Source organism: Ochotona curzoniae, unplaced genomic scaffold, assembly GCF_017591425.1.
Source record: "Ochotona curzoniae isolate NIBS_2020 unplaced genomic scaffold, NIBS_Ocur_1.0 scaffold_4701, whole genome shotgun sequence".
NCBI classification, from domain to species: domain Eukaryota; kingdom Metazoa; phylum Chordata; class Mammalia; order Lagomorpha; family Ochotonidae; genus Ochotona; species Ochotona curzoniae.
In genome coordinates, this window is record NW_024467122.1 from 47,062,836 (window position 1) to 47,207,014 (window position 144,179).

Here is a 144,179-nt window from a genome sequence, read left to right on the forward strand (position 1 = left end):
ATAGAAATTCCCACAGGTCATGGGCAAGGGGAGCAGAAAAATCAATTAGTTACAGTAGGGCATCCCAGCTGTATCCCATGACTGGGATGGCCCGAGGGAAATACCTGTTATGTAAGTAATCACTGAACTGATTCACCAAGTCATGCAGTGTTGTCAAATCGCTGCATCCTTTGTCATAAAAATCCCCACTCAATTTTTTTTTAAGTAAACCTACTTTCAAAGAGTCAGATGATGCAACCCATTTCAAAGAGAGTATAAATGGGATGGTACTACCATGTGGCAGCTTCCTGAAAAGACTTCCCAGGGGCATTAAACCAATTAGAACTGAAATCCCGAGATTTTTGCTTTTTCTACGATATACCTGTTTCTAGTCTTCAGTAAGAGGATTTACTCCAAAGTCTCATCTACATATCCATAAAATGAAGATAGTATCTCCAGAAAAACACCCACATTTCAGAGCAACAGATGACATATTAGCAGCCGCATAAATATATGTGTGGCTCCAAGCCATACAGGGTGGAGCTGAGGACATGAGAGGCCAATATATAATCTGAAATCTTGTGCTATCAAACTGATTGACATGAACTTCTCAGAAATATCAGATAATTTTGTTTCCCCAATCCTAAAATGACTGGAAGGGTATGGTCTTATAATTTACTATCATGGTTCATTGTAGAGGAAGCAACATTTGGGGGTTTCCACAGTTCTCTTACAAATCAGGGGAGTGAAGATAACACTGGGATTCCCAGATGAAACCTCAGCAATTGAGCTTCACAGCTACTTCAAACACTTTGTGGAAAAATGGAATAAAAAGATAGGTTTATTTTCATGCAAAATAATTCAAAATCATATATAAAAGGGAGAATCTTTTAAAAAGCTCATAGAAAATGTGTATCATAAAAATTTGTATATGGCTTTCAAAAATGCTGTACCAAAATATCTTTTAGATGCATTTTCCACAGATGTTTTCTAGGTGCCCTCATGTGTAAGGTGTGTGTAGGATGGCCAATAAATCTGTAATGTGAAGAAGAGAGTTGCAGATCAAGTCCAAAGGGCTCATTGTTGTTCTCTATCCTACTTCCCAAGATAAAATTAGGATAACAAAGTCATAGGCCAAATTACAAGGTCAACTCTTCCCAAGGTTCCCTACTGTGTCCAACAGATGAATTATGTTTTCCAATAGGTTCTATCCTGTTGCCTTTAAATGAACTCAGTTCAATTACGCAAATGCTGGGAGCACAGGAAACACCCGTCGGCCATAGGCATTCACCTCTGGAATTTGTCTAGACTACTTCCCTTAGAGAGATTAAGAAATTTGCCCAAGATTACACAGCTGGTAACTGGCAAAACTGGGTTTCACACCTAAGTTTGCCTAACTGAAGAGACTTGTGAGAATGATGGCATTGTTCACTCGCTTCCAAGTGCTGCTCCCTTAAGGAGAAAACAACACCACCAGTGGGTTTGACTGGTGACTGGCCCCAAGCTAAGAGCACCTGTGCTTCAGAGGTTAATAATACAACACACAAAGAATCTCAGGTCTGAGCACCTCTTCAATTTTTGAAAGTTGTCATTTTTTTCTCTGCTAGGAGAAAACTGTTCTGCCTATATTATATATTGTCCAGGTCATTAGTTACTGCATCAGGTCAGCTGTTGTGCAATATGAATTTTTTTAGGTTCATGACCATTTTACTGAGAGTTTATATGGGATTAAAAGAGTAAGAAAATATTTCCTGTTCTCCAGAAACTCAAGCCTAGGGGGCCAGGGGTGAGAGTGCAAATTCAGACAGTAAGCAAAAACATAGATAAACAACTGCTATTCACCAGGGTAAGACAAATGTCATTACAGAAAAAATAAGTCCTATGGAAGGCTAAGAACTACCAAAGTGATATTTTTTTAGAATGTACCATGGGTCTGTTGCCATCAAATCAACCCTAAGTCTAATTGATAATACTTGCATTTCAGGTCCTTTGTCTCAACAGAAGCTGTCTAGAAAAAGGTCCTGATTTCCTTGTTATTCCCACTAGCCCCTCCCTCTTCTATTTTTATAACAGAGAAGCAGAATTCTCTACTGCTGTGTTTTTTTTCCCTGAGCATTCTTAACATGTTAAGACTTAGTTCCGATCTTTCTGAGAATAGGATAATTGGTAGGAATGCGATCAAGGGCCCTATTCAGTAGGAATGTACACAGGATTTACATGGCCAAATTGTGTTGGTTTCTGTGGCATATTCTCAAGTCATGTAGAAGCAGTTAGAAGATTAATGCACAGACAAAAAATTCTTCTTTTTTTCAAATTGCTACAGAAATATAGTGAGGTTATTCTCTCTGCTAAGCTTGTGTCAGCATTTCCAAACCAGGCCTGTTTTGTCAAGACTCTAAGACTTGGCTGTGAAACAGAAATTCAGGGGAGAGTAGTATAGGACCATTTTGATTAGATGTTTGCAAGTTTTCATGTCTGTGAGCTGCCTACTCATTACTTGATAGTTAACAAAGGTTGCAAAATTTTCGGGTAGTGGTGTTTCTAAAATGAAATGGGATTTCCTGGTTGACAAAGAGGACAGGGTAAAGTATTGCTACCTATGAGTCAATTAAAGATAAATCACTTTGGGCCCAGTGTGGTAGCTTAGCAGCTAAAGTCCTCACCTTGAATGTGCTGGGATCTCATTTGGGTGCTGGTTCTAATCCTGGCAGCTCCACTTCCCATCCAGCTCCCTGCTTGTGGCTTGGGAAAGCAGTGGAAGACGGCCCAAAGCCATGGGATCCTGCACCCATGTGGGAGACCTGGAGGAAGCCCCTGGCTCCTGGTTTCAGATCATTACAGCACCAGCCATTGCAGTAACCTGGAGAGTGAACCAGAGGATGGAAGTTCTTCCATTCTGTTCCTCCTCCTCTCTGCATATTGACTTTGCAATAAAAAGATTATTTATAAAATAAATAATAAAAAGATTTATTTATTTTTATTGGAAAGGCAGATATGCGGAGAGGAGGAGAGACAGAGAGGTAGATCTTCCGTCCGATAATTCACTCCCCAAGTGGCCGCAATGGCTGGAACTGAGCCAATCTGAAGCCAGGAGCCAATCCAGGAGCTTCTTCCAGGTCTCCCATCTGGGTGCAGGGTCCCAAAGCGTTAGACCATCCTCAACTGCATTCCCAGGCCACAAGCAGGGGACTGGATGGGAAGCGGGGCTGTCGGGATTAGAACGAGCACCCATATGGGATCCCAGTGCAATCAAGGCAAAGACTTAAACCACTTCGCTATCGTGCCAGGCCCATAATAGATCTTTTTAAAAGAGTTTAAAAATAAATAAATCACTTTGTCTCCTAATAATTGTATATGAAACACCTTTGGGTTACATAAAAATGGAAGACATGATATTTTAATATTCATTTTTATAAACTATACGAAGGTGTTAAATGTCTTATCTGATATCTACTAGCCTTTATGAACTCAAGCATTAATCTACTCTCTAAACTCCAGCGTTAAAGAAAATTCTGCACACACTTCTCACGTTGAAGCAGTGTATCGCACTCCTGATAATCGATTACTGAGAGGTACCATGATTTTCAGGCAGTTACTCTAAGGCTGGGTTCTATGTAAAGTATGAGCGGAGATGCTGTGGCGCAGCAAGTCAAGCAGCTGCTTCAGATGGCTGCATCTCATGTCCGAGAATCAGTTGGAGTCCTGGTTCCTCCAACGTCTGTTCCCAATTTCTGTCCTTGTTCCTGTGAGACAACAGGTGATGACTCAAGTGCCTGGGCCCTGGCACCATGGGGCAGACTCAGATGGAGTCCCGGCTTCCTAGTTCCACCCAAACTCGCCTGGCTTTTACTTGCATTTGAGGAGCAAACCATTGAATGGAAAAAGTCTGTCTCTCTCCATGTATCTCTGCCTCAGGTTCTTGGGGCCTGTACCCACATAGGAGATGCAGAAGTAGCCTCCTGGTTCATGGCTTTGGATCAGCTCCACTCACTGTTGTTACAATTTGGGGAGTAAACCATAGAAGGAATATTTCTCTCACTTTCTCTCTCTCTCATTCTAACTTTCAAATAGGAATATTATAAATGGTTTTTTTTTAAAGCTCAGTATAAATGTAAGGACTGGGAACCATGGTCAAGTCAAGCTGACACATAAAATTAACCATCACAGGTACCTATAAGTAAAGGTAAATGACTGAGGCTTTTGATGCTTCCAGTCCGGAGAGATCAGATTTCTTAATCCTAAAAACAGTGCATCTACTCCCCTAGATTCTCATGGTATCTCTGTTCTGAGACACCTTCTCAACTGAGAGCGTTTCTGAGTAGACAGAACAAAATCTCAGAAGAGGCACACATGGGCTCTGTGTTCCCCATGATTCCTGCCTGCCACAGGGTCTGTGTATCCCACACTCCAGAGTCAAAGAGTAAGATATTCTCTGAGGTGTGGCTGAGAGATTCCCTCCTTGAATGTTCCCCACCTTGGAAGAATAAGGAAAGAACTGCTTGCCTGTCAAGGAAATTCCCTAGGAGAAACATTAACTCTGGAACTTCAGTTTCAACCAGGAAGTTATAAAAGCCAACATCTGAGAATTGAAATTCCCCCTCTACATTCATTTATTCATGGAAAACGAGGTGCCAATTCGTAATTATTCTCAGATACTAGTAATCTTTTTAGAAGTAGAGGGATAGAGAGCAGGCAGGAAGAACTCCCTTCCACTGGTGTATTTCCCAAAGAGAAGTAAGAACCGGGACTGAGACCGGCAGAAACCAACAGCTGGTGATTCCATCCAAGTCTTTCCTATACTTAAGCCATCGCTGCTGCCTCCCAGGTCCATGTTAACAGCAATTAGGAACAGGAATAGAGCCAGGACACAAATCTGCGCACTCTGACATGGCATGTTGGCATCCCAACCTGCAGCTTACCCACTACATCCTGGAAATTCTTTGCTCTTGTTGTTCATATGGAGGCTCTGTTTTTTCTCTTGAACCATGATGGATTAGAAATTAATGTGGGGCCCGTCATGGTGGCCTAGCGGCTAATGTCCTGGTCTTGAAAGCGCTGGAATCCCATATGGGCGCCAGTTCTAATCCCGACAGCTCCACTTTCCATCCAGCTCCCTGCTTGTGGCCAGGGAAAGCAGTCGAGGACGGCCCAAAGCTTTGGGACCCTGCACCCACATGGGAGACCTGGAGGAAGAAGCTCCTGGAATGGCACAGCGGCGGCTATTGCGGCCACTTGGGGAGTGGATTATCGGACAGAAGATCTTCCTCTCTGTCTCTCCTCCTCTCTATATATCTTACTTTGCAATAAAAATAAAATAAATTTTTTTTAAAGGAAGTTAATGTGAAGCCCCTGTCACTCAGGAACAGAGATTGCCTTGCACTGAATTGTCCCTTAGCAATAACCATAGATTGAATCCCTGAGAAAGAGTCTGCACAAAGCATAGTGGTTTGGAATGAACACATTGAATTCCTATTCTTCCCAGCAGTCTCATCTCCAGCCACTTTTTCTGAGCTTCAGTTTTCTTATTTGTGAAATACAGTTAAAGGTAGCAGCTATTTATTCTAATGGTTTAATAAAATATAGAGAAATTGGCACAGTACATGGCTCAAGGGAAGCACAGATCAGACAACGCAGATCAAAAAACAAGTTGATTAAGGCTTCCTCTTACCAGTTCACATGCCATTGTATAGAGGAAAAACAGAACATAAAATGACAGTTCATAATGCAAACAGTTCATAAAGAGGGAAAGAGTAGAATAATGGTCTGAAACCCACAACACAACAAAGCATAAATAACTCTTGCATCCAGGCAAGGCAGGTGGCTTGCTATCAGTTATAAGCAGTCTGGCTGATGTGGAAAGAGGTAAAGGTCTGCATGCCAGCAGAACTAGATGGCTCACTCAGAGTGTCAAAGAGTAATAATGGCTAAAGAAAGCCATTAAAACGTGATGAAACATCCCCGGGCTAGCCTAAAAAAAAAAAAAAAAAAAAAAAGACAATCCAGTTGAGATCCCAAAACAAGACAGAGTAGTTGTAGGAGACCTGCACTGTAGGAAAACGCCCCAAGGGGAGCAGTGGCCTTTTCCAGAGTAACACAGCCACCAAGAGCTGGCAGCCTGGCAGGAAGGGGGGAAGGGAATTAGCTGATCTACCTCTGTTTCCTGCTGTTCTCTGATTTCTTGCCAGTCCCTCCCATTAGCCAAATCTAAACAGAAACCACAGCAAGGTTAGCCACGCTGATTCTTAGTCCATAGTCAACAGCTTCATGAGATCCGGAATGGAGAAAGGCTGAGTATAATATCTGTAGGGACACACCCAGCACACAGGACAACTAATAAATGATAAAAAAGAATGTACTGTCCCCTAAAAAATGGAGGTTGGAGGGGCTGTGAGAACTCATATTAGAATTAAGATTAGGTCCAACTCTAGACTTATCAAGGCAAAAGCAAGCTAAGAAATCCCTCTGTCTCCTCCAGTTCCTTTCAAGATTTATTTATTTACTTTTATTGGAAAAGTAGATTCACAGAGAGAAGGAGAGACAGAGAAAAAGATCTTGTGTCTGCTGGTTCATTCCCCAAATGGTAGCAATGCTTGAAGCTGAGCCAATCTGAAGCCAGAAGCCAGGAGCTTCTTCAGGGTCTCCCACGCAGATGCAGGGTCGCAAGACTTTAGGCCATCCTCCTTTGCTTTCCCAGGACACAAGCAAGGAGCTGGATGAGAAGCAGAGCAGCTGTGACATGAACCAGTGTCCATGTGGGATTCTGGTGGTTGCAAGAGGATTTAGCTACTTAACCATAGCACTGGGCCCCCTACATCTCTCTCTCTCTCTCTTTCCTCCCCTTTCTCTCTCCTGATTTCCCTCAGGTGCATTTCTGAGTCAGTACTACCTGGTTCATGCATGGGTGGCTGCTCTCTTTCCCTTCAGCTTTCTGGAACTTTAAATTATTTTCTACAAGTTTTATTTCCAAGTAGGATCCAATGACCTTATTGCATTATCTCTCAGGACAAGTCTGACTTGAAATATCTCAGGATATATAAATACTGTTTAGAAAAAGAATGAAATCTTGTTTCATGTTTAATCTCCCTGAGTGTTCTAATTTCTTTTCTGTGAGAGTTATTGGAGACTAATGGGACATTGATCATTTTCATCTTGGAATGTATTGCAAAGATGTTGACTTTGGGATCCAGTTCCCTGGCCTCCACCCCACCGGATATGCACTCCAAAGTCTTGTTGACATTAATGAATAGTTATGTGTGCACAGCACAAGGGTAAGAGAGAGACAAGTAAAGGGTCAAAGTAGCAATTTCTTGTTAGAAGCAGCAGCAATAAACTTTGACCTAGAAAAGAACCAATGGAGTAGCAACGCAGGCTCCTTCTTTGTTGGTATTCTATAGGGAAACATTTAAGTTCTCCTAATTAATAGAATCTTCTGTGCATCACATTCAGAAGAGCCTTTCCTTTTCAAGAAGGAATCCAACAGCACAGCAAACATAGGCATTTTTGGCGGCATTTCAAGCCATATTTATTAACTAAGTGCTAGGGTGGAGGATGATTTTCTTGCCAACAGGATTCACAGGACACAGCCTTGAAAGCACGTCAAGGAATGAACCATTTTTATGACAAGCACAATCACTGCCTGTAACTCCAGCTTAGTTGGTGCTGTCAGCACTAACCACATAAACCACAGACTAACTGAAGAACTTCAGGCACCTAAGATTAAACAGTCTCCCACTATTAGGAGATTCTGGGCTGATCCCCAGAGCCACTTGAGCCTAGAGAAAATAGCAGCTGGTCAGACAGAGACCATTTCCGACTTCTGCTCACCATTTTGGGCACAGGCATCTTCCTGCAGCTGAACTCCCTCGTATCCTGTTATTGGAAGAGAGTATCCTATTCACAATGGCCCTACTTCACTCCACATGTACTTTGCAAGAGAATATTTCTGGAAGAAATCCATTGACCCAAAGCAGAGAATAGGAAGCAATATGCTAGGTAATGAAGACATAAACACATTTTTTTTCTGTGCCTCTGTCTCTCCTGCCCCCACTTCAATCCACTTCTCTCTTCCTGCAGAATCAGACCCCTTCTTTCTCTTAGAGACAATAGCTCTGTCACCCTCCACTGCTCCCTGCTAGCCTGTGATGATGAGGTTGGAGTAAAAGGTAGTTACAAGGTTCATGTAAGGTGACAAAGCTGGCACATGTTAAACACTTAGCATTATACAGCCACCCCTAAGCGTGCTCCAAATCCATCAGTCATCATGGAAAAATTAGAAGCTTTCCTGGATCCCTGCCTTTCCAAGCAGATCTTCTGAGCTCCTAATGGGCTCCATAATTCAGCATTGAGAATAAAATCCCAGACCGGCAAGACTTCTCTGTAACACACTGTCAGGCCACTTGGAACAGGCAGAGATGAACAAGTCAAAACAATCAGCAATTTCATTATGGGGAAAAGATTAATCTTGAATGGTGCCCAAGTCTGACTCACATTGTCAATTATTATATGTGATCTCTATGAGCAGGTCATTTTCTCAATTCACAGAAACATCTGTGTATTTCAGTGGACTAAGCTGTACCCTGTCCACTACCCTCCAGCTGTTTTTGTTGTGGATTATGTAATTCCAGTTAGTGATGCAATAGTAAGAATGCCTTCTACCTGTACATGTCCGTGCTCAGTGATTAGTGCAACAGCCTGGATGGCTCAGAACCTTGGATTTCAACATCCAATAATTTGCTTTGTGACCTTGAGCCTATTACTTCCCCTCTCCTGGCATCCGCTATAAAAACGGGGAAGCGCAAATATCCTTGCTTCTTTCATCATTGGAACTGAAAATGCATTGTAATTAGCATGAAAACAAGCACTGGCACATGAGAAGGATGCCAGAGAAATTCAGCGTAAGATTCTTGGAACGTGGGCATTATTAAAAATTCAAATTGAAAGTGCCTTTTTAATTTGCTTTTGCATTTGTCTGTGTGAAAAGATATATTTTAAAAAGGACTTTGGGTTCCAGTGCAGTAGCCTAGTGGCTAAAGTCCTCACCTTACATGTACCAGGATCCCATATGGGCACCGGTTCTAATCCCAGCAGCCCCGCTTTCCATCCAGTTCCCTGCTTGTGGCCTGGGAAAGCAGTTGAGGATGGTCCAACGCTTTGGGACCCTGCACCCACAGGCACTTTCAATTTGAATTTTTAATAATGCCCACGTTCCAAGAATCTCCAAGGCAAAGACTTTAACCACTATGCTAGGCCACAGTGCCGGGCCCCCATTTTCATAATTTTGAATATAAACTAAAATAATGTAGTTGTTCTGATTTTTTTTACTTACCTGAGTGACAAACATTTGAATTCTTCTTAACTCCAGTTGATGGAGGATGATGGGCATTCTGTATCCTTAGGTATTCTTAGAGGTTAGACTGTAAACTAACAGAAATCTTACAAATGATGAAATATATTAAAATTCTATTTATGAGTGCAAGGGTATTTTATTTCTAGGAATTTATTCTGCAAATATGCCCCTAAAAGTATACAAAAACTATTCAATCTATAATGAAATTCTAATAAAATAAGTATGGAAGCAGCCAGACTGCAATAACTTGGACCATTCAAAGTCACAGTGCAGGGCCCCACGTGAATAGCCTAGTGGCTAAATCTTTGCCTTGTATCCGCCAGGATCTCATTCATGTCCCCACTGCTCCATTTCCCATCCACCTCCCTGCTTGTAATCTGGGAAAGCAGTAGAGGACAGTCCAAAACCTTGGAATCCTGCGCTTGGGTGGGAGACCTGGAAGAAGTTCCTGGCTCCTGGCTTCGGATTGGCTCAGCTCTGTGCATTGTAACTACTTAAGAGTGAACCAACTGACAGGTGTTCAGGCAATCTTTCTCTGTCTCTCCTTCTCTCTTACATCTGCCTTTCCAGTAGAAGTAAATAAATCTTTTTTTGAAAAAAGTCACAACGTATATCAATATGTATTGACAATGCAAGCTGCCTAGGATATACTCTCAAGTGACTCCCATCAAACGATCCTCCCATCGAAGATTAAGAAAGAAAACTACCATTATATTGAGAAGTATGTGTGTTGCTTAAATGGATTTTTCCTATTGTCTTAGAATCCAAGCTGAGGTTTCAACACTGGCTACAATAGATGACACATTTCATCATATTCTAAATAAACTGCAATATTACTGCTGAGAACTTGTGAAAAGGTGAACAGACCCAACACAGTGACTTTTGGGTCATTTCCCTCCTTTGGTTGACTGAGTAGAAGAGCAGAGTTTGGAAAAGTGTTATTAGCCTAATAGAGATAGAACTCCATAGGTTCTTATGAGAAAAGAGGCCAATAGGGTGCCAAGAAAGTTGGAAACAACTTTTTGGAGAAAATAGGAGGAACTCATTAGAGGGATAAAATCATCTCATCTTCAGTTCAATTGTCGCTAATCTGCAAAAATTCAGAAGGCTTGCTCTATGCCACTTGTCAAACAATTTGTTAAGGCAGCCTGGGAAGAGTACAACTTTATTTCCCAGAACGTCAAGGCACAAATAAGAGATCCTGCCCCATGCCTGGAAAGCAACAAATGCCAGAGTATGGCTGAAATTACTTGTTATGACTTCAAAAAAAAAAAAAAGGTTGTGGTAAGAATAGCTGTTCTTCAAGATTTCTGTAGGACAAAGATGCTAACCAATTACCTAGTTAGGTAGCTAGATCAGCACCATCTTGGAGGGAAAAAAAAATACCTTTCCCAGGGGCGCTACCTGCTGGGACAAGACCACTGCAGCAGAAATATTTTGTGACAGATGGTGAACTGTAAGAGCATGCTTGAGGCAGAATCCTTACAGGCTAAGCTGGGAGAGTGCCTCCCACAACAATTAGAAAACAGTGCAGAGTCCCTGATTAGGGTGGGAAAGAATCACTGCACACAAGAAAAGTCTAGTGTTAAGTATCCACTACCCGGAGAATACAGACGTCTGATTACGCTGCACCTGGTGAGCCAGTGCTTGTACTCCTGCCTCTTATGCCAGCCCCTCACCCAGTCCTGAAGAAGCCAGGCTCAGTGTGGGATCCAGAGGAAAAGCCAGATGCCATATCTACCTTTCATTTTGCAAGTTTCTGAACCAGAGCCAGTCCTAAACTCAGGGAAGGGGCGTTCTGAAGAAATGTGTGAACAAACTTTGGATTTTCACCATACTGACCTTTTAAACACATTTAAAAAATGAAAAAGTGCTATAACATCTAGATGTGTTTGGAAAATCCACAGGGTTTGCCCAAGATAACATCAAGGGCTCTGCAAGCGGCCCTGCAAGTGGCTTTAAAGGGCTTGGATTAGAAGAGAAAAGCTACTTTTCTGATTTCACCACTTTTAGTCTAGCCTATTTGATATAGAAATTACATGAAGCAAACACTACTGGGGAGATACACAGAACTGTGAGCTGTGCTTACTCAAGATGTGTGCTAGGATGCACTAGGAGATGTCTATTTTCATCTGTACTTTTTGCATTTTTTATGACAAACATAAATTGCTCTTAAGACGTAAAGGTAGTGAGCCAATGTACATTTTGTAGCCAGATGCATTTATGAAAACTCTGCTTGGAGCACATGTAGCATCTTTCCCAGAATGCCACTGTTCACCTTTCACACAGTTAACTACTACCTACTTCCCTTTCTTAGCCTAGTTAGCTAGTAGTGGGTGGAGTCCTGTGGCCATCTGACTGGCCCTACAAGGCCTCAGAACCCTGTGGCATCTTCCTAGTGAATTGTGCTAGAGAGCAAATAGCCCAGAGAGGAATCAGTTTCATCTAACCAGGAGCACCCCAAGGGCATCCCTTTGGTCTTAGAAGTTTTTGTTTGGCATCCTGACATTAATGGCCTATCAGAAGGAGTTCCCAGTGCAAACAGGCTCAGATCTGGAAAGTTCTATTTCTTTCATTGGGATGCTCAGTCATCCGCTTATCAGTCATTCCATACACACAAATGGCCAATTGTAAGATTAGCTACATTTACCACTGTGAGATAGAAAAAAAAATTATTAAGGCACAAGAGGAGAGCAAGTATTATGGTACAGCAGATTAAGTTGTCACTCGGAACATCCATGTGTCCTAAAGGACTGGCATTTTGCATCCTTGGATCCTTCGCTTCCCATCTAGATTCCTAGTAATGCCCCTGGGAAGGCAACAGATGATGGTCCAAGTGCTCAGCTTCCTGTCATCATGTGAGAGATCCACATGGAGTCCTGGCTCTTGGCTTTGCCTTGATCCAGCCCTAACTGTTGCTGGAATGTTTTACTTGAACCAGTGGATGGATAAATCCTCCCTCTCTCCTTTTTATACAAATTAAGACTTTTTAAAAGGAACCAAATCACTGATTATAATAACAAAAGAGAAATGACCCCTCAGTTACCCTTTTTCCTAAAAATTTTGCTAAAATTCTATGATCCTTTCATATGAAGCCAATGGTGTATATAGTCTATATGTTCATAAACAATATGACATTGGTAAGGTTGTTGTTTTCCTAGCTACTCACTTAGTGGCTCCATTGCAGAGAAAAAATACAGAAAAGCCATCTCCAAGGCTCCAGTCATAGGCAAGCATCTCATACCTTTGAGACAGTAGCAAGAAAGGATAGATTGCTTAGTTTGCAAACCTTTGTCCACCATTTACATAGAAGAAACTATGTAGGTCAGTGTATAGATGCTTTAAAAACTGTGATGACAGAGCCATATAATCCAGGCCGGGAGAGAGTGTGGAGCAGCTAAGGACCTCTATCCATTTGCTTTAGGAAGTGCTGAAGAGACTATGAGGAAAAGCAGAGTATGTGTTGCTACCTTGTCAAGCCCCAAGCTAACTGGGTGCCCTTTTGGACCTTAGCATCAGAAGTTGCCTAGGAATCTTTCCATTCCAGCAGCTCTCTGAGGTACCTGCTGGCTTAGAGCTTCTCTGCAGCTGTCTCAGTCCTGCAGGTTACAGATAAAGAACTCGAAAATCCAAGAAAAGCTGAGAACAAAGGATGAGGAAAACTGTACATGGGAAACACCTGGAAGTGATAAGTACAGCGAGAGAAAGGCAAAAATCAAGCGTCACTTCTAGTAGTGGCTTCAATCCAGTTCCAAAGACTAAAGTCAGAGTGACACAAGTATGAAGTGTGAGATAGTTGAAAGAGATTAGGTGACAAGAAAGAGTAGGTCAAAAACTAGATTCTTTTTAAATCAAGCTTTATGCATTTATTTTTATTTGAAAACCAAAAGCAAGAGAGGCCGAGACAGAAACAGATATTTCTGCCTGCTGGTTCATTTCCCCAAATGCCCACAATAGAGGATGGACCAGACTGAAGTTGGAGCCTCGAACACCAGATGAGCCTCTCATACAGGTGGCAGGGGCTCAAGCACATAACCCATCACCTATTGCCTCCCAGAGAGCACATTAGCAGGAGGCTGTTGGAAGTTGGGGATCCAGGATTCAAAGTCAGGCACTCTAGCATGGCTTGCAGGTAACCTAAAGGGCTTCTTGGCAACTGTACCAAATACTCACCCCAAGGAGTACAAGTTTTTAAAAGGAACTTGAAACAGAGGCAAGTCTGCTGGATCATGCCACTGAGCCTCATATAATAAGTAGCTATACTAGAGAAAGGGCTAATAGAATAATTAACCTGGATTTTGGAAAGCATACATAAAGTTAAAAGTAGATCGTCACATAGGTCTTTCTGGTTGGTTAAGTATCACCAGACTTCTGGGAAAGGAAACTGCACAGACTAAAATTTAACAATTAATTAACAATGCAAAAGAGCATACTCTGAAAGGTAAGAACAGGAAGCACTCCACAATCCTATAAATTATTCCTGCTTATTGAGTGCTAAAAGCACAAGTTCCAGACACATATAAATAATATATTCAGATAAATAATTGAAAACATAAGGAAAATTACATAAGCAGGAATCAAATCTATACTTAGCAAGGCCCTGGCTTTTAGAAACCTTGAATGTTATGCTTCTCACTAAGCCCCAGCGCCTTCTCCAGGAGAAAAATCAAGATCAGAGATATTTCTCTATTGTTCATGGACCTGGCCATAACATAACATTGCTCAGGTTTTCAATTTCCCCGTGGTTGGGGGGAGGGCTGAGGAAGAGGAAAATACATTATTGAGTTCTATAATTTCTTTTGATTCTGCCAGATTATCTCCATTAAAAAATTCTAGAATATTCATTCATTAAGATTCTATTTTTACCTATATTCTTCAAGATAATAATGTGATTTAGGCTTCATTTTCAATCTTTATTGCAAAATTCCCCATTATGAAATACTGATTCCTCTGAACATTCTAAACATCTCTGAATTTCAAGATTGTAATATCTGGCTTGGTCTGTTTTTTTCTTTTGTTTTTGTTTTTCATATTTTTGTGTCAAGTTTAGCCTAAGATTAAGCATCATTTCTCCTAGTGATATTGGTAATCTCGGGCTGCCATATTTTAGCAAGAATGTACACTGCTTCTACATCTTCATTCATGAATTAGCTAATTGTTTCTGTCTTCTTGTGAAATCAGCTTGTTGCCTGTCTCATCCACAGGAAGAATTTACATGGTGCCAAAATCTCTGATGTAGATTAAGTAAATTGGCTTTATTTTCTAAGTTGTACAAAATACAAAGGGGTGTGTATTCTTTCCACTGTCTTCTTTGCTCTGGCAATGTTTATGCGTCATTTAGAGGACAAGTTATCAAGTAATCATCAGTAGGCTGAGTTAGTGAGAAAAGGTAAAGCTAGTTTGGCAAAATCTTCTTCCATAATTGCTGCATTTAAAGTCCAAGAAAATAGTTCAATCACAACTATCATTTACTGAATGTGGGTCATGTGACAGGCACATACACACATTGTCTCTAGTCTGATGAGAATTTGGCAAAGTAGGTATTATCAGGAAATTGAGTCTAAAAGAGAACTCAGTTGCCTGTGGCAAATAAGAAATGGAAAAAAAGTTCCATCTGAGTCTCATCTGACTCCAAATTCAATGCTCTTTCTGGTATTCTCAATATCCATCCTGAGATCTTTCTTCGCCAACACATTGTTGTGATTAAGCCCACAGGCCCAAGAAAGCATACAATAGAATCTGAATCTTTGATCTAAAAACCACCAGCTCTAAATCTTACAGAAGATTCTTAGGTTTCTTTAAACCTTTGTTTTTGTCACCTGTCAATAGTATTGTACTTATGCATATTGTTAAATTATGTGATATTCCAATAGCATAAAATATAAAAATTAAAGTGTTTTGCCATTTTAGAAATAGAATGTATGTGTGGACTTTAAAAAATCTGAAAAGTTTTGCCTTAAGATTTCTCTTGAAAAGCAATTCTGTTATCTGCAGTAGAAAAAAATTGCATCTAACCTAAGGTTGATGTTAAAATCATTCTGACTTCAAAAAGTGGATCTAAGTCAAATAAGAGTAGGAATATAAGCCTTAAATTATCAATTATCAATCTAACACTGAAAACACTACATCATTCTCATACTATCTAGAGCTCACCCTTAGTACAGAATTATTTGTAGTGCTGAAAACAAGACCCAAAAGTTGGTGAAATCTCGTGCAAAAGTAAAAGGATTAAATGTGCCGTTGATGAATGATATGTAAAGAAAAAAATCTTTAAAAAGAACCCCCTCTACTCGTATCTAACCATCAACGCTAAAAGGCCATCATCGCTGTGATTTCCTGGTCTATGACCTCTTTGTCTCCAACTCCATGCTCCGATTGCAACTGTCACTGAGTCACACAGCCTGCTCTAGGCATGGAGCCAGTTTGATTACAACAACTGCTTGTGTGACAGAGAAAGGTAGTTTCAGGGCTCTAGCAAATGGTTCACCCAAGTGTATGACTCTGGGGCATAAATTTTGACTGTCACAAGATGGGAAACAAATATCCATCTAATCTACTAAATCCATAACCTGGAGAACATACATGAGCACACAGCATTGAAGCACAATGTGGCAGGAATGAGTGGAGTGATCATGCTTGCAGTTATCAGATGCAAGCACAACCACATGCCTCAAAAGCACAGTTCCCATGCACTCAACGTATGTGCAGTCATTTCTATTTTCCACGCATACAATGGTGGCTTGTTTATTTTTGAATCTCAGGTGTATGTGGTATATATATAAAAATATATAATTAGCTGAAGTGGACTGAAAATCACCAAATCAGCAAGATACAGAAAGGTTACTGCTAGGTAAATTTTCTAGCCACATCCATCCCAAAATCTGCTAATCCAGCAAAGAGCAGAGAGCAGGATGCAACTCTAAGTACGTTTTCATTTTTAAAATTAGAAAAGTTGCTTAATTTTTTACTTAGTTTAGCTCCATGGAAACCAAACACTATTTAAAAAAAGAAAAAAACCTCACTAAACAAAACAGTGTTCTACCAACATGGTTAAAACAATCAAAAATTTTGTATGCAAATAAGGAGTCCTGAACATTGTTATCTGTGTAGGACCTCACTCTTGTCTTCTTCTTTTTTTAATCTGGAATGTAATGTTAGCACATTAAAATTTTTCAACTTTTAAAAAGGAAGTAAGCTTGTTACTATAATACATCTTTTTCCCTGACTCATATAGCTTTGTTTCATTTGTGTAGTTTTCCCAGTCAATCCTTATTAATCAAGTATAAAGTTAGGCACTTGTGGGAGAGAGAAAAAAATCACTTAATAAATAGCAATAGTAGCTGCAATAAAAATGCATGTTTCTAAGTCTTCACTTTGATGTTAGTATATACACATATAATCTCATCTGATGGTTATAACAAACTTATGTGGGTGTTTGGCTGTTATTTCCCACATCACCAATGGGAGAAGTTAGAGAGATTAAGTAATTTATCCAGTTATCTGTGTAGTAGGTCACAGCCACAGCTCTTCCATCCTAGAGTGTTTTCTTGTTCACACACAGAGGTAACACCAAAGGAGATGCACCTTCTTACTCTATTCATTAATTTGAATGATCGGTGAGATAAGTGTGCCTGAAACAATATGAATGATTCTTAGGGAATACAGACAAGAAAAAATGCAAGGTGGCCCAGGCAAAAGTCCACTGTCTAGTGAAAAAAAAAATTAACCGCATAAACAAAGCAAAACTGAGTAGGCCCCAAGACATAAATCCCATGCCTGGAAGAAGTCGCAATTTCCAGCCACCCCCACACTTCCTCCCTCTAGAATATTCATCTCCTGGCTCAGCCAGATTTTTGTGTGTGTGTGCTTTTGTTTTGCAGCTGTGAATCTTCCCCAGGGCACTCTGCTTTCCATAGATTTCTTGGCCTAGTAGAACTTTCTTCCTTTTGGTTGAGGCAAAGCTTTTTAAAAAAAAAAAACAATTCTGCTAACAAAAGAGGAGTAAGGGTGAAAGTAAGGAATCAAGACAACAAACAGGTATATTTGAAATTAAGAAAATTGGTGTTCACATATATCACTTGTTTTTTTGTTTAATTGGTTTATGTTTTAATTTTGTTGCTTTGTTCTGCTTCCTACTCCTGAGGAAAGCCCTCAGAAATCATCTATTCAGTTTAGGAGCTTTAAAATTCTCTGAAGGTTTCTTTGCGTTGCTTGTGATGCATGATTTTAGTTAGTAATGACAAAACAATTGAAGTGCTTTTATCATCAGTCTACTAAGAGGTTTAGAAATAGGGCCCTTGGTTAGTCAGGAGCAGGATCTCCAGCAGGGCTCCTTCTCTCAGAGGCCCACCCAGCAACCTTGAAACTGTCCCATTTCCATCATCGCGAGGCATTTCCTGTCCCTATCAGTCCCCCACAGTCTCTCCTGCACTCACAGTGTCTCAGGTAGATGCAGCAAAAGCCTTAGCTCCAGGGCAGCAGGACCAAAAGGAGGTATCTAAGTTACATGGGAATACTTGAGTTGGGATCCTAAGTGACTGACCGCCTGCAGAACGTTGTGACCATAGGCAAGTGCCTCAACTCTTCTGGGAAGAGGTTTCCTCACCTGCGAAATGGTGATGAATAAAGGTAACATGACCTTACAGAGTGAGAACTGAGTACATAAATACGGAGGTGAAGCCATTTGAGCCACAACTGGCACATCCATGTGTTACATAACCATAAGCTGCTGTTATTAGGGAAGTTATTGCGTGGGAAAAAACATGAAATGAAGACTTCACCACGCTTCCTAAAACACAATGCATCAGCACTCATGGAGTCACTTCACAGTTGATGGGTCAGCTTGGGGTTTGAGACAAAACAATGGTAAACAGCAAGGAGTGATAGAAAACTGGAGTGTCCTGAAATTCCCAAAGTCCACATATGTTATTGTATTCCCTTTGAAGTGATGTGTCACGTGGAAGAAAAGATACCCTATGTTGGTCATTTTCTAGGTATTGTTGTCACATTGTGCAAACACAGGGATTATAGGTCAAATTTGCTGGAACAATCTTTAGAGTTGGTTCATTAAATGTTTTCAGTATCCTCAATGACAGTCTTTTAACTGTCCTTCAGTCCAACAAAGACATTTTGGAAACCCTGTCAGAGAAGGCAGGTTGAAACCTAGTCCTGAAGTGAAAAGCTCAAATGGGCTCTTCTTGGAGGAAACCTTAGGGAATCGTGATATCTACCAACATAGTAAAACACTGGTGTAAATATAATAGAAACATGATATCATTTCCTTAATTCATCTCCTTTTCTTGAAGATTTAGGTTTAATTTGTGTCTTCAGCAGTAAAAATTATGCCGTGATGACCATCTTTACGATAGCTACCATTTCTTGTATGTTTTCCATGTGCCAGTCACTATGCTACATCTTGATTTCCTTCAGTCATGTTCTTGAGAGCCAGATTTACTGAGATAGCTTTCATGTGCTTTGAGGACTCCTGACACCCCTTGCCTGGCTGCCACTCAAGAGGTTTGTCCCATGGCTGCTTTTGAGGTTAACTCTGCACTTGGAGATGGCAAACACTGCTGGCTATGTTACATGAAGACTTGCATTTAGCTACTAGCTCAGTTAGCACCCTCAAACAGTGGCTCTTTCAAGAGACAGTAAATATACAGCACAATGTCCTGGCTTGTGCATCCTGTCTTAGCGGCTGTTATTGTTGAAAGTAGCATTCCTGAATGGTTGTTTCCAGGAATGTCTATCCAGAATCTAGCCACAGGGCCTGTCTGCTGTTTCTGGGAACTGGCACATTTCACATGCTGTCTCTTTTAAGGGCCCATCAAATCGGAGTTGTCATTGAGAATCAAGGGAACCCAGAGCAGTGGGGAAATCCTAGGCCCGAACAAACAAGTGAAAAATGCGCACTAGCCTATGGGCCCAAGTAATCAAGAAATTAAACCAAGCCTAATAAAATTAAGTGGGCATTCTGGAGTCATCCTTTAGAAAGAAAGAGAAATGACTTTTCTTCCCATCCTTCTTTTCTTAGATTTCCATAGAATAAACCATGCGGAAAATTCTGAATAATACACATGATACATTCAAACCGTAACTTAGCTACGGGGGAGCAGAGAGCAGAATTCAGGAGAAAAGGGGTGCCATTTCTTCACATAAGACAACTTGGAGATTTTTTTTTTTTAGGTACTGACAGAATTTTTTTTAAAGATTTATTTATTTTTATTGGAAAGTCAGATATACATAGAGGAGGAGAGACAGAGAGGAAGGTTTTCCGTCTGATGATTCACTCCCCAAGTTGCTGCAACGGCCAGTGCTTCGCCGATCCGAAACCAGAAGCCAGAAACCTCCTCCAGGTCTCCCACACGGGTGCAGGGTCCCAAGGTCTTGGGCTGTCCTCGACTGCCTTCCCAGGCCACAAGCAGGGAGCTGGATGGGAAGTGGAGTTGTCAGGATTAGAATCAGCACCCACATGGGATCCTGGCACGTTCAGGGTGAGGACTTTAGCCACTAGGCCATGCTGCCAGGCCCCTGATAGAATTTTTTTAACATTTACTTATTTTCGGGCCCGGCGGTGTGGCCTAATGGCTAAAGTCCTCGCCTTGAACACGCCAGGATCCCATATGGGCGCTGGTTCTAATCCCAGCAGCCCCACTTCCCATCCAGCTCCCTGCTTGTGGCCTGGGAAAGCAGTCGAGGACGGCCCAAAGCCTTGGGACCCTGTACCCGTGTGGGAGACCCGGAGGAAGTTCCTGGATCCTGGCTTCGGATTGGCATAGCACCGGCCGTTGTGGTCACTTGGGTAGTGAATCATCAGACAGAAGATCTTCCTCTCTGTCTCTCCTCCTCTCTTTATATCTGACTTTGTAATAATAAACAAAAAACAAAAAAACAAAAAAAAACTGCTTCCAGAAAAAAAAAAGATTTACTTATTTTCATTGGAAAGGCAGGTATACAGAGAGAAGGAGATAAAGAGAGAAAGATCTGCTGGACTCGAGCTGATCCAAACCCGGAACAAGGAATTGCCTCTGGATATCACATGTGGGTGCAAGTCCAAGCCCTCTACTGCTTCCCCAGGCCACAAGCAGGGGGCTGGATGGAGGTAAGCAGCCAGGATAAAAACTAGTACCCATCTGGATGCCAGTGCATGCAAGGACTTTAGCCACTAGGCTACTGTGCCAGACCCAGATATTTTTTATTTGGCAACAGCACCCCATTATAATACCAACTTTAGGAAACAAAGCCACCTTATTCCCAACGAAATGGAGTTGATTTATGAGCATCTCGAAATCATCTGGAATCTGTAAAAAAAAGTCAGATACAAGCTATTCACCTCTGGATGAAACACAGGAAGCCACCTGCTAGCAGGAGAGAATTTTGAAGTGGGGATGGATTTTATATATAGTAATCTTCTAAATCTTTATAAGAGCATAGAGTAGGCCTTATAAATAATCTCAATAGGGACTGCCTAATCCTCCCTATTCTTTTATACATTGAGAAACCAGGCACAGACACACTCATGTTACTTAGCAAGCAAAAGCAAAGTATAGTGTCTGAACCCAGGAATCAATTTAGTGCCCATGCCTTTCTTTTCTTTCCCTGTTGGCCTTCCCAAACAACTCTGAAAGAATGCTTAATCTGTGCATTGAGATGTTCTTCCCTGAAGGCAAAATAGTAAATGGAATATAATAACTACTACAGTTTTTTTTTTCCTGTTTTCACTTACAGTGTGCCTCCCATGCGATGAAATTATCCTTCTCCTTTCAAAAGTCGTGTGTTAATTGTATGTCTCACACGGTTGATTCACTACATGGGGATCTTGGAAAAGATAATGTCAGAATCAACTGGCAAGTGCAGCAAAGCAACAAAGAGAGGAAATGGAAGAATTCTTGAGGTTTTGAGTGAGGAATATTAGGAGAAGTGATAAAAGTGCTTAAAAGAAAAGGGGTTGTTGTGGCTCAGCACATCAGGCTACAGCTTTGGCCAGCCACATCCCATATTGGAGCAAATGGGTTCAAGTGCCATCTGTGTAGTAGATCCAGTTTTCTGTTCTGGCACCGGTGAGGCAGTAGAAGATGGCCCTAGTGTTTGAGCCCCTGCTGCCTCTGTGAGAGACCAGAATGGAGTTGCTGGCTCTTGGCCTCAGCCTGGCCCAGATCTGGCCTGTCATGGGCATTTGAGGAGTAAATAGGTAGCTGAAAGATTCTTTTGAACTACTGGCTTTGGCACAGCTTAGCTGGGGCTATTGCAGGCATCTGGGGAGATAGCCAAGTGGTAGAAGAAATCTGTCCTGTTTTGCCTTTCAAATACATAAACATTTCAGAATAGAGAAAGAAAAATAAAAGAGCGATTAAGCCAAGAAATTATCACTAATTGAGGTGAAAAGAGTTACATTCAAAGTATTTTAACATTCTTTTCGTTTCTAAGAGCCAAGGATTTGTGTGAAGGCTCCAAAAGTGGCCGGATGATAACAGCCTGCATTGACAGGAAGCAGCTCGACCAGCGCCGACTTGAAAACGGAAAGAGAGAGCTTCCCCAGTGAGACCAAAGGCCCATTTTCACTCAGGATACCAGAGAATTAAACAAAGGACCATTTTACTTAAATGTGTAGGTAAACTCTGGAGAAAATAGATGAAATGGTCAACACTTCGATTAATCCTAGGAAAACTGAGACATAGAAACTTCCTGCTGTTACTTAAAATTTGATATATTTCACATCATGTTTTTACATTCATTCAAAAAGAAACATTGCATTAACCTACTATTGCTCGTGATTATTGAGCTCCTCTCTACCCTGTCTACATTTTGAACTTGAAGAGCCTCACTTTGGGCTGACACTGTGGCAAAGCAAGCTAAGCCTCTACCTGCAGGGCCAGAATCCTCTACAGCCAATGGCTGAAGCCCCAACAGCTCCGCTTTTGATCTAACTACCTGCTAATGGCCTGAGAGGGCAGTGGAGGATGACCCAAAGCCTTGAGACCTGCACCTACCTAGGTGACCAAGAACAAGCTCCTGGCTCCTGGCTTGGAACTGGTCCAGCTCTGATTGTTGTGGCCATTTGGGGACTGAACCAGCAGATGAAAGATCTTTCTGTCTCTTCTATGTAGCTCTGCCTTTCCCATAAAAGTAAATAAATCTTAAGAAACGAACAAAACAAAATAAAATAAAACAACAACAACAAACTGCCTCACTCACCTTATTTTAGTCCCCAACCTGACACAGAGCATTAATCTGCACAAGTGGTCAAACCAAGGATATTGATTAGAAGTAGAATAAGGGCAAATTACAGAAGCTTTAGCAACATGTTAAACCAAATGAACTAAATGGCATATTTATATTTATCATTCATATTCCCTAGGGTTCCTCACTCGGCAATAGTTGTAACTTGGTATTTTCAGGGTTTTTATTATTATTATTATTGAATAATTATGATGGAAGCAGCATCGGAAAGGAATAGAAAGGCCATTTCCTTAGGATTGTGAGATAAAGGTCTTTGTATTGGGATGCTGAGAAGGCTTCAGTCCCTTGCAATGGCTCCTCCTTTTTATCTTTATGGACAATAAGGGACCAGAAGCTCCCATCCCCAACCTGCCATAGTGTGTCAGTTTCATGGACGAGAACTGTTAGATTTGCCGACCACCTGTGAAAAGAAAACATCAACTGGTTGTAAAAAAGATGCACAGAGGCTTTTATTTGAGATCTGCCTTTGGGCCTTTACCCTGCACAGCAGGAAAGAGGAGAAGGGAGAAAGATCTGAGGAACTACAAGGGAATAAAGGCAGGTAGCAGGACATGTGGGAGGGTTTTATAGCCCTTTCAACATGGAAGCAGGCACTGTCTCTGTTTAAATCCTCATCGTCGGCTGGATGGAGCCCTGCTAGTGCGATGGCATGTCTGGCTCCTGTGGCCCTTGCCAATTCTGGGCTGAGGCCGGGAGTGATGGGTTGGGTCTGAAGTAGGCAGCCATGAAGAACCATATTCTCCTATCACTGATGTGTTATGTGGTATTAGGCGTGAATGGCACCTGGGATTGACATCTAATACTGATCAGACAAAAGGTCACTTATTTTTTTGTTGTTGTTGAGTTATTTATTAATTTGAAAGGCAGAGTTACACACACACACACAAAGAGAGAGAGATGGCTATCAGCAACCAGCTAAAGGTGGATTGGTCTGAAGCCAAGAGCTTCTTCCAGGCATTCAACAAGGGTGCAGGTACCAAAAGATTTGGGCTGTCTTCTGCTTCCCCAGGCACATTAGCAGGAAGCTGAATAGAGAATGGAGCAGCTGTGACTTGAACTGGTGTTCATATGGGATAATAGTACTGCAAGTGGCAGCTTAACCCATTACACCATAGCATTGGCCTCAAGAAGCCACTTCTAATGGAATAGCTGAACAACCATGGGTTATCCAGGTCTCCTGCTCTGCATGTACAACAGAGCAGAACTAACTCCATGGCTCCAAAGAGGGTAGAAGAATCCCAGCAGCCTCATAAAATGATGACCCACCAAGATAAGGTAGAAGGAGAAATATTAGAAAGAGGGAGAAATATTTGTTTTCACTTATTGTTTATTGCAGTGATTTTAACATTTTATTTTTAAATGTACTATAAAGAACATCATGTATTAATGCAATGTAATTTTCGCCTTGACTTTATTTTGGTGTGTATTCAAACATTGGCAATAGGGAGGGATATATTTAATTTATTTTAATGATCTTAAGAATAAGGATAATGAAGCTGGCAGAATCTTTCGGGTCAATTAATGCTACATTTGGTCAGAATCAGAGTACATGAATTCAAATTCCAGTCTTCTTCTCACTAACTAATATAAACTTAGGAAAATATACCGTTTTGAGCCTTTAGTTTCTATACCTACTAAATGGGTATACCAGCACATACAAAATAATGTATATACAGCTGAGCATAAGGTACATAAAATTTTAACTAGTACATAAATATGAAGCACTATTATAAAAATCTATTTTCTTAGAATCTCTATATAAATATAGAATACTTTATTAGAATACATATGTACATGAGGCACTATTAAAATCTGTGCATTTTTAAAGATAAAGAATATTCATCTCAGTATTCTAGCCCAATTTGGGGGGTGATAATTATTCTTTAGACAATTTCAGTAGAGTAAATGGGTTCCTTTCTTTTCTTCTATTATTATTCCAACAATACCTGCTCAGTTTCACCCATGGCTTTGAAGAGACACCAAAATGCCATTCACAAAACCCTTCTGCAGGATATTCCATGATCAGATGTAGAAAATTCTGGCAAGAAATTGTACGCATATGTACTGGTTTGCTACTTCTGCTTTGCACATTTTAAAAAATGAATGTCTTGGCTTTAGGCCAGACAGGAAGGAGTCAGAAGGAAAAACAAGTTGGCTGTACACAAAGTTCCACCTATCCTTGTATCTTTGTTAGGAGTAAGGTCTTGTGTCACAAGGGAAAAGCTATTAACTTGAGCCTGGGTACTATTATCTCCTGGAATAGCACTTCTCAATGTTGGTGTCACTGACATTTTGAACCAGACAATTTGCTTTTACAACTGTCAGTCCTTGGTTATACTCCTGGCTTATGTCCACTGGATGCCATGGACATTCCCTCCCATTCCTCCAGCTATAACAACTAAAAGTATCTTCCGACATCACCAAATATCCTCTGAAGGAGGTGCAGTCAATGCTAGTTGAGAACCAGTATCATAGGATGGACACCCACTATCTTTGCTCCACACAATAGTGAGTTAGGAAATTCAAATCCGTGTTTTGATTCTTCCAGAATATTTTCAAAGACATAGTTTGCAAATATTAGGCCATTGGTTTGTATTGATTCTAACAGTACAAATCAGATGTTAAATATTGAGCTGATATAACCCTTCTTTTACAATTCACAAATCCCAGAAGTACAGTATATAGTTATGACAGAGTGGCTGGGGTAGGGGGTAAGATGAAGAAGATCAACTTCAGAACTCAGTGCATCTTGTTGGTGCTGATATGTGCATGCTTGTTTAACTGGTCATTGGACTGGTGGCATGAAGTAAGAATAGAGGGCAATTTTTCCATTTCTTTGTTTCTCAGATCCTGTTATTCATCCTTCCTTCTTTTTTTCCCTTTTGTTTCTCATGTCTTTCGTTCCTTCATCCATGTCTTTCTTATAGTTTCTTTTCCCCCCGTTACTGTTTTAATCAAACACCAGACTGCCTGAGTTGGAGTCAGAGCTCTGCCACTTTCGGCTGTGAAGCCTAGTCAAACACATTTAACACTACTGCTTCCATTTCCCAACCACAGAAATGGAGAGGATTCTGACATAGGCGTCTCTCGGTGAGATTAGCATCAACACCTGTGAATCATGTGAAACAGAGCCTGGGGCATGGAGTAACATCCAAAAAATGTTAGCTATTATAATTTTATTCACTTCCTCTTTCAGGGAAGAGCAGACACCAGACTTTCATACAGAAGAATCAAGCAGCCTTTTCCCACTTGTGTTTACCTTTGTTTCTTAAAGATTTCTTTTATTTATTTGAAAGAGTGATAGAAAGAGGGAGAGACAGAGATCTTCCATCTGCTGGTTCACTCTCAAAACGATTGTAATAGACAGGGCTTGGCCAGGCCAAAGCCAGTGTCCAGTAATTGCGTCCTAGTCTCCTATCCAGGTGGCAGAAGCATAAGCTCTTCGCCATCTTCTGCTGCCTTCCCAGACAGAGTAGCAGGGAGCTGAAACAGAAACAGAGTAGTTAGGAACTAAACTCCCATATGGGACACTAGCACTATAAACCTACTGTGCCTCGAGGTTGTCCCCTCATTTATGTTTATGTACAGAGTTATTCTACACAACTGGCTTGGAAGGGGAGAAAGCCATCCCTTTGATAACTGTTTGGAATGATGCTGCTTTAACATCTTTGTCCTTGTGAAGCTGTGCTGGGCAAATGCTAGGAGAACTATACATCTTTCAGTGATAGAACAGAAGTAGTGCCATTGAATTTCTCTCTGAAGTGAATGATTCATTATTGTTAGTCTAGAAATAATGTATGGGGAATTTTTGTGTGACTAGGAAAATAGTAAATATTTACATTTTGAAAAGCTTTCCTACACTCTTTAATCTATTACTGTTCTTACAGAATATGGTGAACCATTGATAAGAGTGTTTCATTGTGGTTACTTTGCAGCTAAGAAAACTTAAGGCAAAGAAAAATAAATCCAAAACCAGTGAATTAGAGAATTCATTCAAGAAGAAACATGAATGAAATTAAACACAGTTATTAGGTAAATGTAAAATAAGACAACAGTAAGATGATATTTTGGCAGGACATGAGATGGCAAAATTTAAGAAACTGTTTACCACTGGTAGAAAAAAAATTTTTTTTAAAGCAACAATGTCTTTGGAAGATAATTTGGCATCACCTTTCATTATTTAACATGTTCATTTTTTTGACCTAGTAATTTCACTTACATAAATTGTCAGAGAATCTTTGTCTTTGAGTACAAAGCTAAAGGAATCAAGATATCCAATAAATTGTTTCTAGTATGAAAATAAGTGGCTAAAAAACACCAATAATTGACACTTATTTATAGACAAATAAAATATAGAATATCTACATTATACTGTATTACCATTTGAAAGAGTGAACATTGCTATCCAAGTATATGTGGCATGTTAAAAAGTAGAATTACATGTAAAATCTGTTATAGTATATATGTAAATATGTGGACAAGAATCTGATTAAATATTTTAAACTTTAATAGTGGTCAACTTTGAGATAAGTGGCTTTGGAGTCCTCGATTTTTTCTTCTTCCTTTGTGAGTCAGAGAGACAGGTTAGATTTCTCTTCTGTTGGTTATAACCGAAAAACTACTAACAGCCAGGACTAGGCCAGGGTGAAACCAAAAGATGGAAACACAATTTGGGTTTTTCATGCAGGCACCAAGAACCCAAGTACTTAGACCATCATCTGTGGCGTTAATACACTTCCCAGGGTGTATATTAACAGAAAGCTGGAAGGCAGAGAGAAGCTGGGACTCAAAGTGTCATCACTCCAATATAGGATGCAAACATAAAGAGCAGCAGGCTAAGCATGGTGTCAAATACCCATCTCTGTGCTAGTTTTATATATAAATGTGTATAATGTATGTGTGTGTATAGCCATCACTGTTGCTTCCCAGGGTGTGCATTAACAGAAGCTGGGGTCAGGAGCCATTGCCAGGCATTGAGTTCAGACACTCCAGTTAGACCGAAACCCTGCCCCTAGTGCTGAACTGCTACATGGAGTCACAAGTGATCAAAAAGGCTCTTTGAGAACTACACCTGGATGCATAAAATGAGAAGCAGGACAGACAGTCTGTGTATTGAGAGTTTACACAAAAGGCAACCACTCCCAGTTCTAGAGCTGAGAATCAAAGCGAAGTGCAACGTGCAGAAGACTTTTTCCCTGAGTGTTTAGGCATTCCGTGAGGATACTGCTGAAGTAAGCTAAAGAGGAAAAGGGCATACACACACACACATATATATATATGTAATTGAAAGCAAAGCAGCTACATAAACACCTTCTGGATCACTGTATGGAATCAGATACACACTCCCAAGACAAAATGAGACAGGCGTTGGGACCCTGCACCCGTGTGGGAGACCTAAAGGAAGCTCCTGGCTCCAGATGGGCACAGCGCTGGACATTGTGCTCACTTGGGGAGTGAATCATCGGATGGAAGATCTTCCTCTCTGTCTCTCCTCCTCTCTGTATATCTGACTTTGGAATATAAATAAATAAATCTTTTTAAAAAATACAATCTAAAAGTTGTCTTATTGGAGGAATTAAATTATTATTATTATCACAAAATAAAAAGTACCTATCATATATCTTGCTTTATTGGGTATTATAATTTGATACAGGAGTATTGAGATACTATAAAAACTGGATATAGTAGATAATATTGACACTGAATAAAGACATAGACTAGTATCACAGAACATAGCAAGAATAATTACATTGCTAAGATGGCAGAAAGCTATTTTGTTTTTCTCAGTGGAGTCTTACAAGCTCTATGGCAAGTATCAGAAGTACTTACAACAAGCAAGGACAATAAGGCCAGTGCAGAAAGGCTGTTCAAAGTACAGGACACAGCTTGGCAGGGGAGCCAGAAGGAAGTCTGCGATGACCCAACAAAGGAAGGAAACTTGAAATAAACAAAGATTGGCTGAAACCCAGGAGGCTATGAGGGTGTGAAGTGTTTTAAAGCTTTTTGATAAAGAGCTTTAGAGCTCAAAGTGGTATTTGTTGGTAGAAAGGAAAGACAGTAGCTGGTCAGGATGTTCAATCTTACAGGCAATAAAAAAGCCTTTCTTTCCAGTAATGTAAGGGTTGGCCATATGTCACTGATTGAAGTCTCGGTTCATTAAAGTTTTAAATTTGGAAGTTTTCCTTTTGGAATTGGTTTTTACTTTATTACATAAAAATTTTTAAAATAACCCCAGGATTTAAAAATGGACACATATGGGGATCTTAATAAGGTTGTCATTATGAGGTGGATGTCTGCACAGAGGTTATGATAACTGCCTGCATTCCGTGTTAGAATGTCTGGTCTTGAGTTCCAGGTGTGCTGCCAATCCAGGTACCTACTCCTAGAGATGCTGGGAGGCAGCAGCTGACGGCCCTAGTCCCTGCGATCCATGTTAGACCTGGACTGAGTTCCTGAATCTTGGCTTTTGCCTAGTCCAATACTAGTTAGTGTAGGTTTTGGGGGGCGTGAACCTACAAATGAAAGACCTCTCTGTTTCTCTCTGCCTTTTGAACAAATAAAACCAAATCTATAAAATTAAAACTAATGTGTCATTAAGGAAAAACAACAGCATTTAATGTTATCACTTGCCCAGGAGCTAAGTCACACTTCATTTTGTTTTATCTAAATATTTCCTTTTGGTTTTCCACAGCTCCTTAACTAGAAGGGTAAGTTTCTAGAAAGTATGCCTTCTTGAACCTAAGTAGTCTTGTGGACTCTACCACCTGAATGAATGAAGATCTTCAAGAGGTTTGTGGAAAGGGGGAGTTAGAAAACAAATATATTTTGGTGTGAAAATTTTTTAAATCCATGCAGTTTTCTCATACACGTTTTTATGAGGTTTTTTTTCAAGATCCTTTGTATTTGCAGTTATCCTCTACCTTTCGATTGTGGTAGACTCCATGGAAAGTACAATGCAAGTCTTGTAAGTGACCCTCAGTGGGGATGCACCTGAAGACATGTGATGAGGGCCCATGTCAACGGAGATGTTGCTACAAAGTGGTAAGAGGAGGGCAGCTTTGGCGTTGCCTTAAGGACCTTTCTCTTTGGGGAAAAAAATTTTAAACATACTGTCATTAGCTAGAATTGCCCTCTTACCAGTCTTTAGTCACCGGAGAAATTCTTCAATTCATAGTTTTAAGGATCCTTAAGGGATGGGACATTCTCAATCTTAAATCTCCAAAGTAGGAAAGGCAATCTGTGGGGTAAAGTTCTTGGTGTGTTGAGGGAAAGCCTGGCTTACCTGTGCCTTTCTTGCCTTGTGGGAACTTCCTGTGGTTAACTATGATCTCTGTTATTTACCAGTCTCTTTAATAGCACACACAGTATACAGGCACATGGTAGGTGTTCAGTAAGTCACTGATGGTAAAAAGAGACAGTGAAACAGAAAGAAAGTTTCCAGAAAAGTAGAGAAGTCTGAGAAAAGAAGGAATGGGAAGGACAGTCTCTTAGGGCACAGATTCCCGACTGGCGGTGCCAAGTCTGCAGGGTGCTAAGTGTGACGCATGGGCTTAATCCAGAGGTGAGTAGAGACAAGTGCTGAGCGGCCAGCCTCAAAGGAGCATAAACGAAAGACCACCACTCCTGTTGGGCCTGGGCAGTGAAAGGGATGGAGATAATGGGACTTGGGGCACTGGAGGCTTACCAAGCCTGAAGAACAGCACACCCAGGCAGGATCAAAAAAGGACTCTTTGAAACCTAAGATGATTGAAGCTTTCCTGTGCACATGAATTGCCCAGGGGACATTTTTTTTTTTCCTCTTTAAAGCAGGTAAGGAGGAGTCTTTGTTAGCTGAGCTTGGTGATGGCAGCTCCTGTTGCACTCCAGGAACCACTGCCTGGACACTAACATGTGTTTCGACATGCTTTCAGGTACAGCTCTGCAGTTCTGAGTAGCAAGGATGCACAGTGTCAACCATGAGAACTTAAGGTTTGTCATAAATAAGGCAATGAACTTGTACTTCCCAAAATAGATTTCATCTGTGGGTGTATGGAGGCATTTAGTTCTGAATGTATCCTCTCTCTTACCCTCAGCTAATAGCAAGGAAGAGGCCATCTGAAATAAAGATGGAAGACAGTGGCCCAGTTCAAGGCAGGAATTACATATTGGAGAGCTTAAATGCTGTTACAGGTCTACACTGATCTATAGTTCTTCCATCTCTCTGTAAATTGGAGTTAAGTGTAATAATACCTGCTAGGCAAGGGTGCTAGGAATTCCTGGCAGGCATTATAAATTTTAATTTCCATGTTTGTGGTACAGTGGGTTAAGCCATGGTCTGTGATGCCAGCATCCCATACTGAAGAACTGGGTAGAGGTCCAGCTGCTCCACTTGCGAGCACATCCAGCTCCCTATCAATGCACCTAGGACAGCAGAGGAGGAAACCTAAGTACCTGGATACCTGTCACCCACATGAGAAACAGGCTGGACATCCTCATTCCTGGCTTCAGCCTGGCACAGCTCTGGTCATAGTGGCTGTTTGTAAAGTGAACCAGTGGAAGAAAGATCTTGTTCTTTCTTTGTCCCTCTGTTTTTCAAATAAATAAAAATAAATGTTAAAAAAAAATCAAAGCTCTGTACAGCAGGTAATTATTACTCACTAAAAGACAGGCTAAAAGACGGTTTAGCACCCTACTTCAAGTGAACTCCATGGATTGTGTAGAAGTTTCTGTTGCTCTAAATTAGTGCTGCATGCACATGAGACTGGAAATATGCAGTGATGAATATTTCAACCTTCCTATTTCTTGTAATGAAACATAACCTTTAAAGAATGAGCATGCTGAAGCCATCTGGGAGAATGATGGTCAGGGAGCAGTGCTTTATTTAGCAGTGTGGGGTCTGGTAAGCATCCTCCCTGCTAAGATTATACTGAACATAAAGGAAATCACAGACTGCTCATTTCCCTTGTACTGGTCGTTATCTTGTAGAAACTTCCTGTAAAAGGCAGTTAGAGCATTAAAAGTAAACTGATTTCACACTCTCCGGATACTACCAGACCAACAATTGCAGTCCTTAGGGAGAAAAAGAAAATAGCATGCCTATTCTTTCTACTTTGTATTAGTTTGGAAGAACATGGAAACTGGAGTGATGGAGAAACAGACTCAAGGCCAGAGGCAAGGAAACTATTTAGAAACATGGTTACCATTTAGTAATTCCATTGAGAGGCAGAGCTCATTAGCAAAGAGCCTGGTTACACTAAAAAAAAAAAAATTTAAAGTATAGTACAGCATGAAAATAGAGTTCTTTGATCTAGGCACATATTAACTACAGTTTTCAATCAATTTTAAGAACATCTGCTAGGGAGTAATGGCAAAGGTAATTTTAGATATAACAGTGTACATTAGTATAGGTACAATGAGAACCCCAAATCTTGGTATGGCCAACTCCTCTTTCTGGCTTCTTAAGTGTACAAATATCTGCTGAGAGATGGTAGTGCATGCCAGTATGTGTGAAACAGCAAATTGAAAGAGCATTAAAATCATAATGGGAAACCACAAGGAAAGCCTGATTCTACCAGAGTATCAGTCAATACCCCTTCATTTATTTATTTATATATATATATATACACACACACACACATATAGACAAGGCTTTTGCATAACATTGCACCTGAAAATTTTTCATTACTTAAAACCAATGCCACCGGGGCAGGAGTTGTGGTGTAGTTGGCTAACCTGCTGCATGGGACTCCAGCATCTCCTAATAGCCATGTCCCTCCTCTGCTTCTGATCCAGCTTCCTGCAAATGCACACCTCAGGAGGCAGCAGAGAGCAGCTTGGAAGAGTTCTCAGTGCAACTGTTGGGCCCTGGTTTTGGTCTGGCCCTACCCTGGCTATTGCAGACATCTGAGGAATAAGTTAGTGGACGGAAGAGCTCTTTCTCTCATCCTTCTGAAAGGAGCAGATATATTGGCTCCATTATAGACCAAATGATTGTAATCTCTGGACCGCAGTTTGGGGAACTGCATTTTAAATCAGCGTTCCCACTATATTTAGAAAACTTTATCATGCAACATTTCAAATATATAAAGTAATGTGAATAACAATGAGAACATTCTATCGGTTTATAACCAATCTAGATTTACCTGTATCCCAACCTGCTTCTCCTTACTCACCCTGCTGGATTATTCTGAAGTAAAGTGAACTATAATTACCTGTAGACATTTCAACACATAACTCTGAAAGGTAGGAACTTAAAACCACCACAAACCAACACTTTTAGAAATCCCTCATTTTAGGGCCTGGCGCAATGGCGCAGTGGTTAAGGTCCTCGTCTTGCACGCCCAGGATCCCACATGGGCGCCGGTTCTAATCCTGGCAGCCCCGCTTCCCATCCAGCTCCCTGCTTGTGGCCCACCCGTGCAGGAGACCTGGAAGAGGCTCCTGGCTTCAGATTGGCTCAGCTCCAGCTGTTGCGGCCACCTGGGGAGTGAATCATGGGACAGAAGTTCTTCTTCTCTGTCTCTCCTCTCTGTATATCCGCCTTTCCAATAAAAAATAAAGTAAATCTTTATAAAAAAAAAAGAAATCCCTCATTTTAAGTATTCAGATTTTCTCATATTTGAAAGTGTTCAAATCAGGGAGCACTAAGACAATAGTAGCTAGTTCCAACTTCTTTAATTCAGTTCCGATTACTTCTGAGTAAAATACTCGGAGCTCTAACTACACAAGTCTCTTTTGTAGAGACTTGGTAAGATCTTACACAACTGAAAGAATGACAAACATACTGTTAAAAAGAAGGGCACCAAAGTGTTCTATGAAAAGCACAGAAGTACCAGCGATTGACTCGGCATCTCAGCCACACAGATAGGAAGCATCTGAAAAGCAATCATTTGGGCTGTTGACCTTATCTTGTTGCTTTAGGTAAGCAATGTGTGCAAACATGGTTCGCACAGGGCCCGGTGCAGTAGACTTGTGGTTAAATTCCTCACCTTGCACACACTGGGATCCCATATGGCACCAGTTCTAATCCCGGCAGCCCGCTTCCCATCCAGATTCCTGCTTGTGGCCTGGGAAAGCAGACAAGGACAGTCCAAAGCCTTAGGAACCTGCATCCGTGTGAGAGACCTGGAAGAAGCTCCTGGCTTTGGCTTCAGTTCAGCTCAGCTCTGGCCATTGCAGCTACTTGGGGAGTGAATCAATGGATGGGATATCTTCCTCTCTGACTCTCCTCTCCGTATATCTGACTTTCCAATAAAAATAAATAAATCTTAAAAAAATAAGTGGCCCACACAACACCTGGGACATGACGATCAAACTGAGCTCCACTCCTTTTCCCAAACCTGTACAGGTAATTTCCCTGATGTACTGGAACATCAAACGGCTGTAAATCTTCCAGAGTGAAAGATGTATTTGATAAGTCACCAACTTTCCTTACACACAGTTAATCATGGTTATTACAATAGCTGTCATTTGTTCATGGAACACCACGGATTTGCCATGCGTCAAGCAAGGGTAGCACACAGAAGCTGGCCGTGGGTGTTGACTGAGTGACTGCAGAAGGCAGGATGCGCTGCACGAACCTTCAGAGCAACTGCTGTCACTTCGCCATTGACTTCTTATCATCTCTATTTTATACATCACAGTTTTTACTAGAAATTGTTTATCTCTTTTAAGTGCTTTGTGTATATCATCTTATTAATTAGTATCTGGGCTGTATAGATTCGGCGTTGTGAACCGTCATTTTACACAGGCACAGGGTAACTTATAACCAGGATCGCGGGTTTTAAGTGATGGGATTCAACATTACACCTTCAAAGATGTTAATGAAAGCACTGCAAAGCGAAGGTAGTTTCAGTAGTCCCAACCACACGACCTTCACAAGAGCAAGTTCAAAAAGGCAGGTTTAGCAGTCCCATCTGACTCTTTATTCCAGATCCCTGCAACTACAATGCCCCCCACCCCCATCCTTTACCCAACACCAACATTGCCCCTTCCTTCCACTGAATGAGGACACTGTTGCTAAGCCAGTTCCATAAGGAAACCAGCAATCAGCCTGATGGTTTTCGGAGCTAACTGACTTAGCTTTTCCATTCATTCTTCAAACAATCTATGAAGCTCAGCTACGTGAGAACACTGTTAACAGGCCAGTGCACCCACTCTCCCCAGGGCACGGGCAGATGGGAGCTGCGAGGCAGACAGGAGTGCTAAGCGTTGGGAAGTTCTTCCCCAGGAATCATTCACCTTCTCAAAACAGGAGGAGCAGCAACCTGCACACTCAGATCGCACAGACCTGAGAATGAAGAAAATGCGTTGCGCACTGACTTAGCTAGACTGGCACCGGGGCACATGCGTCAGAAACTTGGGAGCGCTAGGGCCTCAGTCGCCCAGGCAGGGTCATGTGTAGGCTGACTTTCTAGGAAGCGAATAGATGATCGAATCTGCACAGCCAGGAGCTCCAAGTTGTCTGGGCAGGCATACCTAGGTCCAGCCTACAACTTCAGCAGGTTTCTCTGCAAAAAGAGAGAGAGAGAGAGAGAGAGAGAGAGAGAGAGAGAGAGAAACCTTTCGCAATGAATGCGTATATTGTCCTGTAACACGCAATGCAAAGGTGACAGCTGCCAATGCAATAATCTTTCTGCCTCAGCTTGGAGCAGTTCGTGCAACAGAGGCATCGCCTGCGCTATAGTTATGCAACCTCACTCGCAGCGGGAGTTATTTCCTGTGCTTCTGGCTGCGCCAGATTCCTGTAACACGCCTACCCTGGGCTTCAATGGAAGTGGTTCTCCATTAACAACCATTCCAGCGTTGGGAGATGAATGCCCTGCACAGCATACCCCCTTGCGCAGTAGGAATCCAGGCATACGGTACTCACACACACACACACACACACACAGTGCACGCAGCTAGAGGACTGCAGCAGTGCAATCAGAGGGACAGCAGGAGGAGCTCTCCTTGCACGGTCCCTGCCGGTAACCCCCCTCACCCCCCACTAACTAAAGATGAACTCGTGCCAGCTCCATTCTTTGCTCTGCAAGCAAAGCACTCTCGCACAAACACAGCAAAGAATGGCCTCCAGAATCTCCTCCCAGAACACGCTGTGTTTCCAGCCTGGCCGCTCCAGCAACCGGGACAGCACCCGCCGAGGAACGGGGGAGCCTCGCGCTGCAACAATGCACCCTGGCCCGCAGCTCCCCGTGCAGCTCACACCCCCGCCCCCCTCCGCGGCGTGCCAAGAGTTTGGAGCGCGCGCACGCACACCGAGCGCGGAGCATGGCGTATCCCTCCGCCTCCCTCCTCCTCCTCTCCCCGCCCGAGCGGCTCGACAACGATTTGGGAAATGAAGGGAGGAGGGGACTACTTTCCTGAAACTTGCTATGCTGCACACGACTTGGAGTTGCCGTGATTCGCCCGCAGGCCGCAGCTTTCGGTCCGTCCTGGCAGCCGGGGTGCCCCTCTCGGCTGCCCCACCCTGCGGCCGCCCCGGCCCCCCGCGGGCAGCAGCCGGCGGTCGGGGAGAAGTCGCCAGGGACTACTTCGCCTCCCGCTCCCCGCGGGCGCCCCCGGCTCGGGCAGCAGCAGCGGCGGCGGAAGGAGCGGGCGGCGTGAGCGCTTCCGCCGCCCCCCTCGCGGCTCCCCTCCTGCGGGCGTGAGGTGCTGGCCCCGCGGAGCCGCCGCCGCCGCCGGTGGGCACGGGCCGGCGGGGCCCTGCGGCCGCTCTGCTCCCGCTCCTCCCCTCCCGCTGCTCCTCGGCAGCCTGCCCCGCACCCCCGCCCCCGTCGCCTCACGCGCCCCGCCACCCCTCCTCCCGCTCAGGAGGAGTCCCGGCTGGAGCGTGTCTGGAGGAATCCGCCGCCGCCGCCGCGGGGGCCCCTCGCCCGCTTGTGCTCGAGTGTGTGTGTGTGTGTGTGTGTGTGTGTGTGTGAGGAGCGACCCGGACGCCGCCGGGGTACGAGCAGCGAGCGGCCCGCGGCGAGGCGGGAGATGGTGGGGTGGGCTCTGGCAGGATCGCGTCGCCTCCGCCGCTGCCGCTGCTGCTGCTGCTGCTGCTGCCGCCCGGAGCCTGGGCTCGGTACCGCCCCGCCGGCCCCCACCGAGCGCAGCCCTGCTTCCTCCTCGCCGCATCCCTGAGGGAAGCGCCGCCTCTGCTCCCGGGTTCTGCTCCTTCCCGGCCAGACCCCGCGGCGCTCCACCCCGGTGGCCGCAGGAGCAGCTCTCCAGGCTGCCGTTGTTGCTGTCCCTCTCTCTCGCTCTCTCTCCCCCTGCCTTTTCCCCCCGTCTTCCCGCCCCCCCCCCACTCCCCCCACGCCTCGGATCCTTCGGCTGGGCGGCTGAGGCAAAGGGGAAGAGGCTGGGGTCGCCACGGCGAAGCTTGCTGCCGCCACCCCCCTGCGGGGGTGGCCGGGGTTCCCGGCTGGGGGGGCACCGTTCCAGGTGAGGCATCCACCATGGTGAGGCCCCTGAGCCGCTGCGCCCGCGCCCCCCCGGCCGCCGCTGCCTCCTGCCCCTCGGTGCTGCTGCTGCTGCTGCTCCCCCGCCTGCTGTTGCTCCTCCATCTCCAGATCGGATCACGTTGAGGGAAAGATGAGCGAGGAGACGGCGACTTCTGACAACGAGTAAGCGCCTCCTTGATCCTGATTGCTAACCCCCCTCCACTCCTTCCTCTGCACTCCCCCCAATCCCCAAAGCCCTCCGAGTCTTCGGGTGTCCCAAAGCCTGCGCCCCTCCAGGGTGGGGGGTCGGTGCGTCTGCTTCTGGAGATAACTGATTTCTTGAGCCATTTTATTTCATGGCAGCAGCCCTCCCCACGCCCTGTGTATAGTTGCTTGCTGCTGGGGAGGCGGGTGTTAGGTGTTGGGGTGTTCTGGCAGTAGTGCCTCCCTGAGATGCAGTTCAGGTGGACGGATCTGGAGAGTAGCGACAAACCCACCCGTATGCCTGCTAGATCTTTTGGCCTGTCCTCTTTCGTTTTAGCATCAGCTAGCATATCTCGGCTATCCAGCCTGCTTCCTTTCTAGCTGTTTCACTTGGAAACTAATGTGTGGGAGCACCTCCTGCAGCAAACTGCTCTTGAATCTTAATTCGATGAGTCAGTGACTCTTAAATGCCTATTAAGCCTTCACCCCACCCTACCCCCCTTTTTAAACTTACGACCTGTAAGAGTCCTGTAAAAAAAAAAATCTATAGATACAGATATCGGTAGGGTTAGGGAAACGTTTCTACAATTGAATAGGATTAAGGACTCTTGGCTTGTGGGAGATGTTGAGCTGTTGTGTTTACCTTTGGGCGTTTTGGACTTGTCTTCATCGAGAACGTCCAAGAAGTCGGAGTTTTAATATTCACCCCGAGCCTGTGTTAAAACACGCCGGTTCTCGCGGCTAGAACAGAATTTAACGTTGTCTAACATGGGGGTGACTCCATCAACTTCTAGAGCATTCTGGCTTAAGTTTTTACTTATTTGGGGCTGTCCTCATGTTTTCCAGACTGCCATTTAAACGTTGGGCTTTCACGTAGCACCTGCCTGGAGGAATAATGGTGTTGGGCACAGTTTTCTATTGAGGAGGGGCGTGATTCTGTGTTCACATCTGTTTTCTTTGTAATTCTGTTTAAGTTTTGTTTGTGTTTGGTGGGTTGGAAAGAGTTAACTGAGTCCGGACTAGTCCTTAGAATGCATTCCTCTAAATAAAGTGCATTCCGCAAGTCAGACCTTTTTGTGAAAACTTTAAAAGTCCAATGCTGAGGTCTGTTTAACATAAAATAGCTAGGAAAATGCCAAGCAGCGTCTCCCCCGCAGCCCCTGATCCACAGCGCACGCTTCTGCCGGGCGGGCGAGTGTACAAGGAGGTGCATTGCTGCAGTGTCAGTGCAGCCTGGAAGCAGAAGTGGCCGCCATGTTCTCTCTCTCTCTTTTTGTGAATCGCCCTCATTTGCATAGCACACTCTTCATTCATAAAAAAAATAATTAAACATCCATCACCTTGGACATCTTGAAAGAATTTCCCAACCAAAAATTCAAAGCTTGTTTGTTTTCATGTGGATGTTTGAGTTGAGGAAATCAGGAGAATTTGAAGTTTCAGATTAAAATTTAAAAACATACGCACACACAAACAACTACCCCTGTTCTCAGAATGTTGACACAGTTATGTGGGAAATATCAGTTCGGGGAGGTGCTGGGATCACGTGACCACCTCCATTCATAAAATACCTGGCTGTCCATTCACAGTGCTGTACACTGTCTCCCTGCCTTCCGCAGATCAGACCTACTTTTAGGGGAGATCAGGAAGTCTAAGATAATACTTGATTAAGAGAAAAACTGCTGGAAATACTGAACACAGTGACGGTAACTTTCATTAATAGTTTTCAAACTAGTAGCTTGCATCAAAAACTTGAAGTTTTATTTTACAAAGGAGAAAGGATTTATCAGTTTAATTCGAAGTATTTAATGTCTCCTGTGGCTTCAGCTAATAGGACAACAAGTGATGGCATGTGAATCAACACAGGTGTACAATAAGTTCTGAAATGCGTCCTTTTGTACTTGGCATGGGAAAATTCAGAGTCCAGGTTTTGTGTGTGACAATATCAGTGAATGCTGCTGCTGTTCTGTTAGGCTAAAAAGAGAATGCCACTGGTTTAATCTCCAAGATGCCGATGTTTAAAACACCAAGTGGTGATTTCTCACTGGGAGGGTTGGTGCTTTTCTGTTGTTGTTTTAAATTCTAGATATATTTAGTGTGGAATAACTTGAAAATTAATTCATCTAGACTTTTACAAAACCTTTTTACAGATTTAGCCTGTTAATAAAATGATTGCTTAGAAGTTTTGTAATACTATTAATTTTTGTAGGCTAAGAATAATGTTTCTAATATGATATTTTATATGAGACGTTAACTGTATAGCAAAAATATCTTGGAGATTACACTTAAAAAAAATGTCTTACATTAGACAGTGAAGTGCTCTTTTGGTGATCAGTCCTACCAGAACTGACATTGTATGCTTGTGCACTGGCCAGGCTACAAAGAGAGAATTTCTTTAGAATGAAGCTTTTAATCTGATCATTTATATTCCCTATCTTTAGTACATGGAATGATGTTTGGAGTGGAAATTTATTATTTTTAATGTATATTATGAAGGAAAAAAAGACATGACAGAAATCCAAAGCCCTGCAATAATTAGGAATTTTTTTGGACTTTATACATATTGATTTTAAATAAAAGATCATTTCTTTGAAAGTCAGAATTAGGAGAGAAAGTGATATCTTCATCTGCTGGCTTAGTCCGAAAGGTGGGAGCTGGGCAAGTCTGAAGCCACAAGGATTCAGAGGCCCGAGGACTTGGTCCTTCTTTTGTTGTTTTTCAGGCATATCAGCAGGAAGATTGGGAATGAAGCAGCCAGGACTAGAACCAGCACTCAATGGGGTGTTGTTGCCATACTTAACGCACTAAGCCACAGTGCTGGGTCTTCATGTGTATTTTTCTCTTATGTTTCTGTAAGCCACAGTTTGTAGGGATTTTATTGCAGTAGAGACTGTTAATGCTCTTCAGTTTTTCTTTTCCACTTGATTGCAGTGTTTAAAACAAATAAAAATCACCAGTTTTTTGGAAGCCAATAACCTTATCTGGAGTTACTGCGATTAAGTCCAGTTAGAGCTGTACTAAAGCACATTATTTGAAATTAGAGAAATAGATAACACCTAGAGGTTGGTTGTGAGTATATCTTTAATCAAGAATTAGCAGAGGATCTAATATGTGGAAGGCTTTTAAATCACCAAACCAAGAAAGAATGAAAGGAAAAGGATGAAATATTTGTTATGTTGTTTCAAATTTGCATTTATGAGTCTTTTCAAAAGATAGTAGATAAATGTATTTTATTGCAGAATAATTGTGTCATAAATAGGAACTAGCCACACATGTTTTTCTTGTATTAATAGAGTTTTAAACCTTTAGAGACATACTACTATATGTAAGGGTGTTTATCCTATGAAGTTAAATAAATGTGACTCTTGATATCCTTTTGCTAATATGGATAAAACACTCAGAGAAGTGAAATGGCTGAAATGTTCAGCATTTTACCTATTATGCTGACATTAACCTGAAGCACTTACCATGTCATTAGGAGGCTTTATAATAGCAAAATGAAATTATGATACTTTTTAGAGCTAGGTTGGAATTAGTAGATTTATGATAAGCTTGGTGTGGTATGATCTGGGTCTGGACAGTTTTTTTTTTTTTTGTGATTGTGTCAGGAGTGTATCCAGGGGTGAAGTATTCTGAAGGTGTGTATAAATATGTATTTACTCTCAGACGTCATGTGTATATGCGTTATACTAATTTATGGATGCCTGGAAAATGTTCTGGGAGTGAATGAAAGCATTGGAAAACTCTCTTAACTGTTTATATTGATGTAGTGAATACATAGCAGAGTATTTGCTTAGATTTCTCTGTAGATATGTCCTAGATTATATTTGCTTCATATTAATTTCTGTCTGCTTTCCCACTTGAATCTTTAGGACTTTACAAGAGGTTTTTAAAAATCTTTTTAAGCTTGTATATTTATTTGAAAGTCAGTTACAGAGAGAGGTTCACTTCTCAGATAGCCAGAGCTGGACGAGGCCAAAGCCAGGAGCGTCTGTAGAGTCTCCTGTGTGGTTCTGAGGATCTAAGTACTTAGGCCAGCTCCTGCTTTACCCTGGGTCTTAGTAGAGACCTGTATCCCAAAGTGAAGCATGTAAAAGTTGCAGGTGGCAGCCTAATTTGCCACACCACAGCACAAAAAAATTATTTGAAAGGCAGAGTAACAGGGAGGAAAAGAAAAGGAGATTTTCCCATTCAGTGGTTCATTCTCCAAATGGCTGCAATGTCCTGGGCTGAGCCAGGTGGAAGCCAGAAGTTCAGAATTCTGTCTGGGCCTCCAGTAAGGGTCGCCATTTATTTGTTGCTTTCCAGGTGCTTTAGCAGGGAGTTGGGTTGGAGGTATCAGCTAGAACTAGACCTGGGCTCTGATATGGGATGCCAGTGTTGCTGGTGGTGTCTTCACTACAGTGACAGCCCTGGCATTTTAATTTTTCTATCTATATGTATCTGTATCTATATATATTTGTGAACTTGCATGAGGAAAAGTATTATTTTTGCTGATCAGTCCCTAAAAGTTTGTCCCATAGTGGCATTGGAGGTAGTTGAGACAGTGAATGTAAAAAGATACCTCAAAAGCTTATGGAAAAGATGAAGAGAAGTTCAGAGGTAGGTGTTTGACCTAATAGTTAAGACACCATTTGGGATGCCTGTGTTGTAGTGCGTGGGTTCGAGTTTCTGTTCTGCTCACAGTTTCAGTTTCCTGTTCATGTGCACCCTGGGGAGTAGCCAGGAGAGATGGCTCAGGTGGCTGGGTTGCTGCCATTCTTGCTGGGCTCCCAAATTGAGATCCTGGGTTACTGCTTTGACCTGCCCTATCCTGGGCTGTTGTAGGCAGTACATTCTCTCCATCTCTCTGTCTTTAAAAAAGATAACAAAATTTAGATGACTATTTTGCTGCAAAAAAAATTGATATCCGTATCTTTATAAGGTTTTTCACAGCTCTTCAAGTTACCCTTTTTTTTTTAACTTTAAAAAATATTTTCGTTTTATTTGAAAATTAGAGTGTCTCTCGATCTAAATGTCTGCAGCAGCTAGGGCTGGCCAGGTGAATGCCAGGAACCTAAAGTTCCATTTGGGTCTCCCCTGCGGGTGAAAGGGACCAAAGTGCCTGTGCCATTGCCTGCTGTCTCAAGGTGCAGGTATCAGGAAGCAGAGATCAGATGGAGCCGGGACTTGATCCCAGGCACTCCCATCCTGGGTGCAGGCATTTCAAGTAGTATGTTAACTTGCTTCACTAAATGCGCTCCATAAACTTTTGGAAGTCCTTCATTTTAGTTTCCTATGGCTTCTATATAAGAGCTCCACTAACAGGGTAGCTTATATCAACAGAAATGAATTTATTGATATACCAACAGAAATGCCAATTCTGGAAGCTAGAACTCCAAAATGATGTTGAGTAGGCCCATCATGTTACCAATCAGACTGAGTTAGGAGTCTGCCTTAGTTCAGTGTTACCTTAGCTGCTGACATCTGCAACAGGCCTAGCTGCAAGTAAGGTCATATTATGAAGCATGGGAGGTTTGGACTTTGACATCTATTTTGGGGGGAGGGCCACAATCCATAAAACTGATTTGTAAATTACAGAGCTAATTGCTGTTCAGTTCTTACAGCTCTCTTGAAAATTTAGTGTTTGTTACTTTGAGATTATTATAGTAACATCTCTAGAGCTTGTATTGTTGATTGAGGCTCACTAGTATATAATGGGATAAATACTGAAAAATAAGCCAGTATAATTAATTTCTTTTGTAATTTTGTGTATTTTATATCGTGCCTTTCGTTTTGTTCTGGGAAGGGACCCTGTGCTTCACTGGATTTCCAGAAAGGTCCCATGGCACCTTTCTGCTGTAGACACAAAAAGGTTAAATTCAATATGGAGATATTAAATAGGAAGACTAAGAAACCTGAGGGTAACATGAACAACTGATGTTCCAAAGGAAGAAGATAGAGATAAATGGAGGACAGGAAATACTGGGAAATAGTGGCTTTGAATTTTAAGTAGCAAATCAAACTTAATTCAGTGAACTAAAAACAAAGCCTCACAGTCATGGGGTTTATCTTTAGATTTCAAGAATTAATCAACATGAGTAAATGAGCTTAGTTTATCATATTTGAAGAGTAATGGAGGAAAAACAATACGATCTTAAATGTCAAAATACGGTATTGTTGGTTACTTTCTGCCATTATAGGAATAAAAATTGATAAGTATAGATTTATGTTACTTCTCTGATCAAAAATGAGTTTTGAATTTAATCAATATAAGGTTTATGTTATCTTAAGAATTCTAAATAATTTTTTAGAATTTTTTAGAATTTATTTAGAATTCTAAATAATTTTTTTTCACTTTTGAAGCCTACATTCAATGTATCATTTTCTTCATTGTAATTATAAAATAGATTGGTGGAAGCTGCTTTGTGTATGAAGTTTTAAATTATCTTGAGGCATTTTCTACATTGATAGAAAAAAAGTTAGCGTTAGTATAACCAGGAGAATTGAAACCTGAATTTTCTTTAATTGGAAAGTCAGATACTCAAGAGAGGAGGAAAGACGGAAATCTTTTGTCCGCTGATTCATTCCTCAAGTGGCTGCAACAGCCAGAGCTGAGCCAAACATGAGCCAGGAGTTTCTTCCAGCTCTCACATGCAGGTGCAGGGTTCCAAGAAGTTGGGCCATCCTCGACTGCTTCCTGGCCACAAGCAGGGATCTGGATAGGAAGTTGAGCAGGCAAGACATAGACATGAACCAGTGCCCATATGGAGTCCTGGAGCATGTAAGGCAAGGACTTTAGCTACTAGGCTACTGCACCAGGTCCTGAAAACTGAATTTTAATTGGTTTAAAGATTTATCTCTGAATTGTCTCTGTATAGCAATAGTTACAGTTTAGCTAAAGATCAGTATGATTTGGAATGTAATTATTTTTCTAGGAGTGTTTAGTGAAGCTATGCATGGGATTAGAAACATCTGTCTGAACTTTTTTTTAAGGGTTTTTTTAAAGAGTTATTTATTTTTATGAAAAGGCAGATTAGATTTACACCCAGAAGAAGAGACAGAGAGAAAGCTCTCTCATGTTTTGTTTTACTCTCCACGTGGCCAGAGCTGAGCTGATTTGAAGTCAGGTGCCAGGAGTCTCTTCCTGATCTCCAGTGTGGATTCAGGGTCCCAAAGCTTTGGACCATCCTCTGATGCTTTCCCACGTTACAAGCAGGGAGCTGGTGGGAAGTGGAACAGCCAGGGTATGAACCATTGTCCATATGAGTTCTTGGCACATGTAAGGTCTCTAACCACTAGGCTACTGCACCTGGCCCTCATTTCAGTCTGAGTGCCTGCTTGACACTGAATTGTTTTCCTAGCTCTGGAGATAAAATAATGAATAAAACTTGATAACTACTTTGTCTATCCAGCAAGGGAACCATATCTTTCCAAAATATGATGAGTGGTCTGTTTATGAATTTCTTTGTGGCTCAGGGTCACAGTAAGTACACCTGGGAGCGGATGGCAGGGTGGAGGTTGTGTGTGAAGGAAGGCTTCAGCAAACAGGTCGCATTTTAGGAGTCCGTCATGGGTGAGGAGCTAGAAAGAGGAGAACTTTTCAACTTGAAGAGAGGAGGGGAGAACGTGAGCATGCAGAGAGAACAGGAAGAAGTTTGAAGACATGTAGGAGCTTTTTGGGTAATGCTTGTTGAGAGGAGTGTGAGGGAATAGAAAAGTGTCAGGGCACCAGAGAGTGTGTAGTTTAGACTGTGCTTCGCTGTGAGTCAAGAGGTGGTGGTTGTCCTGGAGACCAAGAAGGACAAGATGAATATGGCAGAAGCTCCTGATTTCTTTATAACTTGAGGCAGTTTTAACTGGGGAGTAGTAACAGTAGTTTTGAACAGAGCCCCCATTAATTTTTCATGTAAAATGCTTCAGCATTAAAAGAAAATTGGTTCTTGGAACAACCCTCTTTCCTGACCACAGTTCTTTCAGTGTCTAAGGTTGCTTAATGACAAACACCAGATTTAGTCTTCATCATGGTAGTCAGTGTGGAGCCATTAGTTTTCAGGGAGTGAGTAATGTGTTTCTGTGGAAAGCTGAATATTGGAGCTTATTTAAGCAGGGCAAAGAAATGAATTATAGCTCACTTTTCTGGATTTGAAAATTTGTGATTTGAATCAATACTTCTGAATTTTATCAAATGTAGGATATGTTCTTCCTCCCCTTCCAAGAGACCTAGAATTCTAAATGTGATAAGACAACAAAAATGTTGCAGGTTTAGCAGGAACTGTAGCTGATTTGAGAGCAATTCAGATGTCTCATAAGGAAGGTACAAGGAAAATATGAAGTGATTCAATGGTAGAAATTTTAGGATGCTGTGATGTGTCTTAAAATGAAGTGAAAGTAGAGGCAGAATAGATTTTTAATGAGAAGTGCCCCAGTTTTTATCTTTTAAAATCCAAGTGCTTACTAGGTGTTGACACCTGGTTGCTTCACAGATGTCCTAAAAGGTGTTCTCAACAAACAGTTCCCAAAGAGAAGGTTGAGAGCAGAGATGATGCCTTCATATGTAGTGGTAGTTGAAATTAATGCAGAATGCTTATGGAGAATATCACGTAACAGTGGAAAGATGACTTGTGGGAAACAGCAGTGTCTTTTAAGAGTAGCTGAAAAGACACCAAAAGCTGAGTCTTCCAGAGAGAAGGGCTTAGGGAAGAGAGTGTCTTAGAAGTCTCTCCTTCTTCGTCCCTTCTCTTCAAATAAATCTTAGAGGGGATGTACTGGCATTTCTGCTGTCTGCAACACTGGCATCTCATATCAGTTCTGATTTAAGACTTGGCTACACTGCTTCTGATCCAGCTCCCACCTAGTGTGCTTGGGAATGCAACACATGATGGCTGAAGTGCTTGGGCCATGAAACCCATGAGGGAGACCCGGATGGAGCTCTGGGCTTTTAGCTGGATCGGTCCCAGCCATTGTGGCCATTTGGGTAGTGAACAGGAGGTACTCAGCAGTATGCGATATTGTAGAAGGGTTTGAATCTCAGCAACTAGAATCTTACAGAAGGGTTTAATGGTTGTCATTAACCTTTGTGGAAGCAGAAATAGATTAGTTGGGGGGACAGGGGCTGAAATCAGACTTGCCCATAGGTAGAAGAAAAAATGAGTAATGAATTGGAGAAGACAATGATTAGATGCTGCTCATTCATGGAGAAGTCAGGAGTTGAGATTATTTGTTGGCCGAAGTGATGTCAGTAGGAGAGAGGATGAGAAGAAAAGGGTGTAAGGAAAAGTGGGTACTTGATGGAGGAAGGCCCGGGAAGGAGGAGACTTTCAAACTGCTTGTCACAGGCAGTATTGGATTTAATTCTTCAAAGGACCTGGTGAATTAAGTATTATCCATAGTTTACAGATAGAGATAGCTGGAACTTGCGAGATTCAGTAACTTGCCCACAAGCCACACAAGGGAGTAAGTGGCAAAGTTGGAATTCACATTTTATAGTGTTTATATGACGCAGTACCACATACACTTAATAGGCAGGCTAGATTGTGAAGGAAAAAACAAGCTTGAAGTGACAGGGGATGCACTGAATTGATAGTTTTGAGGGACTCTCACATTTTGATAAACTTAAAGAGCGAAGATTTGTAAGTGGGGGAAATTGAAGCAGATTCTGATTGGAGAATAGGAATTCTAGACTGATGGCATTTGAGTGAAGAATTAAGGAGGAACAGAGAAACCAGGTAAATTAAAGGAAATCAACAACAGAAATTTTCTAGTTGCTACTTTGGTGTTAGGAGTTTAAGTATAGTTGTACCCTAAACCATTTTATAATGTGAGTGTTTAATAAATAATTTCAGTTGAAAGTTTGATTGTAGCCACCTGCTTCTATGATTTAAAGAGGCAGAAGTAAGAATTTTAGAAGTTAATGAAAAGGGTGCTGTGGGAGGATAATAAAAAGGAAAGGCTTAGCTGGAAGAAGTGGAATGATAGAAATGAATATCTCCTATAATAAGAGTGCCATCAAAAATGAAAAGTCCCATCAAAAAATGAAGGATACTAAAACTTGTTAAATATAGGAAAAAACACATAAATTAATAATCCAGAATTTGGTTTTCATTGAAAACTCTCTGGTTTTATAAGATGCAAAGGTGTAGTCTGACATTATAGGATCTTAACCAAATATATTTGATAGATTGGGTAATCTTTAGTTACTTAAAAAATTTTTTTTAAGATTTTATTTATTTGAAACCAGAGAGACGGACTCCCCATTTGGTTTCACAGACCAGAGCTGATCCAGGTGGAAGCCAGGAGCTTCATTCACATCTCTCACTTGAGGAGCAGGGATCCAAATATTGGACCATTTCTGCTACTTTTCCCAGGTCATCAACAGGGAGTTGTTTTAGAAGTGTAGCAGCAGGAACATCAACTGGCACCCATAGGGGATGTCAGTGTCCCTGTTGTTACTTTAACGTGCTGTGTCACAGTGCCAGCCCTTAGGTACTTCATTCCTGATACTGTTACAGAGGTCTTTCATTGTATAGAGATAGCTTATTGAATTTTTGCAGTCAAGTTGTTCACAATTAACATGATCCTGGGGTTACTGTTGACTGTAGCAGTAAGACTTTGGCAAATTGCATAACCTTTGTCTTTAATTGTCCATCTGTGAAAGCAGTATATTATGTCCCTACTTTTGAAGGATGTTAAGATAAATGTATTTCCTTTCCCTGCCCAATAGTATTTTCTTGATTGGAGGCACAAGAATATTAAATAGAACTTTAGTTCACAGAACAGTGGAATTAACTATATTTATCAGTGTTTGTTTTCAGTAAGCCCAAAGGTATTACTTTTAGAATTGATTATTAGCATTTACAACCTTATTTTAGCTTGAATGTCATAAAAATTTTAAATTCCAACAGGTGGAACAAGTATAAATCTATATTGTGAATTTTTTTTTTAAAGTCCTGGGCAGAAACCAGATGAAGAGGTAGGGAAATAATGGCTTATGTTACACTGGCCAATAATTAAGAATCTAGCTGTTGAAAGTTTTTTTCCTTGATTTTTTTTAAAGATTTGTTTATTTTTATTTAAAAGATTATAAAGAGAGAAGGAAAATCTTTCATCCTTTGGTTCACTCCCTAGATGGCTGTAACAGCTGGAGCTGAGCCAATCCGAAACCAGGAGCTGCTTCCAGATCTCTAATGTGGGTGTAGGGTCCCAAGGTTGGGGCCATCCTCTGTTTGTTTTCCCAGACCTTAAGCAGAGAGCTGGATCAGAAGTTGGGCAGCTGGGACATAAACTAGTGCCCAATATGGGGTGCCGGCATTGACAGGCAGAGGATTAGCCAGTTGAATTGTCACACCAGCCCCTTTAGAATTCTTTGGTTGTGGATAAGTAGATGCCTCTGCCTTCATTTTACATGGAAAAAAAGTTATTTTTATAACAATTGAATGCAGAAATTTTCAAATATTGTATGGAAGGCAAAACTACATTCATTCGAAAGAAGGGAGATAAAAATGTTTTAGCTTTGGGAAATTAAATTATTCAAGATTTAAGCATTTACTGTTTTGCAGGTGCAACCCAATCCTGAGAGTGACCATTCAGATCTGCTAACTAGAAGTTCTTTTTTTTTCTAAAGATTTAATTATTCACTTGAAAGAAATCCATCTTCCCTCTGCTGGTTCACTTTCTAATGCTGCAATGATCAGGGATGGGCTAGGCTAAAGTCAGCAGATGGATTTCATCTGGGTCTCCCACCTGAGTGGCAGGAACCTCAGTTCTTGGGCCATTATCTGCTGCAGCCAAAAGCATTAGGAGGAAGCTGGATCTGAGGTGTGACAGCTCAGGTTGGAACCAAGTACTCCGATGTGGAATGAGGGCGTACCAGGCAGGCAGCAGACTCACATACTATCCTATAATACTGGCCCCTGCTCTTTGCTCTTGTAAAATAATACTGTGTTGATCAGTTTTTGTGTATAACTTTGTTTCTATCCAATGGATTTCTTGACACAAGTATGCAAGTTTTTGTTTTAAACTTTTTTTAAAATATGTATTTTTAATCTTTAAAAACAAACTTTGGAAAGGCAGTTACAGATTAAAAGAGAGAGAGAGCTGTTCCATTCTTCCATCTGCTGGTTTATTCCTATGTGGATGTTACAGCCATGGCTAGACCAAGCTGAGGCCAAGAGCCTAGGGCTTCCTTTAGGTCTCCCCTATGGGTGGCAGGGTCCCAAACACATGGAACATCTTTTGCTACTTTCTTAGGAGTATTTGCAGAGAGCTGGGTGGGAAGTGAAGCAACCAGGATTGTAACTGGTCCCAAATGGGATTCCAGCATTGCAGGCAGCAACATCAAGTACTACAATATAGTAATACAGCACTGGCCCCTAAACATTTTTCGATTGTGTGTGTATGTGTGTTTCTTTTTAATTTTTAAAGATTTATTTCTCTTTATTTGTAAGGCAGGTTTACAAAGAGTAGGAGAGAGAGAGAAATCTTCCATCTACTGGTTCACTCCACAAATGGCTTCCATGATTGGAGCTGAGCCCTTTTGAATCCAGGAGCCAGGAACTTCTTCTGGGTCCTGTATTTTGGTGCAAATCCCCAAGGAATTGAACCAACCTCTGTCTTTTTCCCAGGGCACTGTTGGGGAGCTGGATCAGAAGTCGTGCACCTGAACTACAACTGGTGTCCATATGGGATGCCATGCTACAAGGTGGAGGAATAGCCTGTTGAGCCTCCAAGCTGGCCCCAACTTGTGTGTTTTGATCCTAGTCTTTTTTTTTTTTTTACATTTTATTATTACTATTATCATTTTATGATACAGTTCCATAGGCTCCTGGCATTTCCCTTATCCCCTCCCCAATTCCCTCCCCCCACCTAGTTCCTCTATATTATTACTAACATAGTTTTTCATACATAGTCATATGTCCATCATTGCGGGCATGGACAAGGGCAGAGAGTCCAGCATCCTATTGTCAAGATATAATGACAATGAGAAATGACATTTCATTTTAAGTCCATCTTTGGAAGCAGAAATGCATCCTACACTGCATCCTCACATCTAGATATGTTAGTCTCCATTTCACAGCTACTGTACATCCCCTTAAATAAAAATTCATAATACAAAATCAACAATAGAAAGAAAAAAAGAAATTTACAATGCTATGAAGCTAAATAACATGTTACTAGATATGACAGTCTCCATTACACAGCTACTATACATCCCCTTAAATGAAAAGCCACAAAACAAAATCAACATCAGGAAGAAAAAGAAATTAACAACACCAAAAAGTTGAATAACATGCTATTAAATGACTAACATGTAGCTGAAGAAATGAAAAATCAAGAAACTTCTTGAAAATGATGCTACTGTATGACCTACGAGTCATTGTATGATTTAATCAGAAGAAAGTGTTTTGGAGAGATGAAACCCTCAGAAAACCCATGCGATATAGTTACCATTGATTTTTGTTGGTAGAGTGTGTCTCTTCTAGACAATAAATAGATGAGTTTTGTTTTTTAATCCAGTCTACTAGTCTATGACATTTGAGCTTAAACCATTTACATTCAGAGTTTAATATGTATGGGTGGTACTTTGGTCCTGTCATTTTAGGAATGGGTTGTTCATTGGTTTAGTCTTCTGTTGTCATTTTACTGGGATGTTCTTTCTATTTGCCTTTGGTTTTGGTAGGTGTTATTCCTCTTCTGCTTGCTTAATCAGTCTTGATTTGCTTTATTGCTTCCTTAAATTCTTTGAACTCTTGCCTGTGCTTCTCATTTCTGATCAGAAACTTTAAAATGAGTCTTATGGATTCTGTGTCCCCCATCTTCTTGATGTCTTCCTCAGTTGTCTCTGAGGTTGGCATAGGGTTTTGCTGCTTTGCAGGGGAGTTTTCAGTAATATTCATTGTGCCTTTGTGTCTTCTTTTGCTATTGGTCATTTTACTTCTGGTTAGCAGAGTCTTCTCCTTGGTGCAGGTTTCTAGGCTGTGTCACCCACAGGTCTACAATGCGATTTTACTTATTGCAGTTGGTACACAACTTTTTGCTTGCAGCCACTTGTGCCACAACTCACAACCTGTGAGTTCCAGGTCTGGGTTCTTATGTTAGATTTCCACCGAGGTCTCCATAGCCCCAGCTCCTGGCTCACCACTCTCCACCTCCTGTGATGCCATGCTGAGGCTGCACTGTTGTCTCTGCAACCTTTCTCCCTCTGCCGGTTGGAGCAGGTCCCAGGATTAGAGAGACACCAGGTGTCCTATATAATTAGGTTGTTGGTGGTGCTGATTTTGTCGGAACCTGTTGGACGTTAGGTCTGGGTGCCTTCAAAAATGGAAATCCATCATTCTGTTTAAATGTATCCTGGCATTGTAGGTATGGGCAATCAATGGCAGAGAGTCCAGTATCCCACTGCCAAGATATATTTAACAGTTTAATTGGGACTCCATCTTTCATCCAGAAGTAGCGATGCATACTGCAGCATATCTTCACTTTGCAGTATGCTAGTCTCTATTATACAGCTCATTTATGAGGATATATGTATATGCATGTTTACCTATATATCTATTGATATTGTGGTTTGCACAAAGGTTGCCTTATATCAGAAAGAATGTGTGTTTGTCCTTTGGGGACTGGCTTATTTCACTGAACATAATAGTCTCTAGTTGAAACCATGTTGTTGTGAATGGTAGAATTTAATTCTTTTTAATGCCTGAGTGGTTCTCAATAGAGTAGATGTACCACAGTTTCTTTATCCACTCCTCTTTTGATAAGCATCTGGGTTGTTTCCATGTTTTTGCCGTTGCAGATTGTGCTGCTGGCCTCTGGTGGAACTCTGATCATTGATTGCTGCTGTGGTATCTGGTCACTGCGACACTGCTCCACTGTCTCCACTGCTTCCCTGTGTCCAAGAGTTTCCTAGGTGTCCCTCTGCTGTCCACTTGTCCTCTTTTATTTCCTGGGATTACACACTGGCTGCTTTACCCTGGCTTTCCATCTGTTTAAACTTGCCCTCAACCCTGTTCTGCCATCTTTTCTCTCTCTATTCTATACCATATTTCAGAAATCAGGTATAAACTTAAAAAGATTAGGATCGTATAAGTACCGTGCGCTAACCGATTGTACCACTGGGCCCTTGCATCAACATGAGAGATTGGGCTGAAGCTCCTGGTTTCAGCCTGGCCTAGCCCAAGGCGTTGTGGCCATTTGGGACATGAACCAGTGGATGGAAGGTCTCCATGTTTTTCCATCTCTATCTGTAGCTCTGCCTTTCATGTACATAAATCTTTAAAAAGAGTTAATACTCATATGTCTTTATTTTTAAAAAAGATTTGTTCACTTGAAAGACAGAATTATAGAGAGGGAGGGGAAGACAAACAGATCTTTGAATGTCTGGCTTACTTCCCAAATGGCCTCACAACCAGTGATAGACCATACTAAAGCCAGGAATCTGGAGCTTTTGTGTTTCCAATGCTCACAGGCATTTAGAAATTTGTGCCATCTTTTTCAGGTCATTGGCAGGGAGCTGGATAGGAAGTGGAACAGCCCTGACTCAAACTGGCCCTGGTATATGGAACGCTGGTGTTGCAGGCACCACTATACCCCTTGTTTTCAAAGTTAATCACTGTTCTCATCTTTGTCCCCTCCAAAAATCATTTTGTGAGGATGATTACATTCAGTTAAGTTGCAAATCTGTCTTTAAAGATAAGCGATAACAAATGGTGTGATATTAGCTGAGGGTATTCAGGACACTTGGTTAAAAGTGTAGCATTTGAACTTAGTGAGTCTGTAGTAGAAACAGCAAACTAAATTTACATGACCCAACTCTCACATCACATCATAGCCGAACAGGTCCTTTTGGAGAAGGGAATATGGGTTTCTTTGCTAAACACTCAATATTATTCTCTTTCCAAGAGTTCTAACATGATTATACTATTTCCTTGAATTGCCACCATTCCAATATTGTTCTGTTGTCCGCTATTTGCCATTTCCACACATTCAGGCATGATCAGATTCATAGAGATCAAATCCTTGCAGTATTCCCTGAACATGTCTCCCACTTTTTAATTTTTTTAAAAAAATTTCTATAATTTTTTTTTCTTTAAAGATTTACTTATTAAAAGAGAGAAGGAGAGACAGATCTTCCATCTGCTGGTTAACTCCTCAAGTGGCCACAATGGCCAGCGCTGAGCCGATCCGAACACAGGAGCTTCTGCCAGGTTTCCCATGTGCGTGCAGGGTCCCAAGGCTTTGGGCCATCCTCTATTGCTTTCTCAGGATACAAGCAGGAATTTGGATAGGAAGTGGAGCAGCCAGGATATGAACTAGCTCCCATATGGGATGCTGGTGTTTGTAAGGTGAGGACTGTAGCCACTAGGTTAAATTAGGCATTTTTCAGAATGGATTTCTGTTTTTAATTTAGAGTATTTATATCTGTGAATCTTTTCAAAAGGAATGCATTGTGAAATTTTTATGTGTGTTTTTAAATTAGGTACTGTGAGCTTACATTTAGACTTAGAAAAAATGTAAAAAAGGTGATTGATAAAATGTTTATTTCAAATACTGTTATTTTTACACAAGTGAATCTGAGGATAAAGAGAGGCTTTTTTCCCTTTCCAGTCACAGCTACTTAAGTTGCAGAGCAGCTTTCAGACAGCAGGGATTTAAATCTTGCTCAGTCCTTCACAATGTGTTGTGATCTGTTCAAGTCACTTGCCACATGGAAATTTCTGTTTCCTTGTGTGTATTGTGAAGATAACCACTCTTCTGCGGGGTTACTATCAGACTTGAGAAGACAATGCTTTAATCAAATACCCAAGGAGAGTAGACAGCTAATGAGAGCTGTATAAATCTTTGCTGTTTATTAGAATTCAGATTGATGTAAGTAATTTCTTACCTTGTTAATTGCATTTTACTAATAAGATAGATAATGCAATTTTTATTTCTTATTTGCTATGTTTATATTTTTTCACTTGAGGACTAAACCAGCAGTTGCAGGATCTTTTTGTCTCTCCTCCTTTCTGTAAATCTGCCTTTCCAGTAAAAAAAAAATCTTTAGGGCCCGGCGCGGTGGCGCAAGTGGTTAAATCCTCGCCTTGCACGCCCGGGATCCCATATGGGCGCCGGTTCTAATCCCGGAAGCCCCGCTTCCCTTCCAGCTCCCTGCCTGTGGCCTGGGAAAGCAGTCGAGGACGGCCCAAAGCTTTGGGACCCTGCACCCGCGTGGGAGACCCGGAAGAGGCTCCTGGCTTCGGATTGGCATAGTATCGGCCCGTTGCGGCTCACTTGGGGAGCGAATCATCGGACGGAAGATCTTCCTCTCTGTATCTCCTCTCTGTATATCCACCTTTCCAATAAAAAATAATAAAAATAAATCTTTAAAAAAAAATCTTTAAAAAATAATGTTTGTCTTTGGCATATATTTCCTCCCACAGTTTGTTATTTGTCTTTTAATATTCTGATGTTTGTAAGCCATGCAGATAGTTCTCTTTTTTATGCACTTGGATTTAGCAATTTTTCCTCTTGTAATTTGTGACTTTGGTATTAATGAAAGTATTCTACTCCAAAATGGCAAAAATAATTCACCTAATAATTGTACAGTTTTGGTTTTGATATTAGTTTATCAAGCTTTAGTTTTTTTTTAGATGACCTTTTTTTTCTTATGTTTTCTACAGATTGTTCCTTATTGCTAGCAATATTTACATGCATGTAACAAATGTTTATATGCATTTGGGTATTTTCTGGACTTTATTCCTGAGTTTTTTAGCCTATATTGTACCCAAATGTCACTTTATCTTTTAAAAATTTGGGCCTTGCTCTGTTTAAAATAACTTTCCCTCTACTTTTTTGCTTCTCCCTTTTCTCCCTGACTTACAGGATTAGCTGGCCTTCTGTACCTTTTCTCTCTTTTCTACACCGTTTTTACATTGCATTTGGCTAATAGCTAGGAAAAATGGATCTCCTTCCTCCATTAGAATGTTGTCTTAACAGACTGTTGTAGCTTAAGGATTTGTTTGGAGACTTACAAATAGGAGATGGTGTGAGAAGGATTGCAGAAAATAGCAATGGAATCAGTATGTGTAACCTGTAATATTATGGTAGCACAGCACATCTCAGTGAGACAGTGACATTGAGCAAAGCAGGTGAGAATGGATTGGTGTGATCTGTGAAGAACTTAGGCCTAGTGTATGACTGCTGTGAAGGCCCTCAAGTGGGAGTGTGCTTGGCACCTGTGAAGAAGGTGAGTTACTAGAAGAGGAATGAGAAATGAGACCCAAAGCTAACAGGAGCCAAGAAGGGCAGGATCCTTCAGCAGTGAATTCCTCCCATAGGTGAATTGTTTTGAAAATCAGTTCAATGATCAAAATCATGGTTAGAAGATCATTCACATGTTCTTGGCTTCAAAGCATATTTATGATTCGTTTTTCTCAACTTAACACCTTCCAAAAAATTCATTGGAATTTTAAATTGAAATTTCAATAAATGAGCGAACAATTTGGATAGAAATTATGTTTTTGTCATATTGAATTTTACTTCTAGAAAACAAGGTTTTTTTATACATCCAGATTCTTTATATCCTTTGTTGAAATTTGCAAATTTATTTTGTATTTTAAATTTTTCTTTATTTGAAAGAAAGATGGAGATTTCCTACCCTCTGACTCCCCAGATGCCTCCGACAGCAAGGGCTGATCCAGGCTGAAGCTGAAGCAGAGTATCAGCCCATTTCTCCGACACCAGTGGCTGGGCTCAGCACTGCGGCCACAGGGGATACAGGGGTCCAAGTGGCTGCTTCAATAAGCCAGACAACTTGCCCGAGATTTGATCCAAATTGGTCTTACTTGTTATTGTCCTACACAGTTTTGTATTTCCTTTACTGTTTTAATGGGCTTGTGATTCATTGATAAATAGGTCAATGAAATTAATTTTTTGTTAGTTTTTTTTCTGCTGTTTTTTCTGCTGTTGACTCCCACTGCCAGTACTTTTCTTCAACTCTGCTAAACAGTGTAGTTTTTTTTTTTTTAAGATTTATTTATTTTTTATTGCAAGGTAAGATTTACATAGAAGAGAGACAGAGGGAAAAAAAGATCTTCCATTCACTGATTAATTCTACAAGTTTCTACAATGGCCAGAGCTGAGCCAGTTAAGCCAGGAGCTTCTTCTGGGTCTTCTATGTGGGTGCAGGGTCCCAAGGCTTTGGGTCATCCTTGACTGCTTTCCCAGGCCACAATCAGGGAGCTGGATGAGAAGCAGGGCCTCTAGGATATGAACTGACACCCATATGGGATCGTGGACTTTAGCTGCTAGGCTACTGCACCAGGCCCAGTTTTTAAGTGCAGGTAGTAGTGGCCAGCATTGTGGCATATTGACTACAACACTGGCATCCCACTTTGGTGCAGGTTCGAGTCCCAGCTACTTCACTTCTGCTCCAACTTCCTGCTGCTATGCCTAGGAGAACAGTGGAAGATGGCCCAAGTACTTGGACTTCTGCCACTCAAGTCGGAGACCTTAGAAGAAGCACCTGGCTTTGTTGAGCTCCTTTGAGTATTGAAAAAACAGATGGAAGAGTTCTCTGTTTCTCTCCTTCTCTTTGTAATTCTTCCTTTCAAATAAGTTAATGCCTTTTTAAGAGTCTGGGTAATACGTACTTTTCTCTGTTAAATTCTTTTTTTCCCCCAATATGATCCTGCATGACCTGCTATATGTATCTATTATGTTCCCCTCCGTCTCAGCCTTCAACAACAGTCTCTGGATCTTGTGCTGTGTTATTTTTCTAATGCTTTTTCTTGGCTTGTGGCCTTTGTGTGTACTGGTGTCCTTTCTCCTTATTCTACTTTGCTTGCTTTTAATTTTCCTGCAGTCATTCTTCAGCCCTGTAGGATCCAGAGTATTCCTGGTTCCTTGAATCACTGAGATGTGAGGTGTTCTTCCCTGAATGACACCTCATTAGGAAGTCCTTTGTCTTAGGATTTTTGCTACAATTGTAGGAATTTGTGTGCTTGAATTTGTTCTAGGAGTTTTCATATTTTACATGTCATAAGTCAAAATTAACTGACCCCAAGGGCACAGGATAGGAGGAATATGAAAGAGGCTGGAATGCTGAAATCTTTCTTCAGTTTTGTTTTTGACCAAGAGTTCATAATACAGTATCTTCATAGATACCTGTGAATATTCCATGTTACTAGATGGAGAGGAAGCTTGGGGGTTCGACACTATTCATTCCCCCACTTCCATTTTGAGCACATACTGTCTACCAGATGACATTCTGTTAGAGACAGTAATTAACAAGGAAAATAAGTTGTGCTGCTCACATGGAGCATAAGGCTTATTAATGGGAGACAGAAAATAATAATACTTAAAAAGGGCATAATTAAGTAAAACTTCAGGTAGTCATAAATATTATGAGAAAAGTAAAACCAGGAAAGAGAGTATTGATGTAATAGCTTGAAGATAGGTACAGGTGCTACTCTGACCGAGGATTCCTCATGGCTGATGCTTAAGAAGACAACTATTAGCATATCCTAGGGGAGTGTCTAAGTAAAGAAAATAGCAAAAATCGAGGCCCTGGAATAGAAGAGAACTGTTAAAGGATTAGAAAGTATATGGTTACATCTGGAGTATTTTGTGAAATAGTTTAGATTAATATGCTATCTTAAAACAGTCATATTTGCATTGAGTATTAAATTAGTGCTTTCCCTTTGTGCTCAGGTTTTTTTGTTGTTGTTGTTTTGTTTTTTTGCTGTAGTGACTGTTGCTATTCCTGAAGTGATAGGAAATAAATTATTCTGGATAGAAGTTTATCCTGAAAAATTTCCTGTTGTTCAAAATTCAGATTAGTCTTCAGAATGCTTATAGTCTGTTAGCATTATAAATAAGCAGTTATTGCTAAATATTGCATCAGGACGACTTTGGAAATTTGTTTTTTATAAGATTGATTTGAAAGATAGCAGAGCATCCGCTCAACTGGCACTCAAATATGGGATGCTTCCCTCACCAGTGCTGCTTAATTGCTGCACCACAGCAACAGCTCCTAGTTCAGAATGTACGTTACAGGCATCTTAAGCCTTAGATGGTGGGAGTCAGCTAGTAGACCTTGGAAATTTTTTAAAAGTTGTGCAGATTCTCAGATACAAGTTTAGGAAACACTGAACCAATGGAATTTTCCTCTAGAATAGTTTTTTTTTCCTGTTTTTCTTAGTTGTTATTGTAGTCATTACTTGTTAGGACTTTACAAATTTTGTGTTTTATTGTTAAGATAAGCAAAGTATATTTAATACTTTGAAGTAGAAAATGCAGTGAGGTGGATATGCTGTAAGTAATCAAGGATAGAATACAAATTGGTTGCTTGTCCTTGCATTGTATGGTAAGTTCCCAAACATGCTGTTTCTTTGTATAGTTGTTTTTTTTAAAAGATGTATTTATTTGGAACAATCACAGAGAGAAGGGAGAGGGAGACGCGCACACACACACACTCATCTTCCATCTGCTGGTTCACTCCCCATTGTCTACAAGTGGCTGGAGCTGGACCTGACTGAGGCTGAGAGTGTGTAGGTTTTTTCCAGGACTCCCGTATGGGTACAGGGGCCCAAAGAGTTAGGCCATCCTCCACTACTCTCCGGTCAGCGGGAAGAGTGATCAGAAGTAAAGCAGCTAGGCCTCCAGCTGCCACTACAGGTGGAAGATTAAAATACTACGCCACAGCACGGACCCCTGTCTGTATAGTTTTTATTGTATGGTTCCCTAGTTTAAAAAAAAAATAAATGCAGTGTAGAAATGATAAAAATTATTTAAATTTCTGCTTGGTTACAAAGTTGTTACTTATTAAGACAGATGATAACAACTGGATATAAAGGTAATCCACATTTTACTTTATAAAAGGCTGACACGTAAAATGAATTGTTTTAGCAGAAATACATTAAAAGTTTAAATATGTAACTTTTAGTTTTTTGTTACTGAAAATAATGTTCTACAATTACCTTACTATTCTGTTTGTGCTTTGCTTTCAGAGCACGTCTCATCTCCACAAAAAAAAAAAAAGAAAAACCAAGATTCTCTTCCCTGTTTTCACACTAACCCATTTTATTAGCTTTCATTAATTTTTACTCTTCATGTTTCCTCCTGTGTTTACCTTCCATCACAAGCTCTCCTTCCTGAAAATAAGTGTTGTTTCTGAAACTTAGCTTTACTTTATATTCTATTACTTTTTGGCGCTTTCATTAAACAATCACTCCTCTGAGTTTTGATGGCAATTTGTGAAAATTATTCAGTCAGGTTAGTAATATTGTTATGAATGCTTTAATTGTGAAAAACATGCTGTTTTGTTCCTTTTTCTGTTTAATACTTTGTGTGGTTTATAAAAAACGTCTTGTACATTCATCTATGTATCCGTCTCTTTTTGAAAATCAGATATCTAACTGTAACTCTACCGAAATGATTCTTTACAAGCTTGTAAACTTAAAGTCCTCTTTGAGTCTAATTTTTTTTTTACATTCTCCTTTTTCTTATTCCCAAGTTCTTTATGTATTTTCAGAAGAATCTTTGATTCTGTCTCCAGTGCATCTATAAGGATCCTATTGTATTTGCAGGCTTCATTATAGAAATAACATCTGGGTTCAAAGGCATCTTCCTAGATGCTTTTGTAGTTCTGTTTCCTGGCTATTTCATGCTTTCCTTATCCTCTTTTTTAGTGTAATTATTACCAGTTTAGTGTAATTGGTACAAATTTAACCATTTCTCTCCCTCCAGTATAGATGCCTAGAATTTTCTTTTTTAAAAATATGTAAGACCTTTGACCAGTAGCATTCTTAATCTGGTCTTTTGTTTGTTTGTTTGTTTGTTTTTTGTTTTTGCTTTTGTACTTAGAGATTTTCTAAGAGTCCGAGGTATTTTTATATATGTAGTGCTTGTGCATATTCTTGTATCTTCTCTCATGATGTGTCACCCAATTTAAACTTTGTTTTTTTAACCTTTTTTTTTTCCATTCATGCAGTTATTACCTGCTTTAGTTTTGCAGTACTCATCTGTTGTTTTAGTTTGCTAAACATGATCTTTTAACAGCTCCTTGATTTGTTTTGAGGAAACATCATTTCACTTCCAGATCTTCTTGTTGGGCTAAGTGTAACATTGCTTTAGGGATCAAAGCCAGGTGGAAACTTCCTTTCTGAACTTATGTTCTGTTGGGTGTATACATGTTGTTGTTTCGAATTCCCGAGTATATTGAGCCCATTTTGAGTGTCATAACTCCTCAAATAAACTTTTCTTTTGAGCTTCTCCCTTCATGGTTTTTGTACATATATTGTTGGTCTTAACTGTAATATTTTACCCCCATGGTAACAGCTGGTTGTTCATTTATCTTGCCTTACATGTATTTGAGAATTCATGTCCTAACATTCTTGCTAGTCAAAGTTTGACATGATTTTCGAGACTAAGTTTTATCTGCTCCCTTTGGAGCTGAGGGCAGGCTCCCAGACTGGGTATGTGAACCACCATCTTTATGAGCAATGCCAAGGAAGGGTGGGAGGGTTGAGAAGTGGTCAGGTTACCTTTTTTAAATTGAGCATTTCTTGGACAGTGCAACTTGAATTATTTTCTAGAGTTCCCACAAGTTGATTCTGACATATTTTTCAGTCTTTGCATATTCTGTGAAAGGATAGGCCTTTGAAGCTATGTAATATTTCCATTGGACAATGTTGCTGTATGATTTTAAGTTTCTGAGAAAATCAAATCATTTTATGTTGCATTTAGAAGGAAGGAATGTCCAAAAGGTTCAAAGGTACCACAATTGCATAGTTGAATTAGGATGAGCTATTTGCAGTTACATGACGGTACTTCAAAAATTGGCATAGAGTGCACATTGTCTTTCAATATCATTTTTTGTCAACCTTTTGAGGTACTCTGATGCTTGTGTGCCTTCTGTAAAATGGAGTGTTAATAAACATTTTGTAATTATGTATATATGCAACTGCAAGCTCTTTAAGTTTGACTGAATTATCATTAGAGTAAATGTATAATTCATCTTGTGCTGTCTGCTTTCCAAAACTACTCTTGATAGTTTGTCAAGAGCAAAGCATTTTCCATGCTCTTCATCAGTTTTTTTTTCACCTGTTAGTTCTAGGTTCCGTCATATGTGTATTTATTGAGTGCTTATTTTTTGGAGGTACTTCTAGAGCTTCCTAGAATGCCATATCCAGAACACTCAGATATTGATTATTTTTGATACCATTTGTAGAGATAATTGCTTTTTCTGTTGGTTAATCTAGATGCCTGCCACTGATTCGTTTTAGTCCCTCAGTTTGCTTGTCTGACTGCTAAAGAATTGGCATCCTAACTATTGAGTTGTCCACATTTTCTGGTTATGTCTCAGGTCTCTGCCCTTAAATGCAGAGTAATATATACAGTCAGTTTAGGAGAGACTGCACCCAGTTACTGCTTCCAGTTATATTTGGAAAATGAGAGTTCTTTACTTGCAATAAATGAGGTTACATGTACAGAACCATAGGGAAGTTGATATTGTATTCAGAATTCTGAGAACCAAATACAGTGAATTCTGCTGGCTTCCTTATTGACAACCATCTTCAGTTTGGACAATGAAGAATTTCATCTTTGTGAAGGTCTCCTGAATCCCTCTGTTTGGACAGAACATGTCTGGTCAAATGCTCTTTCTTCTATGATGTTTTTATTGGAAAACCAAATCAGACTATTCACTCCTCAAATGGTCGTGTGGCTAGAACTGAGCCGATCCGAAGCCAGGAGGTTCTTTAAGGTCTCCCATGTGGGTGTAGGATCCCAAGGCTTTGGGCCATCCTCTACTGTTTTCCCAGTTCATGAACAGGGAGTTGGATGGGAAGTGGACAGCCGGGCCAGGACTAGTGTCCATATGGGACTCCGGCACATGCAAGTGAGGATTTGGCCACTGAGCCATCGCACAGGACCCTGATCAAATGAGGGAGAATGTTATTTTGTCTCATGTAAAATCAAAAATGTTCTTAACATCTGGGAGCCCAGATGAGATAGGGCAATGTAATTTTAAAAAGATTTTTATTTTTATTTGAAAGATTTTTGAGAAAGAGAGTCTCTCCCATTCACCGGTTTACTCCACATACCTGCAATGTCCGGAACTAAGCTGATCTGAAACCAAGAGCTAGGTGCCAGGAGCTTCTTCTGGGCCTCCCACGTGGGTGTAGGGTTCCAACCACTTGAGCCACCCTCTCCTGCTTTTCCCAAGCCGTAAGAAGAGAGCTGGATTGGAGCCAGGGCATGAACTGGCATCTCTGTGGAATGTTGGCACCATGATGGAAAAATAGCTTGCTACGCTGCTATGCCACCCTAGGCAATGTAATTTTAGTGAAGATTGGGAGAGTTGTAGAACAATAAAGGATAACAATAAAATAGGAAAGAGTAATAGATGCCCATGAAACTTTCTTGGAAAAAAAGGAACTTCTTCTACAACTATTATGGTACACATGTAGTGTCACATACCTAACCCACAAATGCCAATTTGCCTGGGTTTTTCATTCAAACTTTGTGTGATGAAAACATTTACAGAGATACCTAATCTACTCCTAAGCATCAGGGCAGACTACATGAAGAGGAAGAAGTACAATCAGATAATAAATTATAAGTTAGAGATTATCTGAGGCCACCCTGAAATCTACGTATCTCTAAAGCCTCTTTTCAAAGCATAGAAGCCATGTTTGTTTTCTGCTACTTAAGAACCTCTCTGCAGCATGTCTTTTCTTCTTGAAATTGAAGCTTAGATATAATAGGAATTTGCAGTTCCCTTATCTATGTGCTGAGTTCATGTCTGTTTTGGCATGGCTGTTTGTGTTTTGGTTTAGTATGGTTTTTGTTGTTCCAAAGTGAGGCATTTTGCTTTTCTTACTTTTCTGACTGCTGAATAGTTTCCATGGTGATTTATGGGAGATGCATGGGAGAATTTGGAAGGATGGGATGGATGTTAGGCTACATTTGAACAAGTCAGTTTGGGGAGAACTGGGTGTTGCTAGCTCTTTTCAGATAGATGTAAGAACTGCATTGTACAGAGTACAACAGGCTTTGACATAAAGGAGGGGACAGGGCTGTTTAATCTGTATACTACTAAAAGATCACTATTGTATTGCAAAGAAGAGGTATACAAAAATGCTAATACTTGTTACAGAAGATCTGTGTGTGTGAGAATGCTTAAGAACTTTGTGAATGTAGGGCTGCCACAGTGGCATAACAGTCTAAGCCTCCACCTGCAGCACTAGCATGCAATATGGGTTCCTGTTCAAGTTCCTGCTGTTCCCTTACAATGCAGCTCTCTCCTTACTGCCTTAGAAAGCATTGGAGGATGGCTCATGTCCTTGAGTCCCCCGCACCCACTTGGAAGACTCAGAAGAAGCTCCAGCCTCCTGATTTTGGACTGGCCCAGCTCCAGCCTTTATGACTATCTGGAGAGTGAATCAGCTATTGAAAGATCTCTTGTGCTCTGTCTTTATTTTCCCCATAAATGTCCTCGATTAAAGGTCAATTTTTTTAAAAGATTTATTTATTTATATTAGAAAGTCAGATATACAGAGAGGAGGAGAGACAGAGAGGAAGATCTTTGATGATTCACTCCCCAAGTGAGCTCAACGGCAGATGCTATGCCGATCCAAAGCCAGGAACCAGGAACTTCTTCCGGGTATCCCACACGGGTGCAGGGTCCCAAAGCTTTGGGCTGTCCTTGACTGCTTTCCCAGGCCACAAGCAGGGAGCTGGATGGGAAGTGGAGCTGCCGGGATTAGAACCAGTGCCCATATGGGATCCCGGTGCATTCAAGGTGAGGACTTTAGCCACTAGGCCACCACGGTGGGCCCTAAAAGGTCAATCTTTTAAAAAATAAATTAGTGGGGCCCAGCTTGGTATCCCAGTGACTCAAATCCTCACTTTGCATGTTCCTGGATCTCATACAGGCACCAGTTTGTATCCTGACTGCTGCACTTCCCATCCAGCTCCCTGCTTGTGGCCAGGGAAAGCAGTAGAGTACAGGCAAAAGCCTTGGGACTCTACACCCATGTGGGAGACCCAGAAGAAGTGCCTGACTCCTGGCTTCAGATTGATCCAGCTCCAGCCATTGTGGCCACTTGGGGAGTAAAATAGCGGACAGACTCTTCTCTCTATTTCTTCTTCTCTGTGAATCTGCCTTTTGTAAAAATTAATCTTTAAAAATAGTAATTTAGTGAATAGACTTTTGAATAGCTGCTGCATACACATGGTAACATTTTTTAGAAGTGTGTAAGTGTTTAATAAAAATTACCTCTGTAACTGTCTGATTTCCTCTCCCTGGAGACATATTTACCATATTTACCACTTTTATGTCAAGATTTTGTTCCTAGGTATATTCACAAGTGAATGGGTATATGCATTTTCCCCTATAAGTTGTAGTATATTAAACATATTTATCCATCTTTTTTTTGGAGCAAAAAGGAAACTTAATAGAACTTGGTATCTGCTCATTTCATTTTTCTCATGATTATATAGTATTTCACTGAACAGATGCTTCATAATTCAACCAATTCCTTTTTATTGTGTTTCTCTTTATACTCATAAAGTTATAATTTCATACACATAGAGGAAAGTGAATAGGAAGCCGATGATGTTGTAATGCAGTGATTTCAACCTACTACCTGTGATGCTAGTATCCCATATAGGTAGAGTCTTGGCTGCTTCATTTCCATTCTAATTCCATACAAATGAGCTTGGTAAAGCAGCAGCAAATGACCTATGTGCTTGGCCTCTGACATCCATGTGATGAAAGCCCAAGGTGATGGAGTTCCAGACTCCTGCTTGGGTTGAATTCATCTAACCCAACCCTGGCTGTTAACAGTCATTTGGGGAGTGAACCAGTGGCTGCAAGAGCTCCCCCTCCCTCCATCTCCCTTTTTCTCTGTATGCCCACATTTCAATAAACAAAATCAAGATTTTAAAACCAAACCAGAAATAGAAGTTGATGCATGATAAAATATGTGCGTCTTAAATTTTCAGTCTTTTTTTTCCACTTTAACTCACTTTGTGCTTTCGTGAACTCCTCTTAAAAATATTCCTAGTGGCTAAAGTCCTCAGCTTGAACGTGCTGGGATCCCATATGAGCGCCAGTTCTAATCCTGCTTCCCATCCAGCTCTCTTTGTGGCCTGGAAAAGCAGTCGAGGATAGTCCAAATCCTTGGGATGTTGCACGCACGTGGGAGACCGGGGAGAGGATATGTGCTCCTGGCTTCAGATTGGCACTGCACCAGCCATTGCAGTCACTTGGGAAGTGAAGCATCGGATGGAAGATCTCCTCTCTGTCTCTCCTCTCTGTATGTCTGACTTTCCAATAAAAATAAATAAAAAAAAATTTAAACTGATATTTTGCATTCCTCTTACTGTGAATGAAGTTAAAATTTTTACATTTTGTTAAAGATTTACTTATTTTTTATCAGAAAGGCAGATTTACAGAGAGAAGCAGAAACAGAAAGATCTTCCATCTTCTGGTTCACTCCCCAAGTGTTCACAACAGCTGGAGCTAAGCCATCTTAAGCCAGGAGCTGGGCGTTTCATTTGGGTCTCCCACGCAGGTGCAGCGTTCCAAGGCTTTGGGCCATCCTCTGCTGCTTTCCCAGGCTACAAGCAGGGAGCTGGATGGGAAGTGGAACAGCTGGTACATTAACCGGCACCTATTGGGATACTGGTGCATGAAAAACAGGGATTTAGCCACTGAGCCTTTGCATACTGCTGTATAAATTTTCTTAAATTTGTGTTATGGTGTTTATATTTTTCTTCTGTGAATTTTATTCATGGACCTGTTTTGGTGTTTGTATTTTTTTGTTTTTTCTTTTCCTATAATTTTTGGAAATAATTTAAAGGAAAAAAAATTTTTCTATTACGTTTGTAGTAGACAAAACAATGTGCTTTCCATCCCCTCAAGGACAACCATGATCTAATTCCAGACTCTGAAAAAGTTCTAGGATTTTGTAAGTGTTGCTATGGTTATAAAGTTTGATATGGAGAGATTATCTGGATAGGTCCAGTGTTTCTTACAAGTTCTTAATAGTGGAAAGATTTTCTTGACTGTGAGACTATGGTCAAATTAACATGTGACTACAAACAAAGGCAGGATTTCTGGCTTTGAAGGCAGTAGGAGAGCATGAGCCAAGAAAGGAAAAGAAGCCAAGATTGATACTATAGTTCATCATTAAATTAAAGCATTAGAATAAAACACAAGAAATTAAAAAATAGTCCTTCTAGGAGAAGACATTAAGATTCAGAGATTATTAAAACATAAGAGAATAAGCTGTTATTTTTAACTTTTTTTTTAATTTATTTTTTTATTGGAAAAGCAGGTAAGATTTACAGAGATAGAAAGATCTTGCATCTGCTGGTTCACTCCCCAAATGTCCACGGTGTCTGGGGCTGAGCCAAGCCAAAGCAGGAGCCAGGAGCGTCTTCTGGGTCTCCCATGCAGGGTCAAGGTCCCAAGGCTTTGTGTCATTCTCCACTGCTTTCCCAGCCTGTAGGCAGGGAGCTGGATAGCACTTGGAGCAGCTGGGACATGAACTGAGGTCTGTATGGGATCCTAGCGCTTGCATGATTAGGATTAAACTGTGAAGCCATTGCCCTGGGCCTAAACCCAATTATGTTAAACATATTCCTGTGTAGTGCAAATACTAAACAACAGATAACAAATCAACAGAGAAAGGCATTTACTTGTTTTAGTGTACTGATGGCTTCTACTACCTGGAGAGGCAAAGACAGTGATTCTCTTCTAGAATTTGTTGTAAGACAGCATTGCTGACTGTATGATTTTAGTCTACAAAAACTCTTTGAGCTTCCAGTTTAATAGAGCTGTATAAACTTTTGTTGTTTTCAGCCACTGGTGTCTGGCAGTCATAGTGTAAATAAAAAACTGAATGTTACATTCTCTGCTTTTTTTTCTTTTAGTAAGACTTTGTGGTGTTTCTTGCTGGGTAGGAGTGCATGGAACCTGATTGAATTTAGTTTGTATTTTAATGACCTCTGGATCTTGGGCCCTTTTTTCTTGCTTTAAGAGTTACTTTTAAATTTCTTGCATTTCATTCTGACTTTTATTCTGTTGACTGCGATCTTTTCATCTATCTATCTTATAAAGAGTTATTTATTAGAAAGGCAGAGTGAAGAGAGATGAGAGATCTTCAGTCCACTTTTTTTAGTCCCTAGATAGTCACATTGGCCTGGACTAGTCCAGATCAAATCCAGGAGCTTATTCCCAGTCTCCTGCATGAATGCTAGGGACCCAAGTACTCTTTTTAAAATTTTGAACTTTGTTTTTTTAAAGATACATTTTTTAAAGATTTATTTTATTTTTATTAAAAAGTCAGATATACAGAGAGGAGGAGAGACAGAGAAAAGAATCTTCCGTCTGCTGATTCACTCCCCAAGCAGCCGTGATGGCCTGAGCTAGGCCGATCCAAAGCCCAGAGCCCAGATCCTCTTCTGGGTCTCTCCACACAGGTGCAGGGTCCCAAGGATTTGGACTGTCTTTGACTGCTTTCCCATGCCACAACCAAGGAGCTGGATGAGAAGTGGGAATGTAGGGATTAGAACCGGCACCCATGTGGGATCCTGGCATGTGCAAGGTGTGGACTTTAGCTGCTAGGTTACCATGCCAGGTCTGAATTTGAGCATGATAAGCAGAAAATGATTAACAAATTTTCTAAACCTGGACATTCAACTTAAAAAGCGGTTGGGTAGGTATGATATATTTGACATTCACAAATCAGAGTTCTACAAGAGATAAATGAGACAGAAGACCCCTTTAGGCCAAGTGCACTTCGAATTTCATGTTGGTTAAAGCCATTAGGGCCCGTAAGAATTTCTGACCTGTCTTTTAATGATGAACTACTTTGAGCAGTTGACAAGTTTGCATCCATCACACACACTTATCCATAAAAATATGATAGTATAACTTTTGAGTTTGTTCTTGTTCATAAATAGTGTTATTATTTTGAAAGAAACTACATGGATCGGTACAGCTGAGGCAAAATTTATTTTTTGTATTTGGTCATTTTCCTTTGCTGTGTAGCTATTGAAATGCCTGTTAAAATTTATAGAAAACAATGCTCATGGTTACTTTAATTTTACATAATATGGAATACTTGCCTTGTAGGTACAGTCTCATCAGCAATACTTCTCACTTGTCCCTCGAGAAATGTGCCAGATCAGTAGTCCTGTGTATAATATTATTGTCTAGTCCATCCCATTGTTACTCTTACCTGGACTTCTCCATCAGTAATTACTGTGGTTTCAGAATTCTTGCTCCCTCACAATCATTTTGAAATTTAACCCTCCTTGCAGCAGTGTTGGGAGGAGGTCTGGCCTTTCAGGGTTGGAGTGATTGCTGCAGAACCCATACCAACTCTCCAATAACTGTTATAAAAGGCTTGGCAGAGGGAAAGAGTGTCTCTTCCTGCCTCCTGCAATGAGAGGGCACAGTGCTGTTAAAAAGAAGATAAACAAATAGCCGGTGAGCTCATGCTAAGATGTATGGCATCATGTGTCATCAGAGAACTGTTATTTAAAACCACAGTGAAATACCACCACTTAGCTGTGATAACCAGAAACACTAAGTGCTAACAGGTTTGTAGAATAACTGAAGCTGTCATGGTGTACTGATAGAAATGTGTGGCAATGAAACTGCTTTGAGGAACAGTTTCTTAAATAGTTGATATTTTCCTATCCAATGACCCCTCCTAACAGATGTGAAAACATAATATCTATAAAGAGAATTAGTTGTGTGAAAATGATTATGACAGTAGCCAACATGGACAATAAATTGAGATGAATTCTTTTCAGCTGGAAGAGTATGGTTTTTAAGAGAAGAAAACTTTGGATATTTAGGATGGACAAAGTATATGGAAGAAGTCAGAAAGAGCACAAGTGGTGATTCTGTTTGATTGTGTTTGTATGAGGGCCCAAACAAAACTAACCTGAATATTAAAAATCAGCAAATTTAGAGCCCAGCTTGGTGCCTCAATGGCTAAATCCTCACCTTGCAAGCACCAGGATTCTAGATGGGTGTTGGTTCCTGCCCTGGCTATTCCGCTTATAATTCAGCTCCCTGCTTGTGGCCTAGGAAAGCAGAGGAGGATGACCTCAAAGCCTTAGGACCCTGCACCCATATGAGAAACCTGAAAGAAGCTCCTGGCTCCTGACTTTGGTTTGACTCAGTTCCAGCAGTTGAAGCCATTTGAAGTCCTTCTTTCTGTAAATCTGATTTCTGTCTTTCCAATAAAAATAAATCTTTATAAAAGAATCGGTGAATTTCTGATAAGAAAGGCATAAGGGGATTTCCTTAAGTGATGAAAATATTCTGTATCTTATTTGTTATGTTGGTTATATCTAATATTTATATATATGATATTTATTACGTGTCTTAGTCCATTTGGGCTACTCTAATAAAACTGCACAAGCAGGAGAGCTGGTAAACAGTAGAAATTTATTTCTTACAGTTTTGAACTTTGGAAATCCAGTGTCTGAAGTGTTAGTAGAGGTGGGGCCTTTTAGAATGATTTAAGATTCCCAGTTGGTAGGGGAAAAAAAAAAAGTGGTGTCTCATCTAAGTATACTTATTTCAATGATTTATTTATTTCAGAACTGTTAGAACTTATAGATGCCTCACTTAAGCATGCGAAAATGCTGCAGCAGTTACAATAGTGCAACAACACTAATTGACAGGTTTGGTGGTGACCTCTGTAGTTTGATCATTTTTGTGTTTGGGTTCTTTGACAACTCATTTCCTGGTAGTCAGATGTGTTTGAACTCTTGAAAACGTGAATTGAAGTAAAAGGTTTGTAATCTTTTATTATGAGATTAATCATCAAAATAAAACATAGCCCATAAGGTTTATTAGTTTATGGGTTTTTATGTCTTCCAGGTAGATTGCTTTCTGTGTACTATCATGAATGTAGTAAACACTTTAATTGCTGTATGTAACTAATACTGGTCTTTGGTTTCTCAACACTGATAGTTTCATGTTTTTGTTTATGGAAAAATTAACTCATGATCTTTGTATCTGTTTTAGTAATAGTTATGCACGAGTGCGAGCTGTGGTGATGACCCGAGATGACTCGAGTGGTGGCTGGTTACCACTGGGAGGGAGTGGACTAAGCAGCGTCAGTGTCTACCGAGTCCCTCAGCAGGAAGAGAATGGCTGTGCTGACTTTGTTATCCGTGGAGAACGACTCAGGGACAAAATGGTAATGAATTACTTTATATGATATAGATTATCTGTCTAAAATTGTTTTTTATGTGTTTTTCTTTATGAGAATTATTTTTGCCCATGAATTAATTTTGCTTTTAAAGTTATTTTATGTTAAAGATAGTGAAATATATTAAATTTTTTTTTCAGTATGGGGTCTCTGAGGGTTGAAAAGTTTGCTTCTTTTTTATTTATTTTTTGTTTATTTTGTTTTGTAAAGAATTATTTTTTATTTGAAAGGCAGAGTTTACACAGTGAAAAGGGAGAGACAAAGAGAGGTTGATTCTCCAGATGACTGCATTGGCCAAGGCTGTGTGACAGGCTAAAGCCAGGAGTTTCTTCCAAGTCTCCCACGTGGATACACGGGCCCAAGCCCTTGGTCTACCTTCCACTGATTTCCTAGGCTCATCAACAGAGAGCTGGATCAAAAGTGGAGCGCAGCCAGAAGTTGAAGCAGAATCCAGCAGGTTAACCACAGTAACACAGCACCAGCCCTTCTATTTAGGTTTAATGCGGGAGCATTGGTTAATGGTCACCCAACTGTATCCTGCCTGTCTTTTCCCACTATTCCTTAGGTTAGGATTATAATCTGTAGGCCAAACTCAGGTTTGCCAGTGAGCTGTGAATGGTTTTTATATTTTAAGTGGTTGAAAAAGTTTTGACACATAAAAATTATAATGAAATATAAATTGAAATATAAAAATTTATAATGTAATATAAATTGCAGTGTTTATTAGTAAAATTTTATCAGAACCTAGCCAAGAGCATTCATTTATGTTTTGGTCTATGTCTGCTGTCTCACTGTGGCGATAGAATTGAAACAGTCGCAACAGAGGTGGGAAGTATTTGGCCTCTGAAAGATGGAGCCCTGTCTGAGACTTCTATGCTCTCAGGTTTTCTTGTGTTCAGTTTTCATACCATAATGCTTATTGCAGGACTGTAAGCCTACCAAGTGGCAAATTAATCTGGATACATCATCTAATACTATTAGTTATTCGTTTCTTTCATTTAGTGTGAAAAATTCTTTCTTCTTTAAATAGTTGATCCCAAAATAACTGTCACACCTGAAGAGCTAAATCGTATTTACAAGCAAAATAAAAATCTGTAAGACCCTTGAAAATAAGTAAGTTCCTTTAAATACTTATTTCTGGAACTGCTTATGAACCTATTTAACATTTATCTTAGAAATATGTTTTAAATTTTTCATTTTATTTGTAATATTGTTGCACGATGGAGAGGAATGCATGCCCGTGTGGACCTTGTTCTGAGCTATGGAGGGTTGAGGTATAGAGGAACGTGATTGGGGCAGATGTAATAGTTCTTTTTTTTTTTCCCTCTGTCCACTGGGAGGAAAAAAAGGAGGTGTTTTAAATTCTGAATAATTCTTTTGATGTGAATATTTTGGGTACAACTTTCTTTATTGAAAAAAAATAAGATGTTATTTATTTATTATTTGAAAGGTAGAGATTTTGTTCTGCCTGTTGGCTTGCTTCCCAGAGTTCCATGACAGCTGGTACCTGCTCAGTCTGAAGCCAGTAGGCATGAACTCCCTCTGGGTCTCCCATGTGGGTGATGGAAACCTAAGTATTTGGGCTGTCAGCTGCTGCCTTCCAGGCGTATCAACAGAAAGGGAGATCAGAAGTACAGCCAATGGGACTTGAACTGGCATTGTGACTAGGAAAGTGGCCGTCCTAAGACATGACTTACCACTGTGCCACGGTGCTGCCTGTGCTACTTTAATGTTTGGTCTTGGTTTCTTGTTTCTCTTAAGCCAGTAACTAATTTCAGAGAATTTTTTAGGTTTTACACTTTTTTTCGGCTAAGATTTTTTAAATTATTTATATCAAGTGGACTGATCGCATCTCTATCCTAATACAGATTTAGGAGCTGATTGATGCTTCTGTGCATCCTTCCCTCCTTCCTGCATACCCACCAAAATTTTGAATTTATTTATTTGGAAAGCAGAGTGATAAGGAGAGACAGAGATAAAGAAAAAGATCTTTCGTCTGCTGGTTATGCCACAGATAGCGATACCAGCCATGCATGTGCCAGTGTGAAGTGAGCATCTCTGTGCTCTGAGTCTCCCAGGCAGGTGGCAGGGATCAAAGTGCATCACCTGTAGCCGCCTAGGATGTGCTGGAGTGGGACACTGGTTACAGGGCCTCTAATATCAGTAACAGACATCTTAACTGCTGAGCCACATGCTTGTCCCCATTTCTTTCTCACCCGAAAGGAGAGCTATCTCAAATCAGCTGAAAAGCTTTTAGCTCTAGTGTTGTTGTTATTTTTTTAATTGGAAAGTCAGCTATACAGAGAGGAGGAGAGACAGAAAGAGGAAGATCTTCCATGTGTTGATTCACTCCCCATGCAGCCGCAACAGCTGAATTGTACTGATCCAAAGCCAGAAGCCTGGAGATTCTTCTGTGTTTCCCACATGAGTGCAGGGTCCCAAGGCTTTGGGCTCTCCTCAGCTGCTCTCACAGGCCACAAGCAGGGAGCTGGATGGGAAGCAGAGCTGCCGAGACTTGAACTGGCTCCCATATGGGAATCTCAGCATGTGCAAGGTAAAGACTATAACTACTAGGCTATTGCACCTGACCCAGTTCTAATGTTTTGTGAGTGTTATTCACTCCTATGTTGCACACATTGTACCATGTATATCAGTTAACCAGATTGTGCTTTTTAGTATTGTGGGAAACCCCAATGGAAGTAAAAGATAAGTTTAACATGTGATCTTTTAAAAAATAAAAATATTTAGGAGGCCAATGCCTTATCCATTAGGCCACTGGGGCCAATAAAAATTAAAAATATTTAAAGGCGGCTCTGGCTTTCATCAAAATGCTCTCTGGCATATACTAAAGCTTGGAGACATCTGAAAAAGGGAAAGGGTCTTTGGTGACTTTCCTGTCATGTAATGCTTTAAGATAATAAGAAGTAGGGTGGTTTTGTTGAAGAAGAAGTTGTAGATTATAGAAACTGAATAAAAAATCTAAGGTGTTAATTGTGAAACTTCTTTTTAGTAGTAAAAATAGAAAAGGAGAAGAAAGAAGTCACTTGTTGAGTAAATGTTGGATAAAAATGCTTACTAAAAAAGTAAGAATAAGACAAGGATGGTTAATGTGAAACACAGGGAGAAATCATGAAATAAAATATTGAATATGTTAATGCATATTGACAGTTTGCTTGAAGTTAGTTAAAGAACAAAATCTGTGTAAGCAGGAGTAAGGCAGGCCAGAAGCTCAGAGTAGTCCAGTAGATGATTATTCCAAGTGTGACTTCACCGTAATGTACCAGAAAAAAACTTGCAATTCAGAGGAGCACAAATATAATCCCTGTAACAAGGTGTCAAATCATGATATGGGAAAAGGAAGTTCCTCTGATTAGATGTATGGATCAGGAGTCAGAACATCTGTGCTTTTATTTAATCAATTCTTGAAGAAACAGCAGGGACACACAAAGCATTATGATGTAAGATTAAAGGAGAATTTCTGTATTTCTTAGAGGATTTAGCGTTGTAGTAAAACAGTCTAGATTATGGGCATTTGCATGATCAAAGTTACAGGATATCATTGGAAAATGATACAGCGATACTGAACCAAGCAAATTCATTCATATGGGTAATAGATTTTGGAGCAGGTCTAATTCTGAAGAGGATAGCATTAGAATTGTATATGTTCTTTCTGAACTTTAGACCCAGTAATGTACATTTTCATAGGTATTCTTCACTTGATCTTAGCCAAAACGCCAAGAAGCGATTCATAGATGTTCTTATCGACTATTTTTATTTCAATCTTTTTTTTTCCAGGTTTCCAATTTCTTTTTTGTTTTTTGAAAAAGATAAATCCTAAGTCTTAACAAATGAATGCTAGTTTCTTTTAACTGCTGACTCTGTATAATAGTTAATAATGTAGATGATAATTGCTAAAAATTCCTATAGCTATTTTGGTTGTGTATCACATTTTAGAATTTCCTACTGAATTCCAGAAGTAGTGTGATTTTTGTCTCTCATATCAGACCTCGTGGATAAACTTGTAGAACTGCCTTTTCTTTTTCTTTTTTTTTTTTTCCCGTTCGAGAGAGTGTGAGCAAGCCAGCTCCCATTTCTTGATGCACTTCTTAAATGCCTGCAGTGACAGTGCCAGGGTGGTGCCAGGCTGATGCCAGAAGCCAAGGACTCCATCCAGATCTTTGGCGGGGATTTACCTAGGTGATTGCTGCCTTCCTCCCAAGGCCTACATTAGCAGGCAGCTGGAGTGAGGAACCAGAGTTAGCGGTGGACTCAGGCGTCATAAACAGTTTAGTAATTCCCCCAAATGCCCACCCCTGTCTGTTAAGGAATGTATAGAGTAAGAAGAGATATGTAGACCATTTGTGTGGCAGATGAAGAATATTGGATAATATTTTAAGTGATATTTACAAGCCCCAATCCTGATAATAGTGAAGAAAAGTGGCTTTTCTTTATGATGAGGGAAGCACTTTGGCAATAGAATTTAGTAGCCTTGATTTAGAGTCATCTTCACCAAAAATAAGTTTTGTTACATATCCAATGAGTTATATATACTCAGCCCTCCACTAGAGCACCTTCCACATCTACTGATTATATCAGCAGGGATTCAAAGTGTTCAAAAAATGTAGGTGTGTAGAAGCATATACAGACCATTTCTCTTGTCATTAATCCATAAACAATATAAATGACAACTTACATTGTGTAAGATACTATGAGTAATCTATAGATGATCTTTATGAGGGGCTTCAACATCCTTGAATTTTGTTAGGCGTGATTGTCCCTGCAAACAACCCTCAGATACCAAGAGATGTCTGTATCTCTGTTGATTTCTTGTTTTGAAGTGAGAAACAGGGCACAGAAAGTCCAGGACTTTTACAAGGCATTAGTTTGAATAATTAGGTCCATTATTCATTCATTCTCTTAATACAGGTGATCGAAAATGGCTGTTTCCAAACTGATGAAATCATGATTGTTTATGAGGGACTGTACTATTGTAGCAACGTGGGGAAAATCAGTCAGGGGGTGGGATATTGTGGGGAGGGAATCCCAGTCTCTACAAATTGTAGCATAAAATTCAAAATATTTAACAACCACAAAAAAGGTTATTTCCTACGATGCTTGCCTATGAAGTGCTGCTCTTTGTGATATCAGCAATGGAGAGGAGAGTTTTATTTCCTGACTTAACAATATAATACCCCAAGTTAGACTCCCAACCTTTTTTGCCCCGAATGGGTTAAGGTATTGGGAGCTTCCAGATTGGTTGCTTTGTAAAATGTTCTTTGTGTGTGCCCAAGGAAAAAAGATTGAGAACATAATTGGCTTTCATGATTTACTGGTGATTGAGGAAGAATTTGAAATACTAGGCTTTGGTGTTGTAGCCCAAGAAAATGAAAGTACTGCCTTCCTGCACTTTGGGTCCTTGTCAAGAGTGTAAGAACACGACGGGGATGGTCTTGGAGAACAATTCTTAGAACAAGCTTGTTTTAGCCATTTCCTTCAGTATGTTTATAATCTCTGAATTTTTTTTTCCTTCAGACTTTTCACACAAATAGCTTGTCCTTGGAGCACATTTTTTCCTAAGGTTTATTTATTTATTTGGAAGTCAGAGAGATCTTCCATCTGTTACTTTATTCCCCAGATAACCTTAAAGGACTGGGAGGGGTTAGCCCACAGCTATCAACCAGGAGCTTCATCCTGATCTCCCATGTGGTGCAGGAGCCCTTGGCCTCCTTTGCTCTCCCAAGCACATTAGCGGAGCTGAATGGGATGTGGAGCAGTCGGACTGCTCAGCACACAACAGAACAACCAGTACACCACATTGCTGTCCCCAAAGAACACATGTGTTTTAAAGAACTTTATTACGAAATTTTTACTAATTTAAGTTTGATTCAGTTTAATTTAAACTACAGTTAGTAAAATTTAATTCTTTACACAAAATTTATGTATCCCTAACAGTAAAACTTTCTTTTACATATTGTTTTCATCAGAAGCAATAATCTTCTGTGTAAATGTAATACTTCTTTTTTAAAAGATTTATTTTTATTGCAAAGTCAGATATACAGAGAGAAGGAGAGACAGAAAGATCTTCGTCCGATGGTTCACTCCCCAAGTGAGCGCGATGGCCAGTACTGTGCCAATCCAGAGCCAAGAGGCAGGAGCTCTTCCAGGTCTCCCACGCGGGTCTTCCACAGGGGCCCAAGGCTTTGGACCATCCTCAACTGCTTTCCCAGGCCACACGCAAGGAGCTGGATGGGAAGTGGGCCTGCCGGGATTGGAACTGATGACCTGACCATATGGGATCCCCTCCTGTTGAAGACAAGGACTTTAGCCACTAGGCCACCATGCTGGGTCCTAAATGTAATACTTCTATTTTGTATTTTATCATATTATACCATATGTATAGATTATTTTGTTTGTTTTGTGATATGTAAATTCACAATATTAACATATACCTTTAGTTTCTAAACAAGTACCTGAATTACAAGTATTTATTTACTTCCAAACACAATTTTTGTTATAAAGATGTAAAATAATTCTTAGTTGTATTTAATAGATGATAAATACTGTAAATTTACAAGCTTAATTAAAAATGTGCTCTTTAAGAGCATGTTCTCTGCGAGGAGATGATAAAGGATGGAGGAGACCATATAGGAAAACATGAAGGATTGTTTCAAGACACCTGAGTTACTTAGGATGCTGCATGTCAACAAGGAAAAGTAGGCTTATAATATAACTACCATTCTAAACTTAGAATGAAAAGGGGTGATTTTGAAATGAAGAAAGGAGAAGCAAGAAACTTCCAGTTGAGAAAGTTGCCAGGGCAGGCATGCTGTAGCTGGTTAAGCCACCTGTTAGGATGCAAATCAATAATAATGATAAATTAATAATAAAAATAGATAAAATATTGCTATTCTAAAGGCTAAGAGAATGTAAGAAAAGAAATATATTTTTAAAATTGGATTTCCTGGGCCTGGCATTATGCCATAATGGATAAAGCCACTTCCAGCAATGCTGACATTCTGTATAAGTGCTGGGTCTTGTCCTGGCTGTTGCACTTTCAATTCAGCAGTTTGCTAATGGTCTGGGTAAAGCAGTTGAATGGCCCAAGTTCTTACTCCCCTTATTCCCACATGGGAGACCTAGAAGAAGCTTGCTTCTGGATTTGACGTAGCCCACCCCAGCCATTGCATCCATTTGAGGAGCAAACCAACAATTAGAAGACCTTTCTTTTTCTGTAACTCTTTAAAATACTAAATAAATCTTTTTAAAAAAGGAGAAGAGAGAAAGATAAATGGGGCTTCCAAAACAAAATTAGGATTTTTTTTCTTTTTCAAAATATTTATATATTTAAAAGGCAGAGTTACAGAGGCAGAGGCAGACAAATACTCCATCCACGGCTTACTCCCCAAATGACTGTAACAGTCAGGACTGGGCTTCACAGAAGCTAAGAGCCAATAGTTCATCCTGGTCTCCTTTGTGAGTGCAGGCCCCAAGGACTTGGACTGTCATCCACTGCTTTCCCCAGGAAGCTAGATTGGAAATGGTGCAGCCAGGACCTTGCCAGTGCCCATATGGAATACTGGTGCTGCATACTGTGGCTTAAGTCATTGTGCCACAATGCGGGCCCAGGATATTTATTTTCTGGGTGAATAAATCATACTCCACATGCTATATATAAATCATGCCATTATGAAGCCTCAGTTCTGCAATGGAAATATTACTGCATTGAAAAACCTAATTGTTTTAACCAGTTTTTACAGATTAAGCCTCCCACTGCCTCATAATTTTGCCTCCTGCAAGTTATTAATTCTACTCACCAGAATATTATAAAGGTAGGAAGAGAGTGAGTAGAGGTAAAGATAATTAAACAGCGTTTTGATTGTTTCTGTTTCCCTTATAGACTATTAAACTGTTACCCACATACATTAAATCTGTATATTGACACTGTGTTCTGGTCAGATTAACGTACTATAGCTTTCATTTTCATCTAGGTTTGAGCAGTTCCTTTCCAAAGCCAACTTTTCTACATTTGAATTTCATCAACATTGTTGGTTACTTTTCCCTAGAGTCTTGACCTTTTGGTTATCATTTCAGAAGACTGCTTTCCTAGATGTGGTTGTTACCCAAAACAGTTACGTTTTAAAGCATTTTACAATTTCCTGCTGTTTCTTACATTCCTGTCTACTGCTCTGTAAATATCATGCCTTCCCTAGTACTTTGTGTCTCCAGTTTCCCTAATTTCAGTAGATTCTGACTGGATTTAGTATATTTAGCATTATTATTTTTAATTTGTCCTAGATCTTCCCTGCCATTCTCTTTGACAAGTTTCTCACTTAATGTTTTAGCCAAAGACATGTGGCTGAATTTTTGTTTTGCTTTATACTAAATTTTTGTTTTGCTTTGCAATGTAATTGCATCTTGTAACATTTCCTTTTAACACTCCCTTTTAAAAGTGAGTCTACTATTATTTGTGATTCTTTAGTTCATTCAAGAAAATCATTTTGATTCTTGATTTTATTCATTCTTTTCATTTCTACCCCTCTGTTCTTACCTGAAATACACCTCCTAAATTTTGCATTGCCTTTTCTGTGTCAACCATAAGAAACTTTGCAAATTTTGAGTCTGTTATTTCTTTAAGATTCTGCAATTGGAGCCCATGTTATAGTGCAGCATATTAGGCCACTATTGCCTGTGATGCTGGCATACCATCTGAGTGATACATACCATATCAAACCGCCAGTTCAAATCCCAGCCGCTCCACTTCAGGTGCAGTCCTTGCTTAATAGCAAAGGGTGGTCCTAGTGTCTGGCCCCTTACCACCCACATGAAAGATCCAGATGGAGTTCCAGATTCTTGAGTTGGACTTATCCTAGTCCAGAAGTTGGAACCATTTGGGAAATGAACCAGTGAATGAAGGTTCTCTTTCACTTTCTCTGTACTCCGCCTTTTAAATATTAATAGGTCTGGAAGTTCCCCAATCATTTCCTAAAGACAATTAAATATCCTCCTCTCAACACAGAAGGAGGTATGATCTGGCCTCTAACCTTGTTCATCTTTATCTTTTTGTGTTTTTGTGGTATTGTTTCATACTAAATTACCACTCTGATGATTCATCGAAAGCACCGTGCATTGATCTAAGGAACTACTCTTTGCTTTTGCATGAATGAAAATGGAGCTATAAAGACAGCACGTTATGAGTTTACTGAGGTAGGTTACAAGCTAAGACAGTTTGATAGTTCCAAGGAAACAATGACAGGAATAGCTTTCGTTTTTTATTGTCACAGGTAAGTCAGAGATTGAAAAATTGTAAAATTTGGCTAGAGAAGGTAGTTTGGATCAGAGCAATGTTAGTGTGAAGAATTGGCATTGGGAGAAATGCTGAACATAATAATGTTCAGTCAATCCAGAATCACCTGGATTAGTCAGTTACAAAGATGGCAAATTTGCTGTTAGTGCGTTTCTGTATGACACAGTTTGTGATTTTCTCCCAAAAGTTGTTTTACAATAAAGTTAGTTGTTTAACATTGCCAACATTCCTTGGGAAAAAATCTTGCCTATTAACAGTTTTTGGAGCCTTGTGGAATTTGGTTTATAATAATGAAGATTTAGCAGATACCTTCTTGGTGACCTTTATTTCTTGTTTTCAGATATCTTCAACCTAACACTCTGGCTTTTCTTCAGCATTTCCTTTGTGATTGCATTTCCTCAGCACTAAATTATTTGTTTTCTTTTTTTTAAAGATTTATTTATTTTTATTACAAAGTCAGATATACAGAGAGGAGGAGAGACAGAGAGGAAGATCTTCTGTCCGATGAGTCACTCCCCAAGTGAACACAATGGCCGGTGCTGTGCCGATCCAAAGCCATGAACCAGGAACCTCCTTCGGGTCTCCTGTTTGGGTACAGGGTCCCAAGGCTTTGGGCGGTCCTCGACTGCCCTCCCAGGCCACATGCAGGGAGTTGGATGGGAAGTGGAGCTGCCGGGACCAGAACCAGTGTCCATATGGGATCCTGGCGCGTTCAAGGCAAGGACTTTAGCCACTAGGCCACCACGCTGGGCACGAATTATTTGTTTTCAACTAATGCCATTACATTTGTGATTGAGTTAGTACTTTATACTGATTTATATTGCTGTGTACAGGTTCATTGTGGCTTCATTTTACTCTTATATCTTACAGTGTTATGTTTTGTAATATATTTCCCATCCTTTCCATTATATTCCAGTACCTATTAAACTGTCATGGTTAAATGAAAATCCATACTCTTTGATCTTCAGTTATTGATAGGATTCTAAGTATTCTCTCACCACTTTTATTTTATTAGAATCTAAGCTAGAATTTGAATATGCAGTGTTTTCAGTCATTGGCTTGCATTTAGGATATATTCTATGTACTAGATTTTCTGATTTGGTCTGCCGTGGCTTCCTTAACAAAACACGAGTTTTTAGAATACGGACACAAGAACCTTCTCACTCTTCTGCAAGCTGGGAAATACAAGATCAAGATGTTGGTGTTTCTGTTAGGGAACAGGATCTCTCCCTGGCTTGCGGAGTGTTCTCACGTGGCCCTCAGAGAGAGCTTTGATGTCTCCTACTCTTTAGCGCACCAGCCATATAGGGTAGTGCTCCGTCTTTATGACCTTTTCACTTTCTCATAGAACTGATCTCCAAATATGGTCATTTGGGGTTAGAGCTTTTGACATTATTATAAATGGTGACAGTGGAAATTAGCATGCAGTCCACAGCATTTCCTGTTCAGGTCATAGGTGAAACTGTTGAAATTATTGTGACTTTTATGTAGCATTTAATATCTGCTAGCACTAGCTATCACTCATTCCTGCAGTTACTTTTAATGTTTCTAGGAAGGAGTGTTTTTCCCCTTATTGTTATAGAAATTTAAACAATTTCTCTTCCTTACTTTCTACCATAGAAGTATATTAATTAATTTCCTTCTGATTCCCCATTTCACTTGTCCTCATTTTTATATATATTTACATCTTTGCAGTGTCATATATATCTAATGCCAGAGTCAAATATGAAAACAGTTCCATGACCACAAGAATCTGTACCTCTTATTGTTCTTTTGGAGCCATATTTAATTCCTTTTCATTGGACAGTCACTAATCTATTCTCTTGACTGTTTCTGAAATTTTTTTTCATTTCAAAAATGTACAAGTAGAATCATAAATAAGTCATCTTTTAGGATGACTTTTTTCATTCAGTGTAATTTCCTGAAGGAGCATCCAGGTTGTTGAGCATCTCAGATTTCTTCCTTTTTATTGTTAATAGCAATTTGTCACAGGTGTGTACAACAGTTTGGTTAACTATTAACTCGTTGAAGTTCATAGCATCTGTTTGTCTCTGATACATGGCTATGAGAAATAAAGCTGCCATGAACATGCATGTTTTCTCTACTCATGAGTTTTATTTATTAGAGAGAGCAAAGGTCTAATATGCACTTGTTGGGTTTTATGGTAATACTGTGTCTAGTTTTCTAAGAAACTGACTTAAATTCATAGTGGTTAAACCACATTACCTTGCTGCTCTCATTATATGAATAATCACTTTCGTAATTGTCCTGAAAGTGTTCGATGTAGTCACTATTTTATAATTCAATCATGATGATGGGTGTGTAATGATGCATCTGGGTGGTTTTTTAGAAATTTTAATTTTTTATGAGAGACTGAAATCTTCCAGTGCATGGTTGGCTTCCCAGATGCCCTCAACATCCAGGGCTAGATGAGGCCAAAGCCAGGAACCTGGAGCTCTATCTGATCTGTCAGGGGTGGTGGGGACCCGAATACTCAAGCCAATATTTGCTGTTTCCCAGAATGTGCACCACCCAAAGGCACTCCTAAATGGAGTGAGAATATCTGAAGCAGCTACCCAAACCACGTTTTCATACTCTTATCTTCTGCAGAGCAGTTGTAAATTTTGATAGTTTGATTTATCAGTTTACATTGCATGCATCATACTTTTATTATTAATCTGAAAACTCCTTTTGCGTAGCTGTTGATTTTTGAAGGGGTTTTTCCTCTGAAACTTGTCTTGTTTTATATTTAACCCTATGAATGTGCAAATTTTCTAGCACCATTTATTGAAAAGTTCGTCATTCCCTCTTGAATTAACTTTATACTCTTATTAAAAGGTATTTAAACATGTTTGTCTAAGTTCTCTATTTTGGTCCACTGCTCTACTAATGTCACACACACTGCCCTACTGTAGTTATAATAATAAGCCCTAATACTAGGGAGAGTGTTTTTCTTGTACTTTCTCAAAGCTGTTTTAGCTCTACTAGGACCTTGCCTTTCCATATATGTTTTACAATACTTTTGTCTGTGTCTAATAAAAATTAGGTTACTGAGATTTTAATAGGAATTGTATTTAACACAAAGATAGATGGTTTTTCTAATTCATGAATATACTGGGTCTGTATTAGGTCTTTTAACTCTTTTATTAGCATTTGTAGTCTTTAGCATATATATCTTAAGTATTGTATTACCTTCAGTATCAGTATGCCTAAATGTTACATTTTTCTCTGGATCGGTTTCACCTTGTTATATTTTTAATTTTGGCTACTGTGTGCATGTAGAAATGCAATTATTTTTGTGTTGATTTTGTACCTGTTACTTTGTTGCACTACTGTGGTTTGTTTTTTGAGATTTATTTATTTTATTTGTAAGTTAGGGAGAGACAAAGATCTTCCATCTGTAGGTTCTCGCTCTCAGTAGCTTGGATGGCCAGGGTTAAGACAGGTCAAAGCCAGGAGCTTCATGTGAGTCTCTCACAAGGGTGACACCTCCCAAGTAGTTGGGCCATCATCCTCTGCTGCTTTGCCAGGCAATTAGTAGGGACCTAGATTGGAAGTGGAGTAGGACTCAGACTGGTGCTCAGATTAGATACTGGCATCACAGGTGGCAGCTTTACCCTGTATGTCATAAAGATGGCCAAGGGATTTTTGTTTTTGTCAATTACCTAGTATTTTAATTTAAGATGTATTTATTTTCATTTGAAATATTTAAAGAAAAGAGAGAAAACTTCCATCCAGATGGCTGCAATGGCTGGAGCTGAGCCAATCAGAAGCCAGGAACTTCTCCCGGTCTCCCACACAGGTGTCCAAGGAATTGAGCCATTCTCTACTACTTTCCCAGGCCATAACTGGGGAGCTGGATTGGAAGTAGAGTATCCAGGATACAAGTGGCATCTATGTGGGAGGCCATCACCACAGGTGGAGTGTTATGCTACTGAGATGGCCCCTAGGATTATTTTTTTTTTTAATGTAGACTCATGTCACCTACAAATAATAATATGTTTAGTTCTTCACTTTCAATATGAATGTCTTTTTCTTCCCTTGAGTGGTTACAAATATTTAATTCTATGTTGAATGGTCTATTTCCAACTTGTAGTAAGCTTTTTTTTTAAATCATGATGGGATTGAAATTTGTTAAACATTTTTTCTGTGTTGGTATGAGTATGTCTTTAGCCATTAATGCAATACGTTGTGTTTCTTGACTTTTTTTTTTTTGGTAATGGTGAACCAGCCTTATACACCTGAAGCAAGTCCTATTAGGTCATGATGAGTAAGTTTGTCCATGTTGTAGAATTGATTTGCTAATTTTTTTAGGAACTTATTTATTTCAGCTTACAAGAGATATTGTTCTGTAATTTTCTTTCTTCCTTTTTTTTTTAAGATTTGTTTATTTTTATTGGAAAGGCGGATATACAGAGAGGAGGAGAGACAGAGAGAAGATCTTCCGTCCGATAATCACTCCCCAAGTGGCCACAATAGCCGCCGCTATGCCAGTTCAATTCCGATGCAGGTGCAGGGTCCCAAAGCCTTGGGCTGTCCTTGAGTGCATTCCCAGGTCACAGGCAGGGAGCTGGATGGGAAGCGGGGCTGCTGGGATTAGAACCAGCACCCATATGGAATCCTGGGTGTTCAAGTTGAGGACAGATTAATTTTTTTTTAAAGATTTAATTGTTTTTATTGGAAAGACAGATATACAGAGAGGAGGAGAGACAGAGAGGAAGATCTTCCATCCAACGATTCACTCCCCAAATGAGTGCCAGGCCTCCACAAATTAATGTTTAATAGTTATCTATAACATCTTGGTTAAGTTATGACAAATTGATTTTTTGAAAAATTGGTCCGTTTTATCTCAGTTGTATAATTTTAGAGTGTAAAGTGGCTTTTTTTTTTAATAATCATTATTTTTATTGAAAAGGCAGATTAACCGAGAGGAGAGACAAAGAGAAAAATCTTCCCTCTGTTGGTTTACTCATGTGGCCGCAAAGGCTGGCAATGAGACAAATGGGATCCCAGAGCCTTCTCTTCCTCTCCCACCCATGCGGGTGCAGGGTCCCAAGACTTAGGGCTGTCCCTGCTGCCTTCCCAGGCCACCAGCAGGTAGCTGGATGGGAAGTGGAGCTGCCAGGACATTAACCGGCACGTCTATAGGATCCTGAGTATGCAAGGCGAGGACTTCAGCCACTAAGCTATCATGTTGGGCCCAAGTGTGAAGTTAATAATTTAATTATTCCCTTTAAGGCTACAGGATATTTAACAATATCCTTTACTTTGTTCCTATCATTGGTAATTTGTATTTTTGCTGTTTTAATTTGTCATTCTTATTAATAATGTATCAATATTATTTATTACTGATGTATCAATATTATACTTTTTTTAAACAAGCTTTTTGTTTCAGTCTTTTTTTTTTTCTTTTTGCTTGTTTTCACTTACTCTTCACATTTCCTGAGGTAGAGACTTTGGATATTGATATCTTTCCTCCTTTCTTAATGTTTATGGAGTTTTCAAAAGCCTTCGTTTCACAGTTACTTCAGTTTTGCTATGAAGTTTATTTTATTAAAGGGTCAAATTTCATTTATCCATTTTTGTCTTCTTCAGCTCTTAGAGACAAAAAAATTTATCATTATTTTTTGGGTGATATTTCTGAATAGTGTTCCTAGATGATTTTTCTGTTGTAGGTATTGTATATAAATTTTGTCATAAAGATTGATGGCTGCTAAAGCATTGATTTATTGAGATTGATTCTATGGGTCTCCCCAGAATACATATACCTCCAGTTAAAGGAAAAGAAAGAATTGTTTAACCTTATTTTTATTTATTTATTTTTTAAAAGATTTATTATTATTATTATTATTTTATTAGAAAGGCAGATATACAGAGAGGAGAGACAGAGAGGAAGATCTTCCGTCCGATGATTCACTCCCCAAGTGAGTGCAACGGCCGATGCTATGCCGATCCGAAGCCAGGAGCCTCTTCTGGGTCTCCCATGCGGGTGCAGGGTCCCAAAGCCTTATTTTTATTCTGGCAGTTCTGAAATCTTACAGCCTATGGGGACTTGGGAAAAGTAATGTTCCTGTACCCAAGAATTTTTGGTGGTTCTTCCGTGTGGCCATCAGGAGTTAGGGAAGTAACCTAATTAGGAATCCGTTTTGACAGTATCCTCTCTTTGCTGCTCAGAATACCCTACAGTCTGTGCGGGCTGACTGGGGGCCTAGCCTCTAGTGTGTTTGATTTGTTTTTAAAGCTTTCCATGTGCAGATTGATGGAATTGTAATGTACCTCTTGTCCATTTTCTCTTCTTTAATTCTTGCTTTTTCCATGTCAGCTTCTTTTATGATAATGGATCTCTAATTTCTGTTTCACTTTTCTTTTTTGGTAAACATGGTTTTTTTTCCTAGAAAATTACTGATTTCAGATTACTTTCAGAGAGCCAAAGTTTTGCACTGAATTTTTCATTACTCTTTAAATCTTTGCTATACTGTCAATTTTGTTCCTCTTTTTATTTCTAAAATAGTTCGTGGGTTCCCCTCCTCTTTTGACAAGAATAGTAACAAGAACTCAGTTCTCCAATTTTAACCATTTGCCAGATTGGTTTTTCTCATTCTTAATGTCACTAATGTAGAATTTATTTTAAATAATCATAGAGCATTAAAACTATTTGTATATATACATACTGACTTCCACAAGTAAGAAAATTTGATGTTTTTCACTTTGGGTCTGGATCGTTCCACTTAGTGTAATGTTCGGTTGCAATCATTCTGTTGTTGATGGCAGGCCTTTGTTGTTGATGGCTGAGTAACAATCTATCATAATTGTTTTTACTTCTTGCCTATATTCCTGTTGTGCTACGGTCATTTTTACTTGTTAACCTCTTTTTAATGGAGAATTAAGTCTTTCATTATAATATAAATTAAAAATGTTATCTCTAAAATTTAAAAAGGAAGGAAGGGTGAGTGAGAGAATTGTTATCGTGTTAGAATTTGTATCTGTGAGTTACATCTAATGAGCTTCTTTGATCTCTTGGTATTAATATTACAGTAACATTGATTGCCATGCATGTGCTGTACAGTTAGTACATTAGGATCTAATATACTAATAATTCTTTTAAAAAAAAACCCTAATCTACTTTTTAAAAAAAATACATAGATGAATTTTTCTCCTAAGTGCACATTAAATGTTTTTGCCTGATAGTTTACTTAGTGTGGTTGTCACCTTCAGGATCTAGCATCACTTGAATGATGTCAGGTTACTTTCCAGGTACATGCTTTTTTAGATCTCCGATGTCATATGTCTGGGCCTCTGTCAGGTTTCTGCATGTTTTAATTTTTATATCTTGGACACATGTGTGCTGTGGTGTTTCTATAGAGACTAAGTAAGAATGGGTATTACTGGAGTTTAGTAACAAATAGATACTTATGTTCCAGTTACAATCTTTTCTGAATGGAAGTAGATGTGTCTGTCAAATATGTGTTGCCTTTTTTAACTCACTGTTTTGTGTAATCTGTTTAGTTATACAAAAAAAAATAGTATGGATTAAACAATGTACCATTATTGCAAAAATGTGATTCCGTTTTCCTCTTCTTTTCTTTCCTCCCTTTTGAAGTAGCTAAACTGTTTTTGTGTGAGAATCAATGCTGTTGTTGCGTTTTTTAGCTTTTACAAAATATTCTAAGATTGTACTTATTTTTTAACACTGTTGAACCTTTTTCATAAATGATCGGTGAAAATATGTATTTGATAATATAGTTTCATATTTCACAAAAAGTATGAATTTAGCATGAAGAACCTGTTTTGATACCGTTAACCAACTTTGATTTTCAAGTAATTTAACTTGATTTGTAATTTTGTTTAAACAATGAAGTGACTTTTTCATTGAATTAAAAATTACTAAAATTTTTTATGTGTAGTTACTAGCTACTACTTCAATAATACTGTTTGTAAACATGTAATTAACTTCTTGTAAGGTAGTAACTATAATAGAGTACATAGTAGTTTTAAAGTATATGTTTAATTTTACTCTCCTCTCCAAAATTATTAGTTATTAGTGAAATAAAAATACACTCATGCCTGTTTTTGGCTTGCTCTATTTTAAATGCTTCTAGCAAATAGTACAGGAATCTTGTGATTGAAGTTTTGCTCTATATTTCCCAAAATAACGTGGAATACATTTCAGAAGTGTTAGTTACTTGTTGACTACAGTTCCCCCACCTTTTTTTCTCTTGCAAATTCTTACCTTAAAATTTGTTTCTGATGAAGGAAAAACAGTGGAAACTGAAGTATTTTTGCTGTCTTTAAAATCCATTAACAAGCTTTTCATAAACTATATTTTAAGTTGTATACCTGTATTTATCACTTTAGACTCTTCCTCATAAATTATAAAAAAAAAAAGTCTCTTACAAGTAATAATCCCCTGGGCCAGTGTGATAGCTCCACTAATGCTCCACCTGCAGTTGCCACCATTCCACATGGGCAGCAGTTGAAGTCCCAGTTGTTCCACTTCCCATCCAGCTTCCTGCTTATGGCCTGAGGAAGCAATGCAGGATGGCCCAAAGCATTAGCATTCTGCATCCGTGTGCAAGACCCAGAAGTTGTTCCAGGCTTCGGATTCACTCAGCTCCAGTCATTGTGGCCACTTGGGAAGTGAACCAGCTGATGGAAGACCTTTCTGTCTCTGCTTCCCTCTGTAAACAAGCAAACAAGACAAATAATAACCTCCTCACAGCACAGAGACAGAGAGAGAGATCTTCCACCCACTTGCTCATTCCCAAATAGCCACAGCAGTAAGAGCTGGGACAGACCAAAACCAGGAACTTTGTATGAATCTCCTGCATGGGTGCCTAGAGCCCAAGTATTTTGTTGGTCTTTTGCTGCATCCTAGACATATTAGCAGGAATGCTGGATAGGATACAAAGAAGTCAGGACTTAAACTGTCACTCAGGTGTAAGGTGCTAGCATCACAGAACCTGGCCTAGCCTGATAAGACATAGTGCTGGCCTCATTTTTAAACCTCATTTTAAGAATTTATTAGTTTTGTGATCCTCTAAAATCATGTATTATTTCAAAATAAGATCATGTTGAAGCTTCAGTATGAAATTGGGGAAATTTAAGAGGAGCTAATTGAGTAACATTTTGAGGTAATAATTAATCTTTATTTATTTCCAGTTTTTCTAGCAAAACCAGTGTAGCATCATTTTTTAAAATAGTATTTTCTGCTATTTATGATTATAATGAAGTTAGAGCAGTTAAAACTGTTAATATTATATTTTCTCATCTTTGAATTCTCATCTTAATCATAATAGTTTCTTGTTGATGTAGTTGGAAATGGTTGTGGTATAATTACAGTGTGTAAAATGCCTAAGTAAAATACAGGTCTACAAAAGCCCTGGATATGTTCCTTCTTTTTAACTTTTTTTCCTTAAGAAATTCAGAGTATCCATGCACTGCATTGCTGTTGCTGCTGTTCTTTTTTCCATTTTTTTCTTTATTTTTGACGATCTTTACATAGTTAATTAGGGCACAAATGTTCAAGGGCTACAGGAAAGTCTGTAACACTATTATTTCCAAATCTTTTTTCCTGTTTCTGGGGTACAGGGGAAGATAAAGGGAAAAGCCTCCCCCATTTCCCCCCATCCCAGGTCCCCAATATGAGGCATGCTCTGAGAGTCTTGCTCAAGTGGTTTTGATAATTCAATAGTTATGAATTGCTGCCAGTCTTGCCGCTCCAAGCACAATGAAGACACTGCAGAATCCACTGATGGACTTAGTCCACCTTAGAGTCTCCATTTCCTCAGTTTTTCACTGATTGTGCTGTCCACTGTTCTGTCTGAGCCTCTGAGGAGTCTTTGCTCTGACATTTGCACTCCATGGCAGACCATGGAACCTGCACTTCTCTTCGTGGTTGGGGTTCTGAGTCCAGCAGTTCGACTGGGGAGGTCCCCAAAGAAACTTTGTCTGAGGTGATCCCAGACCAGATTGTTGTGTGTACTTGGCAGTACAGGGCCCGGCACAGTCCATTGCCCCAATCAGCTGGTGGTTGCAATTGCTGGGTTGGTTCTATTTTCACTCCCGACTTCCACTGGAACCAGTGTGCGTTGCAGTCCAGCCTGATTCTGCCCAGCACACACTTGGCCTTCACATAAATGAGTGGGAGCTTCAGCCTAGTCAGAGTGACCCACAATAACCCCCACCAGGCCTGCGCCCTGCCCTTATTAATATGCTTTCCAGTATGTGGAGCAGACTAGTCTAGTCTGTCCCACATTACATTCCATTCGGCTCTCATATATGTCAATGGAGATTGGAGCCTAGTTCAACCCAACCAGCTCCAATATCCAGCCGCTGTTGTTGTTTTTTAAAGACTTCTTTCTTTTTTTTTTTTTTTTTTAATTGGAAAGGCAGATTTACAGAGAGAAGGAGAAACAGAGAAAAAATCTTCTATCCATTAATTTACTCCCCAACTGGCTACAATGGCCAGAGCTGAACCAGTCCTAAGCCAGGAGCTTCTTCCATGTCTCCACATGGGTACAGGGACCCAAGGCCTTGCACCATTCCTCTACTGCTTTCCCAGGCAGGGAGCTGAATGGGAAGTGGAGCAGCTAAAACATGAGCTGGCACCACATGAGATGTCTGTGCTTGAAGCTGGAGGATTAATCAGTTGGGACATTGCGCTGGTCTTATGCATAGTTTCCTTCTTTTCTAATACATGTAGTATCATCAAAGTGTGAGAGACAAAACTCCAGAGGCACATTTGTTACCTTGCTTCTATAGACATAACTGAATCTTAGTTGATTTCTTAGTTGGTTATTTTTTTTAATTACTAAGATTATTTTCAGGAATCTGTGTTTCAGCTCTCAAATGGAATAGAAGATTATAATTTATAGCATTTGCAGTCTCCCACCTTAGTTTTTATTGTAGTCAAAATAACTTCATTGGGTGTGGTGTTCAGAAGAAATAATTAGTAATACAATATTCAGCAGTATTTCCATCAAATAGATATATATAAAGCATTCAAGAAAATTGATAATTATAAAATACAGCATAATGATTGGAAAGCAGCAATTATATAATTTATCTCCTAATAATGGCTTGTAAAATTGCCCCCAAATTATCTTCTGGCTCTTGTGGACCAGTAGAAACAGGTTCTAGTATACCAGAGCTTATACTAAATCTTGATCATTCGTGAAGTATAAATCAGATTCCTAAACCATGACCCAGGGATGAGTTTCTGGATTATCACAAAAAGCTTAAAACTTTATTTTAAAAAATTGTATAAAGGTGCATTTTTCTGAGACATACTCAGTATCTAATATATGATATACCACTGAAGTGTAAAAATAGAGACTACCATGATAACCAGATACAACACAGTCTCTGCTCTATGGGGAAGGTAGGCAATAAATCACCAAAGTTAAAATTATAAGTTCATATAATAATATGTATCTTATTCAGTTAAAGGCACAGGAATAGTTCAAGTCCACAACATTTAAAAAAAAAAAAAAAGATTGCCACTCCAGCTGCAGAGTAATAAAGCTATCTGTAATAGCTTTTCATTACTATAGCTAAAAGATTTATTTACTGTACAGTTCTGGAGGCTGAGATACTAAACAGTGTGATGGAAAATGACAGGGCATACAGGGGACGAATCACATGCCAATCTGAGGGAGCAAACACAGTGGGTTGCCCTAACTCAAGGCTTTCTAACAACTCTCAGAGACTCCAGCAGTTATATGAGGATTACCTTCCAGAAACATATCCAGTTACCTAAAGACCTCCCACTAAGACCCTGCATCCTGAAAGTTCTAACACCTCCAGTGCATGCCACCTTGAGGAGCAAACTTTTAATACAAGGGCCTTTGGAGGTCATTGAATTTTGAAACCATAGAACTGAGACAATTATCGGATGGAAGAGGTATGCAAGTGATGATGCTATTGTAATAGAGTGGAGGTATCAAAGAAATACACAAGTCCCAAGTTCCTACTCAAAGAAGCATTTACAGTTTAGTTGGAAGACTACATAAAAAACAGCATTGTTGGAAAATACATTAAAGTATTGAAGAACAGTCGGACATAATATTAACTATGTAACTTTCCTTGAAATAGTTCAGAATAAAATAAACATGTATATTTAATACATGCGGATAGAATATTAACCCTTTTTAAAAAAGGATTTAGTTTTTATTATTTTTATTGGAAAGTAAGATATACAGAGAGGAGGATATTCTTTCTAATGATTCACTCCCCAATGGACCACAACAGCCAGAGCTGAGAGGATCTGAAGCCAGAAGCCAGGAGCCTCCTCCAGGTCTCCCATGTGGGTACAGGGTCCCAAGGCTTTGGGCCATCCTCGACTGCTTTCCCAGGCCACAGGCAGGGAGCTGGATGGGAAGTGGGGTCACCAGGGTTAGGACCAGTGCCCATATGGTATCCAGGTGCTTGTGAAAGAAGAACTTAGTTGCTTACCTATCACACCATGCCTTATATCAGCCCTTTTTTAAGGTGATAGCTCTTTATTCACATTTATGAGTTAACCCTGGATTCATATGACCTATGTGTATTAACTTTGGCATTTGATTTTTGGCAGGTGGTTTTGGAGTGTATGCTTAAAAAAGACCTCGTTTATAATAAGGTAACTCCAACATTTCACCACTGGAAGATTGATGACAAGAAGTTTGGCCTTACCTTTCAAAGTCCTGCTGACGCAAGGGCTTTTGATAGAGGTATTCGAAGAGCCTTAGAGGATATTTCTCAAGGTGATTTTCTTGACTATTTTATTTGTATCTATAATTGAGGTGGGTTTTTTGTTTTGTTTTTAAGTTTTCACAAGGAAGTTCTTGTACTTCAATCAAGTCAGTGTCTGTGCCATACAACCCACAGTAGGTGAATATAAAATCAGAAAACTCCTTAGTCTATTTTAGGTTCGTCAAATCGCAGTATTATTATTATTATTATAAGTTTTATTTTACTGTTTATTGGAATGTCAGATATACAGAGAGGAAGAGAGACGAAGATCTTCTGTCTGCTGATTACTGCCCACGTTGTCTGCATTGGCCAGGGCTGCACCAATCCAAAGCCAGGAACAAGGAACCTCCTCTAGGTCTCCCATGTAGATGCAGGTTCCAAGGCTTTGTGTTGTCCATGACTGCTTCCCAGGCCACAAACAGGGAGCTGGATGGGAAGTGGGGCTACTGACATTAGATCCAGTGCACAAAGGGGATGTTGGCAAGGAGTTTAGCTACTAGGCCACCATTCTGGGGCCTGTATTATTTTTTTTTAAGATTTATTTATTTTTATTGGAAAATCAGAAAAGAGGAGAGACAGAGAAGAAGGTTTTCTATCCAATGATTGACTCCCCGCATAGCAACAGTGGCTGGCACTGAGCCCATCCAAAGCCAGGAGCCTGGAGGCAGGAACCTCCTCCTGATCTCCAGTGTGGGTGCAAGGTCCCAAGGTTTTAGGCCATCCTTGAATGCTTTTCCAGGCCTCAGGGGAGAGTTGGATGAGAAACAGGGTTGCTAGGTTTTGAACTGGCATGCATATGGGATCCCAGCACTTGTAAGGCGAGGACTTTAGCCACTAGGCTACCTTGCCAAACTCAGTTTTGAACTGGCATCCATATGGGATCCCAGCACTTGTAAGGCGAGGACTTTAGCCACTAGGCTACCTTGCCAAACTCAGTCTGTATTATTTTGAAAAATTCACAAAAGTAGGAGCCTGAAGGAATGGACAGCATGAATTAGTGTGGAGACGTTGATGCACAAAAGCCAATACTGGCAATTGGGTGTTGATAATCAGTAGTGAATACAACTCATTTCTTTACTTAATGAACCAAGGCTGCCAAAATCCTGGCTCTGAATACTAAATATTGTTTCCTCAGATTATTTACAAAAGTTGAATAAATTCATGTGTTGATACCAATAGCCCAAAGAATGTGATGCTTAATTATCGAACCAATATTTTGAGTATTTGTGAGAAATCAAGATAGGGCTTACCAGAATGTAAATATCTCTTTAGTAATTACCTGGAGATTTAACTCTAGAGTGAATTAGTCATGCTATTTTTGTTATAAAGGGGCGGAGACAAATAGTCAATATTAGACTGGTTGCCAGAAACATCAGAGCAATCTATTATGACAATAATTAGTTATTGATTGTTAGTACTAAAATCTGACAGCAGGTGAATATTCTGGCTTTATTAACTTTTACCTATTCTTTCTTAGGATGCCCAGCATCAAAAATTGAAGCTGAAGAAGCTGAAGATGACTTACAAGTAAGTAGTTTTGATACAAAATACCTTCTAAATATATAAACAAACAGCTTGCAAATTATCTTGAAAATTTCTAAAATGTTGTTACTAGGTTTCTTCAGAGAATCAGAACCAATGTCGAGTATTTTTGTTTGTGTTGTTATGGGATTGCTTGTAAGATTGTGAAGGTTGACAAATCTCAAATGCACAGGACAGACATTCATGCTAGAAATACACACAATTGATAATAGAATTTTGAACTGGATTTCAGGCAAATTACAGTCCTTTTTTTTTTTTTTTCTTCTCAACCTCCATGTGGTTGATTGGAAAAGGGTGCTGCCATTATAGAGGGAGGCATCTCTTAACTAAATAGGAACTGATTGAAGTGCTAGTGATCTCTGAAAAATTTCTTCGTAGAAGCTAGACTTACTTTGACCAAAAGCTAGGCACCATAACCTACTATATAGATAAAGAAAATTAACTGTCTCAGACACCCCCAACTCTCTCCCCAAATTAGGGAAGGCATTTGTGTAAAAACTTCACAAAGGGTACAGTGCGATAGTGTAGCAGTTAAAGTTACCTTGATCGCACCAGGATCCTGTATGGGCACCAGTTCTAATCTTGGCGGTTCCACTTCCCATCCAGCCTGTGGCCTGGGAAAACGGTCCAGGATGACCCAAAGCCTTGGGGCCCTGCGCCCGCCTGAGAGACCTAGAGGAGGGTCCTGGCTTCGGATTGGCTCAGTCCAGCCATGACAGCCACTTGGGGAATGAATCAGCAGACACATATTCCTGTCTGTTCTCTCCTCCTCTCTGTATATCTGACTTTCCAAATAAAATAAGTCTTAAAAAAATTTTTAAATACTCATGCCTGTTGATGTGATTAAATTTCAGATCATATGTACCAAGGAAGTAGAGATACATCAATTTTTATACTTAGATTTAGGAATGTATAGGGTGAAAGAAGGTAAAAATTGAAGACTAAAAAACTAACAGGCAATTGATGAAGTTGATACAATTGACTTATATCTATTTAGTAGAAATTTATTTACATCTGTTGAACAAAAAATATACAGTTATTGAACAAAAACCCCACAAAATTATACAATGTTACTCAGCCAGAAGAATGTGGTATTCTGAGACGTATGTCTTTCCCTCAGATATTTTTCTATATTTTTCACATTTGCTATAATAAATATTAGTTTTTAATGGTAAAAACAGAAGAACCCAAATTGATAAGCATGTTTGTTAGCATTCCAGTGTCGTTGTAACCTGAAGACATAGAAAATGTTTTGTGTAGATAGTTGCTTTTTAATACTTTTTAAGTCAGATGTAAATCTTTTATTTTAGAAAATTTAAGATAGGTAGAATTTAAAGGAAGAATATAATTTTACTATAATCCATGGTAACTTCCACACATATTATAAAATATGCCCTTCACTATTTTTCTTCTGTGCACAGACACATAGAGAGGTCGTACTATAAACCACATTTTTCATGTAAAGATATGCTGTTTTAAAATAACTTTAAAATTTATAACAGTGTTTCAATTATGCTTTATTTTTAGTGGGTATATCCTGTTCACCCATTCTCTGCTTTATATCTGAGAATTTTGTGCATTATTTTTGATAGCTTATTTTAAAATAATTTATTAAATGGAGGAGAGATACATTAGATTCAAGACATGTATACTACAATAAAGTATGTTTTTCTTGGTTAAATGTTTTCCTTAAATTTAATCCTTATTAAATTTTGCAACAGTGCCACCTGCAGTGCTGTGGGTGCAGGGCACAAAGCTTTCGGCCATCCTGCCCTGCGTTCCCAGGCAGAGAGCTGGGTCGGAAGTGGAGTTGCCGGAACACAAACCAGCACCCCAGGGGATGCTGGTGCTATGGGGCAGAGATTAGTACACTGTGCCACCACACCAGCCTCTGCTTTCAGTGTCTTAACGAAAATTCTGTTATTGTATTTAGAAAAAGCTGACAGATGAAACACAAAAACCTCAAGAATTAGCTAACATTCTGAAATAAAAAGTAGTGAAAGAAATCTAGCAAACAGAATAGGGGATAATTGTGGGCAAATATAAATTGAAATGCTACTGGAAACTTACACCAAGGTGTTGATAGCCATTTCATTAGATATTTGAAAATAGGGATAGTTTTCCCCCTTTTACCATGCTGTTTAAATTAGCATAATTTTATCATGATATTTTAAATAGCAAAAGAAAAAATTACTATGGTAGTATTTTTAACTTGTGTAATACTAGAATATAAGGATTTAGTGCCCAAAAGTATATTTAAATTCTGTGATTTAATGAACAAATAACATAATTAGAATTTTCTCTTGTTGGATACAGCCCCAGTCATGTTTTTCAAGTCTTTGATTAGTGGTACATAGCTGTGGTAATGGAGTTCATGAAGAGAATGGAGATAATGATCGATCTTTATTTTCCTTAATTATTCATTGGAAATAGTGTAGTTTAAAAAGTTTCAGAACACTGTATTTTTTGTCTCAAAATTAGTAATAAAATAAAATGGGAGTCAAAGGGAGAAGAGAAACAGAATGGTTATTACTTCCTCTTTAGCTGTCCTCTAGTCTCACACTCCCACAGACAGCTCCAGCTGGAATTACTGTTTTGTTTTACCCCGTATCCTTTTGTCTTTACTTACAAAATGATGATAATCATGAGAAAGAAAAAACTAAACAATCTTCTAGCAAAAGTAAGTGGATAGTTATTATGCCAGCAGCTGAGAATAAGATAGATTTGCATTGTGCATTAAATATTGGCATGGGTCACTTTATACATAATACTAACAACTTTATAGATATGCTAACGGTCTTTGTACATACCATATGTCAGGCACTGCATTTGAGGAAGTTTTTTTGATGTTTCCTACCACCTAACTTTTCTAGATCCCTGTAATAAGCCATAAAACACTGATGGTGTTAGAATTATTTTGTAATTGACAAAACTGAGTGCCAAAGAAAGTAAGACAAGGCTACTTGATTCTGGAGCAGTAACTAACATTTCTGTTTAAGGAAATTTAAAATCTTTTGCATTTTGTAATTTTACTAGTTAATTCTTTTAGTAAATGTCACCAACATTTTTAAAATCTTGAAACAGTGTAGCCAATTAAGTCACTGCCTGGGAGCCAGCATCCTGTATGAGCACAGGTTCAAATCCCAGCTACTCTACTACTGATCCAGCTCCCTGCTAATGTGACTGGGAAAAGTAACAGAAGATGGCCCAAGTATTTGGGCTTCTGCCACTATGTAGGATTCTCGGGTGAAGTTCCTGGCTCCTGGTTTCCACCTAATCCAGCCATTTGCAGAACGTACAGGTGGAAGACACTTCTCTTTATCTCTCTCCCTCCCAGCTCCCTTTTTCTCTTTGCAGCACATCCTTTTAATTAAATAAATCTTTTTAGGGCCAGTTGTGGTAACCACTAAAATCCTTGCATTGCATGTGCCAGGATCTCATTTGGGTGCCAGTTAATGTCCTGGTAGCCCTGCTTCCATCCAGCTCCCTGCTTGTAGCCTGGCAAAGCAGTCGAGGATGGCCCAAAGCCTTGGGACCCTGCAGTGGAAAACCTGGAAGAGGCTCCTGGCTTCTGGCTTCAGATCGGTGCAGCTCTGGCCGTTGAGGTCACTTGGGAAGTGAATCAGTGGACAGGAGATTTTCCCCTTTTTCTTCTCTTCTGTGTATATCTGACTTTCCAATAAAAAATAATCTTTAAAAAGGAATAAATTTTTTTTAAAAGAAAGTTGAAGATAAATAGAACTAGTTCATTTCCCAGTTGCCAGTATTGGGAGCCACTTCCTTGTGAGTGTACAGGAATACAACTGAGTCATGGCCCTGCACCACTGCCTGCCAGAAACTGCATTAGTGGGAATTGCAGATTGGGAGACACAACTTAAAAGAGCGCTGTAGTGTGGAATATGGACATCCTGAATGTTGTCTTAATCTCTAGGCCACATGCTAAACCCTGAATTTTTTTTTAAGTGGGACAGAGATCTTCCATCCCTGGCTTCAGTCTGCAAATGCTGACAAAGCCAAGCTAAAGTCAGGAACCCAGAATGCAATCTGTTTCCCCAAAGGGTGGTAGATACCAAGTACTTGAGCCAGCATCTATTTCCTCGTAAGGTACGCATTAGCAAGAAAGCTAGATCAGAATCCACGTGGCTGGGACTTGAACTATGCAGTCTCATCTGGAATGCTGGTTCCCAGTGCATCAACCACTATGCCACTGCCTACTCCTTGGAGTAATTTTCTAATTAAGGAAGTGCATATAAAGATTTGAACTTTAAAATGCTATCCCTTGGGCCTGGCAGCATGGCCTAGCAGCTGTCAAGGATGGCCCAGTGTTTTGGGATCCTGCACCCATTTGGAAGACCTAGAGGAAGTTCCTGGCTCCTGGCTCTGGATTGGCTGTTGTGCTCACTTGGGGAGTGAATCATTGGACAGAAGATCTTCCTCTCTGTCTCTCCTCCTCTCTGTATATCTGCCTTTGTAATAAAAATAAAATAAATCTTTTTTTAAAATGCTACCCCTTTAGTGGTTATTTTAGAAATGAGCCAGCGAAATTCTGTTGTTTTTATTTAGATCTGGCTATTTCTTCTTAAATATATACAATAAAGGAGAAAGTATTAGCTGTCTCATTTCTCCACTACTTTCTCGGGCCATTAGCTGAGAGCTGGATTCGAACTGCAGCAGCTGAGACTCAAACTGGTCCCCATATGGGATGATGCTGCCTTACATGGCATCTCGGCTTACTGTGCCACTGCACTGGCCCCTATAAGTATGATATTTTAAAGACATCTTTTTAGTTAGTTTCATTGTTTGAGCATATTCCCCTAGTTAATTCCTTTGGTGTATGATAGAAATCCGTCTAAATAATTATTTCCTTTAGAAGCTCAATACTGTTTTGTTCTTTCAATAAGATCATGAGCTTCTGTTCTCCTCCTCCCTTCCATCATTACATTGTATCAGCTCAGTTCTTGGTACATAGTTTTTTTCTTGCAAAACAAGGCTAGTATTAATTTTAATTTTACTGTAGTAATTTCTTCAATTTGCTTAAATGTAGATCACTTTTGATATAGTTAAGTTTTATTATAACTAGGTATCTCTTCAACATTGGATAGTAGTCTCCTGCTTCTAAATGGCATTCAATAAAATACTTATGTAGGAAAAAAAATTTTTTTCTAACTTTTATTTATTATGACATGTACATTTCATATTGGAGATCACTGTTCACAGTGATAATGGTGGCATATACTTACTGATTTGCTAATAGTTTTTAAAGTATTTTGTTTTTGTTTTAAGTATCTGTCACCTAATGAGTTGAGGAATATTCACATTGTAGGCAACGGAAGAGGACACTTCCAGCTCTCTTGTGAAAGAGCACCTTTTCCAGCAAGAGACCGTGATTACCAGTGAGCCTTACCGAAGCTCGACTGTTAGACCTTCTCCTTTTGAGGATCTCAATGCCAGAAGAGTCTACTTGCAAAGCCAAGCCACTCAGGTAAGAAGATGTTTTTGTGTGTGTGTGTGTGTGTGTGTGTGTGTGTGTGTGTGTGTGTGTACATATATGTGTGTATATATCACATCTGAGTGTGTGAGAGACATAAGGACCATGTGTCCTGTACCAGACAAATAAGAAAGACAACTGGGAGCATATCATTTTCAGTGAATCAGATCCAGTGTAAGACAACAGACATCTAGACCATAAACCCTGTACTGCTGTAGTAATTGAACCATAAGTTGGACTTAACACTAAGGCAAGAATGGGAAGTATATCAGTTGTACTTTTGCTATTGAGAAGGCTTTTGGGAAGCAAAGATCTCCTTAAGCATTCATTGGTAAGACATTTCTCTGATTGGAAATATTATAAAATTGCCCTCAGCACATGTATTTGTGATAAATGCACTGGAAAACTTCATACTGTTGCTTCCTCAAAGCCTGTGATGCTGCCGATTAAGCTGCCACTTGGAGTGTCTGGGTCCCATAGGAAGATTGCTGACCACTCTTCATGCTTTTATCCAAGCTCCTGAACTGATTTGGCAGGGAGGAAGCCGACGATGACTCACGTTGTCGTTGAGTTCCTGTCACCCTGCGGAGGCAGTTCTGGGCTCCTGGCTTTGGCCTTGCCCAGCCTCAACAGTTGCAGACGTTTCAGGAGTGAATTAGCAGATGAAAGATCTCCTCTTTCTCTCATTCTCCCTTTCAAATAAATCTGAAAGCAGAACTGGGAATGAACTCCTAACAGAAAGCTTTTCCACTGTGGCAATTAAGCCAATGACTGCAAGATCAGCATTTTAAATATGGGTGCCAGTTAAGTCCTGACTATCCCTCTTCTAATGCCAGCAAGCTAATGCACCTGGGTAGATGGCACAGCCGCTTCAGCCCTGGCACCCATGTGAAAACCCTGGAAGAAACTCCTGCTTTTTGGCTTCTGTCTGGCCCAGCCCTGACTGTGGAGGCCATTTGGGGAATGAACCTGCATATTAAAGATATTTCTCCTTCTTTTTTTCGCCCCTCTCTCCCTCCCTCTCTCTCTTTCCCTGTCTCTCCCTTCCTCTATAATTTTGTCTCTCTCAAAAAAAAAAAATCGAAGGAGGAGGTGGGTACCATAGGGCACTCTGTATACAATGTTCAGATGATTCCAGCAAAAAGGATTAAAAAAATAAAACCTTGGTGATAGGAAAAAGGACCAAAACTGGAAACCTTGGTGACCGTGCATAATCACCGTATGTTAGACTTACCAAATCTGTCAGACCATTCTTCGTTGGTTTTGTTTTTTAACCAATTTTTATTTGCATGGCAAATTTACAGAGAGAAAGAGAGACAGATCTTCTGTCTTCTGATTGACTCTCAAATAACTGCACTGGCTGGACCTGAGCCCATCTGAAGGCAGGAGCCAGGAGCCTCTTCCAGGTCTCCCATGCATGTGCAGGGTCCCAAGGCTTTGGGCCATCCTCGACTGCTTTGCCAGGCCACAAGCAGTGAGCTGGGTCAAGAGTGGAGCAGCCAGGATATGAACTGTCACCCATATGGGATCCCAGGAGTTCAAGGGAAGGATTTATAGTCACTGAGCCATGGCGTTAGACCCTTTGTTGTTGTTGTTGTTGTTTTTAAGAATAATTTGTTTTTATTAGAATGGCAGATTTACAGAGACAATGAATAATATTTAAAATGTTACACAGATGAGAATTTTAATAAAGTCAATACCATCAGCCTCCCTGTCAGATTCTGTACCTTTAGATGGAACCACTGACAGATCAATAATATTCAGGGACTAAAATATGTCTTCATTAAATATGTGCAGTATTTTTATCATTACTCCTTAGATATTATAATCTAACTATTTACATAATATTTTCACTGTATTCGAATATAAAAGTCTTTAGACATGATTGCACAGATGCTCTTTAACTTGAGCTATAATATATCCATCAATAAGGAAAAAATTAATTGAATATGCCTGGCTTGCCAAATAAACTACATAAGGCTAGCTTATCTTAATTTTTCAGAATAGTTTTATGAACTTATTCTGAGTCAAAGTACTGTAACACAAAGCTTATTTATTATCAAATATTAAGTATTTGATGAATAGATTGAATGGTTATGTGGGTACAGATCTGCATTTTGTAGGCTGCAAAATGTGACTGCAGAACTGACCGTAGAAGCAATAGAAAAACAAAAACTGACAACACCGTGCCCTGGTGGTGTGTTTGTCATTAATTCTTTTTTTTTTTTTTAAAGATTTATTTTTATTATTTTTTCATTGGAAAGGCGGATATACAGAGAGGAGAGACAGAGAGGATGATCTTCCGTCCGATGATTCACTCCCCAAGTGAGCACAACGGGCCGATACTATGCCGATCCGAAGCCAGGAGCCTCTTCCGGGTCTCCCACGCAGGTGCAGGGTCCCAAAGCTTTGGGCCGTCCTCGACTGCTTTCCCAGGCCACAGGCAGGGAGCTGGAAGGGAAGTGGGGCTGCTGGGATTAGAACCGGCGCCCATATGGGATCCCGGGCATGCAAGGCGAGGACCTTTAACCACTTGCGCCACCGCGCCGGGCCCTGTCATTAATTCTTATAGTAGGATAGGAGCTGACTGCAGCTCTCTGCTGTTGCTGTTTTGCTCCCCACAAGCCCAATAATAGACCAAAGAGCAGTTTAATTTCTACTAAACGTGTATTATTTTCAAGCTGTTGTAGAGAAACACAGTCGTTAGGACAGGGACTAATGGACTCTCTCCAGTGAAGGATGGGAGGTGTGCATGAATCATGCAAGTACAGTGCTGCTTTGTTTCAGGTACTTGAGCATTCTTGAATTTTGGTGTCTCGGGCTCTTGGCACCATTCCCTTTCAAATGCCAAGTGATACTTACATCGCATCTGTTTCTAATGTGTTCTTAAATCTCTTGATTATTTCCACACTTCTTTTTCAATTTGTTATTTTTTACTATCAATTTCAAAAGTTAATTTCTGAAAAGTCTTTATTTCTCAGTTGTGAAGGATGTTTTGCTTATTTTTTATTTCTAGGTTTTAATTTTTTTATCAACTTGAATGATGTAATACAATTATCTTTTGGCTTCCTGCGTTTCTGTTAAGAAATTATGCTTTATTTTTGTTTTGTTTTGCTGTGCCTAGACACAATGTTACGTATCTTGATAAAAATTGAGTTTTATAGATTTCTCATCCATTATTTCTTTAAATTTTGTCTCTGGATGTATGCATGCATTTACAAATCATTAACTAAGAGGGAAATTAAAATTAGGATGATAGTTAGAATTGTTTTGGAAGACTATAGATAGAATAAGAAGGATGTCTAAAATCAGTCGCTGGAAATCACTAAATAATGTGAATAGGGAGTTAAAGGATAGTCACATAGGTATGAGAACCAGGAAGGGAGTGTCTCAGAAGCTAGGGAGAGGAGAGTTTATGGTAGGTGAAGGGATAGCAGGTTAATATCTTGTAGTAAAACACTTGACTAAAATTTGAATTCATTTCTGTGAAGATATTTCATAACCATATCAATATGACAGCACAGTGTTTTACCGGAGCCTCTCTAGAGGCTTGATTGTATTGGCCTTCCTCAGAGAGTAGATGGAGCTGGGCGAGGCAGGGTTAAGGACCCTTTTCACAAAGTAGCAGCAGCAATAAAGTTAATGATTTACAACACAGAATAATTGATAATGCAGACACATTAGAGATGATCAAAGACACAGGTGGAGAAATTGCTTGATAAGAGGGAGAGCTGCGTTATGCTCCAGGATGGAAGGGAAGTTTAGGTAAAGCTGTAGATTTGTCCCAAAGATGGCAACATCAGGGAAATTCAGATTTGACCAGTTAGCATTACGCATGTTTTGTTTTGTTTTTTTGGTAAGCCTAAACTTTGTTTTATTTTTGTTCTAAAGATTTAAACAAAAGAGATAGGTGATAGAGAAAAGAAAAAGTTTGTAGATCATCAAAGGAGCTTTCTTCCAGCAACTGTCAGCACAGCTGTATCATAGCAAATAGCAGTGCTTTGAAATAGCAAGCTAGTCACAGATGGTGAAAGGCTCCAGGCTCCCTGCAGCTTTACAGTGGTTGAGCTCCCTTGTCTGCAAATACAGAATGCTCCAGAACCTGGGGCTTTTTGAGCACTGACATGATACCAAAAATGGAAAATTGCACACTGGAAAGACATGATGACCACTCACAGTCAAAACACAGCTGCACTTATGAAACATAAGTGAATTTCATGTTAGGACTTGACTCCAGCCTTTAAGACAGTGTTATTATGTATATGTGAATACTTCAAAATCCCCTGAAAGATCAAAAACTTCTGGTCCCAAGCATTTTGGTAAAGGATACTCAACATGTATTTCAATAAATGTTTCCATTATGGTTTGTTTGTGGTGAGTACTGTTTTAAGTGCTTTACTTAGCTCATTTTAACCCTCATAATAACCACTGTGACAGCCTGCTTCATTTTAGTGATAGGAATTATGTATAGCTTTTTGGTGTGGTACAGTTTATTGAGATTGTATAAGAAAGTAAAGAAAATACTAATAGTGACATATGGTAAAACATTGTAAGCTGGTTTTAATTTTAGCAAAAGTGTTATAATAATAAAAATGAAAAGTAATTTGGATACTTTCTGTAGTGCTTGGGGCTATCCGAGCGGCCCATGAAGAATTGTATTTTCTTGAAGGAGTTGAATATGGTGGTACCAAGCTTAACAATTTAAAATAGAGCATGTGTTCCATCATTGTGGAGGAGAGCGTGAGGATCCAGTCATCCTGAACTAGGTTGCCTGACTGCTGTATTTGAGCAAGGAGAGAATGTAAAAACAACACAGAAGTTGTTATTGGACTGTTATTTCCTATTCCAGCCTCTGGGAATCTATTTGACGCACTATTGTTTGAGAGAACTGTAAACTTAAAATCATAAGATCTTTGGAATGATGGTAGAAAAGATCTGATCTCTTCTCTGAAAATGGCACTGTTAGTATTGATGGGGAAGCCGAAGAGTTTAGAAATCCGGTACAAAATATAGAATGGTACGAAATAGTGCCAAAGGAGTGCAGAGGACTAAGTGGATACTACTTGCCAGATAGGTATTAGTCTTGTAATTAGGAAACATGGGCTCTGGAGGTGAAAAATCTTAATCTAAATGCAAACTTCATAACTACCCTTGAGGTCTTGGACAAATTATTTAACCCTTTCGCATTTAGTATCCATACCTGTGTTTTAGAATATCAGTATCTACCTTCTTATATTGCCATGGTTAAATGTGATTTATAAATCACTTGAGGAAAATGTTTTGTTATATTTAAAAAATGTAATACTTCTCATCCCTTATGAATAATACTATTTCTCTCCAAGATTGGTGGGATGAAAAAAGAGCATGTTTGTCTGTTTTGTGCTGCTGTAACAGAATGCCAGGGGCTGGGTTATTAGGAAGATAAATTTATTTTTCATGGTTCTGAAGATTGGGAAGTTCGTTATCAAGGTGCTGATATCTTGTAAGGACCTTCCTCCTGTAATATCACGTGGGGGAAGATGAGGTGGGAGAGGAAAAGGTAGAAGAGGAAGGAGGCCAAACACTCTTATTTGGAGCCCACTACTTTGAAAATAGTATTAATCCATTCTTGGGGGCATGGCCTATTGCTCTGTAAAGGTCACACCATTCAACATTGCTGCATTGGGACTAAGATTACAGCTTGGGGACTTTGGAGAACACATTGATACCATAACAGTTGTATGAATTTATGTAACTAGAAGCTTAACCATATGTTTACTAATCTTGAAGTATATGAACTTCTCAGTTTAATAGGAATTAAGGGCCCAGGACAGTAGCCTAGTGGCTAAACTCCTCACCTTACATGCCAGGATCCCATTTGGGCGCCGGTTCATGTCCCAGTGGCCCTCTTCCCATCTAGCTCCCTGCTTGTGGCCTGGGAGGGTAGCCAAGGATGGCCCAAAGCGTCGGGACTCTGTACCTGTGTGGGAGACCTGGAAGAGGATCTGGGCTCCTGGCTTCAGATCAGTTGAGCTCTGGCTGTGGCAGCCACTTGAGAAGTGAATCAGTGGATGGAAGATCTTGTCTCTCTCCTCTCTGTATATCTGACTTTCCAATAAAAATAAATAAATTTTTAAAAAATATATAGGAATTAAAATGAGTTGGGTTTTTTAAACCATTATAGTGGACAGTAGAGGTTTCTTAACAGGAGTAAAGAACATATGCCTTCAGCACAGAACTGTTAAAGACTATCATTTAGCTGTTTGTGGCCTGGTTGGGTAGCCAAGGATGGCCCAAAGCCTTGGGACTCTTGCACCCATGTGAGAGATTCGGAAGAGGCTCCAGTCTCCTGGCTTCAATTCAACTCAGCTCCAACTGTTGTGACCACTTGGGGAGGGAACCAGTGGACAAAGATCTTTCTCTCAGTGTCTTCTTCTCTCTATATCTGCCTTTCCAATAAAAATAAACTATATATGTGAAAAGCAGAAAATGAAACTCCATGTAAATCATCATGGGGACTTTAGTATTAATAATAGCTTGTTTTGTACATTTTCTAAAATGCCTTTTCCACATACTTTATCATCATAAAAACTGCCTTGGGGAGTATAAATACTCAGTAATTATGTGCTTGACGTGTAAGTACATTGAAGTAGGATGGCTGGATGATAGATCCTTTTCTACAACAGAGGAACTGCCCTGCCGGACAAGTTAACCTGCCAGTTTTCTGAATGCTGCCAGGAGACATAAGACTGCTAAGTCAGAAACAAGACTTTGTTACTTGTCACACAGTGTATGGCATGAACTTCATGCTCCTCCAAGCCCTGTGAGGATGGCGCTCAGGAAGATGCGTCACTGGGCTTGTGTCACAGCACCGGGACCCTAGGCAGTACCCTGCTGCATTGCTGTGGCAGGAGATGCTGTCTTTACTGTACCTGGTACTTGGGGGCCTGCACAGCGCAGCTGCTCAGCTGGCGAATCTCTACATGCAAGCACCGGCATCCCATGCGGGCTTAATAAGTATAAACAGTCTACCTTGTCCATTTGTCTTTTCCCTTAAGGATCATGTGGGAGGACAGTTGTTTATAGACTCTTGCTTAACTCAAGCAGTTTTCAGAACGTATTTGTAGTCTTTTTCTGAGAAATTGAAATTAGGGTGGTAATTGAGAAGATGAGTGTTTTCATGTTTAAATACATATCAGGAATATGATTTAAATTATTTTAGTCTAATTTTAAAAACAGTTGTTTTTCTGAAATCCCTCTTTGTCTTTTAACTGGGCCAAACATTTAGTTCATTCTGCTTATTTCAGTTCTAGTTTTATTCATGAAGCTTCCCTGAATCATTTATTCATAGTGATTTTGCTCTCTGTTAATTTCTAAATTCATAATAGTCCCCCTATAAACATAGAAAAAATATTCATGTACATGCAGCCCTGAAGGCAAATCATAACACAAAGGTACTGTGGAAATAATTCACATGTTTATGAATATGTTTCATGATAGTTACATGAAAGAAAGGTCTAAAAGGGATGGGGAGTTTTGCTACATGTACTTCTATACTGTTTGAAAATTGTGTTGTGTGCAGAATCTTTTTTAATTTTCAGGGCAGGAATTTTATGAAGTAGAGCAGTGAAATTTTGCTAACAGTGCTTTAGGGAACTATTGAATAAACAAGATAAATTAAATGTTGATAATTCCTTTTTTTTTAAGATTTATTTTTATTAGAAAGTCAGATATAGAGAGAGGAGGAAGAGACAAAGAGGAAGATCTTTCATCTGTTAATTCACTCTCCAAGTCCATGGATCTATCACCTCTTTTTATGTATTAGTGGGTAGATATTTGTGTCGTCTCTAATTTGGGGGATTGTATGTTACCGATTCATTCTAAATGTCAAAAGATGTATTAAGAAAAATAGTGAAGGTAAGCTGTCTAGATTTTTAATTGAAACCAGTTACCAAAGTTTTAGAGTGTACATTATATATATGGCTTACGTAAAGGTAAGAAGTTAATTTGTCACTTAAGTAGAAATTGTTTGTGTTTTAGATGACATTTGGTCAGCCAGGCCTAGACATTCAGAGTCGAAGTATGGAATATGTGCAGCGGCAAATATCCAAGGAATGTGGAAATCTAAAGCCCCCAAATAGGGTAAGTAATGTTGGTTTATCTCCTAATAAGAAATACAATAAATTAGCATAGTTAAAATTTTCATTTTCTTTAATCCTCCATATTTGTCCTGTGTAGATTTGCCATATATGCACCTGTGCATCCTGTTACTTAAACTCTATCCATACTTCCCGTGTGAGTCGGGAGGATTGCCGTATTGTATTTTCAAGAGAGAGGACCAGTGAAAGTTGTACATTGTCAGCTTAGTGGACTGTGCCCATCACTCCACCTTTCACCCAGACCTTCTTTCAACCTCAGTTCCAAATGTCTAAGGAATAGTTGTTTGCCCCGGCTGATACAGAAGCTTACTTGTAGACTAGTCACCATGTCCAGGGACTAGGACTAGAGACAGATACAAATTTGACTACTTAAAAACACACCTTTATAGGTTATGGGAAGGATCAACAGATTTAATTTTATTCATTGTTTCAAAAAGCCACTATACTCAAGAGTTAAAGGGGAGGGGTTGAGCCAGTGGTTCAGGAAGAGATGGAGGATAACAGACTTAGAGACAGATGATGTGTTGCTGTGTATTTTAGGTTATTTTTCATCCCTGCAGCCAAGGTGTGTACATGTATGGCCATATGTTATTTTTGCTGGGTGACTGAAACAAAAATTTGCTTTCCAACCATTTTGGTTGCTAGAAGTCAAAGATCAAGTTGTCAAGTTTAGTTTCTGAGGCCTTTCCCTTGACTTACAGATAACCACTTTTCTCATGGCATCTCAGTTGTTCTTTCAACTGCACACACACCCCTTGGTTCTCTCTTCTTATGCCCTTGTTTCCTCTTCTGGCAAGGACTCCAGCCAGATTGGTTTAAGAGCCTCATTTTAACTTAGTCACCTCTTTAAGTGACAGTAGATCCATTTCAACAAAAGTTTTCAGGTCCACATTTTCTCTCCTCCATCTTGCTCAGGTGTGAATGAGACTCAACGTATGATTCTTCCTGGTGTAAATTCTCCATTTGTGTTCCTGTGAAATCAGATTTAAACTTGCCACTTCTAAATACAGTGGTAGGAAATAAAAAGTATACATACTTCATTCAGTTCCAAAAGTGGCAAATTGATATGAAAAAAGATGTCATGGGTTCCAAGCAAATTCAAGCATGATAAGGAAATGCCATTAAATATTTAGATGAGAATAGCCCTCTGATTTGATGCTCCATTCTCTGAGTGGCCTGCTGTCTACCTATGGTTGGCCTGCAGGACATAAGCGATGGCATCACCCTCGAGGCCCTGGATTTCTCCAACATAACTCAATCTGGGAAGTTGGCCCCACACTCTGGAAATAAGAAGACAGCCCTTTATTCAGAATCATGCTTACATTTTCTACATAAAGCTGTAGAATTCTGGAGCTCTAATAGCCTGTATTCATTATTTCTTGACTTGTAGTGCCAAGTTGAAAGCATTTTTTATAGTCTGCGGTTACCTAACCATCCATGCCTTTGGTGTTCTTTGCAAAACATACATTCTCATTTCTTAAAATATAGGGAGACTTTATTGTTATCAAATACTGGCAAGGATGTCAGGGAAAATGTGCCCTAATCCACTGTTGGTTGGATTGCAAACTGTTACAACCATTGTGGAAGACGGTATGGAGACTAATCAGATATCTGAAAATAGATCTACCTTGTAACGTACCCATCCCATTCCTGGAAATTTATCCAAATGAAATGAAATCAGTATACAAGAGAGTTTTCTGTGTTTATAACAACTCAGTTCACAAAAGCTAAGATATAAAATCAACCTAGATGCCTGTCAACTTAGAACTGGAGAAAGAAAATGTGATGTATATACAGTGTATAATGATACTCAGACATTTTTTAAAAAGAATGAAATCTTCTGTCTACAACTAAATGCATCTATTTGGAAACCATTATGCTTAGTGAAATAAGCCAATCCCCAAAAGACAGACACCATATTTTCCCTGATTCTGTGGTAACTTACTTTTGTTATCACAAAATACAAAAATGTAATCTAGGTGAGAGAGTGACATTTTGGGATTTGGTTATTGCTTACAGCCTTTTTTCTGTACTTCTGAAGAGTATTGTAAGTTGTGTGTTTTTTCCCTACTTGCTATTTGTTTATATCATTACCTAATGAAGTATTAAGCCTTTGGTTGCAAAGTGAAATAAAAACATGCCATGGTAAAAATTAGGGGGAAAATATGAAAATAGTGGGTGGGGAATGGAGGGGAAGGTAGCAGGGATCACCATGCTTCTAAAATCTCATTTGAATTTATTGTGAGCAACAGGGAGAATTAGCTACATCTTAAGCACTTGCTTAGGAATTTGCCATGCTAAATATCCATTATCACTACTGGAAACACAATATAGGCAAGTTCTTTGTGAGTTAATAGCAAGAATTGCCTTTCTTGCAGTATCTAATAACATACTGTATTTCCTTGTGAAGCTTCATCAGAAGCACCTTTAAACAGTGACCTCTTGAATGTTGTTTCTAACACATGTTGCAGAACTCTTGAGTCTCTGCCTATTGCTGAGTTCCAACCCTACACTTCTGGATATTATAGTTACATCTCACTTCCTGGCAACAAAGTCTGTATTAGTAGTGTTTTCCAGAGAAATGGAACCAACAAGATGTATAGATGGAGTTTTATTTTAATGAGTTGCTCACAGAGTTGCAGTCTGAATCCAGAGGCAGTCTACTGCAGAATCGCTTCCTCTAGGAAAGAACAATCTTTGTTCTGTTGAGACCTTCAGCTAATGAGATAAGGTCCACCAACATCATGGAATATTACTGCCCTCCAATCATCATCTTTTGATTGAAATGTTGATCTCATCCAAAAAAATCACATCTCGGAGACTCCTAGATTGATCTTTGTACAAGCCATCTGGGCACTGACTCCACCAAGGCGGAATGCAATCTTGCCATCATAGTCCTTACAGCAGCTCCTATCTCCTTCCTTTGTAGGTGCCCTTGAAGTCAATCAGACACGTCAGCTTTCAAGATGAAGATGAGATTGTTAGAATAAATCCTCGAGATATCTTAATACGTCGCTATGCAGATTACAGACATCCTGACATGTGGAAAAATGACTTGGAGAGAGACGATACTGACTCCAATATTCACTTTTCTAAACCAGAGAATAAAAAATCAGACTATCTGTACTCTTGCGGGGATGAGACTAAGTTAAGTTCACTCAAAGACTCCGTGGTGTTCAAGACACAGCCTTCCTCATTAAAAGTTAAGAAATCAAAACGAAGAAAAGAGGATGGTGAACGTTCTCGCTGCGTATACTGCCAGGAAAGGTTTAATCATGAAGAAAATAGCAGAGGAAAATGTCAGGATGCTCCAGATCCTATTAAAAGATGCATCTATCAAGTTAGCTGCATGCTCTGTGCAGAGAGCATGTTGTATCATTGTATGTCAGACTCAGAGGGAGATTTTACTGATCCCTGTTCATGTGACACTAGCGATGACAAGTTCTGCTTACGGTGGCTAGCCCTGGTAGCTTTGTCTTTCATTGTACCTTGTATGTGCTGCTACGTCCCTCTGAGAATGTGCCATCGCTGTGGTGAGGCATGTGGGTGCTGTGGTGGGAAGCATAAAGCTGCTGGATGAAGTAATCCAGTGCCAGAATGAGCTTACAATCTTTGTTTCCAGGGATTAGCTAACTTGGATTTGTGGAAGCTTTTGGCAAGCAGTGTGGAATCTTGCCTGGTATCATGGGGGCCACATGTGGAGGAAGCAGAACTCATCCGTTCCTGGCATTTCACTAATGCTCGCCGTGCCTAACTGTTCCCTTGAGTGCATGGCATGTTTTGTTACAGATTGTAGAGTATTTACAGAAGGAAATTGTTTCTGAGTATTGGCTATAAAAGCATAAACTATCCAACTGCAAGGGATTAATTTTGGCATTTTTGTATATTTATGCAGTAGGTGATGGGATTTCTAGGTCTGAATTCATTAGGATACAAACTAAAAAGTGCACTAGCAGACAGTTGATTTCAATCTAAGAAAAGTTAACACTTGGGAATTATAAGAAGTAAAAACAAGTGCAACTAAATCATTTCTTAGTTGTTTTTTGAAAGCAGTTTTATGTATAAATAACAAATGTTTATATTTAACTAATGTAAGGTACGAATTATTACATATTAAACTTTCCTTCCCCTTCCTAGTTCGGAAGTAGATAACACATTTGTCTACTGTCACATTCCATATATTTTGAATATTTAACTCATCTAGTTAATGTTTTATTCCATGTGAATGATTTGGTATTTCCATCCTCATTTCACTTTGGCTACAGTTTATATTGAGTTGTATCTATACATTCTCAAAACCCTTAAAAATATTCTAATAGCCTTGAGTGACCAACCCTTTTTTTTTTTTTAAGCACAGATGTAATTGTCTAATGTTCTGATGGGAATGTAACACTTATTTTTATATAAAAAAAGAGACTTGAGTAAACATTATTAAAAAAAAAAGTGAAGTTTTTTTTAGTCATTTTGTTATATTCAACCAGCAAGTTGTTTTCTTTCAGAGCTTCATCCTTCAAAAAAATTACATATAGCATTTACAAACATTTTACAAGGCAAAAAATTGTAACTGGATAGTAGATATAAAACAGTTTTCTCGTGATATCTCCTTTGATTCTGCGAAAACAGAGCATGTTCAGCTGTGTTATTGTTTAATCATCCTCAATGCTCACTATTCACATAACTGATCATTTGGTCAGTTATATTTTATTTTTATTTAAATGGGCCAAAAGCAAAATTATGTTGAAACGTGTGCTAACTACCCCAGAGAGTGTTAATCCAGCATTGTGAACGAACTGTTTTGTACATATCCGTTTGTTTTGCAGACTGTTGTCTTACTGGGTGTTTAATCTGCAGCATTAGTTGGATACATGTTCCAACAAACTATTTTAAATACCATGGGATCAGATTTTTTTTTTTTAATATTACGTTAAAACTCTAACCAAGCAAGGGGTTCTTTAAGAACATTCCCTTAGAGGGATAAGTTGAGAAGCGTGCCTTTTTATCAATGGCTTGACATTTCAAACGTGATAAAAATTAAAATCACACTACCATTTAAAGCTCATTTTCTATGCAGGATTTTTAATGTCATTCATGTATCATTCTTTTTTACATATTGTACTTCAGCTTGTGTTAGCTTTTTTCTTTTGCTCCAGATCAAACTGAACAATGTATATATATATAACACTATCTGTCTGTAAAATACTTTTTTTAAGAAAGCATTTATATTTATATGACAGCTTGAACTGACAATATTGTGTATATAGATCATCTTGAAGTATTATTTCACATTGAAAAGAAGAAAAATATATTGATAACTATAGATGTTATGAAGAAGAGGTTATTTCTAGTTTTGTACTAAAAATCAATTGGATGAACTAAATCCAAACCATGACACTGTAGCAGCAGTTTTAAGTCTTATTTTTACTGTTTATATATTTGGATGCTGCTGCATCAGATGATCTTCATCCCTGAAGTTTTCAGCTAAACTTGGTTTCCTAGAATAGACTGTTAACTTTCAAAATTACTTTTTACTGGTGATATGGAAATTCTAATTTTCCTTGTGAATGAGTTTTCATATTTGTAAGTGCTGAGTTTATAATTCAGGTTTGAGCAAGGTGTGAATTACTGAAGAAAATAACTTGCTGGCTATAGGAAAATGCTGTGGAAATTAACCATGTACATATTTGTGGGAAGAACAAATTTAATCATTTTTTCCTGTTAAGCACTAATCAGTGTAGTGCAACTCCTGGTTCTGTACTGTATTTTATATGCAACATATATGCTTTAATATTTTAATGTTTGTGCATTAATATTTTCAGTTTGTTTAACCACTTTGCTGCTAAGATTTTGCCATCCCCATTTTTCCTTTTACAATTTTAAACAAGTTTCTTCATTAAAAACTACAGTGATGAAATGGTTTTTATTTCACCTTGGGTCTTTATAGCTAACATACCCTGTTTCCAAATCAGTCTAGAAGTCTGACAAAATAATATTGTCATCTGAATCCCCTACGTGGAAATTTTCTTCCATGAGTTACAATTTCTGTGTGGAAACAAATGGATAGTATAAATCTCTGATTCTCAAAATGTGTACAAATATATTTGAGAAGGTGTCCTGTTTCCTATAGATTTGCCACTGCCAATTGGCTTTTCCTCTAAACCTTGTTTTTAATCTGATTTTCTGAGCAAATGACTCAGCAAAACTGCTTTTAAATGTTAGGCAGTATTGAAAACAAAAAACGTAAATGGCATGACAGAATTTAGATAAACTTGTTCAGAATTGATCATTCATCGTTGATACTAATGACTTGAAATGAGATGCACGGTTGGAGCTTCAGCGCCCCCTGCTGGGTGATTTCTAGACCAGGACATGAGATGGCCATAGGGATCTGGAGAGTTCATGGCCACCATCACAAATGGTGTCCACATGGTGGCCACCTCCTGGTGGGAAATCAGGAGTAAGAAGTATCTCGAACAACTGTAAGATTCTTTCCCCTAATGTGTCTTGTTGTTCACAAGAGATTTTAAGCACTTTTTTCTTACATATTCTGTTTAAAAATATTTCTTGATATTGGGAACTGGTAATCAAAGTTAGTAGATATGCTGAGGCATTTTTTTGAACCAGTCCCTTTTACTTGTAAAAGCCATACCAAAACGGTATTATTTTTCCTCCCATTACCAGTCAGGGAGAATTTGAAATAGAATAAGACAATAAGAACAACAAACCCTAGTCATTTCATCATGACAGTTACAGAGAAAGTGTGTGTGTGTTTCTGAGATGATGGCTGGGCAGGGCTTTATATTTAAAGGGAAAAACTTGAAACTACCTACTTTCATTGGTTATTCAGCAGTGCCTAAAATGAACTTTTAAAGTAAAATAAATGCACTTTCAATTCATGTATGTAGTGCCATCTGGTATTTTAGGTAAGTCTTGATTTCTTTCCTTCTCCTCTTGCTCCCTTCCTGAATGGCACATGATGTTTCTTCTGCCCATGAGGTCTACAGAGTGTGGGAAGCAGGTGTTTTCCTTCATACAGGGAAGAGAAAGAATTTTAAGGATGTTTTCTTTAGGAAGTTTACTAAACATCTTGTATTTACCCTTGAAAATGTATGTTTAATACTGGGTTTTTAATAACCCAAAGATGCATTAAACAGGTGTGACAACATTTTTCTACATGAACCCTTGAAAATTTTTGTTACTGAAAAACATATTCTTCACTAAATATTACTCTCATTCTTGATTTGACCTCCATGATCACCTTTCTAAATATGAGGGAAAGCACTAGAAACTTGCACTACTGTTGCACTTAAAATTAGTTCTATAAATCATAATAGCACTGTTAAGGTGCTTTGTGATGATTACTCAGATAATAATAAAAAAAAAATTCAATAAAACACAACCAGAGGTGATTTATGTAAACCAAAAAAAAAGGGCTTTAAGGTATTAAGATGCTGTTTGCCTAGCAGCCAGGTGGTTATAAAATTTTCATATGCTTTGGTACACTGATAAATGTTAGTCATTGTTCCTGAAAGCTTCTTTAATGGGATAAATTGTTAATTTTAACTTTTTTCAAAGATAACCTAGTTGAAAAGCCTTTGTATTAAAGATACACATAGATTTTTGTGAACTTTTCCAGTGTGTAGTGTCACTTGCTTTCTATTCTTGACCTCAAAAGTGCCTCACTTGTATATTATTTCCATTAAAAGCTTGACTGAATTCTTTCTAAAAAGTAATGAAAAATGGTTTTAACTCATGTCATAATGTATCTCCTCATATATAGTTGAGTAGTTTAATAGTTTTGAGTATATAATGTAAATATGCATATATAAGTTTGTAACCATTTTTGTTACATCATATCCATGTAATTGGACATATCAGATGATATCATAAGAATTTGTTTTAATGGTTTTTCCCCTCTTTGGAATTACCTAATTAAATCTATCATGAAATATAAAAGGACTTCTTTTACTCTTTTAGAGCATATCAAATTATTATATGAAATAATGATTACTACAAGAGAAAACAGTGGTGAAGTTTTCATTCTGTGAAGGTATTTTTTTAAAAACTGGAAGTTCACTCATAGTCCATCTTAATGAGTAATTTGATGGTATCCAGGTTTTTTCTAGTCTGTTCCATCATACACTGACTGATTTAGGAACATACTGCAGCTAAATCTTGATTGACTGCCTTGAATGTTATGTGGCAATTGTTTAATCCAGAACTACAACTAACTGTACTATTTTCTAAAATAATATTTTAAAAGGTTATTAGGTAGTGCTGTATGTTTTTTAAAAAAGTGGTATATCTTGATACAAGAATGTGTTTTGATTATTACATCACAGATGCACTTATTTGAAAAATCAAGAATGAAGTAGTCTCATGTGCTTAATGACAGATTTTCAGGAATTTGCTTCGTCGTCTCCCTATCAGAGTAGAACCTGCAAGTAAGTGAATTGTTTTTACATTAGAAAAATTGAAATTAGGTTCTGGGAACCGTCAGTTCTTAAAAAAAACACGAGCATAGATAGTACAAAAGCCAGAGTCAGTTCCTTTAAAATGAACGGGTTAAGATCTGCAGTTTCAGAGAGATCTTTTTCAAATGGTGATTCATAGAATACATTCAGAATAAAAACTTTAACAAAGTCATTGTTGAAATGTTTTGTCATTATTTGTTATGTGATTTATTCTATGTGTTTTCAGTTTTCATCCTCAGATAATCATTATCTCTTCCTCCTGAGAAGGGGATGCAGGCTTCAAAAGGTTACATCAGTATTCCCACAATCATGAGAGACAGCAGAACCTGAGGCAGATGCTCCCTGAATCCCCAGGCGTGGTGGCCCAGTTGGGTTTTGTATTTCTGTTAGAGCAGTTACAGATGTGCTTCATAGAGTAACCATATTATTCTGTTAAAATGAAATTCTGTTTATTGTTTTAAGCTGAAATAATGTAATTAGACAATGGGTTAATTCCCACTCTTTTTGTTTGAAGGCATGCCCTTCATCCATGTCATATTCTCTTACACTCTATCCACAGTATGTACGGAGAGATCCTTAAAATTGTGAGTAAAATTATGGAAATGCTGAAAGATGTGTTCATTGTGAGCAGGATCGGTGGAAAACAAAACAGTGCAGCGTGTGAGACTGTTCGTTTGGCCAGGGCGGGATGTGTCCCCTAAGGGATTTTTTTTTTTTTTCATTAAGTCACCCTTGTTTCCTGTGTTTCCCCTTGAGGCAGTAGGAAAAACTCAAAGAATCTTTGGTATGCTGTGCTCTTTCCCTGCGCCCTTGGAATGGGGAACCCTTCCTGTCAGTTATTCTACAATGCCTGTCCTTGGAACAGAGTGGGCTGTACCAGCTACCGGAAGTGTTTGAATCACAAAGGTAGTGTTCCCTTTTCTGCCAAAATGATGAGTGTTACCTCTGGGAGGTGAAACCTTAATTAAGGCTTGCTTTGGTTTTTTTTTTTTTAAGATTTATTTTTATTATTATTATTATTATTTTTATTGGAAAGGCGGATATACAGAGAGGAGAGACAGAGAGGAAGATCTTCCGTCCAATGATTCACTCCCCAAGTGACCACAACGGCCGATACTATGCCATCCGAAGCCAGGAGCCTCTTCTGGGTCTCCCATGCGGATGCAAGGTCCCAAAGCTTTGGGCTGTCCTCAACTGCTTTCCCAGGCCACAAGCAGGGAGCTGGAAGGGAAGCGGGGCTTCCGGGATTAGAACCGGCGCCCATATGGGATCCCGGGCGTGCAAGGCGAGGACCTTAACCACTGCACCACCACGCCGGGCCCTGGTGTTTGTTTTATTATTTTTTCATAAGCCTTGCTTTGGTTTTTATCACTGTTACCAAATTACAGGATTCCAGTGTAAGTGTGTGGGGATTTTATTTTTAGAATGTATTGTGACACAGATCTTGCAGTTTTCACTTGTCAACGATAAACCTCTTTTTGAGTGTGCCCTCCATGTTTTCCTCCATTTTCCCATTATGGGATTGTTGTCTCTTCAGCCCTTCCAAATCTGTGAGTGGAAGAATTCATGGAGAAGGGATTTTCAACAGTATGTTGCTTGTATTTTGTTATCTCCTACAGAGATGATTTTTCATGTTCTCTCCAAGAAAGGGTAGCAAGCTTAATTTTGTGCTTTTAATTGGGTGAGGGTGCGTGTCCTAACATTTGAGGAAACACAGTTGTATCATTGAGATCTCATTGTGGTCTTGATTTGCATAAACCTGATTGCTGATATTAACCATTTTTTCATGTACCTATTAGACATTTCTATGTCTTTCTTTATATCTACTGCACATGGGTTTTATTTTTTCAGAGATTATTCATGTACTTGAAAGAGTTTCGAGAGAGGAAAAAGTGATTTCCATTAGCTGGTTCACTTTCCAGATGACTGCACTAGGGTGCCAGAGGCCCAGAAACTCGGGCCATCTGCTGCTGCCTTCCCCAGGCCTTCAGCCATGATCTGAGGTCGAGCCACTGGACACCAGTTCTCACCCGTATGTGACGGGGCATTGCAGACCGTATTTACCAGCTGTGCTCCTGATTTAATTGTATTTTTGTGTCCTTTTTATAGCCTACATAGTGACCTGCTGTTAAGTGTAGATCTTGCAGTTATTTCCTCTCATACTGTTGGCTGTCTCTTGTGTCATTTCCTTCATTTTGGTCAAATCCGTTCTGTGAAGAAGCTTTGACATATTCACTAGGCTTCCTTCACACTGGACTGTCCTGGTTTCCTGTTCGCTAGTCTCCCCAATGCTGGTTGGATCCTTTTTTTCCATCTCTACTCGTTTAAGTTGAAATACCTTGGACACAGTAATGCATTCTTTTACCCTACCAATATTGCCATCTTAGTGGTTCTCATTTATTGTCACAATAAACGTCATGCATATTCTGGCAACATTCCACACTTATATCTACTTGATATTTGCACCTGAATGTCTCATTGGCATTTTAATTTTCTAGTAAAGTAAAAAAAAAACTTTTCAATTCCCTCTGTATACTTGCTGTGCCTCTAGCCTACTCCCATTTTAAGAAATGATCACAATTCATTCTATTGCTTAAAGAGTTTGTCTTTTGCCTCGTGTTTCAAATTTCTCTATTGGATAATCAAATTAAAAATTTTAAATCTGAGTGGTTCTCATCACTGGCTGGATCGTCTCAGTCTAAAGTTCAGCCAGCTTGTCCACACTAAGAGTGGAAGTATCAGCTTCCACTCTGGCCCTTGGGTCTTTAGAATGCTCCGTTATAATCAGGGGGCTTTTATTGTTTTCATCATCACAGTTTCTGCATTTGTTGTTGATGTGGTTTTTTCTTGACAATTATTTCCTTCATACTATTCTTTTGCTTTCTGCTTATTCTTGATATTCAATGTATTCACAGATTTTATTAATTAAAAATTAAGTGTGACAGCTGCAATTTAAATATTGATCTTTCTGATTCCCATACCTTCATTATTCCACTATGTCTTTGGGGTTCCTTCATTGTTCCCTGCTTAAGTCCCTGTCTTGCAACTTCTTGCTCAGTATTTTCTCATTTTTCTGCATTTTCTGTTATACTCACGGACCTATCTTGTGAGCCACAAATGATTATAATGCTAAATCTTCTAAGGACAGCCTGTGGAATTAGATTCTTAACATCCATCAGCAAGTCTGTCTTTTGAAAACAAAGAAAATTACTAGGAGATAATGATGAGCCTTTGTAACAGGGTTCTGAAGTTTTTTGTACTTAGCACAAGCTGACACAGAATCATTACTTCCTGTTTACATGATTGTACTTCTGGTAGCATAATTCAGATTTAATCTTTAGATATCTAAGAAAGTAGTTCATCATGGCCATTTAAAAAAGCATTTTCTTTATGAATGGTGCTTTTCTTGGGGTTTCAGTTTTCTCTTAAATTTTTAGTGAAAACAGGCCTAATTGTGCATGAGTGTTTTTAGTCACAAATAAATTATTCATAGGTAATAGGTTTATCTAACTTACAAATTCCCTTGTGTCTCCCAAGAAGTTATCTAATTCCAAGAATTAAAGAACAAAATCAAGAACACAAACTCTAGGAAAAAAAAATGGTGTTCAAGTCACAAAACCACTCTTGTACCACTAAATTTATACAAGCAAGAAACAGGTTGAGAAGTAAATAGGCTACAAAGGCACAGTTGTGGAAGAAAAATGAAAAGAAATAAACTCCTGTAGCATGTTATTTGAATTAGTCTACAAACAGGTCTTAGAACCCAAAACATCTGTTACCAGAAAAATAAGTTGTGCAGATCTGATTAAGGATCTTGATGTGAGGAGTTCATCCTGGATTTTCCAGGTGTACTTTCCATAGAATCACAAAGGTGAAGGGAGAGGGCAATATATGACCTAACAGGTTTGAATATGCTGGCCTTGAAATTGGTAGCATATGATCACAAACCAAAGAATGCTGGCCATCAGAAACTGGAAGAAGTATAGATTTTTATCTAGAGCCTCCAGTAGGAGTACAGCCAGCTGATAACTTAATTTCAGCCCAGTGCTTCTAATTTCACATTTCTGAACTCTACCATTGTTAATTTAGAATTTGATAACTTATTATAACTGCAGAAAGCTGATATATCATTCATAAATCAGATCATTGGACCAAAGGAAAAATGAACAGAAAATTTGCTGTAGAGTATGTTGATCACTTTTGCTTACTATGCCTCCTTGTTTTGAGTGAGAATTTTCATTGTAATATCAAATTTTTTGCTTCATTTTATGTTGGATGTGTTAGAGGAGGGGGCAGGTAATTTGACCGTTGGCTCATAAGTCTGTGGAAGGAAGAGCAAACATGACTTGGAGCTCCAGCACAGTATGTTGGGTGCAACAAGAAGGTCATACTAGGGAGAAGTCATCTCCTTTAAGAATTGTTTTCTGTGTGGTGTTAAATAAAAATTATTGTTAACATGGTTAGGCAGGATTTTTTTTTTCAAAACTGCTATGGTAGGTGTAGGGACAAAAGCAATGAGAATATTGCAATAGTGAAGAGAGATTGGGTTCAACCCTGAATATAGCTAGTTGAAGGAATGAGGTGGAGACAGTGGAGGGAAATCAGAAAACATCAAAGGGAATTCTGGTAAAACCAATTTGATTGCATTCTTGTTGGGAGGCTACAAGAATGGGGAGTAAGGGATGAGAAATTTGATCAGCTATCAAGCATGAAGGATTTTTATTGGGCTGACTGGACTAAGTGGGTCTACCTTAGGATGTAGTTGAAAAGAGTGACAGTGTAAAGGAAAGATCAGAGGAATAATTGATGACCTAATTAAGGCTGAGAATGTACTTTTCCCATTTCTAGGAATTGACTAGTTCTAGCCAATGTAATTCAAAGAGTAACAGTTACATGTGTTGTGTTGAAGGCAAAGTGGTTAAGAACCAGTGTGCCTTGTCTTCTTTGCCTGATAGCAGAGGTTCTTAGATGTCCTGTTTAACAGTTACAACTACAAGACAGACAACAACCCAAACTCTACTGGACTTTGTCTAAATAACAGTTAAATCCTAGGTAAGTCTGAGCAATACACCAGGTACCTTACTCTCCCAGCCACATAGCCGTGGCTGAGTGAACTTGTGCTGCACCAGGCTGCCTGCTGGGGATCCCAGCTCCCCATCTGCTACTGGGTTGGGGGAGGGTCCTGGGCTGTGGGCAGCCAGAGCGCCAACTGGTACTAGGCTCTGCCCACCGGCTGCCCAGCAGCGAGCTCTGGGGTCTTGGGGTATCAATTACTGCCTGGGGGCATCCATGGATAAGACCACTACATGTGTAGGTGAGGATGAATCCTGAGGGACACTCAGCGACAGTGCCACTGTACTAAGAGTTAAGCAAGGGGACTGAGACCTGGTGGTTTGGAGGGGACCTGAAGATCATTATGGGTCTGATTGATACAACAGCTTGATACATGGGAGTCCTGGGTTGGGCTAGTTAGCTGAAACATGACTAACCACCACATGCCAGTGTACATGCAAGCTGTGGCTGGGGGCCTGTCTGGCAGGGCTAGATGCCAGTACCTGACAGTGAGTGCTGGTTCAGGGAATGGATCACATCAGTCTGGGCCATGACACCAACTAGCAAGCAAGAAAACCAAGTACAGGAGTGGATTCTGTGGGGGACAAGTGGGCCTAACCCTATGGAACTACAAGTCCAGCTGGTTAGCTTGAGAATTGGGGTGGTGATGTGCTGAGCTAGGTGTGACCATGTAACTCACCAATGTTCATCAGTGCTGGGGCTGGGAAGAAGTGGGGCAGGTCCAGGCTGCAGCGACAGCATGAGTGCCCTAAAACAGGGTTCGGGGCAGGCTGGGCCGCACCAGCTCATACAAAGGCCAGGAAGGATGGGGCAGGCCATGTTCGGTAAGGACCAAGGGCCCACTGATATGTGTGAGATTTGGGTCTGGGAGTTCCCTGAGTGGGGGAACCTGGGAAACTCCCCTAGTGGGTCATACCTTCTGGATGTAGGGCAAGCTGGGCAGGGTAGTTCCATCCATTGGCAAGTGTGTGAGTTGGTTTTGGAAGGAGGCAAACCGGGCGGAGCCGAGCAAACCATAGCCCACTGGCAAGTGCAGAAACCAGAATGGAGTACAGGTCATGCTGGGCTAGGCTGCCATACCTACTGGTTTGCATGAGCCAGGGATGAGAGCAGACTGAGCAGGGCCGGGGCAGCACCTGCATGAGCTGGAACTAGGGACGGGCCAGGCTGGGCCAGACTACAGCACCCACTGGCAAATGCTGAGGTGAGGCAGGCCGTGCCATACTGGGCTACAGTGCCCAACCAGCATATATGAAACCTAGGGGAGAGCAAGCAAACCCGGTAGGGGGCTGCAGGGATCTCTCCTGCTGGGCCACTATTCCCACTGGAGAGCATGAGAGCTGGGATGGGGACAGGCCACACTAGGCAGGGCTACAATACCTGTTGGCCTGCATGTAAGCTGAATTGGGGACAAGCCAGGGTAGACAGACTGTACCTATTGGTACATACATAAGCCATAGTGGGTGTGGGTTGATTGGGCTTTGCCACAGCATCAGCTGGCAGATGCTGACACAAGGGGCAAACTCTGTCAAGATCAACTACAATACCGCCTGGAGAGTGCAAAGTCCAAGAGTGGGAATGAACCCATTAGGGAAACAGTGGGCACCTCCCTTTAGGGTTGCCACTGTGACTGGTGAGCATGAGAACCAGAACTGGGATAGAATGGCACCTGCCAGCACATGTGTGGGCTGGTTGAGTTAAACTAAGCTTCAATGCCCATTGATACATTTGAGAGCTGAATAGGATGTGTGACAGACTGAACCAATCTGCTGTACATACTAGCAATCATGGAAACCAAAGCAGGAGGCAAGCATAGTGGGGGTTATTGTGGGTAGCTCCTATTAGGCTATAACTCCCACTGGTTTGCATGGGGACCAAGTTTGCAGCGGGCAGGATTGGACTGGACTGCAACACCTGTTAGTTTGCATAGAAGACAGGGCTGGAGACAACTGACCCTGCAATTGCAACTAACTGTGCACAAAGGCCAATTTGGGTGATGGACTGTGCCAGACCCTGTATTGGCATGCACACACAAGACTCAGGACAGAGATACCCTCAGATGAAGTTTCTTTGTGAATTCTCCCAACTAAACCCCTGGACTCAGAATTCCAACTGTGGAGAAAATTGCAGGTTCCATGGTCTGACTGTGGAATGCATGTGTCAGAACTGGGCCTCCTCAGTGGGTTAGAACAGTAGATAACATATCCAGGTGCACATGGAGGGTATGGCAATAGACTGGAGTCTGTAGAGGATACCTGGTACCGTAAGAGAGGACGACAACAGAACAAATCACTCAATTACCCCAGACAGGTTTGGCAGTAAATACCTGGGCAAGTGGAATCTCTAAGGTGGACTATCAGTCAGTGGAGTCTGGAGAGATTTCATCGTGATTGGAGTGGCAAAATCGGCAACAATACAGAACTGTTGAACTATCAAAACCACATGAGCAGGACCCTCGGAGCATGCTCCACATTGGGGACCCTGGGATGGTTGGGAAGCTGGGTGTGGCTTCTCCCCTTCTCTCTCCCTTTCTCCCAGATACAGGAAGGGAAGAAGAGAATAGGAAAACAATTGTCTCACCCATTTTCCTCTAGCCTTGACCCTTCGCACCCTAATCAAATATGCAAAAATTATTAAAAGTAAAATTTATACAACAGCAAAGAAATAAATCCTTTTTTGTTAAGCCCATCATACTTTGTATTTTGGTTGTTTTGTTTTAGTAACATGATCTGTCACTTTGTAAATGTAAGTAATAAGCAATAAACATTTTCCTCATGTATCTTAGAGTATTGAGTTGGCTGTGAAAGTAAATTGGAAAGCTAATCTTTTTCTTGGTGCAGTTTGGATTTCCAGACCATTAATCTATCCCCATTCCCACTAATTCTTAAACCTTACAGGTGATCTCTGTGAAGAAGCATAGATGTGCTTGCTGTCTTAGGTTTTTATATGATTTTTGTCTAGCCGTGGTACAGAGAAGAAAAGAACAGGATAAGGGGCTGAGATTCTAAGTTTGTTACCAGATCACCAGTACCAATCTCTGGAGATAAATGAAAACTATGCAAACATGATGCTATGTTGATGTGTTTGTTATGCCAGAAAGATTAAACATGCTGGAGATGATAAAAACCCACTGAATAGGATATTGTATGTACATGTCATCATCAAATTTGCATTTTAAATGACTCATCAAAATAGTCAGCAGATATTTATTGAAGATCTGTGTGTTCCTGCTTTGGACAGACCAGTGGTCTGTTTTGACAGCATTAATGTTCTACATGAAGAAGAAGGTACTCAGTGAGCAAACAAAACTAAATCAGGAAGTTGGCCATTATATACAGAAAGTTAATAGTTTGTAGGAACACCAAATACCTGCATGGCTGTGACAAGTTGATAAGGTGACTTCTGAGATCATATCAACAAAGAGCCAGCTGTGTGGGAATTAGAGGAAAGTGCATTCCAGGAGTAGGAAACCATTTGGTGGGGAGGCTGGTGTTGCTCACTCCCATCTGACCTGTCACCCCTTTGAGATGCACAGGAGGACTGCACTTCCCCGCCATCTTGCCAGTAGGTGGGGTTAGGGACAGGTTCTGGAAGATGGGCAGCAGAGTAAGTCACGGGATTGATTCCCAGTACTGATACTCATTTGTGTCCTCCATCTCAAGAATCACGATGGACTGAGAGGGTAAAACCAAATAGTTATGGAGCCTCCTGATGGTCAACGGTTGCTCTAGAAAGCGACATGACTGCAGTGGGTGCTGTGTGGGATTTGGAAATTGTGAATCACAGTGGCATAACCTGCTGTCTACTATCTCCTGCAGGCCTTCAGGTGAGAACAAGCTTTGTGGTTTGTAAGAAGAGATATAAGAACAGAATAGGACCCAAGTGAGCATGGGAGAGATAGAAGCCAGATTATCTAGGCTTTGTGAACCAAGGTAAGGAGATTTGATTTTGTTCTAAGAAAAACTAGTCAAAGGGTTTTAAAGTGGGAGAATGGTGTTTAATAATACACAAGTCTAAAAGATTACTCTGGCACCTAAATGGGGGGAGACGGTGATAAAACAAAGAGCAGGAACCCCAGTTAGGAAGCTGTTAGAGTAGTAGTAGGTTTTTGTGTTTGGCTCACGGTATCTGTAGTGAAAATAAAAAGAAGTGGACAGAAGTATTTTAAAGGAGGCATCAACAGCACTACACAGTGGATTAGAGTGGGAGGAAGATGTCAATGAAAGAAAAGAGGTGCAGATATGAGAACAACCCTGGAGCAAATTTTGGAACTGGGATAGGAGGTTGGGGGGAAGTGACCATTAACCATCGAAGTAGAGAACACAGTCTTGAGAAGCAGTCAGGTTTATAGATAACTGTAAACTTGATCAACAAGTGATTTTGCCTTGATCTTCATTTTGTGGCTCACAAAGGATGGCTAATTATGATTGTTTTAGCGAATACATGTTAAGGGTCTTCACAAAGTTTGTGGGAAATCAAACTGTATATGTGAAAGATCATGCAAATTGTCCTTGAGTTTTTGAAGCCTTTGCCTCCAAATGCGGAATATACCTTATTTTCAGACTAAGAAAATGTACAAAAATAGACTATCTCTTGAACTGTAACCTGGTTTTTAGGAAGTTTAAAATGTTTGATCGTGGATAATTTCTGAACTCAATGAAATTGGAAAAAATAACTAAAAAACATATAAGGAACATTAGAAGTATTGCTAGATAAGCCATGGCCCAAAGAAAAAGCTGTAATAATGAAAACTTAAGATTACTTAGACCAGAATGTAATAGAAATGACAGATGTCAAACACCAAGTCACGTAAAGTGCAGCCAAAGCAGTCCTTGGAGAGAAAGGTTTAACTTTACATTTCAATAATGAAGAGACCTACCATTCCTGAGCATGGCAGAAGAGAAAGAATAGTGCCAGAGGGCAAAGGAAGGAGGTGGGGTTAGAATTTTATGAGTTAGAAAGCAAACAAAGTAGAAGATGGGTGTAGCCTACAGGGGTTTTACAGATTAATGAAAGTGAAAAGACCTCTAGTAAAATGGATTCAATGAACAAAGCACAAATACACAAGACCATAATTCTGTATTCGAAGCATATTTCAAAAGCAAAGGTGAAGTAGACTTGTTTCGGTATTTAAAAGCTGAAATATTCTATCACCATCAGAGTCACCTTGCAATAGCTATAAAATGTGAAATGTATTCATTTTATATAAATGGAAAAAATTAAATAAAAATGAGATAGAATTGTTAAAATAAATAAATAAATAAAATCTTCCAGTCAGAATGAAATGATACCAGATGGAAAAAAAATTGGGGGCTAAAGAAATGAATGACTGCTAGATGTAAAACTACATGTTCAAATAAAGCCTTTATTTAGATTTAACTTATTAAAAAGTACTGACTCTAACTAAATAGTATGTTGCTTATAGTATGTGTAGAAAATTAGCATAAAGACTTTGAGGGAAGAAATGTAATTTTAAGCCTGGTACAATAGCCTAGCAGTTAAAGTCCTTGCCTAATATGTGCCAGGATCCCCTATGGGCACCAGTTCATGTCCCAGCAGCCCCTGCTTCCTATCCAGCTCCCTGCTTGTGGCCTGGGAAAGCAGTAGGGGACGACCCAAAGCCTTGGGACCCTGCTCCCACGTGGGAGACCCAGAGGAGCCTCCTGGCTTCTGGCTTCGGACTGGCTCAGTTCTGACTGTTGCAGCCACTTGGGGAGGGAACCAGTGGGTGAAAGATCTTTCTTTCTGTGTCTCTCCTCCTGTGTATATCTGACTCTCCAATAAAAATAAATAAATTTTTAAAAAAGAAATGTAATTATAAGTTTCTTAGACTGGATGTAAAACATTGTGTCAGTTGAAGGTAAGCTGATATATATATATATATATATTTATACTGTAAATTCTAGTCACTAAAATAGCATAAAAATTATGGCAAGATTTTCCTGTACATAGAAGAGATGGCCTCTTATATCATTAGACAAAGACTTCATTCCCCTCACTGGACCCCATGATGTTTTTATAACAAAAACATTTTAAGATATTTTCCTAAGAACATCAACCTCCATTGCCTTGACTGTCATCACTACAAACTAACTGGGTTTTCTCAGAAAGACTTCTGCCTCAGTAAAAGGAAGGAGATCAAAAGAAAAGTTTATGTTCCCAGTCCAGAGCAATGCTTCCTCATACGTATCTACTGTCCCTAACAAGTATAATTTTCCCTTGGGCCAGTACTAAATGGTTTTTAAATGTTGTTTTTCCTGGGCCCACCACGATAGCATAGTGGTTAAGGTCTCCACCTTGCATGCCCAGGATCTCATATGGTCGCCAGTTCTAATCCCAGCAACTCCACTTCCCATCCATCTCCCTGCTTGTGGCACAGGTAAGCAGTTGAGGAAGGCCCAAAGCCTTGGGACCCTGCGCCTGTGTGGGAGACCGGGAGGAGCTCTTGGCTTCTGGCTTCAGATTGGCTCAGCTCCAGCCGTTGCGCTCACTTGGGGAGTGAACCATGGGATAGAAGAACTTCCTCTCTGTCTCTCCTCCTCTTTGTATATCCACCTTTCAATAAAAATAAATAAATCTTTTTAAAAATGTTGTTTATCCTTTAGTCTCAAGAATGCTCTTCATTTTTATTTGTATCACCACTTAGAAATTCACCAACTATTTGTTGAATAAATTCAGTATTGAATACATGTTATTTAAAGCCACATGGAAATAGTATTAAATGAATTGCAGAGATGCTAGGGTGACTCCCTACTCCCACTACATTGCTACTGTAACACAGGATGTGTCTGTTCGCTACTTGTCACGTGAGTGTGTTATTCTTACCTTGCTTCCTTTGGGCTGCATAACACTCTGCTACTTCTGTTTTTGTTTCGTTTTTATCCTGGCCTCCATTCACAAAATCACCTGAACTCATTTCTAGTCACTTTTCTCACCAAATATTATTGCCTGTTCTGCCCAGATCTTTGACATTCCGAGAAAAATCATCATTCCCCACTCCCAGTGTGTTTCTTTATCCAGTGATAAGCTCCCTGCTCTACGGAAGTTTGGAACAGATTTTGAAGTACTAAGGAAGTGTAGGAAATGCAGATAAGGACCCGGTGACATGGCTCAATGGCTAAATCCTTTCCTTGCACATGCTGGGATCTCATATGGGTGCCAGTTCATGTCTCAGATGCTCCACTTCCCATCCAGCTCCCTGCCTGTGGCCTGGGAAAGCAGTTGGGGATGACCCAAAGCCATGGGACCCTGCACCCACATGGGAAACCCGGAAGAGGTTTCTGGCTCCTGCTCCTGGCTTCAGATTGGTTCAGCTCTGACTTGCAGCCACTTGGGGAGGGAACCTTCAGATGAAAGATCTTCCTCTCTGTATCTCCTTATATCTGTAAATCTGCCTTCCAATAAAGAATAAATAAATATTTTTTTTAAATGCAGTTAGGAAGGGCTGGCATTATGTCTCAGTGGAGTAAGCCACTGCTTGGGCGGCTCCTGTCTCACTGGAGTGCCTGCTGTGAGGCCCCATTTCTGCTTCCATTGTGCTTCCTGCTAGGACACATCTCCGACGCCGTACATGATAGTCTTGGTACTTGAGTTTCTGCTGCCCAGATTGAGTTCTGGACTCCTGGTTTCAGCCGTGTTCAGACGTGGGAATTGGGGCCATTTGGAAGAGTGAACTAGCAAATGAACATTCTCCCTGTGTCTCTGTGATTCTGCCTTTCAAGAAAAAAAATAATTAAAATGTGGTTAGGCAACTTTTAACTTCTTTCTAAAAGTCTTCTATTTAATGCCTCCCCAAGAAAATTTATGATTCTTCTTAATACTGTGTGAATAGCATTTTCAAATATATGTTAAATCATATGGTTAGTTTTGTGTTAATTTCTCTATTAGGTATGTATTATGCAGCAGTCTTTAACATGTAATAATGAATGGTATTGAAAGGAGTGTGTGAAATGTATCTTTCACATTTCAAATATTAGCATGCCTTGCTTGCTGCCTGTAACTTTGGAAATAGGGTCTGCAGAAGGAAGTTGGTTTGCGGGGATAGAAAAGGGATAAAGGAAGAGGATTAAGATTTCAAGTAGAGAAAGAAGGTGGACAGAGACTGCTCTGTTCCTTAGGCCTTTCTCGCTGACTCCTAATCTCTTGCCGTCCCTGAATGCTGTGGTTCTGAAGGGTCCATTTCGAGATAGCTTTTCTTCGCACTGGATTCATACTTTGAGGGGTATCTGGTTGGATTTGTGAGTTTCAGCTGCCACTCAAATATCTGCCTCTAATTCTCATGAGCATAACCTGTTTTTAGTTGTCAGTGAACACCCCCAGCTTGCTCTCTATGTATAGCCTGTAAGCCACATAGTTGTGACATGTTGAAGTGGTTGAAACAAATTACATTTAATGATGTGTGAAATTCAAATTCTATTGTTTATAAATTAAATGTTCCTGGAACACAGCTATGCCCATTTTTGTTGACTGGCTGCTTTCGAAATGCATCAAGGGAAGATTTGAGTGGTCTCTGGTAGTTACACCAGAATCCACATATACCCCAAATACCTGAAGCATTTACTATTCAGGCCTCATAGAAAATTTGTAATTTCTGAGACGAGGTCTTAAAAGATGAGAAGTGGTCTGAGTGCTCTGGGTCAGCATGATGGAGAATGATCCAATCATCTGGCTCCGAGGGTCCCTGAGGCCACATAAGGGAGAGCGCCTCTGAACCACCTCTCTGTCCCAGATCCTCAAACCCTGCTGTGAGTGCAGAGTACACTTCTCAGCCAGAACAGCCCTGCTCACCTGTCCCTGAACTCAAGACCCATAGAAACCAGCAACAACAAAGATGATCATTGTCGCCTTATGGTTTGAGATGTTTGTGCGTTTGGGGAAAAGCGTTGCACGGAGATAGATAATGGAATCTGGGCTGTTACAACAGTCTCGTCTTTTTACTCCCTCAGTCTATTTGTAGTGTGTTGCTGTTGCCAATCACCCCTTCCTCCTCTGAAAGTATTTCAGTATCCCTCTGTTTCTTACACCTTCCTGAAGGCCAAGTGTATTACTCCTTATTCCTTTTTTGACTTGATCACATAGCTTACTTGTCCCAATGGATGTAATTTCTAAGCATTTGCTTTGTGGAAGGTGTCCTTCGTGCATCTCGGACCAGGGCTGCTCCTCCAGCCAGGGTCCCAGAGTAAGGAGCCAAGCAGAGAGGGTGCACAATCCACCTGTACAAACCAGAGACTCCAAATCAGTGCCGAGACACAACACAAATGTCAGACTGCCTCTGTTCTTGCAAACCACTGCTGTTTTAAAGTGTGTCTTAGTGTGCCAAGACTCCGTGCATCTGTGAAGCCTGCTGAAATGAATCATTTCCACCATTACTCTGCATTATAACCCAGGAACCCTTTGAGGTGCTCCTCTTCTGCCATCACCTGACAGCCTATTCCTAGCAGGTCTGTGTTTTTGTACACACCTTGGCACACACTGTTCTCTCTGCCTAAACTACTCTTGGCTGCCTATGAGATGATAAGTATGCTGCTATAAAACTGAGACACCATCTGCTTTAGGGGCCTTCCCCAGTGGTCTCACCTAGTGTCTTCTCCAACACTTGTTCACATGCCAGTGAGCACCAGTCTCTCTCCAGTGATTTCTGTGTACTGCCTGTGTCACCTCAGGAGAGTGCCCTTTTCCTGTTGGAGTTATATCGCAGGCCTTAGCACAAAGCTTGATGCTGACTCAGCTCTCAGTGGAGGTTTACTGAACAACTGACAGAGGCAGCGGGATCCCAGAGAATGAGGGTAGGATTTAATTTGGGGACAAGTCAGTTTTAAGATTATTTATTTATTTATTTATTTATTTTTATTTTTATTGGAAAGGCGGATATACAGAGAGGAGAGACAGAGAGGAAGATCTTCCGTCCAATGATTCACTCCCCAAGTGACCACAACGGCCGGTGCTATGCCGATCTGAAGCCAGGAGCCTCTTCTTGGTCTCCCATGCGGGTGCAGGATCCCAAAGCTTTGGGCCGTCCTTGATTGCTTTCCCGGGCCACAAGCAGGGAGCTGGAAGGGAAGCAGGGCTGCCAGGATGAGAACCGGCGCCCATATGGGATCCCAGGTTTGCAAGGTGAGGACCTTAACCACTGCGCCATCGCGCCGGGCCCAACAAGTCAATTTTAGAACCTCTCTCATTGCCTCCCTCTACCATTTCCCTGCAAAACATATCAGATTAAAATCAACATCAAGTACAAGTTTGAAGGATGAAGGATGAAAAAGTTGCAAAAATTTCTCCCACGGCCCAGCGACTACTGTCTCAACCTGCATGCACTGGGATCCCATGTGGGTGCCAAGTCATGTCCCAGCTGTTCACCTCCCATCCAGCTCCCTGCTTGTGGCCTGGGAAAGCAGCAGAGAATGGCCCAAAGCCTTGGGCCCCTGCACCCACATGGGAAACTCAGAAGAAGCTCCTGGTTCCTGGCTTCGGATTGGCTCAGCTCTGACTGTTGCTGCCACCTGGGGCATAAACCAGTGGACAAAAGATCTTTCTCTGTGTCTCTCCTCTCTGTACATATGACTTTCCGATTAAAAAAAAATCTTAACAAAAATTTCTCCCAAAGACTATTGTAGTCTGAGGAATTTTGAGATTTATTTTGTGTATGTGAAGCTCATCATTTATTTTCAGCACCACCATATCATCCATCATCTCCGTTTTCCCTTCTAACTGTCCTTTTGTTCTCAAATTCCACAACCATTAAATTCCAGGCAACTGGGCCCTGCTCAATGGCTCAGTTGGCTAATCTTCCCCTTACAAGAGTTGGGATCTCATATGAGTGCTGGTTCATGTCCCAGGTGCTCTACTTCCCTTCCAGCTCCCTGCTTATGGCCTGGGATGGCCCAAAGCCTTGGAACCCTGCACCCTTGTAGGAGACCTGCAAGAACCTCCTGGCTCCTGGCTTCAGATTGGCTCAGCTCTGGCCATTGTGGCCATTTTAGGAGTGAACCAGTAGATGGAAGATCTTTTTCTCAGTATATCCTCTCTGTAAATCTGCTTTTCCAATAAAAGTAAACAAATTGTAAAAAGAAAAAAAGTTTCAGGAGCACACCTTCAAAGAATTATGTTTGGTCCTTACTGAGTAAAACATTTTTAATTCACTTACTCTTTGCATTCTTTTTTGGAGGCTTGAATCCAGCTTTCTGAGAGAGGGTAGAGATGAAGAGACTAAGCCTATTCCATCTTTTGACACCCCCAGGGAACTGCATCTAGTCACACACCATTTGCAGAGTGAGAACTTGTCAGCAAAACTGCGCTGCCCTGTTAGCACGACGGGAGCATGGTGTGTAAACCGAGGTTAGTCGTAAATTGTCTATTCATTTCAAAACCCTCTGTGAAAGGATTATAATACTGAACAGATCTTGTCATTATTAATTGAATACATGCTTGTATCAGTTGATGATAATCCTGGCCCTGCCCCTAGCTAGCTCTCTAAGCCTCAACCAAATAAATGGTTTGGAAGTAACTAAGAGCTAATGTTTCCTTAAACCTCTGAGAGGCTAGGATTTCATAATGGATTTAGCAGCTGCAAGTTTTTGAGGATGTGCCCAGAGATACACAACACAATTGGATCAAGATTGTGACTGCACCAATCTTTAAATAAGGATGTGACGGGGAACTGATGAAATTCTGATGAAGATAAAGTGGAATGCAGGACGGAGACATGCTGTGAAAATGCTTATGCATTTCACGCAAAATCTTGCCTGAAATGAAGAAGAAGACACCACATTCAGTTACCTGACTCCTTACCAAAATGGGTGATTGTTTTGTACCAGTAGTAGCCTAAAGAGGTGAAAACATTTTATTGAAAGCTAATATAAAGAGTAGCATCCTCTTCCCATTGCTTATGACCTCCTCTACCACCTTTTGTCAATGACGTAGTGATTATCATCCGTCTACATATCTAGAAACCCAGAGTTCTTTGTGACCCACTGTCTGCAACAGTGCCTTTACAAGGCCACCACTCACTGCTCTGTTTCCTTGAATTGAGGCTGCCATCAGCTCTTGCCTGGAATTCCACATGAGTCTGTTCCACCTACAGTGCCCAATGACTGCTCTTGATCCCTTCCCAGTGCTTCTGTTCCACCCTGAACCCTTCCAAGGCTTCTCATTGGCTTTAGGGCAAAAGCACCTCTTCGCACTGCTGCCTGGACACCCCAGCCCCAGAACTCTCGGGGCTCCTGCCAGTCTGGCCTTTCAGTCAGTCTTTCAAGCTATGGTCCTTTCCACCTCGGGGCTTCTGCTCATGTAATCTCTGAGCTTGACAACCTCTTCCGCATCTCCTTGCTCTCTAGCTCCGACTTACTTTATGGGCAGTTTCTACATCATCTCCTCAGGAAAAACTTTCCTGGACTCCTTTCTCACAACTCCATACATACAACTTGACATTTATTTGTGTGACTGGCACTGTATAATCTATGACTCCTATTTGACCAGGGACTATATTTATTTCTGTTCATCATTTGAATCCCTACCATAAAAATATATATTTTTTATAAAAGAATGAGTAGTATAAAGCATTGCCATTTTCTCCTGGTCTTACCCTGAGCCACATACATGCTCTAAGACTAGAACAACTCAAGGTTTATCATGTCTGTTGTACTCAGTGGCAGTAGCCACCAAGAGAGACTAGGAGATCATTAGACCCTTGGGTTTGAAAGGAAGAAGACATAGGGAAAATTAAAAGTGCTGGAAATATGAAAAATATGCTTGCTTCACCCAGTACGCAAGCACTGGCCAGTTGTGTGGTCCGGTTAGAGAGGCTATCTGGAAAGAGGGCATCCTTCTACTCATCTCTGTATGTTATGGGCCCTTCTAGTTCTGAAAACTCAAAGGAGAAAAAAATGCAGATTGCCTTGAAATGCTGAAAGTAGTTACCTAGAAGGGACCAGAAAGATTATTGGCCTGGATTAAATTTCACCTTTGTAGGTAAGACAAAATTAGCCCCCCAAAATTGCTAGAACTGAAATAAAGCTGTTTTATTGCATCTAGGAGTTGTGAATAAGTGCTGCTCATTTAATTCAGTGGTTATATTTGTGTGTGGTGTTTGTTACATTTATGCATCTACGTGAAGGACACTCCTATTCTAGTTCTTGGCTTCAGTCAGGACGGTAACCCCTCTTTCTTTCTTGAAGTATTCATTTGTCTATATAAAGAGAACACGTTTCATGTATTTCATCTCTTTCTTCCTTGGTCCTTCTTTTTCTATTATTTTTTGTGATAGCATGCTATCAATTTACTTATAATCACAGAGCTAATGTTTCACTGACTGAATTAGCTCTAGGAATGCCACTGGCTAGGTTCCTTAAAAATCATTGGCTGCTCCTTTTCAGAGCCCTTTGTATCTCCTCCTTTTCTGCTTAGTAAATCTTTTCCTGTGCTTGGAATTATTTAATCAGGAAATATGAGATTTAATGATTATACCTTAACTAAAGAGCTCCCAAATGTATATATCCAGGTTTGTGCGTGTGAAGAAAGAAGAAAGTCCAATTTATTCATTTAAAAAATCTTGTTTATAATTGACACAAAATAGTTGTAGGTGCATATGGAATGCTGTATAGTATTTTCATACACATATATATCATCTGATGTTCAAATGAGATAATTATCATATCCCTCTCCTTAAACATTTATCATTTCTTTTTAGTTAAAACCGTGAAAACCATATCTTCTAGCTGTTCTGAAATATTTGATACTCCATTAACCTCACCTGTGCAATAAAATGCCAGCAATTACTCCTCTGATGTAACTACGACTTCATACCTGTTGACCAGTTTCCCCCTATCCTTCCTCTCTACACGCTTATCCTCCAATATCCATTCTTCTACTTGCCTTCTACAAATCAGCACCGTTAAATTAGACACATGGGTGAGGTCTTTCTATGCCTAGGTTATTTCACATAACATATTGTCCTTCCAGCTTATCCTAGTGTAGTCAGTAGCAGGATTCCATGTGCAGTTTTGGCTGAATAATATTCAATTAGTTGAGTGGGTTATCACGTTTTCTTTGGGTATGTATGTTGTTTCTATGTCTTGTCTGTTGTAAACAGTGCTGCAGTAAGCTTGGGAGGGCAGATGTCTCTCAGCATATTGATTTCACTCCTTTTGGCTACATAACTGATGGTGGAATTATTGGACTAGATCATAATTCTGTTTTCTTGGGGTATATCCACGTTGTTTGCCGTAACGGCTGTACGGAATTGCATTCCTATCAGCAGTGTATGAGTTTCTCTTTCTTCATATCCATACTAGCATTTATTGTTTTAAAAAAATATTAATTTTTATTTATTTGAAAGTCAGATTTGCAGAAAGAAGGAGGAAGGAAGGGAGAAACGGAGAGAGGAAGGGAGGGACACAGAGAGAGATCCTTGTCCTACTAGCTCACTCCCTAAATGATTGCAACAGCCAGGGCTGGGCCAGGCTGAAGCCAGGAGCCTGCAAGTCTGGTCTGTATCTCCCAGGTAGGCCCAGACACTTGGACTGTCTTCTGCAGTCTTCCCAGGTGCATTAGCGGGCAGGTGGATCAGAGATGAAACATCTGGGCTCACATAGATTGCCAGGCTTAATCTGCCACAGTGCTGGTCCCCATTTGTTATTCTTGTCATTTGGATAATAGTCATTTAAATTGAGATAAGATATGTTGTTGTGGTTTTGATTTGCTTTTCTCTGATGATTTTCCATATATTTCTTGGCTACTTGTGTGATTTTCTATAAATGTCAATTCAAGTCTTTTGCTCCCCTTTAAAGTACTTGATTCTTTACTTATTTTGCTATGGAGTTTAATTACTCAGGTGTTCTGCATTTTTTTAAGATTTATTATTTTCATTGGAAAAGCACATTAATAGAAAGAAGGAGAAACAGATCTTCCATCTGCTAGTTCACTCTCAAAGTGTCCATAACGGCCAGAGCTGAGCCAATCTGGAGCCAGGAGCCAGGAGTTTCTTTTGTGCTGGAGTCCAGCTCCAGCCAAGTTTGGAACTCATGATGGGTATATGGAGTATGTGTAGAGGAAAGAAATGGACCACTACAATTTCATGATCATAATGAACGATGTAAGAAAGCTGTCCCATTTATTTATACAGCAGTAGTCACAAGTCCTGGCACAGACTTTTTATGTCACGGTCAAGTGGGTGTTTCCAAGGAAAATTCTGCCCTTTGTTTCACCTTAAAGCTCTCAATAGAAGGTCTCAATAGATGGTGCATATCAATCAGTAACACATTTCTAATACAATCCTCATTCTACAACTTGACTTTTAATTAGTTAAGGGAGGAAATACATCACAAAAAAGGTGGAACCTAAAGATCAAGGATAATCAAATGGGGGCAGCAGAGACAGAGACAGCATGAATTATAAAAGGCCCTTTGGCAAAACTTAGCAACATCAACTTCCAAGCTCAAATTGATAATAAAAAACCAACTCTGCAGCAGCAAACAATGCCAGAATAGATTACAGAATTCTTCCACAGGGTGGTCAGGTGTCCGTGCAAAGAAGGTGGAACTGCATTCAGTTGGTTGTAGAGACATCCCTGGGGGCCCTGCCATACAGCGAGAAATTCCTTGTGGCCCTACCTGTAATAGAACAATACTCTTCACACCTTCATGTACCCACATCCACTGCACGGACTCCAGCACTCCTGGGTCTCGTACATGGGTGCATGGTCCCAAGGTTTTCAGCCATCTTCCACTGCTTTCCCAGACCAAAGCAGGAACCTGGATGGGGGGAAGTAGAGAAGTCAAGACAAGAACCAGCACCCATATGGGATCCTGGCACTTGCAAAGTGAGGATTTAGCCACTGAGCCATTGCACTGGGCCCAAGTATTCTGGAAGTTAATCCCTTGTTAGCTATATTTTGAAAATGTTTTTCCATTAGGTTATCCCTTTATTCTGTTGATTGCTCCCTTTGCTGTAGAAATCCTTTGTTTGATATATAATCCCTTCTGTTTTTCATCTTGATGCCTATCTTTCTTGGGGTTCTTACCCCCCAAAATAATCCTTGTCTGGTACAGCATCACAGAATATGTTTTCCATGCTTTCTTCTAATGGCCTTTATCTTTTCAGATTTTGCAATGAAGGGTTTGATTGTTTTGAGACTTAGTTTTGTACATGGTGAGAAATGGGAGGTCTAAGCTTCATTCTGCACCATGTGGATGATCACTTTTCCCAGTGCCATTTGTTGAAGTATCTCCAAGTTTTACACTCCCCTGATTCTTAGACTTGCATACCAACAACAACAAAGCCTTCTTAACATCGCCACTTATGTAGTACTGCATACCTTGTATATTTTGCTTCAGATCCACTTTCCATCTGTCTCATTTCTAGTGCATGCTCTGTGAGGCTGGCCCATATGTACTGTATCACAAGGCCTCTTAGCCCCTGGCTTCCATTTGAGTTTGCCCCTGGACAGTAGGTAGAAGGCAGGAGGATATACATTAGGGTAAGCATTCCCTTGTTCCTCACCATGCGTTAGACATTTGCCTGAACTGAGGTCAACCCTCCTCAAAAGCTACAGCTACTCTCTGGCTTCTAATACCCACCCTCCCTCCTGTTGTCCCTGGAGGTTAGCAGTGGTAACCATGGATGCTATGGCATGTGCCAGGGCTCTTTGCCACCACTTGTTGGTTTCTTTGTCCATGCTCTTCTATAGTCCTTTCATTAAACTCTCCAGTTACTCAGTTTGAATGTAAATCTGTTTGTGGCCTGATGCTTACTGACATCCTGCATATGACGTGGGCAAACTAGGAGTCATTTCCTTCATAATCCTCTAGCCCTCCTCATCAAAGCACATGATTCAACATGAGCCCTCTTGTTCAAGACTAGGATCCAACACTCAATTCTGTTAAAATACAGTACTGCCCTTTATCTCCAGGTCCTCAAGCAAAGGCTGTTCACCCATGACACTCTATTTGCAGCAATGACAGTGTGTTCTTGGAAGATGCAGTTTATTTTGAATGCCATCAGCCAGTGTACAATAAGGATTTCCTGATATTTCTCACTTCCCTTGGGACCCAACAACAGCCTTATTCATGTTTGCATCATTACATGGCTCAGTATTTGAAATATAACAGATAAACAGAGTAGATTTTAAAGAAAATATATGTTGGATTATGCATCCATTAAAACTTGCTAGGTATTAGGCCTAATTAATGGGACTTTTCTTTTTCTGTATTTAAAGTTATAACAAAAGGGTAAAACTTTTTACCATAGTGCTGTGCATTTGGTACTATCTTATCTAAGCGGGATTTTTTTTCTTAGTTTTCTGTAGCTCTGATTTCTTCTAAAGTATGGGGGGTAAGGGTTAAGTAGGAATGTTTTTGAGTTTTGACTTGTTTTTGAGCCAAATGAAGTTCACCAAACTACTGGGAGACTCTTACTTGAACATCTGTTATGTGACCCTTCAGAAGGAAATATCTTAAAAAAAAAAAAAGGCAAAGTATAAACAATAAACATGCTGGAGGTCAAACTGAGAAAAGAGGAAGACCAGGAATAGCAGAGCTGAGACAAGGGAGTATTTCACACTAGCTCTGAAAAAGCTAAGCTTTTTGCCTGGTGTCTTTAAAAAAAAGTTTTAACCATTTTTGGAGAAGAGATGATCGCGGCTATTTATGAACAGCATGTTGCTAGGTGACACCATGGGATCAGCACCGTGCTAACCTGTCACTCACTGATTTCTAGAACTAGCACTGAGGGAGTGTATGGGGCTGGGGCCAGAATCCAGAAAGAAATGTAGACACCTTGGGGCCAGAAACTTTAAAGTAAATGTTTTTGAAAAACCTTCATTTTCCCCTCTCCAGCCCCATGAAGTTATCTGTTCAGATTCTCCGATCCCTTCTTTGGGCCCCCTCATTGCCAGCATCCTTTTTTTCTGTTCTGACATTTGGCCTCCTCTGGGAGAGCAGCAGATCTGCTTCCTGCAGAAGCCCAGCCAGGAAATCACCAGGGAGGAAGCCGGGGAGCCAGAGAAGAGACATTTTCTTCATAAAGTCAGTACACTTTCAGCGTGGGAATGTGTGGGTGATCTGTTTCTGTGAGTGAGAGTAATTCAGGGCCTGCAGTATGACTCTGCCTGTGTTCTGGCCGAGTCGGGTCAGCTGACCACATGCCGGACACCACCACAGTAGTGCTTAGCCATCCCAAAATAATGTGATCTGAGGCAAAGTCACTATTTTGAAGTGAGCTTTCTGAAAACTGGGCTTATTTGCCTGGTAAGCTTGGATTTGGGTTGAGAATACCAAGTTAGCACAAACTGGCTGGAATCAGGGAATGACCACTGATGGGATGTTAACCTGCAGCATGTTGGGCTATCAAGTATTTATCAATGCTTTGGGCAGAATGCTGTGTGGGCCTGCATTACATAAGCTTGTGTCTCCTGAGGCTACTCATGCCCGAGGGATAAAAGCTGGAATATGATTGTGAGGTACGCTTTGAGCTTCTTCCAAAGTGCTTACTGGAACCTCCACTGCTTTTAGCCCTGCCCACCCATCCCCGAGGCTACAGTGCGTGTGACAGGGCGCCGCCTGGCGGCCGCGGCTCAAACTGCTCCCTGGAAACCAGGCTGGTGCTGTCCTCCCACTCGCACCTGTGTCTCCTAGCTGGAAGCTGCCCTGTCCTCTAAATTAGAGAAGACACTGTGCTGAGCGGTGCGACGCTTTGAATGCCACGTCTGTCTGGAACCTCAAGAGCTGCTTTTGTATCAGATTTCTAAAGTCTGTTTCCCACCGTGTAGGGCAATCAGATGATACCTATGTGTGGACTAGAGGACAAACATATCCTTTCTTCCTGCTGACACCACTACCCAGCGAGGCCCAGTGGGCCGTTTCTGCATCTATTGATGTTCTCATGCTGCCAACATTGAGTGCGGCAGCCTTTGCTTAACTGAATGTAAGCTAGTTTTTGAAGCATGTCTTATTGTGGAAATGTTCAAACCTGTATAAGTTAGGTGGGATACGGAGATGAAGATAAAGCATTCAAATCCCCCATTACCAGCTCATGGTTCATTGTTATGTCTTATATATAACTGTGTATCTTAAACCATATATATAAAGAGGTGAAGTATTTTATATATATATAATATATACATATAATCTTTTATGTACATAACTGTCCTCTCACAAAATATTCTAAGGAATCTAGAAACGTAGTATATTATCTGTAAAAAGTTGGGTACACTATCTTATCTAAAGAAATATAAACAATAAAAGTACAAAAATATAAAATAAAATATAAACAATACTATTGTATCACCATAAAAACAGTATTTCAATCATATCAACAAATGCCCAGGTTGCCATTTGTATCTGTTTGCCTCATAATTTCTTTTGAATGGTTTGCTTGTTTTCATTGGGCTCCAAATAAGATCCATACGTTGTGATTAGTTGATATACAGGGAAATGCATAGATTTCCATTTTTTTTAACACCACGATAAACATTTTCATCTGCTTTCTTTGCAGATTGAAGCAGCCTCCTGTGTCTTAATCTCTTTTTACTTGGGTTTTTTTTTGGGGGGGGGGCCTTGTAATTTTTTGTCAAGGAATTAGAATTGTTCTGTAGTTTCCCACGGGCTGACTTGTGCCAAGTGCATCCTTGAGGTGATTCACTGTGCTCCTGCATGAACTGTTTTGTTTTCTTCTAAACCAGTGTGGGTCAGCAGTCTTGATCACACGCAGTTTTGTGTTTTCGTGTCAAGAAGACATCACAGATGATGTCACATGTGTTAGGACATGCATAACGTGTCACTGTTTCTCTCTGTGATAATATCAGCTACCTGGACTCGTTATCTGATTCCATTAATTCATTAGCAGCCGTAAAATAACATTTCTCTAATTCCTGTATTCTTCTAATTTTATGAACTGGAAGCTACTGAAGCGAAAGCTCTCTTACCAACGGTTGAGTTACTCTGCAGTTTAGCTAAGAGAGGAAAGGCAGGGTAAGTGCTGCATCCTTTCATTTCACCCTGTAGTTTACAGATAATAGGACTTGTGAATTTTTTTTAAAAAACCCATAACTGGCCCAGTACAATAGCATAATGGTTACAGTCCCCACCTTGCATGCGCTGCGATTCCATATGGGCACCGGTTCTAATCCTGGCAGCCCTGCTTCCCATCCAGCTCCCTGCTTGTGGCCTGGGAAAGCAGTTGAGGATGGCCCAAGACGTTGGGACCCTGCACCTGTGGGAGAGCCGTAACAGGCTCCTGGCTTCGGATTGGCTTAACCACTGCGCCATCGCGCTGGGCCCAAGGATTTCTTTAAACTAGTAGCTAAAGTCCTCACCTTGCACGTGCCAGGATCCCATATGGGCACCAGTTCTACTTCCGGTACTTCCCATCCAGCTCCCTGCTTGTGGCCTGGGAAAGCAGTCAAGGATGGCCCAAAGCATTGGGACCCTGCACCCGCGTGGGAGACCCAAAGTAAGTTCTTGACTCCTGGCTTCAGATCAACCCAGTTCTGGCTGTTTTGGCCAATTAAGGAGTGAATCAACTGATGGAAGATTTTTCTGTCAGTATGTCCTTCTATCTGAACCTCAATGCTCTCAGTTGTTCATTTTCAAAAGCCTCTCAGGTCTCTTACATGTAGACAGCCTTTGGGCCTTCCTCTACTGCTTTCCCAGGCCACAAGTAGGGAGCTGGAAGGGAAGTGTAGCTGGGCGCCATTATCAAATGGTTAGATCACAGACTAGGTGGTTGATGATAACTGGGTTAACATCCAGGTTTAATATATCCATATTAAAAGAAGTTAGACTTCTTTACCCACTTCCCCATTAAAACATGTTTAAGATAGCTTGTTATGTAGAATTAACTTGGCTGCACATGACAAAGTTAAAACAGTAGTGCTGAAGCAGTATGGCTTTCTGTTGTCCTTGGGCCTCAGAGTAACACAAAACTTCACTTCTGTGCTGCCACGACGCCGTGCACAGCTTCCATCCTCAAGGCTCTGGCTTGTGAGAAGGACCCATTAGATGACATAGCGAGACATTTCCAAACCCAGGATAGGCAAGTCCTATGCCACTGAGCAGCAAGAAGTAGCTGTAGAAGACGTGATAAATCTACAACCTTAAAGGTCGGAAGTCTCTGAAGGAGGAATGAAATGGGACGGTTAGTGAGTTTAAGGTCAAAAGCTGGAAGCCACACTTACCCCATTCTATGTAATCCTACCTACCTATCAGGATGTGCTTCCCCCCTTGGGTCCTGGGGTGCTATCATGTAACTGCTCCCTTCCTAGGCTGATAAAAAGCCTGGCAGTGGGGAGGGGTGCTCTCCTCACAGACACAGAATGGAAGGTGGAAACATTTTTCTCTCCTTCACTCTTCCCCTCCAAGCCCACTCTCTCTCTGAACATGGTCTAGTGTATCTATGATTTTCTCACCTTTTTAATAAACTTGATTTAAAAAGATTATATAAAAATATAAATTATATGCAAAAGTATAAGATATATAGAGAGAATAGAAAACAATGATATTCAGTCCCCCATGTAAAAAATAAGGTACACTTGGCTTAGTTTGTAATAACAAACTATTATGAGCTATTTCGGATAAGGCCAACCTTACTCAGTAACATTACATCAATATGGTGTTTGCTGCTCCTTTTCCTACAAGAAAAGAGAAAGATTAATTCTTTCTAATGCCTCTTTTGATGTAATTTGAAACTTTACACTGGCACAGTGGTTGGAAACCAAATTATTGTGGCGTGTCTTCCCTTTTTTCCTTCTTTCTTTCTTTTTTTTTTTTTAGGGAAAAAAACTTCTAAAATAGTTTCATGTGTATTATATTTTTTTAAAGTTGGAGCAAATGAATGTTCATTGAATCCATTTGGTACTTGGGTTTGTCAGCTTGGGGTTTTGAATTGGTCAAGTGGGAGAATTCCTTGAAATCATTTGTTTTCTGGTTTATATAAAGCACACCGTGTTCCCAGGCTCAAATGTTGTAAAAGAATTCTCACTTCCAAACAACACATTGTCCAAAGTGCTTGCCCTTACTCACTCTGGGTAATGGCATCTGACTCATTGTGTGCTGGCAAGAATTCTACCTTCCACAAACACTTTGGATTCTGTAGACATTAGGATAAGCTTCCTGTTTGGTCAAGGGTTGTGGTCTGTCTCTCTGGGTGTGTTGTGCAGGCTGGAATCTTTTGTGGGGTGTTGAATGTTATTCTGGTTGGTGACAGAATGGCTCAGAGATCTCCTCCTCAGTCATTCTTTCACCTCTCTCATGGGAAAGACCCGAATTATATTTTCAAGTTTTTTCTTGGTCAGTTTTCAAGCTTTCTGCTTCGTTCCTTGACTTTCCAAACACGTAATCAAAGTGGATGCAACAGTTTGCTTGCTTCTCCCCCGGGACCTGAGCTGCGATCAAAGGCTTCTGTGTGCTACTGTTTGAGTTGCTTGCTTCCTCATCAGCAGTCTCTAGTTCTCTTTACATATTCTCACACAAACTGTCCCTCCTCTTCCTACCTCTGTTGGTTGTCCGTGCCATTGTGGCCAGTTTCAAGATCCCTGCTTCCCTGTCTTCTGAAGTTGGCACATTCCCTTGTTCTGGATGACCCGATACTCTACATCTCCATAGTTTCTCTGATTTTTACGTGGTCTGTCTCAATTCTTACCTCAATCAAAATGTCAGGATTGAAGGTCCAAAGTCCAAGCACAGGTAAAGCAGGGACTGATTGCTGTTCTTTCCCACAACACCAAAACACAACCATGTTTTAGTGGCAACACATATAAAGATACAGCCTGCTCCCAAATTCTTTGATTAAGAAAAATATTTCTCTGCTGCTTTTACCTCCTCTGCTGCTTTGGAGGGTTGGGTTGGAGTGAGTGATAAAGCGGAAATACCAGGCCAGCTCCTGAAGGTTTCTCTTTCAGGTCATCATATTTTAAAGTCTGTAGCAAGAGTTTATGGTCCTGTATCAATAAAAATAAAAATAAAATAGGCATTGATTTTACTTATTTGCAGATAATTTTTTGTAGGTTTCAAGGGATAAAAATGTGATAGCTGACTACTTTGCTACTTTGTTCTGCAAAAC

The 144,179-nt window shown here is 40.1% G+C and overlaps 1 protein-coding gene across 2 annotated transcripts; it reads left to right on the top strand.

Annotated features, from left to right (window-relative positions):
• The first annotated feature begins 36,593 nt into the window (after window positions 1–36,593).
• SPRED1 (sprouty related EVH1 domain containing 1) lies at window positions 36,594–114,325 on the top strand. 2 transcript variants are annotated; one of them, XM_040970120.1, is made up of 7 exons: window positions 36,594–37,155; window positions 70,196–70,370; window positions 92,261–92,429; window positions 93,896–93,945; window positions 99,284–99,442; window positions 107,468–107,569; window positions 110,516–114,325. In XM_040970120.1, exons 1-7 carry the CDS (start codon window positions 37,124–37,126, stop codon window positions 111,164–111,166), a joined length of 1,338 nt encoding a protein of 445 aa, XP_040826054.1. In that variant the 5' UTR covers window positions 36,594–37,123; the 3' UTR covers window positions 111,167–114,325. The 2 variants fall into 2 exon arrangements, with proteins under 2 accessions (XP_040826054.1, XP_040826053.1); XM_040970119.1 differs by lacking the exon at window positions 36,594–37,155 and having other exon boundaries at window positions 69,412–70,370.
• Window positions 114,326–144,179: the final 29,854 nt, after the last annotated feature.

Bases quoted from the DNA above. Each gene is read 5' to 3' on its own strand.
- SPRED1 (XM_040970119.1), top strand. From the start codon at position 70,146: ATGTTTTTGTTTATGGAAAAATTAACTCATGATCTTTGTATCTGTTTT. The intron at 92,430-93,895 runs GTGATTTTCTTG...ATTCTTTCTTAG, and splicing joins CTTAGAGGATATTTCTCAAG to GATGCCCAGCATCAAAAATT. The intron at 93,946-99,283 runs GTAAGTAGTTTT...TTCACATTGTAG, and splicing joins AAGCTGAAGATGACTTACAA to GCAACGGAAGAGGACACTTC.